The sequence below is a fragment of the Callospermophilus lateralis genome, unplaced genomic scaffold (assembly GCF_048772815.1).
Source record: "Callospermophilus lateralis isolate mCalLat2 unplaced genomic scaffold, mCalLat2.hap1 Scaffold_408, whole genome shotgun sequence".
NCBI lineage: Eukaryota > Metazoa > Chordata > Mammalia > Rodentia > Sciuridae > Callospermophilus > Callospermophilus lateralis.
The window spans coordinates 1,038,003-1,182,181 of NW_027514360.1; the positions used below are offsets into that span (position 1 = coordinate 1,038,003).

The 144,179-nt window shown below is 33.8% G+C and overlaps 1 protein-coding gene across 1 annotated transcript; it reads left to right on the forward strand.

The window, feature by feature from the left end:
* Nucleotides 1-8,360: 8,360 nt before the first annotated feature.
* On the forward strand, nt 8,361-60,574 carry LOC143640640 (roundabout homolog 2-like; the record flags this gene model as incomplete). The annotated part of the gene is given in 12 exon segments (XM_077108293.1): nt 8,361-8,402; nt 10,563-10,597; nt 16,008-16,058; nt 17,503-17,628; nt 22,825-23,108; nt 23,510-23,635; nt 28,294-28,450; nt 37,429-37,689; nt 39,751-39,956; nt 51,655-51,828; nt 58,336-58,608; nt 60,374-60,574. Coding segments are annotated over 12 exon segments (1,936 nt in total), but the record flags the coding sequence as incomplete, so codon positions are not given.
* Nucleotides 60,575-144,179: the final 83,605 nt, after the last annotated feature.

Consider the following 144,179-nt stretch of genomic DNA (forward strand, 5'->3'; position numbering starts at 1 on the left):
GAGAGTGGCCAAAATTCAGGAAGAATACAGGAACTTAGGATCTTGGTAGGTGTTGCCCATCTGCAAGGCAAGCAGCAGTCCATTCATAAATTGGCCATGAGGAGTCCTGCAAAGATTTCCACTAGACAGGACACATTCACGGCTGCATACTTTTCTCTACTCTCTTTTACCACAAACCGAGTGGGATCCACTGACATAAAAAGGCTCACTAGTTAACAGTCCATTTCAAAAAAAAACAATTAAAAAAAAAAACTTTTTTCCTTCATTTTCTCAGAACATGAGACAAAACCACAAATTGAAACACACACCCACTGAGACACACAAACCACCCCTGTATTTGGTCTGCACCTATCCACTCTGTCCTCTGACTGGTGGGTGAAAATATGTTCCTCAGTAGTGACCTGTCCTGTCTTAGCTCTGGTCTCCTTGGTCATCTTTGTGTAGTTGTCAGGAGCCAGCAATGAGTCAACACTTCTTTCTCAGGAAAGGCCCCTCTTGAGACCATTCCAGGCATTTGGCTACCCACACATCACTAGGTACCAACAAAGAATGACTCTGGCCTTGATCTAGACAATCAAGTGAGCCCACTGGGAGTGGAACTGCCTCTGGATGCCTCGCCTCCTGGATCCCAAGTTCAGAGAGTTCCATCACCAAGGAAGTGAGGTGAGGTCACTTCCTTCAGGGAAGTGAATGAGGTCACTGCCTTGGCAACCACTTTGTTTTAACAGTTGTTTCCAAGGGTTCCATGAGATGGAGGCTGCCCCACATTCCTGTGACATTTTCACAAGACATAAAGTCTATATACCCTAGGAGCCCGGTATCAGCAATCCACACACCTGATTGTGTCCATCTTCACTGCATTGAGAAGAGAGAGCCTAATTCAGCCTCATCCCTTCATCCTGACTGGGTTCTTGGCCATGGAAGATGACTTTAGACCTCACAGGTCCTACCTAGCTTCCTACATTTGCTCCAGGGATCATTTCTGCATCTATCTTTGAGCTTCTCAGCAGCTGTAGGATTCCCTACATACCTGTATGGCAAGATAAACTCAGGACCTGCTGTTATGTGAAAATCAATTGAGGGAACAGAGTATGGTTAAGGGTCATATCATGTTCGATTTGGGTTAGGAGTCATTCTGCTAGATGAATACGGGTATTTGACAACTGGGATATTTATACGAATGTAAGGTGAAATGTAAGTATCAAAATACAAAACTAGGTACGATCTGAAGCACACAAGTTTGTTGGGCCCTTGATTTGGATACATAGTTTTGAATTATGTTCTGCAGAGATGAATCCTCTAAATCCATAGATAATGGCCTAAGATCTTGTACCTGGTACTACTGAATGTAAAAGAGAACTTGCAGTGAAATAGAGAGAGTAGGTAGGATTCCAGTGTAGGGTAAGGAAGAAGAGTGAGTTTTGGATTGGGACCAAAGGCCCTTTTAGCAATCCAATGAATTTCTATTAAAGTGTAAATGGGAATGTCAACACACATGAAGAGTCAGTCACAACAAGGCACTTGGGTAAATAGATATCAATAAGGATGTTAGGAGATCAGTACCAGTACAAAATGAGTGATAAGATCAGGGATAATTTCAAAAGGGGGGTAGTTGAATGCACTATCCATGAAAGAATCAAGTGTATACTCACCATAGGATTGAAATTTGAAAATAATAGGCAATGCAGACATAGATGATTTTAGTAATCCATTCTCTCATTAAAATGAGGCTTTGGGAGAAGAATAAGATAAGTTTGAGTTTTGCATTTTGTGTCCAGAAGATGATGTGATGAAAGGAATACATGGAGCAGGTGACATGCGTATTTCTTCCACAATTTCTGGGAGCATGTTTTGAAACCCTATCGTTTTAGAGTTTGGGGATAAAAATAGGTGTACACTGGGTTCATGTATATAGAGATGATGCAGGAATAGACCATATGGTGAATAAAAAGTATAACAGGTTCCTATTTTTAATAATGGATTGAATTGATATTTTAAAAATTACATGAAATCTGGTATTCTCAAAGAAACATATAATCCAAGTAGTTATACATGTAGTGGTAATATTAGGGTTACTAATTATAACAAACTGTCTTTGAGTTTTGCTTTGAAAACAACATTTCTAGCAATTAAAGAATTGCAAATCAAAACTACTCCAACATTTAATCTTACTCCAATCAGAATGAAAATTATTGAAATTACAAGGAAAAATATATATTGGTGAGGATGTGAGGAAAAAGGCCCACTGTTACACTGTTGGTAGGACTCTCAATTGGTGAAACTAATCTGGAAAAGAATAAGGAGATTCCTTAGAAAACTTGGAAAGAAACCAAAATTTACTCAGCTATCCCACTCCTCAATTTAGACCAACAAGAGCTAAAAACAGCATAATACAGAGGCATATCCACATCAATGCTCATAGCAAAACAATTCACAATAGGTAAACTATAGAACCAATTTATATGCTCTTCAATAGATGAATGGACAAGGAAAATATGGTCTATTTACACAGTGAAATGTTACTGAACATTAAAAGAGAATAAAATTATGGAATTGGGAAGTAAATGGATGGAGTTAAAGAATATCATGTTAAGGTAAGTAAGCCAATCCTCCTAAATCAAAGACCTAATTTTTTCTCTGCTAAGTGGATGGTGATCCACAATGAGGAAAGTGGGAGTTAGCATGGAAGAAATGAAGAAACTTTGAATAAGACAACAAGGAGGGAGGTGATGGGAGATGGTATAGAGGTAGGTAAGATGGTGTAAGGAGATGAAAATCTTGTTGTACACAAATTAGAGGTTCATGGGTTTTTTAACTATACTTTCTGTACAACAAGAGAAATAAAATTGTGTGCTAATAGAGCAGAACAAATTAACAAATTAATTGATTTTTAAGAATTCAGGAAAGAGACTTGCCTTCTCTAGATCTATATATAAACATATATGTGCATATATATGTATATATTCTATATATAACATGCACATATTTAATGTATATAATTTATGAACAATATTTTTTTTATATTTCTATCATTTTTTTAAAGAAATGACAACAGAAGCATTACAATTCTTTTTTCATGTATAGAAAACAATTTTTCATCTCTGGTATATATATAAAGTATGGTGATACAAATTTGTGTCTTTGTACATGTACTTTTGATTATGGTCTCTATCACATTCCACCATTCTTGCCCCTTTTCTTTTCCTTCCACCCCTATTTTTTATTGAGAATCCATCTATTTCTCTCATGCTCCCCCTCCCTACCCCATAATGAATCAGCCTCATTATATTTTTTTTTGTAATTGGCTAACATCACTTAGCATTAGCTTCTCCAATGCTATCCATTTACCTGGAAATGCCAGATATGATTATATACCTAGAAGACTCAAAAACTCCACCAGAAAACTTCTAGAACTAGTAAATTAATTTAGCAAAGTAGCAGGATAAAACATCAGCACCCATAAATCAAAGGCATTTCTGTATATCAGTGAAAAATCTTCTGAGAAAGAAATGAAGATAGATAACAACCCCATTTATAATAACTTCAAAAAAATAAGATACTTGGGAAGCAACTTAATAAAAAAGGTAATAGATCTAAACAAGAAACACTAGAGAACCCTAAAGAAAAAATTTAAAAAGACCTTAGAAGATGGAAAGATCAACCTTGATCATGAGTAGGCAGAAGTAATATTTTCAAAATGACAATGCTACCAAAGCACTATACAGATTTACCGCAACCTGATCAAAATATTAATGGCATTCCTCACAGAAATAGAAACAGCAAACATGAAATTTATCTGGAAAAATAAGAGACCAAGAATAGATAAAGTAATCCTCAGCAGAAAGAGTAAAACAGGTGGTATCACTATACCAGACCTTCAGTGATACTACAGAGCAATGGTAACAAAAACAGCATTGCATTTGCAAAAAAACAAGCAAACAAACAAAAAAAAAAAAAAAAAAAAAAACAGACTGCAGACAAATGGTATAGAATAGAGGTCACAGAGACCAGCCCCCCAAAAATAATTATTATATATTAGACAAAGGTGTCAAAACATGCACTGGAGAAAAGATAGCCTCTTCAACAAACCACTATCTCTCACCATGCACAAAACTCAACTCCAAATGTATCAAGAACCTAGGAATTAAACCCAAGACTCTGTGTCTAATAGAATAAAACACATCCTCTAATCTTCATCATGTGGAATTAGGCCCCAATTTCTTTAATAAGACACCTATAGCATAAGAATTAAAACAAATAATCAATAAATGGGATAGAATCAAACTAAAAAGTTTATTCTCAGCAACAGAAACAATCTGTGAGGTGAAGACAGAGCCTACCTTTTAGGAGGAATATTTTACCCCTCACATATCAGATAGAGCACTAATCTCTAGGGTACAAAAAGAACTCAAAAAACTAAGTAAATAATAATAATAGTGATGATGATGATGATAATAATAGTAATAATAATAATATTAATAACCCAATCAAGAAATGGGCCAAGGATTTGAACACAGAGTTTTTAGAAGAGAATATACAGTCAATCAACATTTTGTAATATATCTGATTGATTAGGATCCTCACTTTTCAGGAACAGTTCTGAAAAGGTTCAGTTTCTAAGGAAGGGAAACATGAGCAAGAATTATTCTCAATTCCCCTTTATTAATTTTCAAATACAATTATCTATGTCATTTTCTAAACATAGCTGGACATGGGAAATATAGGTTTGGAACAGAGAACATTTTTATTAGAAAAACAGTGTAAAAGAAAGAAAAAAACATAATTATATGTACCACATTGAACCACAAGAGAAATGGAACCTGGAATTCAGAAAAGAAAGATTCAAACTTTTATACTTGGGAATGTGGATGACATGGATGCCTAAAGTGAAAAGATTGTTACAAACTTTTGAAAGAAAATTCATGTGAGTGGCAGATAACGGTTAACCAAATAGAATGTGCACAGTGTATTCCAGGGGCTTTGTCAGCTGTGCACTATGGAACATACAGGTATTCATAGCCTCCATGAAGAGCATTATTCATCTGTGCCCTCTGAAATTATTCCCATAGTATAGATGAAAACACATGGGTATCTGGATACTAAGTGGCAATTCAGCAGCCCACAGAAAACTACCCAGAGACAGAACTGTATGAAATTTCTTCAAAGACCATCGTGTATTTTTAGCTCCTAACACAGGGATGTCAGTCTGGAAAAATATTATTTTCTCTCCATTTTGAAGAGAGTGCATTGACAGTACATTTCAGGGGCAACATATATATACATTTTTTTCTTTAATGTTAAGAAACTCTTCAGAAACAGAGCTCCCAAGACAGATTTCTTAGAAGGGTAAATGCCTGGAGATTAAAAAATAAAAAAATAAAAAATAAATAAAAAAACAAACATCAGTGGCCCTGAGTGACTCAGTATGTAAATAAATCTAAAAGGCTTATTAGAACCTGAAAAGCCAAAAAGTAACTCTGTCTAAAAATAAATATGTTCATTAGTTGCTATCTCCACAACATGTCATTAAGTAAATAACAAATTATGTATGAATACTTCTAGGATTGGCCTAATTTTATTCCATATGATTTTATATTAAATCCCCAAATCTAGATGATAGAATTTATGATTAACAGAAAAAAATATTACAGTAAAAAATTTAAGGAGTGGATGTTTAGTAAGTATGTCATTTAACAATTTTATTACCATATGATTTTAAAGAAATTTATTCATTTTCCTGCAGCCATAGTGTGGAGAAATTCCTTATTTCATTTTCCTGTTATAATTAACAAAGATAAGCCCTAGAATCCACTTTAAATAACCTACCCTTACAATCATACAAGAAATCTATAATAAATGATGAGTAAAGAAAAAAGTCAATTTTAGAAATTTAAACCTTTTTCTTTTTTTGAAATCAATGTCTAGCTGCATTTTTGGATACTTTTCTCATTTTTTAAGCCAAAAATATATAAAAGACAGAAGTTTGAACTTCAAATTTATACATGAGATATGTTTATTAACTATAAAAATTCAAAATCTTTAGAAATTTTAGAAATACAAAATAGAAACCCATCATGGAAAAAATTAGGTAATATTGATGAACATTTAAAACAAATTAATAATCATTATCTCAAAAGGAGTTTAAATTAGTATCTATTTGTGGAAACTATTTTGCTATTGAATATACATGATACTCCCCATCACAGAGACTTACTGAAATTAGAGCATATGTGTTCATGATAGCATGTAAGTATGCAATGGTACTTACCCAAACACTTGAAGCCCAAGGGCATAGCTCAATACAATATAGATCTTGGAAGAGATAAATAATAATCTGTAGGAAAAATGGTCACAGGATGGCAATATGTAAATCAATGGATGTGTAACTGATGTGATTCTGCAATCTGTTTACGGGGTAAAATGGGAGTTTATATCCCACTTGAATCAAAGTGTGAAATATGATATATCAAGAACTATGTAATGTTTTGAACAACCAACATTAAAAATTAAAAAAAAGAAGAAGAAAAATTGTCACTGGGGCCAGTCACATTTCATAATATATCCAGTTTAAAAAAGGGCATAAAACACTATGTATAAATTTTACATAGGTGCCTTATGCAAGTGGTATTTCACATGTGTACATTTTTAGAAACAAAATATGTAGAACTTATGAGAAAATAGAAGTCACAAAAAGCACATAAAAGACTGAATTATACATCCCATGTAAATAATATAACTCATCATTACAAAGGTGATCATTTTCCCCCAAATTAACTGACAATATATCTCACCAAAACTGTTATATACAAATAGAAATATATCACAGTGAAGTCTACTTTTATGTGCATTCTATAAAGCAATAATTAAAAAAAAAACTATAAGTAAATATATGATAGAAGAAAGCATGAGAATAGGGAAAGGGGAATTACTGGATACTGAAGGGGAGTAAATTATATTTCATGTTTTATGATAATGTCAAAATAAACCCGACAATTAAATACAACAATAATGCAATAATAAGAAAATCATCAAGCTTTACTTTAAATGAAGTAAGAAATCAAAGCATAAATTTTTAAAATTCATCTACAAAGGTATATGTAACTTTTGCCAAAATCTTTTCAATTATAAGAGCAAAAAAAGAACTTATCATAGCCTACTATTCATATATATTTTGAAAATATAATATTACAATAATAAAGAATCACAATATAAATAAGATCCCCATATGAATATATATATATATATATATATATATATATATATATATATATATATATATATATATGTAAAAACAGTATGCTTTACTGCAATAGCACATTCTACATAAATCAAACCTTAACAAAAATAATCTCAGCTACTTAGCTAGGGCCCTACTCAAAATAAATTTAAACCTGTTAGGGTGTTTATTGGTGAAGAGTCCTTGCTTCCCCAATGCTGAAGTATAACACTAGATAAGTTCTCCAAAGCAGGTTTCGAGCAGAAAGTAGAAGGTTTATTAAAGGACAGTAGAAAAGACTTCTCTCAAGAAGACAAAGGGGACCAAAGTGGTAGAATCCATGAAAGAGATTTTTTTAAAAAACTTTGAAAAAATTTAAGGTCTTATTACCTTTTTTAGAGCTAAGGTCTTCCTTCAGCTATCCTGCATTCCTGTCACATTGCTGTCCTTTGTTCTGTTATCTTGCAGTGTTGGAATGTAGGTGGGAAGACCCAAAGTATGGAGGACAGGTGGGCTGAAGGAGTAATCTGGGCAGGAAGGGCTTTTGGATTAGCATCTCCATGTTTGTTGTGAGCTGCTTCATTAAAATTTCCTTGGGGTGGGCTTAGGGCCTTAGGGACATTTTCAATTCCCCTTATCCTGGACTCCATCCTCAATATGGAGTTTTGATTGATTTTACTGGAAATTAGACCCAATTTACCTAACTACATAAACTACCTATTCATAAATCTGGCTCCACTACCAAGGATATGGCTAAGTAGTAAAGTATCTTTGAATTCACCTAATTTCAAAAAAAAAATAATAATAATAATATATAATAATAATAATAATAATTATTATTATTATTATAATATAATTATAATACTAATAATATAATATATAATAATTATTAATTATAATAATAATATTAATAAAACTGATGAGGCATGAGTGGAGTGATTTACTCTTCACTTAAATGGTGTAGTCTATTTCAGTGTGAACTGCAGCCTTTTAGAAGGAAAAAAAAAATAGGAGAGAGGAGCAAAAGGAAAAGGGAAAGAAGCAGATCAGCAGACCAAAATTAAACAAAAAACCTTGTATGTTCTATTTTTTTTTAATAAATTGTTTTTGAATCCTAGACAGAGTATTAAGGACATTAGATATTATGACCTTCAAATTATCTCCAAAGGAGGGAGGGATAAAGCAGGTGAGAGAGAGAAAGAGATAAAATCATAAAGTGGGTAAATGAGAGAAGATATTCAATGCTGAAGTTATGTTCAATTACATTTTGATCATAATTTACATTAAATATTATCTCTAACAGCAACAATTCATCTGAAACTGACAATATTTCATACTTTCTAGAATTTGTAAGTGGACCTATTTAAAATAATATCATCCTACAGACATTTAAACAGTTTCTGAGACATTATATTCAGTCTTCCATTTTTAATAATCAGCAAAGGCTCTGTCAAAATAAATTATTATTAAGACATTTGTTTTTTAACAAAACATTAAAAATAGAAGATTTAATATAATCAAATACAATATGTACATAGTGAAAAATATACGACATACCACCCATTCAGTTGTATTGCATGTTATTTGACAGCATTAAACATAATAATCTAGTTGTGATATTGTGACTTATGTCTGCATCTTGTGAAGATTAAATTTATTAGTTATTGGTCAAAATAAATTCCAGGAGTAGAAAAAGGAGTATGGCAAATCCATTGAACAGAGGTTTCCATGTGTTTGACATTCTGCCATTCTCAGTTCTCAGTGGTTCTTGGCTGCCCAATTCTTTATGTTCTATCATCCAAGTGTTAAACCACTGCACCAATTAGAGATTCTTCCCAGAGAGGTGTGCTCAGAACTAACTGCTGAGTATAGAGTCTTGAACATTAAAAAAACTAAACAGATACATGAGGTGGGAGGGAAAGGGAGAAGAAAAGGAAATTGCATGGTAATGGAGGGAGACCCTCATTGTTATACAAAATTACATATAAGAGGTTGTGAGGGGAATGGGAAAATTAACAAGGAGAGAAATGAATTATAGTAAATGGGGTAGGGAGAGAAGATAGGAGGGGAGGGGAGGGCAGATAGTAGAGGATAGGAAAGGTAGCAGAATACAACAATCACTAATAGGGCATTATGTAAAAATGTGGATGTGTAACCTATGTGATTCTGCAATCTGTATTTGGGGTAAAATTGGGAGTTCATAACCATCTTGAATCTAATGTATGAAATATGATATGTCAAGAGCTTTATAATGTTTTGAACAACCAATAAAAAAAAACTCTTATATACTTTCTTGTTTTGCATTCTAGCCCCTTGCCTTCACCCATGAATGTATTGTCCATCAGCCCTTTCTTTAATCAGTTACTATGGAATATTTTATCTCTGTGAGACATACATATAAATGATTTTAAAAAATAAGGAAAAATTGATTTAATTCAAGGACAATTTTGTGTTTATCCTTTCACTTGACTTTAGAGATAATAAAAATGAACTATGCAAGTCACTTCAGTGCAGAGTTCTAATATATCCATATTTGGAATGGTGCATTTTTAAACTTCATACTTCTTCATTCATTCATGACTTACAAATGAAATAGCTCTCATAGTTGGTAGGTTTGCACTTTTAGTACAATCACATTAAGCTGACTTTCTTTTTCTTCTACTACTTCTTTTTTTTAACAGCCATTCTTTGCAAAACCTATGCACTTAATTTGAAAATATCTGTTGGTCTTTGAACTTGACAAGAATAGTACATTTCCCATTATCATTTCTCATTGTGATTGATATCCATCTGCTTGTAGAAAACTGCTAACTCGGAATGTGCTATGCCCTTCAAATATTTTGGAAGAAGGCCAAGCCAGAGAAAAGCCTTTCAAAACTTTTATAGTTAATTGATAGATGGCTTACTCTCAGAATGGATTTCCCTTCAGCTAGTAATTTGCCTTCTAGCAACTGCTGCTCCAGATGAGAAGCAAATAAAATTTGCCAAACCACAGATACCAAGCATTACATGTCTGATTTGTGATATTTTCTACATATTTTCCTCCAAAAATAACCTGTCTTCCACCTTTTTAAGTTTTCACATTCTCATCCTTTTATAACTTAAAGAACAAGGGATTTTGAATGAGTAATAGAATATGTATTTATCTTTTGTTTCTATTTTTGACATTTCATGTATGAGCTAATAATCATACATGAAAGAGCAAAGAGATTTCATTAGGGCTTTTTACCTCGAAGGTCTTATAACAATTATTTTAAAAATTCTTATGTTGGCCTTGCTTATATTTTGGTTTTCATACAGATTTCTTAGTAAGTCTTATAATTTTATAGTATAAAAACTGTGGAAGGTAATCAGAAGGAAGGAAAGGAAAGGGATATCATAAAAATAGAGAAGAGACCCAGAAGACTAGAGCAAGGGAATATGGAGAGAGGAGAGAGGAGAGAGGTAAAGAAGATAGGTTTGAAGGAATGGAGCAGACCAAATTGTGAGCAGACCAAGTTCTGCATGTATAAATATATCACAATGAATTCCATTATTATGTAAAACTATAATATACCAATAGAAAAGTGAAAACTAAACCAAATAGAATTCAAGCAATGTGACTTGATTTGCAAAATGTAGTCTGAAGTGTATATGTACTTTTTCACTACTTGGTAATATGTATGTAGTCTCTATATTTACAGTCTCTAATTGTTGATTTATGATAAAACACTTTTTTGTACAATCAGGTTCCACTTTGAGTCAATATTTAAATTATTTTATAGCACAATTATTTCAAAATTCAGTTGTGGTCATAATTAAATATTTGGTGGAATTTTCCTACATTAGAAAATATATTTTCAATGCAGCTGGATTGACTGTAAGATTGTAGACCAGGCTAAATTTTTTCTCAGGCCTCCTTTTTCCTACTTCTTCATTTCTGTTTATCCACTAGAGGAAGGAAAAAGAAGATGTTAAATAGTGTAAGTGCAGAATTACTTCACAAGGTGTGATCCAAACTCTGGGTAGGATGCCTTAGCTAACTCTATGTAGGCCAAACATTACTAATTGACTCATACTATAGCTCCTTTGGAACTTGCCATTATTACAGAAAATTATACTTGAAGACTTAGAAAAGAAACAACAACAACAACAAAAACTGCTCATCACTGTTAATACTTTCTTTTAGGTGTCAGCGGGTATAACAGATGTATCAGAGAACAGTAATGGATTAAATTTTAGATTAAATATCAAGAATCAAATGTATATCTATATATTCATATCATCTGGAAGGAAAATCTGGACTAAACATGTTTTGCCTCTTCACATAGGAGAAAGTAGAGGATCCTCTGAGACAATGTTACACATCAAGTTATAATTTTATATCTGCATATTAATCACTTACTTAAACTCTTCAGATATAAATACACATCTCAGGTTTTGACCCATAGCAATAAGTGTAGCTGCAAGAACTAAAAGCATCTCTGTGTATCATATCCTAAATGAAATAATATCATACTTCTATAAGCAACATGAAGCGCCATCTACCTTAATTTTCACTGAGCACTATCAATCTCCATATCACTGCCAATGGGGGTCCTGTTTGCTCAACATATTCAGTCCTTAAACTATTATAAACAATAAAAAAAAAGTTGTAGAAATTTAGATAGAAAATATTAAGTGGTTTTGAATTTGAAGTAAATATTTGATAATATCTGTAATAATTTTTGTGAATAGAAAAAAGAACAATGTAAGTTTGGAAAAAATCTATATAGCTTTGATTAGGTTCATATAAATATATCAGTATAAATGTATATAACTGTATTATAATCTTTATGATAAATGCACAGTATTTTTCAAACTTCTGCTATCCATTTTTCTATTTGTGATTACTGAAGTCATCAAATTTTAATGAAAATAAATGTAATTTTCCAGAAGTATAAAGGGTAAGTTATGTTTTCTGAATATTATTTCTGAGGTTAACATTTTATGAAACTCAGTAAATATAAACAATTCGTGAGTGAGCAAATTTGAAAATGCTAAACACCTCACACATAGGTTTTATAACTGGTGGTGAAATAAGTTACTTGACAGTACTATCCAAAAGCAGCTAAAATATTTGATGGAATTTTTATACTCTGATTATCTGGGGTGAGTTAATGCTTATTAAAAAGGATTAATATGCTTTCATATTTGCCAAATAAGCATATCAGGAAAGAGAATGAGAATTGGCTGCAAGAATTTGGAGTAGGAAAATGTGAACTACTAGAGATAGGCACTCCGAAAGCTACATTACCTCAAAATGCCAATTTACCACATAGTTACATTTTCCTCCCAGTTCGGGCAGACATGTAGTATTAATCCTGTCAGATAGTAGTAGACTTACTTTGTATATGATATAGCTTTGAAAAATCCCACTGGTATGTGGGAGAAATTTCTGGAAACATTATTAGTATTCAGTTCATTTTTGGTCAAAACTTCTATATGTTATGCCTTGTAAGCTTTTAATTTGAGATTCCACACAGACTTCTGATTAAGAGCTTGTAATAATTAAGTTACTCCAAATTTATTTCTGATTAGTACAAAGTTACTGCACTGTGATTTCAAAATTATAAAAAAATTAACAAGAAAAAGATTATTCACCAACGATCTATCACCCCCTCACCCCACTTTCTTTCACCTTCAAGTTAAACTTTTCTTATAAATGAGGACTACCTCAAAATAGCTTGTAGTATGCAATGGCATTTTTTTTATGTTACACATGCCCGTACACACACACACACACACACACACACACACACACACACACACATACTTGCACGTTTATATACACACAAACATTCACCAAAATGCTATATATTATTTCCATTTTAGAAGTTTTAGTTGTTCATTCTAATTTGTAATCTCCTTTGATGGCCTTATAGACTAAGTTACTCTTGTTCTACTTTTCAAAATGAACTTAATCTAAATATTTTGAAGCAAAACATTAAAAAAAGAAGTGTGAAAAGATGTCCCCTTTCTTCCCTCACTTTAAAAACACAGCTAACCAGTGTCAGTAAGAGAAAATATGTGTTTGTGTTCTCTTCCTCCTCCTACTCTACTTTCCTTCTTCCTCTTTTCCTCGTCCACCTCCTTCTTCTGTGACAGAAAAATGCAAAATGAAAGATTCCTGTGTATACTAAATTTTATGGAGCCCATTTTAAGTTATTCAGGCATTCACATAATGTTCTGTGAAGTTTTTCCTATGTTAGTGGGCATGCAGAGATAGAGATGAATGACATTATAGAATATTTGACAAACTATTAGCAGTCTAGAATCCTTTGAGAAACACGTGTTAATGACAACTAGGACACAAATAAAATGGATATGTCCTGAATACTGAATGTGAAATGCTTTGAAATTAATTATTTTGCTTCCAAATTTAGCTCTCAACTGGCAGATATGGACCATCCCATGTGGTCTATATTCTAGCACATCTGCAAATTAACCTTAATAAATGATATATTTTGATAGTATTTTGAGTGTTATGTCATACTATTTTAAACTTCACATTTGATGAAAATATGCCATTGGTTATCTCATAGAGTTAAGTACAACGCAATTTTTGAGACTCTGCTTCAGCTTCTTTTCTTTGCTTTGCTATACTTTATTCCTATGGCAGTATCAGAAATTCTGTATGATGAAATAAAAGTCATCTAAATTAGGGAGAACTATGTGGCATCTCACATATCTCTTAAACAGCACATTTTTGAGATGCAGCCCATCAGAACCTGCTTATTTGCATATTTGCAATGATGTTCACAGCATTATCTTAACTCCCTTTTGGCAGAGTAAAACAATCACTTGATATTCCATTAAAGTGCCACATAACTGGAAAGTCACATCAGATGGAAAGCTAATTAGCTGTACCACTTTCACATTGTGAAAATGCATTTTTGCATGTGTGTGTCCTAATCAGGCCTTTATTGAATACCTCTAGTGCTCAATTTTTTTTGCATTAATTGTTTCAGATTAATTCTTTTGTGTTCTAAGCAATTAATAAGAGGCACAATGTGATACAGTTGCACTGCTGATTCATGACTCCCAGCCCTGAAGTCACTCTGTAGTGATCAGTATTTTTTCATCATCTCTGCGGAGCTATCTACTGCCAATTCTGGGCAGATGTTAAGGTTTTGTCAGGATTGATTTACAATGCATTTGAGGTGTTACCTGAAAAAATGATAAGGTTGTATATTTCAGATCCCAGTTTGAAGGCCCTTATTTATTTTACTGTCTTGAAATCCTGATGGACCCTTGGAATTATGTTCATATTTCCTGGTAGTGTCATGAAAAGTAATGTTACTAGATGACCTTTCATATGGGCCTAGGAAACAGTGCTTGGAAACTTACAAAATTTAAAGAGTTATCATATTTAATAGCTCAAACTTGAAAAGCAGAAGAATTTTGGAGAACCATTAAATAAAAAAGTATTCAAACAATTTGTCTATCTTAAGTGGAAATATGCTTGTTTACTTGAAATATGAATTCTTTCATTAAAATTTTAGTAAATTTCACTTTTAGTCACCAAGCAACAACTTTTAATAGACATAATTATTCTGTTCCAAAGACAAGATGTATTGTTTTCACAACTGTGAAAAATGGTATTTTTCTTTCATTCCCAGGGATTGATTTAACTGACCCTTGCTGTTTGTTTTGTTTTGATTTGATTTTAGAATTCCAAGTTTATTACAATTTTGTAATCTGTAAGTTTCTTAACAAATACCTTGTCCATAATTTTCTAGTTAAATAATTTAGTGGCAAAACTTGATACAAACTAGTGTGAAGCTATTTTAGACTTTATAATCATTCATATTCAGTTTTCATTGGACAAATATTACATAAATTTGAGTGCAATTTGCTACTTCAAACATTATAGTATGAAAAGTATATTACCTTTCTCGGGTATGAATCATTTTGAAGTCTAAATACATTTGGCTTCAACAGTTTGGGATAAGGTGATGGCCCACAACTGATATTTACATTCTTTGTCTGTTCCTGGAAGTCCACTTGCTCAATGTTAGCTTTGTGGAGTGGAAGACATTGAGTGGAGGGAGTGGCTTCATTGACCTTGGTTCTATTAGATACTAGTGGACATTGTTAATAAGTCACACAGTTTTGTAGAAAATTTTAACTTGTGATCATTACATATAATTGGAGTCTATTTAGTATAAATTGGTTAAATTTTTATTTTCATGAATATGCTATTCTCTATTAGTTACAGTTTACATCTACTGTAATTATACCTATTCAATTCATAATAACTATTAGCATACTTAAAAGGATCTGTGATGATAAGCAATGTGTAATAACAGTTACCTGTTTTTCTTATCTTGTTGGAAAGACATTACCTGTTAAAACTCTCCTGTTTCAATTTCTAGTATATATTTTGCTTTATGCCTTCTAATTAAGACAGTTTTATGTTATTATTAGCAGTTTTATTTGATAACTCTTCATTAATGCTGTGTCAATCATCCAGGATTACTAGGTCCACCACTTATAATAGTGTTTGATGTTTAAATCCAAATTGTCACTTTTATTTATCCATACTTTTGACTTGAAGAAACTTGAAATATTCTATTAAAGTTGGAGCAAGTGATAACTTTGCCCTGAGCCAAACCACTGTTTTTTACTATCTCCACAATTATGTTAATTATATTTTGTTAAAATTTCCATAGGCTTAGTTCTAAACTGAGGTCCAATATGAGTTGTTATGAATTGTAATTAATATTGACAACTTGTGTGTGTACATGCCTTTCTGTTTTTTTGTGTTTTTTTTTACAGTTACATTTCAAAGAGGAGATGGAGGAATAATGAGCAATGGAAGGTATGCTAAGGAGATTCTTTATTAGTATTTTTAATCAGGACTAGAAAAACTCTGTAGTAAGAAGCTATTATTGTGATAAATGATCACTTATAAGTCTGAGAATTCTAGGAGGAGTTAAATGGCTTACTACTAGGTTTAATGATCTATCTGTTGTGCACTTTAGAGGAATCAAGTCCAGATGTTTCATATCTCCCAGATGCCCCTGAAGAAATTAGTGGTAAATATCACAAGGAATGTGTTCATTTGTTAGCAGGATGTTTATTGCATTAATTAGACATTAGCAAATGAAGTTGCTGTTGTTTAAGACTCCTTATTGGCTCACACTAAATTGCTGTGAGTGAACAATTACATATAATCGATCACAAAGTAAATGATTCATGGATGATGAATAGGCTGTAGATTGATAGGACTGGATTCCACAACTTTGGATACTCAATTGAAATTGATAAAAGCTGATAACAAACCCATATATCCTCATCTATTTTCCCTTTGCCAATATGGAGATTGTAATTAGGCTCTGGTAATAACTTCCAATCTCCCATTTAATCAATATTTTAGCAAAAAGAGATTAAGTCTAATGAGAACTAGTGGATGTAGCAAGGAAGCAGTTGAATCTTCTTATTGCAGTTCCCATAGAAACACATGTTTCTCTTAGGTATTATACCAGAAGGGGTCTATCAACAACAACAACAAAAAGGTACAATGATTATAGATGTTCTATTTCTTTGTAAATATGTTAATAACTTGGAAAGGAATCAAAATCCCATTTTAACATTAAAGAACGGAATTCTTTATTAAATATGATGTGAAGGAAATTTTCCTTGTAGACTATACTCACATGCTGGAGCAGATCACAGGTGTCTTTTATTGCCTTCAGAAAAACACTTAATAGCCCCCTGATATTTTTCCATTTAAAGAACTTGGAAATGTGCTATTGATGGAACAGTATAAGTACTGTTCATTAATTTCTTTCAAGTTCTTTGCCTCTAAATCAAACATGAAGGCTCACAATAAGGGTGACAGGTTAGAGAGGACAGATTCATGTTGGGACTGCAGTTACTGGGAACAAAATAACCCAAAGTCCTGGAAATGGCTAATACCAAGAAGCCATTCTGAAAGATTGTTCCCTTGAGGTGTCAATTTATCATCAAACCTCGTGTGGGGTTACTACTATGGCCAATTCCCACCAGTTTCAGGGCAGAAGTCTGATTTCTTGTGGAGTTTGACAGGATCCCAGGCAAAGAGACTTCTTCCACTGACAGGGTTGATCAATATATAGCCTTAATGAATTGCCAAAGTTCTTTAATTTTGAGAGCCTACACATTTTAATTCTAAATTCAATTAAAATCTTCTTAAATTCCTTAATCCTTTCTAGTGCATGAGACAGGCATCAAAATCTTTCATTGAGCTCCATAGTCTGATTTCCTTTTCATTTCTGTTGTAGCCGCCCAGGCCTTCTAAATGCGGGTGATCCCAGCTATCCATGGCTTGATGATTCATGGCCAGCCACAACCTTGCCAGTGAACAACAGCAATAGTGGCCCAAATGAAACTGGAAATTTTGGGCCTGGAGGTAAGTTGTATTTTTCGAAATAATGTTGTTTTTAATTTTGTTTTTGATTCTGTTTTCATTTTCCAGATATTTTTAAGAGATGGAGAGTATTTCTTCCATAGTTAAAAGAATAAAGCACATATATTAATATTGCTGTATGTTTCCAAAATATTTTATTATAAAATTAGTGTGTCTATAATACCTTAAAAAATAAAGTAAAGAAGGTCATTATTAATGTGGAAGTATCCATAATATATTTTGTTTTTAGGAATATCAGTACAAGGTAACTAAAATCAGGGAATATACTGTTAATTAGGGTTTATGCTTTTGGAACAAATACTTCATTTTTCAAAATCTTATTCAACATGTATTTATTGAGTACCTCCTGTGTACCTGGCACTATGGCAGTCAGAAAGAATATAATATTGGTATAAATAGTGATCATCCTTTATCCCATTTTATTTCATGTGAGGAAGACAGTTAACTAGATGGGGTGGCATGTTCAGAGAGAACTTTCTATTCTACAATCATTAATTGCTATTCCAAAGCAAAGATAAAACAGTGCAAAGTGGCTGACACGATAAAACCTCCAAAATTTCACGCTAAACTCCCCTCCATAGGTTTTTCTAAAGAGACAGAGTTGTATCTAATATAAATAATGACTGCTTCCTCCCAAATGCACTTTTTCTTCTGGTCAATTGGATAGGTTAGTTTAGATAAAGATGAGAGGAGTAGAGAATTCCCTGATTGGCTCAGCAATTATACATAAGTTTTCTCCTGGTACAATACTATGCAGACAGTAAATGGACTTGAACTGCCTTATCAGTACCCTGATAAAAAAGGCTGAAATAAAGGCTGCTAGAAATAAGAGACTAGAAATAAGAGAGACATTGGGCTGGGGTTGTGGTTAAATGGTAGAGCTTTTGCCTAGCACATGTGAGGCCCTGGGTTCAAACCTAAAAATAACAAAATAATAAAGGTATTATTGTTGTCCATCTACAATGAAAAAAATTAAAAGACAAAATGACAGACATTCAATCTTTTTAAGAAATTAATAGGAGACTGTGGATGTAGCTTATTGGTAGAGGACTTCTCCAGCATGACCAGGGGCCTAAGTTGATTACCCAGCACTGAAAGGGAGGGTAGGTGAGGGGATAAGAAGGAAGGGAAAGACGGAACTTCCTAACGGTTGAGTTCAACGATGTTAGAAAGCACAAAGGGACAAGAAAGAAAAGATGTTCTAAGTCACATTAAGAGTTTAAACTTTGTCCAGAGGGTAATCAGAAATTATTGGTGAATTTTTAAGAGGAGAATGCTGAGATGTAAACACTTTTAAATCATTCAGGCTTCTTCTGGGTGGAGAATGGAAAAAGTAGAAAACTGGAGTGAGGAATTCGGAGATTCTTGTAAAGCAAAGCAAATTTAGATAGACACACTAGAAGATTTCCACACTTGGAGAATTAATTCGGAAGACCCAGGGCTGTGCTAAACTGTTCCAGTTCTACTAAAAGCTGCAGTGGATTTCACATGTATGACTATATAAGCATATACACTTAGAAAGAAGGGCTGGGCCTGTGGCTCAGTGGTAGAGTGCTCACCTAGTATGGGTGAGACATAGGGTTCCATCCTCAGCACCACATAAAAATCAATAAATAAAAATAAAGGCATTGTGTCCACCTACATCTAAAAAAAATTTTAAAAAAAATTGGAGTAATTATGGATCCTTGCATTTTCTCTTCAAGATGGATTAACAATGTATTTGCATATAAAGTAATACCTCAAATTATAAAGTTACTAAGTATTTCATAAGCCTGATTTCTATGAATATCATTTCAATTAACTCCTTTTCCTTCTTGAAAATAAAATATAAAGATAACCATCCCTACCTCGTAGGTGTGTAATAAGAATTAAATGGATGACAATATATAGTTTTCACACAGAGCTTAACTGCATAATCAACTCCCAAAGGTATCAGATTAAATGAGAAAATACAAAGAAAGCTGTAAGTTTCTTTGACTTCCTGCTTTCTCTCTGTATGCCTTTACTGTCGCCTGGGAAGTTTGTGTGTCTGAGTATTCCCAACCAAGGAAACAGATCATCTTTCCCCTAAAATGCAGATTGATTTTTGCCTAAAGGAATTCTGTTCCCAAAGTTTTTATCAGTCAATAATAACTTCCTATTTTACACTTTGTATTAGAACATCACAAGGTTCTATCTTTGTATCAAGAGATACATGCCTCAGATGGAGAAAACATTTTCTTTTTCTGTTGGCTAGCAAGCTAAATTAACATCTAAAATATCTTAGTCCAATTTAACTGAAGGTAGAATGCAGGGTTTTTCTTCCATTTGTACCTTATTTTTATGGCATGAATATCAAGGCCAAGACAAAGTTTTTCCAGTTTCTACCCACTCTCTTTTCAATTTGATAGTCATTTAAACACTTGTGCCAGAAATACTGTAGGACATTTTTGTATATTTAAATTTATGTCTTTTGCATAATTGTGAAATACATAAACATATTTACATGTTTAAAGTCAAGAGACTAGAGTTAAGCAAGATAATTTGAGAAGTGGATATAGAATGCACGTCTGGTAGATTTTTAATGCCTCTGCTATTTTATTTATACTGCTGTGTAGTCTGAAGTTGGGTTCATATGTATGATTTTATAACCACATTCACTTAGAAAAATAAGCATGGATACTGACATTTTCCATTTACAAATAGAATACCAATATATGAATGTAATGAAAATCATATTTTGAAAAATGAAAAAATTAATTATCTCATAATTTTGCATTTTACCAATGCAAACTATGAGAAATGCATTTAAACATTCCATCAGCAAGTGCTTACTCTCATAACAGTAGGTGAGGAATTATGGTAATGAAAGCATATATCCAATAGGCTCCTGTTCTCAAGTAACTTATGATGCCATGAGGAAGGCAGTCCTTCATACAAATAATTACATTGGGCAAAAATAAAATAAATCCATGAATACAAATAAAGCCAAGGTACTCAAAAGCTGCACCACTAATTCAAACTGGAGTCAAGGTTTCTCGAATTCATAGGTTTCCAAAACAAATGTTAACAAGTGCCAGTCAGACAGCATTAAGGTTGGCGGGGACAGCAAGAAATATTAAATGAAAAGTCCTTCCTAATGATGGCCGCACTTATTCAGAGCCAGCTTGTTGAATGGAGGGCTAGTCCAGAGTTCCAGAGTATTTCGTGTTATAAGATTCTCCTCCACATACAGATATTCATGTGTGATCCTCCAATGTTTCAGTGTTGGATATAATTTAATTTAGTTTTTGAAAATGTGGGAGTGATCAAATAATATTTGAAGACAATACATGCAGCCCAAAAATCAATATAGAAGCACTTAGGCTGGAAGGCTGACTATAATTTCATCTAGCAGAGAAAGAGAGATACTCTATTTCCAGAGCCATAACTTTAGTGTTTAATTGTTAGTAATATTATGTAGAATTATATTCTTGGACAATATTGTTCCATTTTTTAATTGTTTGAGCACAGAACCCTTTCAATAACATGTAACTGAAGGGACTCTGGAGAACCTTAAGTTCAAGATATGAGAAACTGAGGTCCACGTAGGAGAAACATTTCTATTCAATTAATATTCAAATATTCAGCAGTGAGAGATAGGTGGAGAGAGCCCAAAAACTTATGCAAAAAAAAAAGATCTGGTGGGGTTTTTTTGCCAATTTTTGATATAGTCTTAAATATTCAAGGTTCTGAGAATTAAAAAAAATGATACTAATACTTAAGAATGAACAATGTTTCTTAAAATCAGATTCTATAATTATTAATAACAAATAAATAATGACAGAAAAACAATTTTGATATTCTGAAATCCAAAAACAATTTCTTGCTTATGCAACCTAGCATAATTTAAAATGTGAATATGTGTAACAGTCTCACTGAGATGCCTTTAAAATCTTTACTTCAATAAACATCCACATATTTGTAAAACAGGTTGGTATTCCAGACTTTCAAAACTTCAGAAAGAGTGAAATTGCACACTGTACACAATATATTATAAATTTCTTGTCACTGTTGTTAATGAAGATTTTTTTTTAGTATTTATAAAATTCCAAAGAAAAGCTAATACTTCTGTAAGCACTTTTATTTCAAGTACTATGGGCATTATCAAATCTAAAAGTTTTAAAGACAGTTGAAATGTCTTATAATGAAGAGATCAAGTGGTTTCATGACCTCAAGTCCTATGAAGTGATATTTTCAGAACATACATTATTCAGGACTGCACTATAATTAGATTTATCTTAACTGTACATGATTAATACTAGAGTTAGTGATTTCTCTTTTAGATTCACTTAGTGTCTTTCTTCTGAAAAGGGAAAAGAGCTCAGGAGCGAGGTGGCAGATCTGAATTATAAAGCATCCTGTAAAGATAATTCAGCATACCAAAATGATAAATGGACCGATTGATATTCAGTGTTGTTCCTGAAGTTTAATTTTACTCTTGCTGTATTACAACGTGAAACTGTAATTCTCCACTTCTAAGTGTTGATAGCATAAATTAAACTCACTGATCACTAAGGTTGCTTTTTCTATAGTTAAATCCTGCTATATTATGGAAATGACTTATTCATGAAATTTTTCCTTTGTTATGCAAGAAAAAAAGAACACATTTTCTACCATCAGTTCTCCATTTCTGCAGTTATAAAATCAGATCACATAAATGTCAAGTAAAAACTTCAGAAAAATGGATTTCAAAATCAGGGTCGTATAATTTTGGAAATTTTTGCAACTATTTAGCAGCCATATTCCATATCTTTGGGGATGAAGTGGAAAGAGCTGTTTTCAGGCACAATTTGTAGATTCCCTCTGTTCATTGCTGCTGTATCTTGCTACCACTTTCCTTGATTCTCAAACATAGTGAACAACTGAAAGCATGTTTCAGTAGTGAAATATCCCAAATTTTTCATTCCTGGTTAGAGGAAATGGGGGAAGGGATGTGTTAAGCAGTGAGACGTGAAGGACGAGCAGTAGGCCTGCCTGTCACTGAGGTTGATAGCTTGGCGATGGTTGTATATCATCTACCCTTCATTGGTTCATGAAGCCCATCTCAGCTGAAATGCAAACGTGTGGCATGACACATTTATTTTTCATCTTCAATTCTCATAGTTTTGGGCTTCCTGTGTGTCATTAAATTGTTTCATTTCCCTATGTTCATCACGGATTTGCTGCCACCAGTTCCAGGCCAAGGGGATAAAACAGCAAAGATGCTCTCATATGGAGCCATTTATAGCAGCATTGACTTCACTACCAAAACCACTTACAACAGTTCCAGCCAAATAACACAGGCTACCCCATATGCCACGACACAGATCTTGCATTCCAATAGCATCCATGAATTGGCTGTCGATCTGCCTGATCCACAGTGGAAAAGCTCAATTCAGCAAAAAACAGATCTGATGGGATTTGGTTATTCTCTGCCCGAACAGAACAAAGGTAACAATGGTGAGTCACATTCTTCTGTCCTGAGAAGTTAACTTCATGTCATTTGTGCATGAGATAGAAATTAGTTTTTGTTGTTCAATTCAGTGATGCATTACCAGGTTCACTACCTAAACTAAAAAAACATACTGGCATGTATTTAGTACCTTGAACAATTCCTACCACCACCGCCACTGCCTCCACCGCCGCTACCACACACCAACACCAATCGGGTTCATCCTTTCAGCTGTTTTTCAATATAGTGATCAGCAATCCATCTGTACTTCCATTAGGACAGGCTAGAGGAGTCATTCCTCCACTCTCCCACGACATCCGCTTCTGAGTTGCTAACTGCATGTTCTGCATGGGCTTGTGCTGTGAACTAATCACATGATGCCACTATGACCTCTGACTTTAACCCTTAGCCTTACTTTACATCCCTGACTACCGATTGGCTGAGGGATTGTCTAATAGAATGCCACACAACCAGTCACAGGATTTCAGCACCACCAGCTCTCACAACAGCTCAGAAAGGAGTGGCAGTCTCTCAGGTTGGTCTCATCACAGTAAGGAGAAATATTTGTTTGTCACCAGCATATGACCTGTGTTCCCTAACAACTGATGAGGAAATATTGAATCGCAAGCCACTGTCAGGCATTTATCTTTCAAATGACAATAACATTTGATCCTGGTGAAATTATGCCTTGGTGGGGGTGGGCAATAAAAATCATTGTCATCACTTACGTACTAACTGCACAATAATGTATTGAAAGAAAAATAGTGCCATTTTACTAATTACTATTCCTTAAAGAGCAGATGAGTTCATTCCATCTTGAACCAAATATATGAGTCCAAAGAACTTTATAATAAAAAGATCATGCATGAAAGTTAACTCCAGGTCATTGATATCAAAAGATAAATTCAACTGAAATGAAAATAATCTCAGAGATGATTTCATATCGGGATGCCAATAATATAACTTCCTATTTTAGGACAACCTCTCAAATATTATGTAATAGTTATCAATTCAATGATTACTATGCTAAATATGAATGTTAATATGTGAAATTATTAATTTTTACTTCAAAAAATACAATATTTGATAACAATAACTATTTTATGCTGTCACTTTTAATATATATTTGAGAAATATCAGCTAAACCAAAAAGCGTAAGGAAAAACGCATTTTATTGGATAGAAATATATTCCTATCCTAATGAGTTATCCTCCCTTTGTATGTGAGGATATTGTATTAACGACATTGTAAATTCCACCTATTTACATCACATGCCTTTTTCTGCCTACTTCTGACTGGTTCCTGACTCCACTTACTTAATATGCTTAATTATATGCTAATTGTTTTTACGGAGTTTCTGTTTGGTTTTTTAAAATTACATATTAATAATAAAGGATTATAGTGTACTATGATACTGTGCAGTCTCCAAGGCATCAAGACTATGAAGAGTTAACTTTTTCTTATCATTAGTGTTACATTTACTAAATTACTTTTCCTCAGGAGATGGAACCTTCTCAGAATGAAAATGTTAATGCTCTCTCTTCCCTCCAAAATGAGTCATTTGCTCTTCTTGCCTATTGGTAGGATTAGGTACATTATAGAATTCAGAAAATTTTAAACATCTGTTATGAATTTAAACTGGCTTAATAATATAAGGGAATGTTTTGAATGACCTTCTATGTCATTTATGCGGGCATTTATTTATAATTAGTCCCACAATTTTTCTGAATAATTAAAAAGTAATTTTGTTGGATATTCCTTTTTATTTCATTAAATATATGTAAAGATCAAGCAATATATGAAAAGAAATCTCCATATTGCAAGCCATGGACTCCATAAGACCTGTAAATCTTTCATTAAATGTTCTGTATAGATTGATTTTCACCAAATTTAAAAGTTATCTTTTGAGTAATTGAAAGCAGAACAGGATTCACAATGGTGCTTGCTGCTGTTTGAATCCATTAATCTCTTGAGTGACATTTACATATATCCAGGAATTATATTAACTACTTCATCTACATTTGAATACAGGATTACTTGAATTGGTGATAGAAAGCATTTTTTAGTAGGTAAGAGTGAGGTGATTATTCCTTTTACAGTTTAGTCTAATTGAGTTTAATGTTACACTTTTGTTTAATTCTTTTTATTTATAGCTATGTTTCCTAGGGGCCAAATCTAAGAATTAACTGCCCCGTGGCTAGCTAATCATATATTATGGGATTTTTTAAATCTGTGCACATTGGTGTAACCAATTTAAAATAATCACAGTGACAAAGAAAATTGGGCATTTCTGAATTATTTGAGTGAACTTCTTACCCTCTTTGAAACACTTTTATAATGCATTCAATATGTAAGTTCTGAGTACTTCTTGTTAAATATCCAACCAGTAAAAACTATACAATAAAACTCAGATGTTTTAAAATAGTATTTTAAATCATAGTTGTATGTGTATATAATATAAAATATTGGTAACAATAGCTAAATCTTTTAATATTTTTTTAAAAATAGACCATATGTTTAATTTTAAAATGAATTGCTTTTATGATTTATTTTTTTTTACAGAGAAGTCATTTTTTAAGCTTTAACTATCCAACTATTTACATTTTTATTTTAAGAGAAAAGGGTCAAATATGTTTACAAGGCATCAATATCTGCTTCGTTAAAACATAATTTAGGTACTCTGGCCTTCAGATGATACAGGGTTCAAGGTGAAACAGCAGACTGTGGCTTGCTTCTCTAAAGATTCAGATCTCAAGAGATTTTAACAGTTGTCAGTTATATCAAGCTCACCTCCATCTCAAAGTGTTGTTAAGATGTCCTAAGATGCATGTGTTGATGAATAATAGTCCTACCCAGACTGATCAAATGAAAGAACAGATATTTCTCCAGAACAGGGGAAAAATAAGTGTTGGTTGTAAAGTCCACAGTAATTCTCTCTGTGCTTCAGCTATTTCCAGAACACATTTAAAAGCCTGTTGTTGTTTGGAAGCATAATAATGAGTAGCTTTCTTGAACCTGAGCAAGGGCTTCAACAATGAGGTTCAGAGCTCTAGAAATATTTTCAAGTTAAGCTGCTCAGTAGTAAATCTGATTGTTCTCTTGCTATGTGAAAGTGAATCACATAACATTCAGAGCCTTAGTGTCATCATCTAGAATACGGAGGTGTAAGAACTTCTTTCTTAGGCACTTTGTTCAGGTGAGATTCAAATGACATTTCTAAAATGCTGGAGAATGTGATTAGGATTGTGCATACATAAAGTTGAAAGGGAGTGATCAGGAAGAACAAATAGCTCAAGCATTCTTCTCTCAATCATTGAAATATAGTTCTGATACTGTAAAAAGGAAATAGACCTTAGTGATTGGTGGGTTAAGGAAATGAGGAATTGAGGTTCATTTACCTTAAAAACAAAAATTACATACTTATAACCGAGCAAGCTTATTATTATTTTTATTCTGAATATGAGGCCTTTTCTGACAAGTAAGACTTCAGAAAACAAGTGAAACTGGTTTTGCTATGAGGAAGAGAAGACAGGAGAAAGCAATTATGATTGGCATTTATTGAGTTTTTCTGTGCATCTGAGCACTTCCTATACAATATCTCTTATAATCCTCATGACAACTCAAGGAAGTAGTAACTTTTGCATGCCTATAATCCCAACAACTCAGGAGGATCACAAATTTTGAGGCCAGCCTCAGCAACTTACCAAGGCCTTACACAACTTAGCAAGATCGTGTCACAAAATAAAAACTAAAAGGGCTGGGGATGTGGCTCAATGGTAAAACATTCCTGGGTCCAATCCCAAGTACCAAAGAAAAAAAAGTGGAATAAGTTCATATTTCTTTTTACATGTATGTAAGTTAAGGCAATACCTTTTGAGTGAGGAGTTAAATTTCAAACTCAGAAACCAAACTCTTACTCACTAAACATAGGACACTTTCTTACCCTCCTCTTAATATCTTTTGTCCTGTCAAAGAATAGAAGTGAGAGGAAAGCTGAAAGCACTTTTTTTGTAGGGATCTTCTTTTAAATATTTATTTATGTATCCTATGTGGAAAATGTACACAACTCAATAATTGACTGTAGTGTCTAGTTTAAGAGTTTTATCACTTTCTGGCACTCAAATACATTATTACCAAATTGCATAATCTGACTCAGCAGTTGTAGAAGAAAAAGGATGGATTGACTTCTTAGTGAGATCTAAATGGCTAGATAGCCCTGCTACAAATATCCTATGCTTAAAATTTAGCTATAAGTTGAGGTGGAATTATTGGAAGTTACTGAGTCACCCCTGAAAGGTCATTTTCATTTTGCTCATGAAGTATTCAGTCTGCATCCAACTGAGGTCCATTTTTATGAAAAAGCTTTATTTACTTGATTTTAAAAAGTACAGCACTATGCAGATGATGAATTTTATTTTTATAGTTCATTAAGCATCATGTAATCTCAGATATGGCTCATACACTCTTCATTTATGTTCTGCTAATATTTGTGCATGAATTCATTCATGTAACAAATAGTACTGAAACTGATCACTATATTATCATTAATTTTTCCTCCTTTTTGGAATTTACAAAATGTGATAGTTAAAACATCTGGGAAATATTCTCACTATATGCAAAAGTAATTGTGCCATTTATTAGTCAAAAAGTCTATGAAATGTATCATTGTGAGAGGTTTATAGGTATTCTCCAGATTGTACTTGATTGATTTTTATCAGTGACTTTTGAGAGAAAAATGTTACTCTCCTGGATTAATTAAATTGAGCAAATTCTAATGGAAAAGTTAAGCCTGTATCCTTAGACACTGTATTTTCCACTGAGAGAGATTATTCAAAAGAGCATTTTAAACGCACTAAAATCTGACATTTAAAAGAATTTGTTATGGACCATTATTTCCTCTAACAGTGAAAACGTGGAGGCAGCAGACATGAATAAATCAATAAATGTTCTTTTGATACAGCAGCCATGTTTTTGGTTTATTCAGCTCTGCAGTTAATGCAATGGGAAAGAAACAATATCATTTTGAGTGATTTATAAAAATGTGTTTCTGATTATATAATTTCATTGTTTATAGCTTTTACCATCTCTAACATAGCGATTCTGGTATTTTGAAAACAAATACATCTTTCCACCTGATATTGCCTGTTCGTTCTGATATTCACCATCTCTAAATAAATGCATTATTATTTCCAGGTGGGAAAGGTGGAAAAAAGAGGAAAAATAAAAACTCCTCTAAACCACAGAAAAACAATGGATCAACCTGGGCCAATGTCCCTCTACCTCCTCCCCCAGTTCAACCTCTTCCTGGCATAGAGCTGGAACACTATGGAGTGGAACAGCAAGAGAATGGGTAAATGGTATTTTATATACCAACAAAATGGCCCAGCTTGCATTCCACTCTCTATTGTTCTCTTTTGCCCTGAGTTCTTGTTCTTTCTTAGCTCCCCTCCCACCCTGTTCATTACATTTTCCCTCTTTCCTGTTTGCACTGTCCGTGTATTTTTAGCTGATAAACACAAAACAGCACATATTGAGGACTGTGAATCCTTGGCCTTCAAGTGCCTCAGATTGTCTGCAATCATGATAATGCAGCCTACATTTATAATATTGCTTGTTAGTTTGAAAGCAAGTACCCACAGCTCTTTGAACTAAAGAGCCACTCCTGAGAAGGGCTGAAAGGAAATTAAAATAATCTTCCTCATCATCCCTTGCAGTTCTCTAATGACTTGATGTCTGGCCATAACAGGGCACCACGGTAGAGCGCCATCACAATGGGATAATTGTAGGGACCTGGGAAGTGGGTAGAACTTTAATCATCAGCTCTGATGGGAATTTGGGGGCAGGGACAATAAAAGAGGTTCAAGCCAATGCACACTCTGTAACAAAACCTTTTTAAGTTAGAAAATTTCCTTTGAGGACCTTTAAAGGTGATCAGTTTTCTGATTCTTTCTTTTGAAACATCTAACAAGAGTTAGTGTCCTCTGTAAGCTTAAGTGTTAATTGATTTTGAACACAGACACAGATAATTTTTTATTTGAAAGAAAAAAAACAGGTCAAAAGAATATATTCTCTTTTTCTGTATGAATAAATCCTATGTCTTCCTTATAATTCCTAGGTCACTGTTTATTTTGACTAGACCTTTATGTAACCTAAAATAGAGAATACAGACAGTTTTTCTTTGCATAAATTTTCTTTACTTAGAAATATATATATATATATATATATATATATATATATATATATATATATATATATATATATATCAGTTTATTTGAATGATAGATTTAAATCTTGTCTTGGTTCAAAAAAATATCATATGTATGTACTTATCATTTATTCTATCTGCTTTCTAAATCTTCTGAGGTTCCCAGAGTACTTTTCATAACTGTTTTCTATGTCATAGCTTTTGTTTTCTTTCAAAAACATTATTTTCCCATATATTATATATATATATATATATATATATATATATACACACACACACATCTGTATAGATATAACATGAATTATATATATAAATATATATACACACACACATAGTATGTATACATGTACACACATCACACACATACACACACACACACACACACACACACACACACTCATCACATATTTTTTGTATGTTTTTTTCTCCCTCCAAAGGACTTTATTTGTTTCTCTGGGATTATAGTGCCCATATATGTTCATATTATTATCATTTATATATTTTAGAAATATATTGACCTATGAAATAGGCAGCTAAGGGTACATGCTTTCTTTCCGTAACTTAAAAAAAATTAAATTTTTTATATGAAATTAATTTACCTCAAGGTATAAATGTGTTAGTCTCACATGAATTGTGAGCAAAGAAATAGCAGACCTATAAGGGCTGAAGGTGTAGCTCAGTGTTGGAGCTCTTGCTTAGCCTGTGTGAGGCCCTGGGTTCAATCCCCAGCACTGCAAAAGAAAAGGAAGAGCAAAGATACATATTCCATAAGAAAAGATTATCACACAGAATTTTACAGTCTGCATTTTTAACAGAATCATCACAAAATGAGGGAATGAAATTTAAAAGATGAATATGAAGAGAAAGCAGTGCTATTAAAACTTTATAAGCATAAAATTGAAAACACAGATCACACAAAAATTATGGGTAATTTGGAATTCTTTCTATTATCTTTTTTTGTTGAGTCTACTTGAAATATATGTACAATATAATAAGGCCAGTTACTCATTAAAATAAAACTAATTCCATCAAAGTGAGTACTAAACTTATCACTTGATTTGTTTTATCTAGCAGTAGAATTGGAAATACTAATTTGATAATGAAATAACATATGCTATTGCAGACTTTTATCTTTTGACAAAATCATTTTCAGAATATCAAGATATAAAGCAAAAACTTATTTCTTAAGGGGATTTTAATTTGTTTAAATATTCATCCAAAATATATGATATTAAAAAAATCCCTTTTTAAAGATTTCTATAATATCAACTTGATTTTTTAAATAGGTAAATTATATTTGTTGACCATATACATGTATATATCTACATGCATGTGTATATGTATTCATATGTATATTTGAAGTTTATTTAGGATGTATTTTAGTCCTTATTTACCTTTGAATTTTTATCACTTTACCTAGTATTTGCTGAAAAAAAGTCATTCTTGCTCAAAGTAATGGTTAGGTCTTAAACAGTTAATAATACTAACCACAGAATTAGATTTACTTCTATTTTAGGTTTTTTTTTTCAAAGAATATTGTAGGTTTTATTTCAATTGTTTGTGATGAAAACATATTTAAAGTCAATGCAAAAAGAACAAATTAAACTTACTAACCTGAGGCTGATATTGTTCCTTTACATATAATCTTTACATTTTGGTGTTTTCTAATGTGCAAACCTCACACTACCAAAAAGGAAATATTATTAGACTCAGGTTGTAGTCTGCTATTCATGAAATTAACGTTGACTATTTCACAGATGAGAACTTCTATAGAATCTTTTTATATTTTAGTGTGAAAACTTCATAATTTAGGCTTGAGGTTTTCTTCATATTCAAAGTAGAGAAACTTTAGAATTAATTTTTTGCTTTTGATAATTTTTACTTCTATCCATCAAGGATTCTGCAGTTATACTACTTACAGAGATATACAGATTATGACACTTTTATTTCTAACATCCTAATAGATAATTTAATCCACAAATATTTCTATCAAGTATAATAAGTGCTAAGCATTGTACTTGGAAGAGACATAGGAGACACAAGATAAATGTACAATTACTAGGGAAAACTGACCTGTGACCCAGAGGGGAAGATAGAAAGCACATTCTAGATAGTAACCCCCTTCACAACACTTATCCATCTCCATCTCTCTGTCTCTCTGTCTCTGTCTTTTTCTCTCTGACACACACGATTTTGTACAATGAGCTCTTGGGGAATTTTGTATACAAAATAATAATTTGTCTACCCCAAGGAATAATCATAGATGCCAGGTAAGCAGGTAAGTCTTCAAAAAGCTGATAGCTGCAGAATATGTCCGTGAATCTTGAATCATTTCTTCATAAAGAACATTGCCAAGTTGGGTGGTTGTTAGATGCCAGATATAGAGCAAAAAGTAAGGACAAAGGAGAACAAGAAATAAGTCTCTGATCTAATGGATCTTATGTACTAGAAATAGGTCATTAATAAATAGCTGCATTGAAACAATACTAAGGTCACTATTTGAACAAATGGAAAGAAATTTCTGTGGGGAAAGAAAAAATTAAAATTAATACTATGTGTGATGAGAAAATGAGAGTAGAAATAGCTCCATTGGTCTTCCTTTGGAAACCCTGCCCTATTCTAGTTAGAGGTATCTGCTTTTCTCTTAGTTGCCCCTATTCAGTACCACCCACTTCCATGCCCTACCCTCAGCACTTTATTTTAATTACTTGTCTGCATCCTTCAGCAATTGGTGGCTTCTGTATGTGGTTTTATGAGCTTTAACCTACATTTTGTATGACAACATCTGACATGGAGTCTTAGTTTTCATCTTGAATCCTTAATGCCATAGGAAAATTCTGATTTTTGAATACAGATGATGGATTGGAGAACATGATGCTGAAGGACATGAGATTGCAGGTGGATCACATACAAGATATCATAGCATATGATCTAGAAATCATATGATATAAAAATGCTAAGGCAGTAAAATAAGAGGATGAAAGTGGGTAGGTGCGAAAGGAGTAGATTTAGGCACAATTCCTAGCTGATAAAAACTGTGATCTGGAAAGTATAGTCTCTAGTTTTTGTTACAATTTTTAGTATAATTTCTAAGTGTTTAGAAATCAGCAATTTTCTTTCTAAGCATTTCTTGGACCAGTCTTTCCTTACAATACTAAATACCAAAAGTTATCAAAGCATTTTCCAAATAACAAAATATTTAATTGTTAATTCAATAATATGGTAACAATGCTAAATGTTCTCTCTCATCAATATGCATCTTCAGTTAGACAAAATAGTGTTAAAATGTATTAGTTCTTCACTATAAATATATACATTTTATTATAGTCATGATGCTAGGAAGCATTGAATAATAATTAAGTATAAAACTGGTGCTTTGCTTTGTTATTGCAATTAGAGATTGGCAAGCTTTTGCTAGTGTTGAACTTCATTGTATTTTTTATTAGTAATTTGATATTTGTATTTGGCCTTTAACAAGTTAGTTCACATGCGGCATTGATTTGCCATCATCTTTATCATTATTCATCAGTCAAGACATAACATGACGCCTCATATTTCACTGACAGAATGTCAAAAGAACAAGCACTTCCCTAGGAAAGGTTGACCAGAAGAACTATGGTTTGGCATTAGGAGAATTTTTATTCATTTTAATGTTACACAAGAAAAAGATGAAATTCTATCTCTCAAATAAGATGTGTATTATAAAATGTGAAGGAAACTATCAAAACAGATTTACATTTTTATAGACTTCATAGGCACATCTGTAGTCTTTTCATCCTTCCTTAGTAGCTGCATGAACTAAGCCTAAAATATATGTTCCTCTGGAATGGATCAAGACTTGACTATTTCAGAGATGATGAACAATTCTTTGCCATTTTGATTTGCACTATATCCCAGATTCCTTTCCTCTATTCTTTCATATTTTTCTTCTTTGAATATTCTTTCCTTCTTTGTTTATTTATCTAATGTTGGTACAAATCACTTTGAATCCATGGACTGTTCCTAGCTTTGCTTATATACTGCATGTAGACTTATATACAGAGTTGGTATATTAAAGTTCTAGAGTAACTTTGAAAAAGGACATAGAAGAATTGGTGATAAAATGTATAGTATGTTTGTGAGATAGGTGATGAAATATGTTTTAGTCATTTAATACACAATGCAATGCATTTACATAGTATTAAAAATAATGTTTTAATGGTTAGACACTTCTTTGCCTGATATTATTTGAATAATAAAAATGAATCTAATACAACTTACTACCATGTTTTTTTTGTTACCTTAACACATGTGATGCATATACCATACACTTTTCCTTTCTCTTATGTTCATCTTGTGTTTTCATTCCATAGGTATATCTCTAGTAGATTATTGAAAGTAAGAACAGTTTACTATTTATGGACTACACAAATTTTAGGAGATAACTGGCTAATTTCATTTGAAAGATTAAGTATATAGTTTTTTATTTAAAAGTATAATATATATGGGAATAAACCAATGTAAGAAAGTGCAATTATGACTTTCTGACACAAAAATAAATGTGCTCTTTTCTACTGAATTTTACAAAGTAAATGTAAATTTAATTGATGAACTACAATGGTAAACACATTCTATACTGAAAAAGGACAATTATTTTATGATTAGCTTTCTTGTATATTTTTTTGTTTGAGTTAATAATATGATATTTAAAGTTAAGTAAGAAAATAAACCTAAGCATTTTTATTAATTAATCAAATTGTGTGTTTTCATTTCAAATCAGTAAATATGCTTATAACCTACTATTTTTAAGGTATACTGTTAGGGGCAACAGAACAAGAACAGTTCCGTGTTATAACTCTAAGGTAGCTTAAATCCACTTGAGAAAAAGATACCATAAACATGTGAAAAGTAAATACAAAAATAATTTAAAGTGTTAAAAGAGTCCAACATTGGAAAGAACATTAGATGGTGCATAATCAATTTTCAAATAAATGTAGAAAAATATTGTCAGCACCAGTTAAGAAGAGTAGTTTAGCAATGCTAGTTGGCCTCATCAAGGAAATCTTTATAAAGATATGAGATTTCACCTATAGCATGAGGATTTATCAGATTAAGATAGGTAAATTTGGAGGCATCCAGTTTATTTGAATAACTTGGATTCTATGAACAAACCTACCAGAAAAGTACGTAGACAAGAGGAGACAAACCAATTTAGTTTGAGCAGAAGATTCATGTTGAGAAACTATAAAACCTATCCTAAAGGTAGACTAAAGATTAAATATATTTAATAAACAGAATAGATAAGAGAAATGAAATTGGTAGACCATTCTCATATTTTCATAGAAAAAAAAATGTAAGTGGTGCTCTGCTTCACCTGTGCCCATTTTTTTTTTCTTTCTTTGGAAGATATTGCCATTTAGGAAACTATCTGAATTGTTCCAAAACCATTTCCCTTCCACATATGTCACTTAAAATTTTCTCTTTTTAGTGATCACTGTAGCCTTGATCAACCCCAAAACAATATTAGGCCTTCCAAATCAATTCTATAGTACCCTGTATTTTTAATAATTTACTTAATATCAATCTACTGAATTGTATGCTATATGAAATAAAGTCAGGACCCTAACACATAACTCTTGGGAAAAAAGGATGATAAATTTGGGGTTACTTTAAAAAGAGATTTTATTTTTATAGACCAGTTTTTGGATCACAAAAAAATGAAGAAAAGCATAGTGATTTATCCCAACTTTCACATATGCATAATCTCCTATCATCTCTCACCAAGCTGGTGCAATTATTCTAGTTGATGAACTTGCATTGGCACATCATTATCTCCCAGAATGCATCATTTCCCACAGGGTTTACTTATCATGTGGTACATTTTGTGGTTTGGACAGATTCAGGTTGACATGTATCTACCATTATTGTATCATACAAAATATCTTCACTGTTCCAAAATCCACTTTGCTTTTTGCCCATCTCTCACTCCCCAGAGTCTGGCACTACTGATGTTTTTACTCTTTTCATGGTTTTGCCATTTCTAGAATGTTCTGGAATTGGAAATATACAATCTATACCCTTTGTATATTGACTTCTTTCACTTACCAAGGTGCATTTATGTTTTCTCCATGTCTTTTTATGACTTGAAGCCCAATTCTTTTAAACATTGAATAATATTCCATTGTCTGGATGTATCTGTTTATTTATTCAACTTCTGGGGATATCTTAGCTACTTCCAAATTTTGGCAATTATAAATAAAACTGCTATACATGTCCACATGCAGGTTTTTATGATATATTCAGTTTTTAACAAAATGATTAAAATGTTACTCAAGTGAAGATATTCAACTTACAGTGGATCTATATGAGTTACAGTTTTTTTTTTATAAGGGAGATCAAGACTAGTTATGCATAGCTGTGATATGGATAGTTAATTCTAATTTTAGGTACTAAGCACTAGCAATGGAGAAGAGTATTAAATAGTTCTTGGACTTAAGGATCTCACAGAATAATAGGACAAAAGAGACAGAGACAAATAATCCCAATATAACATGGTTAGTTCCACAATGTAGGTATTATAAAATTCTAATCAGTTGTATATGGAAATGGTAGAGAAGGTTCCACAAAACTAACCACCTTTGAGGTGACCAGAAACCCACAGGCAGATAGATGATTTGAGAACAGTCATACTCAGACCCAGAGTTTAGGAAACATTAGAAAATAGGCTGATGTTGGGGAAATAGTGAGAAACAGGGCTAAAATAACAGATTAATCCATTGGGGAAGGATCTTTTAAGCCAGCTAATGAGTTTTGACTTTTCTCATATTAGTTATGATCGTAAGTGTAGGTGTGATGTGAATTAACATCCTGTTGCCTGCATTAAAGATAGGGTGGAAAAGAAGAAAAGAGAATCAGAAAGCTAGTGAACTATTTTATAGAAGGTGACTGATCAATAATTATGGAAGAGGAGATGTAGGAGGCAGATTCAGGAGATATTTAAGATGTTGAATTAAGAAAACAATTAAATCCTTTATTATTCTTATCTTATACTTAAAAATCTATAAAAAAGTATATTAGGACTTATTTGATTTCTGAAAACATTAGGGTTACAGAAAAAGTATAAGTAGAAATTCTGCTTATTTTGTACCACAACAAAAACATATTCCTGGTCATATTATGGTCATATTCCTGGACCATAATCCCGTTTCTAGATGTAATTTGAACATGAAATATAAGTATTTAAAATAATTGTATTTTGTGCACTTAAAATATGTCAATGAGGTTCATTTCATATTAAATATTTTACTACAATAAAACAATTTTTTTAAAAATATATATTTTGTAGGGCAAGGTTTTGAACTTCTGTTTTCTGGTTTGAATTTAACACTCAATGTAAGAAGAAGCATTTGATTTTACTGATAAAATTAAGGGAAATAAACTAATATTGAGTATAATTTGTGTCATGAAGTCTTATGACTGGAATATCAAATAGAAAGGTTGTCATAAGTCTAGAATAAAAGCAAATCAAGGGGCTGGGGATGTGGCTCAAGTGGTAGCGCCCCCGTCTGGCAAGCGTGCGGCCCGGGTTCGATCCTCAGCACCGCATACAAACAAAGATGTTGTGTCTGCCAAAAACTAAGAAATAAAATATTAAAATTCTCTCTCTCTCTCTCTCTCTCTCTCTCTCTCTCTCTCACTCTCTCTCTCTCTCTCTCCTCACTCTCTCTTTAAAAAAAAGCAAATCAAGTTCTCTGATACTTCTTATATGGTCAGTCAGCTCTATTGATGTATTCTGCTGGTGCATAAGAGAAGGAAGCAGTTAAGTCTACAAGCACTAAATTCATTAATTGTCTTTTATTAGCAATTTGGTGTTTCCACATGAGTAACTTTGTTGGGAAGTTATTGCTTTTTGTAACTGTGGGGTAACAATTAGCAAAAAAGATCTTTAAAGAATAAATTGAGATACTGAGATAACAGTTGTAATTACAATTTCAAATTAGGTGATTTACTATAGTAGCATTGACAATGTGATCAGGATGAAGTAAACTGAGAGAACATTTTAGACACCGTGTGGTTGCTGTTTATTGTCAGTGTAGCCATTTTTGTTTGTCTATTAATGTGCATTTTTCCTCATCTAATTTCAGCTATGACAGTGATAGTTGGTGCCCACCATTACCAGTACAAACATACTTACACCAGGGTATGGAACATGAACTGGAAGAAGATGATGATCGGGTCCCAACTCCACCTGTTTGAGGCGTGGCTTCCTCTCCTGCTATCTCTTTTGGACAACAGTCTACTGCCACTCTTACTCCATCTCCACGGGTAGAGATGCAACCCATGCTGCAGGCTCACCTGGATGAACTGACAAGGGCATATCAGTTTGATATAGCAAAACAAACATGGTAAATATATTCACTGAGTCAAGGGATCCATGTTTTCTGCACATGGAAATGCCCTTTTATATAAATTCACAAGACATATTCATAAAACTATACACATGGGGACAAAATTTTGATTTTGTATACTCGTTAATCATTTAGAAAATGATTTAACTACTACAGAAATGTTAATTTGACCAAAGTCACATAGCTAGTTGGAGAGTAAGCTAGAGCAAGAATTCAGGTCTGCTGAAATTCAGTCTAAAGTGCTATTTGGCTACAGTGGAATCTTCTAATTTACAACTGATTTAGCTTCAATTAGCTTATCCTTGAACTCACTTTTAATGCCATGATGAAGGACTCCTTTTGGATTCTTCAAAATGCCTGTGATTAATTCTGCATGTGGTTGTGAATATGTAAATCCAAGCTTCTGCAAATCACTTATGGTCAGTGTCAGTTATTAAAAGACCCTCTTTGGGCAGAATTAAACAAATCAGAAAAATAACAAATGTACTAACAGAAAATGCATTTTTTAAAATCATAAAGAATAGATTAAAAACCCAAATTTCATTTTTTTTCTTTTGGTACCAAGGATTGAACCCAGGGTCACTTAACCACTAAACCACATGCTCAGCTGCCCCCCTCACCCACACCTCAGACAGGTTGTCTCTAAGTTTCTTAGGGCCTCACTAAATTGGTGTCTTTGAATTTGTGATCCTCCTGCCTCAGCTTTCTGAACCACTGGGATTACAAGCCTGTGCCACCACACCAGGATCTATAGTTTTTTCTTCTAATTATTAAAAAACTTTCATAAATTGTAGATGCAATTCATATAGGTATCTTGTACAAATATGGTAGATCATAATTTTATAGGGTTGGTTGTTTTTTCCAATGTTTTTCTCTCAGATAGTGATATATAGGCCTGCACCCTTGAAAACAAAATCTCTGTGACATTCTTTGAATTATGTTCTCTTGATTTATACCCTGTGCTTGAAATCATGGTAGCTTTTTTAAAAGATAATATTATCTTTCTTTTTATGGGAGGGTAATTCTAGCTACTAGAGTAAGTTGATTATGAGATGACTCTTATTCTCAGTGTTAATTGACTATTTTTAAAATATAACAGCTATATTAAAATATAACATAGTTAACTATACATACAAAGAGATTCTCAAACAGGTATGTCACTTAAAGCTGTATAAACATGCTCTTTCCTTAGGATAAGAGGGTCTTGAACATTTTCTCATTTTTTCTAAAGATTAAAGACAACCTCCTGTTACACATAATTATTTTATGATACATCACTGGTTAAAATGAAGCCAATTACTTAAAGAGTGATAGGATTCTCTCAAGGTTAACTGGTGAAATCACAACTTTAAGTCATTTGAAGCAGAGACTTTGGCTCAGGGGTTCTCAAATTTGTGTGTTTTGAAATCATATGGAGAACTTTAAAATATATTGGTCCTAAGTCCCACCTCTAGGCAGATTCTGATTCCATACTCTGAGCTTTGACTGAGGACAGCCCAAGTTGGGGCAGTTACCATGGAGGTGAACCTGCTTCCTATCTGCATAACTATGGGCAACTTGCTTACCACTTGCATGCTATAGTTAATGTGTTTAAAATGATGTCAGAAATAATAGCTCATGTATAAAATGAAAGGGCAGTCCTCACACCACTCTCATTTCTGATAAAAAATACAAATATCAGGGTCCTGAGACCACACTGAAATTCAAGAATTCACTAGAAAAATTTATAGAAATCTATTATTCTCAAAGACATAGTTAACTTCTGTAAAAACATATAAAGTCAGCAAAGAGAAGAGTTATGAGGCAGAGTCTAGAAAAATCCCCAAAGCAGAGCTTCTTGTTGTTTCTTCCAATTGGAGTCAAGGACAGCACTACTTTCCCTTAAGTGTGACGATACACAGGGGATATTGCCAGACTTGGAAATGAGTTTCAAAAGACAACAGTAAAAGAACAAAAGAAGAATACTGTTACCATAGCATGCCATTTAATTCTTATTACAATGTTTTTGAATGTTAATGGACTGCTTTTCCCATTTTATTGTTTCCATTTGAATTCTAGGCACATTCAAAGCAATAATCCACTCCCACAGCCCCCAGTTCCACCATTAGGTTATGTGTCAGGAGCCTTGATTTCTGACTTGGAAACAGATGTTTCAGATGATGATGCTGATGATGAAGAGGAAGCTTTAGAAATCCCCAGGCCCCTTAGAGCACTAGACCAGACACCCGGATCCAGTATGGACAATATAGACAGTTCTGTGACAGGTAATGGAACTGATTTAATATGAATAACTGACCTATTTGCAATATTGAAATGCATCAAAAATCAAGTACTTTCTTACTTTCTTATGTAAGATTTATTCCACTCCATCTATTTCTGTAACATTTTAAATATGTTAATGTTAAACACAAAATTCAAAAAGGATTTGGAAATACTTTTGCTTTGCTGCAAAAATGATAAGAAAATTCATGAATTTTAAAAAGCTTTAAAGACATGAAAGAAAACTCAATTATAGTCATGGCTTTAATGAAAAGTTCACTGTGCTAGGGAACCAAGTCTATTACATAAAAAAAAAAAAAAAAAACTTTTAGAAATGATATATTTTGTATATCAGGAGGAACATACAAAATGAATGCAATCTTAAAATGCTTCTTGATATTTCACACTGTAAAACCATTCACTGATGAAAATAAGCAAGTCTTCAGAAAAAGACTCTTCAGTTGCACAAGGTATTAATTTTAGAGTGGAAAATGCATAGTGAGATAAACCATGCATTTATGCATTTTATAGTGTAGAATCCAACAACTTCCCCTTTTCCAAGAAGTATATTTATTTTGACTTATTTACTCCTCTGGCTTCTGCTTGCCTTGTTCACCAAGTGAAAGACTTCAGTTGGTACCCTCCTCTGATGATTCCAGGACTGATGTGTAACCTATGTCCAACAATTTCAATTGGAAATTTTAAAATCTTAATATGTACACAATATATATGGTGAAAAGTAAAAATTCAGTATTTCTGTTCACATAGTTATACATTCTTTGATACACAGGCACACACACAAAAAATGCCTTTTACAAAATTATGAAGACCTAGCTACTCCATACTAAGCCTGGTCTTTGCATTTCTTTAGGATTTCTAAGGAAACTACACATATCTGTATTTTCCTGGATGACAACTTTCATCCTAGAAAGCATCTTATCACAGTCTTAATTTACTTTTAATCCAACAGTTTCCGAATTCCACAGACTTTGTGTTCCATATTAGTTCTGCAAACACAAATGGAAACTGGTTTAGTGCTGAGAAAACATGAGTGCCTTCACTTTTCCTGTACAGCCCTCTCTGCATGAGGAAGTGCATGATGCATGAGTCCACTATTCGGTTTTCCTTCTTGCTTGATGGATGGTCAGCTTGCCAGTCAAATTAAGATTTAAGAACTGCAGATATACTGGTGTGATTTGAAACCCAGATCCAACCCACAGTGACAGAGCAAAAGTTAAAATCTTTGAATTCAGAAAGCTGACTTATTAGGGCACTATTATGTTAAGCCTCTTTGCCTGAATTTCTAGCATAATCTCCTTAAGGGTAAAATTCTGCATATTTTTGCATATTTCACTAATGATACTGAACTCTTTTTTTCCTTTAGGAATGCAGTAAAAATGTGCAATAATGATGAAAAAAAGTCAGCTATGCTGATGTAGTTCTTTTATTAAATACTATAATTAGAAAGATGATAAATGTATCTATAAATTGGGAGAACACCACCCTGCACTTTTACATACACACCTGTCAGGAACAAGTAAGGATGTCTAAAATAGTCCACTGGTTAAGATGTCAAGTTTAAACATCTTAAGTAACCTGCATTTCTCCTGTTGGTAATATAATGTTAATTCCAAATGAAGCTCTTATTGCTAAGAAAAGAAAGTCTAAATTTTCCTACTTGAATTCACTGCTTAATTACTTCTGAATATAGAAACCTCAGGGTGTTTAGGCATGAATTCCACAATGCACTTATCCTATGAATAATACATCTCCTTAGCAGAAGTTGTACTTTACACTTAAGCAACTTAAGCACCTCCCCCATACACATTTTTTTGTCTTTCCATGCACCAATGACTTTGAGGAGAAAGTTTGATCAAAGATTTGATTTGCCTTCCAGGGTGTGTTGTGTGTCTATGTGTATGTGTGTAGGAAGTGTGAATGAGTATATGTAGGTACTAGTGTGGCCATAGGGGATGTGAGTATTAGTGTATGTACATATGTAGGGTGTAGAGTGCATGAGTATAAATGTGTGTGAGAACAAGGAAGATTGAAAGTGCATATACAGTGTGAGTGTGAATGGGGTGTGCACATCTATACAGGGTATGTGCATGTATTACACAGTTTTCAATTCTATACAGTTTGTGAACATGTGTGTAAAGTGTATGGTATACATGTGTGTATGAAAGACAAGGCACAATGTGTGTGGAATATGTGTGAGTCTATGTAGCGAGTGAATATATTTGTGTGTGAGGGAGAGCAACTAGGATGTACATGTAATTGTGTGTGTACACATGCCTGTACATATGCTCAGGTGGATGTTTATGTGGACCAAATGTAATCAAAACCAACGTGCTAATAAATATTGTTCTAATGATGTTCTTAGGTTTTGTTCAGCTATAAGGCTACTTTAATAGTGCTAATAGAGATAGGCCATAATACACATACTCCTTCAATGAGCTTTGGAGACTAGAGGACTCTGAACTTACCGTCAGTTTCTTAGAGTTCTAAACTCGCCTGTGGTGTAAATTAATCTTTACTTTCAACTGAAATTCCCTTATATTGTCATTTTCATGAAGCAAATGACCATTTTTATTAAATAGAACTAACAATTTCCATTCCTGGAGACTCTAAAGCCATCCAGAATGGATGTAACACTGGGTAACACAGTAACACTGGGTGGGCTGAAAGTCTTTATGTAAAATTTCAAATTTTACTTGGCTGAATTGTACTCCCAACTGCCAGCATAGGGAATACCAGCCACTAACAGTCTACAGAGCTTTATTCTGTAAAAAATATATATATATATATACATTAACTCCAAATATTTTCATAGCAAGTATGTAGTTTGTGAATGGCTACTTAAATCTTGAAATGATCATCAAGAATGAAAAAGAACAAAAAGAAACGAAAATATCAATAATTCCACATCCCATGATCTTAGTAATGGTAATATGTATTTGCAAGTCTCCTGTTTCATGTATTTATTCCCTAAACATTTATTTTAAGCCCATGACTTCTAGTCACTTGAATAGACATTTAGATTTAATAATAGCAACAACCAAACAGCAATAATAATAATAAAGTAGAAAACCTAGCTCCTAGTCAATGCATGATACCCTTCTAAGCAGTGGCTTGTTTTTTCCTATGGCTGGCTGAGCTAAGAATGGATTTAAATGTTAGAGTTTGTAAAGAAACAAGATGTAAGTATGAAATCAGAACTAAAGAATGCATGACAGAACTATAGAATGGAGAAGCCTAAATTATTTGGTTTCTTACATTTGTAGAAAGAACTCCCTGCCCTGATGTAAAGTTTTACCATCTACTAACTCATTTAATCCTCATAACCTCATTTTTATTGTTGTTGTTCTCATTTTATAGCTAAAGAAATTGAGTCACAGAAGGATTTACATCCTTTTTGAAGGTTATCTGCCAGATAAGTGGCAGAAGAATGAACAAAATCAATCAGTTTTACTTTAAAGATAAATTACTATGATCTCTGCCCTGGAAATGCCCAGTTCATTCTAATCCTCAGAATTAGCATATTGAAGAGGAAAATAATGTTCTGTTTTTTTTTTTTTTTTTACTTCTCTCTCTCTCTCTCTCTCTCTGTGTGTGTGTGTGTGTGTGTGTGTGTGTGTGTGTGTTGAGAGGAATAAGTATGTATTTATAAAAATAAAATATGCATTTTATCACTGGAAACGTTAATCCTTTCCCACAATGTGCTTAATTTTGATAAAAATATTGAATTTGATATGACTTTTATTATTTATTCTTCTCATATTTATCTCTGTGTGCAGTTACCTTTTTCTAATAAAATTAAAATCCATTAGCTCTTTTGGAAGGAATATTATTTTTATAATTTTTATTTTAATTTGTGCTTAATACTATTTGATTGTAATAATGTACATTTTTTTAAGTTTCATACCATCACACTGCATTTGGGACTAAGCAATGTCTATGCAACATTGTCTTGGGAAATATGGACTGTTTCTTCCTCAGTGTTCAACTTGTCAGCTTTGCTCTCTGAATACCAGGGAGGGGCAAGATTTCAAGATTTCTTTCTCTAACTTCCAAAAGGTGGTGGGAGTCAAGGATAAGTGTTTCCTGAATTTAATGACACCACCATGAAAACAAACCAAGGAAAGAGGAGAGTGGGAGAGGACAATGTCCTGAACATGTAGTCAAGATTCTAACTGCCTCACTGATTACAAAAAGACCCAGATTGAGTGTTGTAAAGTGAAACGAATAAAATTTTCCTTGCCTGTTGGATCCCACATGAACACTACAGCTGAAAGGAAATTGTGGCCCTGTATTTTCCACTTTATATCTTTGGAGGTTTTTACTGGAACTCCCATACCAGATGAGTATGAAAGTAATAAAACCAGACATCCTCACCATCTGACCTGAGCACACAGCTTTTGGGTCCTTGGACTCGGGAAAGTTTGATCTGACAGATGGTGAAGCCTAATGGCCTAACAATTTCTCTCCCTCACACACAAATACACTCACTCCCTACTCAGACTCACACACACTCCACACACTTGCCACACTTTGCTTCTGCTACAAAAGCATAATAATTGAGTATTAAGGCAAATTCCAGGAATAATGCTAAAATTAAGGAAATCATTATCTGATGTCTTTAAAAAGAAATTAAATATATACTTTGGAATTTAATGGATAAGAAAAGTGCATATTTTATGCACAATATTTTGAGATGAGTTAACAAGTATTATATGAACCAAGGGAAGAGATTTTTTAATTGCTTATTTTGCTTTTCCTATATGACACATTTCTCTCCCTTCCTCCCTCCCTCTCTCCCACTCCCTCCCACCTTCCCCCATGCCTTTCTCTCTCTGGAATATAGGTGGGACTATTGTATATTCAGACATTTGAGTGTAAAAAGAATTTCCAGAGACTTGAAATATTTCTCTGCCTCTAAACAGAAGTCAATATTTGGATTGATTTGATCAAAGACATTTAGAGTTGAAGATTTTACTTAGCAGGTAGTTAGGCAATGAGAACTTCATAGAAAAAATTTCAGGATTAAATATTGGCTCAAAAAATGGGGGAACATTAGTTTTTGTATCTCATAAAAATGGTAATGCAACAATTATCAGGGTCATATTAGAAAGCACAGACTTTACTCTAGCTTAATGGATCTAAGGATAAGCATTTATCAGCAAGGAAGGATTTAGCATATAACGACATGTAAATGAATTGATGACTGATCATAAATTAATTTTAGTGCTGAAGATGTAATAGAGACACAGCAAGATGCCACTTTATCATGGTATTTTATGTTCAGTAACATTTGAGCAACAACTTAATGTCCTGTGTGCATTTTTTCTTTAACAACTTGAATATATTTGAGATATTTTTTGACCTTTCAGTAATTTTAAAGCTGAGAAATTTGGAAAGATTGAGAACATAAACACAAATAAATTTCTCTATAGGACATAAATTCATTTTTCATTAAGTGTTTAAGTATGTATTGATTATGTTTGGGGCTATAATGTGTCAAATGAATACAAATCTCATATAATTTGTAAGAATCTCTGGCTGAACTCCTTTTACCTGGTGTTCACTTTTATTTTCATGTTTATGCTTACATTTACAAAAAAAAACTGTTACCACTAAATGACTTCCTTTTTAATTGATGAGTTACTCTTTTTTGTTTTCTTTCAATTACTGTCTTTTTTCCTCCCCCTTTTCTCTTCCTCCTCAAGGATTTCTACCCTTCTCCTCCTTCTTTCCCTCCTCTCTTTAATAATTGTTTGCCTGAATCTTCAGATCATTCTTGATGTTCAAATCAAAAGTAAGAGGAAAAATTGTAATGACTGAGAGGTAAAATCAATAAATGTTAAAAATTTTAACGATTTTATGGTAGGAACTTTAACATATGTTATAGACCTTTTTGTTCATACAATATGACTAAACTTCTTTAAAATTGTCCTACGAAGGTACTAATTCTATGTATCTCATCCCCAATTCAGAGGAAAGTTGAAGACTTACCAGAAAGGCAGAGTAATGAAGGAAAAGAAAATATCGATTTCTTTCTGTTTATATTGGTTGCAATCTATTGAAGCAACTAACTTAACTTCTCTCTTTCACTTGGGATCATTAGTGTTCTCATTGCCTAATATGGCCAAATAGCTATAGTATATTTGTCTTTAACTCTAAAGTCATCTGTCTAGTCGCTTTGCTCTTATTGGAAGTACAAGTAAAAGAATAGCTAATGTTGTCTCTTTATCAAGCAATACCCACTTGATGTCCTGCCTTCCAGGCCACTCTCTCTTCCCAGAGAAGGGAGTCGGTGAGCATCAGGAAAAGCTTCATGAACAAATGAAAAATAAATTCATTTTTAAATGAATTTAAATATGTTTAAATATTTCTTGATTATGTTTGAGGCCATATTGTGTCAAATTAAAGCTTGAAAGATTGAGAGAAATCAGAGCAAACACAAAAGTAGGAAAGTTGCTGATCTGTTTAGGGTAAGGCAGATGCATGTATGGAAATCCTCTTGTGTGGGACTCACTTTCACAGGGCGATAACAGTTTATTTGGGGGGAAAGTTGGGAAGTCTTACAAGATGGGATTTCTTTGGTAACATTGCTGTGATGGGAGATTTTTTTCTAAATTTTGCAGATTCAGAAACTAAATTTGTCAATATTCTAGATCCTCAGAGTAGAACCACACAGCAGGCAGAGTAGACTCAATTTCTTGGCTGATCATAGTGGATAGAAGTGGAATAAGAAAATTTTAAAAGAATAACAACAAAAATAAGAGCTTGGGCTAAGTGCATTGGGATGGGTGAATCTCAATAGAGATGTCACATATACACACACAAATAAATTGCCACTTGCCACTTAATGATATTTAGCATCTTCATTGGAAGACAATATTGCTTAACCTTGATATTCAAAAATATCAAAGCCTAACCAAGATGTACATCATATGAACTTTATTATATAATATATATCCTAATTTATATAATAAAAATTATATAGTACAATTTTTACTTTCTTACTTGAAGACGTTATTGCTTTTCCCATGGTTCCAAAGTAATCAACAAATATTCACTAATTTGTTTAATAAATTTTCTGAGGATGCTTGTAAGAACATTCTTTTTGCAACTAAAGAAAGGTCATTGCTAAGAAATTGTACATCAAATATAATCACTCAAAGAATTTACAGTGAATAAAAAAACATTAAATGCATTTAATTCCATATGCCCACTGTTCATTGAATTCCTACTGTTCAGTGACCCTGTACAAGAAATACTGAAGTGAAGAAGAGATAGTTCTTAATGTCAAGAGTTTTATTTCCTGGAACAGGAAAAATACATACAATATACAAAATATAGGGAGACAGGTGATAGACTACTGCATGCACAATGTTTTCACAACAAAGGAGGGAGTCACCCTAACAGAATGTTGAAGGTAGAACCCAGGTGATAAAGATGGTATTTTATTTGAACTTTAAAGTTTGGCAGTGATTATTAGATTTGGTGCAATACAGAGTATTGTCAAGAAATGGGAAGTGATGTGTGGGTGAGAGAGTGAGATTACACTAGTTGTGGGACAGAATGGGCTGCAAAGGTAGGCTGGCTTAATATTGGGGGGAGGTCTCAGATTCCTAATTTTTTATGTGCATTGGTGTTATAGGTAAGACTTTAAACAGAGGAACAAAGTATAAGATTGATGCTTTGAAAAGATAATGTAGATAACAATGAGGAAAGATAGAAGGGACTAGAAGGAAATCCGCTAAAAGGAGTGTCAGGATGAATTAGAATAACAATAAGGAGATGCTTGTTTGGAGAGTGAGCACAGACATTTAGAAAAACAGAAATCACATGGAAGGGTTTGGAACTGAGCTTTTGAATGTTTTAAAACTATTCCCAGTTCTCGACTTTCATATTCTTTTGTGACCCCTTGCTGAATCACTTTGATTTCTTCTTATCTCCTGTAGCATTATATTGCAAGACCCACTGCATCATTTCTTCTTTCATTTTGGGCTGTTGATCCTTGACTTGTGATTATTAACCTAGAAATGAATCTCTCAGAGGAGGCTCAGTTGCTTGTGTTATCTCAGGTTCCTTGCAGTGGTCTGTGTCAAGGGAATTTGTTTGGAAAGTAAAAAGTATATCTTTGTGCTTTTGGCAAATAGAATCAAGACTCTATCTTTCTCTGCTACACTTAACACCCTTTTAACTTCCAGATCATTCTAACCCTTTCAGTTTCAGTTTTCTCTGTTTTGAGAATGCATGCATCCGTGTTATTGTACCATGACAGCCTGAATTCTAAATTAACTTTTTGTAAGTCCTTTTTTTGTCCCTCTTCTAACAAAAGCAGAAGATAGGGTAAACAATACTTGATGATTTATTTTGTCATGAATTAATGGTACACCAACTTAAATATGTACTGCAATTTTAATTTTATTACATAATGAGTTAAGTTCCCAGTGTGCTTTTATCTAATATGTGTGTATGTATATGCATAAAATACTAAGTGACTTTCTAGAAAGAAAAAAAGTTGTCAATATCTTCAAAGTGTATTTTCTTTAAATATAAAGTTGCATTTTTTTTACTCTACTGCCATAGTTCATTTTGAAAAAGAAAATTGATAGAAATGCTGATAATAGTCTCCATAAAGGCTAATTTCATAAGTATCAGTGTTAAAGAGAAAATTAGAGTTCTTCAAATATTAAAAATCAAAGAAAGCATAAGAAATATTGAAATTAATAGCACTTTTGCAAACTAACATTTTCCTTATGTTCTATGTTTAGTTGATTTGATGTCATCTATACATTTTAGTTGATGTATTTTGTTATTTAAACAGTAATTAACTGTTCACCTTAAAATCTTAAAATAATTCCAGATCTTCTATGAAATACAACTGTACGTACAAGGTCCGGTATTCAAGTTTTTATGCAGATTACCATTGCCCTCTGAAGTAACTTCAAATTATACCCATACTATTTATTCAAGCAAGTCACTGATCAGTTTAAATTAACCATAATTTGTTTCAATAAAAGTGTTCATCCCTGACTTGTAGAAAATACACATAGCAGTTCTTGCTTGGAAAAATGATCATGTAACAATTTAAACAATGTAAGAAATGAACCACTTGGAAGATGTCTTGCACATGTGCTTCAAACAAATACCGATTTTACACAAGCTTCTTTCATTTGTACTAAGTGTGTTTAAAACACGGATAATGTTTAGCTAAGGAATCCATGATGAAACTTCAAAGTGGCAATTAGTCGAGGCAGTGTACTTGCTCATTCGTATAGTGTTTGCAAGCACATGAGATATGCAATATATACAAACTCACTAGACAACTACATTTGTTTTTAGGTTCAATGGTAAATGGATGGGGCTCTGCATCTGATGAGGATTGTAACTTTTCTAGTCATAGATCTAGTGTAGGTAGCTCCTCAGATGGTTCCATATTTGCCAGTGGCAGTTTTGCACAAGCACTGGTGGAAGCAGCAGATAAAGCTGGTTTTAGGCTGGATGGAACCAGCCTTACAAGAACAGGTTGGTAGACTCCAAAGTCAACACTCTTTGCATGAGAGAATCTTGTCCTTGGGACACTTACCTTTTTTCTCCTCTTCTTTCTCAGCAAGTCTGACTGCAGGGCTCTCTGTAATATGCATGAACATTTGGGATGCTCTGTTGTCTGAACTCTGACCTGATGCAAGTTTTGCAGAGCCAAAAATAGGCTCCAACTTACTACCTTCTATCCTTAATATCCCTTTCTCTTCACGGTTCTGCTGATTAATTGGAATATACTTCCTTTCTATATTACGGCAAATCAGCAACTCAGATTGCCATTAAATTTTCAATAACTCACACTTTGCAAAATCTGCACACATTAATTTTGAACCTAGTGATTAAAATTATTCAGCTTTTATCTCCATTACTTTCCTTTGCCCCGTCTCTTTCTACAAATGCAGTTTCTGGGAAACCTTCCTCAGCATGGGGTGAATAGGTGTAAGGCTTTCAGTCTAACAGTTCAAATGGCTGAGGGTCTTATTATTTGGCTAAGATTTTAATACAATAATTTATTATATGTTTTAAAGGATGCTAATTAAAGATACACCTACTGCATTTGCAAGTTGAATAAAATGATGACTACGTGTATATTGTACATTAGAGAATTTAATATTGATTTCTGAGAGTAATAAGTAATAATATAAAGGACCAATTATGTCATTTTCACATGCTGCTCATTCCACAAAAAGAAATGCAGTCTTAATTCTAAAAATAGATTAGCAGTTTGTAATCATTTGTTTTTCTGGGAAAAAAACCAACAATTTGGCATGATTATGTTCTAATATTTGTATATGTACTTCTTAACTTCACATTTAGGATGGTAATATATGAATTAAACTGAGCTCTCTTACAAAACTAATGAAATATCAAATGCATTTTTAAATCTTTGTAGTGTTCAAATATTAAATAAAAGTGATATGCTCCTGATATTTATTAAACTCTCAGGTTAGAAAAGTGAGCCTTGGAAATTGTCTTGAATTATATCATCAATGTTTATTTTGAGCACGTATTAGATATCTTCAAGCAAAATAAAATGATTTCTCAAGCATTGCAGAGGTTTATTTTCATATAGCATCCAATCTAAAATATGTTGTAATATAACTGTTATTTGAATTTTCTTGCTTTATAAAGCATAAGTCAAAAACTTTATGTTGCCTGAGTGCTTTTTGTGGCATTAGCTGTAAGCAGAACAGTGAGAAAGTGCAAGGAAACTAATAAATTAGACAGAATAGGTGCATTTCTTGCATGTGTGCTAATAGCTAATAAAACATTAAGCAACATCATGTAACATTGACTTAGGAAAATGAAACTATGTAGGATAAGTTTGTATGAAATGAAAACATGACAAGAGCATAAATATATGAACATAAACCATCCTTCTCTTACTATAATAAACAGTATTAAAAGACGTTTTGGAAAATGTATTAGGTAACCTTTTCCCAGAATAAATTTCACTTCTTTTGTACTAAACCACAAGAAAGGGAAATAGTACAATTCATTCGTCCATAAGAATTTGAAGTCTGCTCAGATACAGTAATCACAAAATACCTACTTCACTTTGGATATACAAGGTGATTTTAACCTGCTATCCTCTACACTGATGTTATTGAGTTTCCACTAAGAGATAGAGTTCATTTTGTTTGCATATAAGTGGTAAAGTCAATTTAGCATGTGTACCTGAGCAGACTTTTCAAATAAAACTACAAGGCATTTTTTACTTTGCTCAGATTTTTTAAAATTTCAGGGGTGAAAATGAAACAGTGTGCAATTCATTTAAGAAATAACCTCTTGAATTTTGAGAAATAATGTTTCATGAATTTGCATATAACTATAAAATTATCACTAAGATTTTCAAGGTAATATAAAAACTAATCAAGCAGTATGAAGCTTTGGATTGGTGGATTTGTTTTATGTTCAATTGTTTGAAATATTTTTGTGGGTGGGATGTTCTTAGCTTATAAAAATTGAACACATTATATGTAGCAGGGCATATATTTATTTTTATAGGTGCACCAATATTTGGTATCTTCCAATGGCGTCTCTAGGTAGGTTCACAGACTTAGCCTTAGGAAGAGCAGAAAATACAAGACATTATCAGTGCATTACAATGACCTTCCCTATACCCCACTCCCTTTGTTTTCTTTCTAGGAAAAGCCTTTACCTCCTCTCAAAGACCTCGACCCACCAGCCCATTTTCTACTGATAGTAACACGAGCACAGACCTGAATCAAAGTCAGAGGCCCAGGCCCACCAACAAACACAAGGGAGGGCGAATGGACCAACAGCCAGCACTGCCTCACCGAAGGGAAGAAATAACAGATGGTAGGCTGATTTCTGTTCCTCTTCTTTCCTCAATGAAGAGATGCATTCTACTTGGTCATTAACTCAGATTAAAATATCTATGGTAGATTAGGCATTGCCTCATTACATACAAGGCAGGAACCTGGCAAAATGGTCTTGCTTACGTGAAACACCCTCTCTCTTAACAATCTGGAATTATGTCTTTATGATTAATCCCCAAGAAAGAGAAGCTGTACCACTCTTAACTGTTGATTTTTCTACCCTTCTGAAATTTTTCTTTATTGTATTTTAGCAAACATTCCACTTAAAGGTTAGGAAAAAAAAACATAAGCAGCATGTGCACATGTCATAGTATCAGAACATTTATGATATGAAATTATAATCTCTTTCACTCTTGGAAAAGAACTTGAAATGGTTTAGTAATTTTTTTAGTTTCGTGAATTTCAGAGCTTAAAACATGCTAGCGGTTATGTAGTTGAAGAGTGTCTACTTGGGCTGCTATAACAGATAATCATAACTGTATAAACAGCAGAAAGTTTCTAAACAACAAATATTTATTTCTCATGGATCTCTGGGCTAATATTAGTGGAAGTACAAAGATCAAGGCACTTACTGATTTGGAATCTTTTGAAGGCTCACACTCTGGTTTACAGATGGTACATTTTTATTAATTCTCACATGATGGAACAGACCTCTCTGGGGTGTGATTAATAAGGGCACTAATCCCATTCATGTGAACTTTACCTTTATGACCTCATGAAGCCCTCATATTCCAATACCATCACCTGGGGTTAGGATTTCAACAGATGAATTTTAGGGATATACAGTCATTTGGACCATAACAAAGGGCTAGTATATATATATATATATATATATATATATATATATATATATATATATATATATATTCTATTGAAATTCAGAGAGTAAATATTTGGAGTTTTTTTTAGCATGTGGCCTGTGCCACAAGTACTCTGCACTGCCATTATTGCATGGGTAGAGCTATAGTAAATGAAAATATGGGTGCGACTAATATCTAATAAATCATTATTGATAGAATAGTGGCAGAATTTGGCCTATAGGTCATAGTTTGCCAACGTATGTCAATTAATTGAATAGCCAATCTTTGAATATTTGCTTAAATAGTTAGTTTCAGAAAATATTTTTACTGGAAGTTATCCATGGTCAATAATGAGTATTTCAACTGCTCTCAGAGCATAGTCTATTTCCCACATTTTCCACTTAATTATTATATCTTTTAAAGTCTGAATAAATATATTCATCATGAAACTTTATTCTAAGCATAAGCACATATGAAGTATATTTAAGAATATATAATTATATTTAAAGTGCCTAGTATGCAGTGAGACTCAAAAATGAGTTTCTTCCCTCTTCTCAACCTTATCTTTCCTAAGCATACAAACTTTATCTGAGATTGTCCAACTAAACACTAGGATTAACCTAGCCATGCTGAATGTTGGAAACATTTGGGGAGATCTTCAAATAAACCATGGAGACATTCATGATTATTCTGAGGTATAATCCTATTATAGGAAGTTTTGAAGCTCCATGGGTTAAAATTAATGGACATCCACCTTTGAGAAGCTATGACCTAGTCCTTAGCACTCTTACATCCATCATTATGAAACAGAATGAAGCTTTTTTTGGAAAAAAAAAAAAAGCATTTTCCTTTGTGGGAAGGGGCACTCTGTGTCAGGCAGCCATCTTTGTGCTTTCTTTTGTCACCCTGTAATGCTAAGAAGGCTTAAAAAAGCCAAACATGCTTGTTCTAAAAGCTTTCAGGTTTGTTCATATATCCTGCTTATTTTGTTTTCATGGGGAAGTGTTTCTATGGAATATGAAGATTAAGGGTCCAATTGAGTTTTTCATTCTCTCTAAATAGATACCCTGTGGTGAACAAAGCCTTTCTGCTCCACATGCTCTGGAGATTAGTTGAGCACTTAGAACAGTTTGCAGTGTTGATCTTATTCACTCTAAATAGAAAAGACTGCTCTCACTGATATGCTACAACTTGGAGAATTAATAATTTTATATATTTTTTTCTGCTCAGAATATTGTGGCAACAGAGAAAAAATATAGTGTGTTCTTTTTACAAATCTTTGAAGACCATATGTAGTATATGTGGATGGCATACAATTTAAATATACAAAAAGTAGAGTGCTCTTTTTTCTTCTATAATCCTTTTTTCTGCAAGATTTTTCAATATGTTCACATAAAACTATCTTCCTCCTAGTTTAAATCATGATCAATATATTGCTTATCTTTCTAAAAAAAATAGGTCCCTAAATTTCAATTTTGAAAAGTGATTATGAATTATGTGTTATTAGTAGATATATTTTAAGTGATATTGCAAAGGAAATTTGGCTCACATATCTTCCCACATGTGCAATCCAGACACATTTAATTGTGAAACAAGGACATTTATTTTGGAGGCCTTAAGAATATTGTTATTTTACAATAAATGCTTATGACATGGCACTTACATGATATGAATCCATGTGTCAGGAATAATTCAAAACTTCTTTACATAAAATCAAACTGTTCTTTTTGGGAAGATTGCTGCCTAGTAGTTTATAGTGTATGGACACTTTACAATAAAACTTTTACATTATAGATTTTACAATAGTGTTTTATGGCTATATTAATTAGGGTAATTATTGCTAGCTGCTTTACCAAACAACCTCTAACCCTCAGTGTCTTGGCACAGTAAAAGATACTTTCTTATTGACACACTCATCTATCAAGGTCAGGTGGTTCTCCTCTAAGGAGTAATGTAAGGGTGTAGGTCTCTCCAGAATTGAGATGGCATTATTTTCAGAAATATTTATGGTTTCTGAGTGAGGCAAAGACAGATAATGGGTGATCATTGGGAGTTTCTAATGACAAGAACCTATTTCATGTCTCATATGTCATTATCAAAAACTCTCTCCCATGGTGTCTAGTACTAGAAAGTATCCTCCATGTGTCCCAGAAGAATTGGAATGGATATTTCTGTGTCTGTCCCAAAAGCTATACCAAAACCCAGGCACACCTAAGGAGACATTGATGAATCCACATCTTCTATCCACTTGCATAATGAGTCAAAAAATACCTTTGAAGCCAACACACTGAGTAAAAATTGGCAGTTCTCTACCCAACAAACTGATTTTCCTTAGACTACAACCTGTGTTCCCTTTCCCCTGGTTTTTAATGCCCTGTTCAGAAAAGGGGCCCTTTCCAAGCTCTGTCAAATATTAGCTTTACCCCTTAAAATATATATTAAGTGTATTCCACATGGTAGGCAATAGGAGCCAGATAGACAAAATCCTCTGGTTTCATGGAGCTTACATTTGAGTGTAGGAAGATAGATAAAGACCAACAGTAATACATGAATATAAAAAAGCAGTTGATAAGAGGGTGATCATTGCCATGAGGAAAAAGACAAAAGGGAAAGAAGTTGAGAAATATGGAGGTAGGGAAGAGATATTTTTCAGAATGTTCTTTAGGGAAGGCCTCACATACAAGGTGACATTGGAGAAAAGACTAGAAGAATGAAAGCAAAGATATCCAAGGAAAGGTCCTTCAAAGACATAAAAAAAGCAATAAAATCTGGGGCTTATTTACCAAAAATGTTAGGGGAGAAAAATGACTAGAGCAAGCATAAAAACAAAATAGAACACGAAGTCAGACAAGCAAAAGAGCACATATGATGTAGGACCTTAAAGCTGCAGTGTTGCAATCAGCCTTACAGTATGTTGAGTGGGAAGCTACTGGAGAGAGGGGTGGGGAGTGGGGGGTGGGGGGGAGCAGAGGAGTGACATGATCTTCTCTGTTTTTCTTTTTAAAAAGATCGTCTCCACTGTTGTGTTATATTTAATGGGGAAAAGGTGTAAAACAGATCACATACTTAGAAAGCTGTAGAAGCAACATAGGGGATTCATAACAAGTCAGAAATAAGTGAAAGCGATGAGAAGTGAGGAATTCTGGAAATGGTGCTCACAGGTCTTGTTAATAAAATTAGTAAAGCAAAGCTTAAAGGTCACTTCATAGCTTTGGTGAACTTGTAGGATGAAATTGCCACAGGTGGGGAAGAGGAATATCATGCAAGACACACATTTTATAAAGGAGGAACTAGATTTCAGTTCTGATATGTGCAATTTGAAAAGCTTTCTAAATATCCAAGTGGAATTGTCCCATGTAGATTTGGTTAGAAGAGTCTGCAGTTCTTGGGAGGAAAGATCCAGAATGGAGATACTTCATTTCTTTGTGGTCCCAGTTTCTCAAATAAAAAATGAAGACAATAACAACATTTATGTCATGGGATTGTGGTCACCTGACAATAGCTAATTCTCAGTAGTCTAGTAAGATACTCTTTAGTGAATTGACTTTGTTGAGATGAATCAACCTACAATTGAATAATAAATTTAATTTAGATAAAATGTATTTGCTTATATATTTTTATTTTTCTATAGCCATTTGCAATTCCATTTCCCTTTCCCGTTGGTTTATTTCAATGTGCTTGCAATGCCCTTTCTTCTTAGAAGACACAGTCTTCAAGGATATTACTTAATTATGAAGCTATATAATTTCAGGTTATATTAAATAGTCTTCAGAGTTTTAGCTGGCATAAGCAGATACCATTTTGACCATTTTAGAAATTAAGCTGCTCTGATGGAGAGTAAAAATCAATGTGAAGATCTGTTATTTTGGAAGCAAATTTTATAATTTCTCCTTGCTGTCTCTCTAAGAACAATAACTCAAATGAAATAATTAATTTGCATTTATAATAATGTTTAGTGATGGGAGTCCCAAACTCATTAGATTATCCAACAAAGAGATATCTCAACATTACATTAGCTTTTCATCTTGGAAGAAATGTTTGGAATAAAACCTTATTTTCCCAGACAGAGACTCTGTTCCCCTCAATAATTAGAAATTCATAATATAATGTGAAAAGTATACATAAGAACTAGTAACCATCCAACCTGGGTGCTCCAGATTCTCTGTGCAGTAGAGAATAATATAATTTTGCTCCTAAGACAAAGTATAAATCTTAGAATGACCAGTTTAACATTCCTTTGAAAAAGCTATTTTTTGTATATAAGAAATTTATACTTTTCCCTTTAAAATTCAATGATAATATTATTAGAAATAAGAACCTGGTTATAAAAGTGTCATAACAATGCTATATTAAGTACAGTATCTTCTAATTAATGAAATAAATAGTATACATGATTTTTGCTTTTTATGAATAAATAACATAATTGCCAATACTCTAAGGATAAACTAAGAAGTACGCAATAGCATACACAAAATCACAATAAATCAAGCTAAATGAATATTTAGAAGGATTTAAAAATTATTTTAAACCTGGGTGTTGTGATGCTCACCTACCATACCAATGACTCAGGAGGCTGAGTCAGGAGGGTCACAAGTTTGAGGCTGGCCTCAATCATTAGCATTTAATGAGACTCTCAACAACTTACAAAACTACCTCAAAATAACAAATTAAAAAAATTGGGGATGTAGCTCAGTGGCAAAATTCCCCTGGGTTCAATGCCCAGTACTAAAGGAAAAAAAATAAATCATTTCAGCTGGTGTAATATTTAAGGAAGGAAGTATGATTTCACAGTGGAAGATTTTCAAGACACAAAGTTTTAGATATGAATAGCTAATAAAAGGAAAATGAAAAATTTGCTGATACTTGAACTTTAAAGTTTTTCATTTCCGATATTTAATTTAAAAAGCATTTCTAAAAAATTATCTATTCCACTACTTCTCAAATTTCCATGATATATTGCCAACTCTAGTACCATAAAGCATATTCAATCTGTATGCTGAACATTGGTTATTATTTATTAAAATTAATACATTGGAAGATTATAATATATTAGTTGTAACTCATTAGCTAACTCATGAAACGAATAGCCAGAATTGGTTGTCAGGCAGAATGTTAATTGCATTTAATAAATGTTAGCTTAACCCTTTGACTATTGCTAAATGTGCCACATACTTGGGTAAAGGCAATCATATGTTGCATATGATACGGCATATAGTTCTTAATTTCCCAAGGGTGATGTTTCCTATGGAGATTGGCAGGCTGGCTTTTGTTCTTTTATTAGCACAGTTGCTAGAATTTCTAGTGATGTTATTATTTTATTTTTTGCCATAGTATTTCTACTTTGAAAAGGGAAGGATGAAAATGAATTATGACCCTTAAGTTGCCCTTTAACCTTGAATGTTAGCCCCAGTGTGCAATTGAAAACATTTTCCATGTTTAACAGTTGGATGAATCCAGTCAATTTGATTTCAATGATGCTGTGGTAGAAGACAGCAGAGACACCAATAATATGCATTTTACATATCAATAATTGACTTTTATTTTTCTCTGTTTTTTTTTTGTTTGTTTGTTTTTGCATGGGTGATACTTGTACGAGGGCAGGAGTTTTTTTTTTTTCCAACTTGAACTAAAACCTGTATTTTTTCATTAAATTTTAGTCCATTCTAAACATTATTCAAAATTTTTAGATCTTCCACCACCACCAGATCCCCCACCAGGTCAGGGTTTAAGGCAGCGAATAGGCCCGAGCCAGCATGCTGGTCATGTGGAAAACTCAACAGAGAGAAAAGGAAGCTCTCTAGAGAGACAACATGCCTCCAGCTTAGAAGACCCAAAGAGCTCCTTGGATTGTCCAGCCAAAACCTCCCTAGAGTGGCAACGACAAACCCAGGAATGGATAAGCTCCACAGAACGCCAAGAAGACACACAAAACGCCCCACACAAACAAGGGTTTGGATCAGGTGTGTTCTGCACAGTCCCAAGCAAGTGTGGGCTGTGACCCTTTTATTTTCTACCAGGTATTCTAGAAATGGCAGTTGTTTAAGGGCATCCAAGAGATATTTGCCTTAAGTCAGTAAGTGAAGTAGGAATTTCTCAAGCAGACCTCAGAGGCATGTTCCTTGAAACTGATTACAGTGGTGATTGCTCCTCAAATTGACCACTCCATAGGTCTTTGAATCCAAGAGATCTCCAGCCTTCATCTACGGTCTCAGGGGACAATTTTGGCTTTTTTGCCTTTTACCTTTTCTATTGAGTAGCTTTAAGACCACTAAATTTCAGCTTTTGTGTCAGTTTAATCTCTACCTTCAAGGAGATTGTCATTTTGACAGAAGTAACCAGTCACTTGAAAGGAGAGCTCCTGTCAGTCAATTAGGTGAATTAATTGAGATTATAAATTTACAAATAAATGACCAACCAACAGACCTCATGTTGGAAAAGGTTAACTGATTAAATGTAGATGACTGTTCACATGGGGACAAGAATGCTCTTGTTTATAAATCACACTTCCTGGAAATGTTAAAACATAAATTTCATGGTTTCTGATTGGACATTAATTAGGGGTGGGGCTATTGCATTTTTTGGAATATCTTGCATCAGGATTTACTGAGTATTAATAAACATACACATGCACACAACTTTTGAAACATATTCCATATTCATTTGGACTCAAACTTTATTAGACACGTCCTCTCCCCATGCATTTCTGTAATTACATTTTGTTACAACACTGTGCTCAAGTTATTGAAAAATTCAATTTGTGCAAGGGCCAGAAGATGACAATTTCAATATCTAGATTTACTGAAATGTTTAGGAATGGTTGACCATTCAAGCTGTGAGAGAAAAATTATGTGATCCCTGTCATTAAAGACTATCTAAGGCAAGAAACAGTAAATTCAGCCAACATTTTTTCATCATCTAATCACTTGTTAATGGCCAAAACCTCAAAAGAAAGAAAGAAATAGAGTAGTTGGGGTGGAGAGGAAGATGTGGAGAGATGAAAAGAAAGAGCTAGAGAAAGACAGGAAGAGAGAGATAAGAAATAAAGAGAGGAGAAAAGGAGAAGGAAAGAAGGATTCAAAATATTAAATAATTATTCATAATACATTTGATCAGTTATTTGTTGGGAGACAATATACAAAATAAATATTATCACATTTGTTAAAATTGGGTGGGTTTCTCTTTTTCTTTTAATGAAATTCCTAGCCTTTCAATTAATATATTTATGTCCCAAGCAACAACAAAAATTTAAGAAACTTACTTAATTTGTTAATACAAAATCCTTGATCTAAATTGATTGAGAAAATATTGCTGTGGTTTAAACTAAAACAAAACCACGTTCCTTCTGTTTTGATGGGAATATTGAAGCCTCATTGAACTCTAGAAATTATTCTAAGATATGTTTTTTTTTGAAACAAAGTAGTTCACTGTAAGCTGCTCTCTTTTATAATGAATTTAAGTTTTGCAAATAATATACAACAGTGTATACTTATCCCAAGATCTCTTTTAATTTAATCCTGCTTCAGATCCTATTGTAGGAAATGTTGCTTGCACATGGAAATTCCTTTAACATCCAGTCTTGATTAAACCTCTTAATTTTAATTTTACTAAAGAATGAAATAGTAAAATGGTCCATTCTGAGCTTAACTTGTAAGAGTTAAATTCGTGTTATTTTCCCAGGCTGCAGTTCAATTTAGCCCTTTATTGTTTTTTATTTTTCTTTTTCAGAGGAGGCCTTGGTGCCCTATAGCAAGCCCAGTTTCCCATCTCCAGGTGGCCACAGCTCATCAGGAACAGCTTCTTCTAAAGGATCCACTGGACCCAGGAAACCAGAGGTGTTGAGGGGAGGCCACCAGCGCAATGCCAGTAACCTTCTTGACATAGGATATATGGGCTCAAATAGTCAAGGACAGTTTACAGGTGAATTATGTAAGTGTTTTAGGTCACTGAAAAGGCTACCATAGCCAAGCACGGTGTGGCACAGCTGTAATCCCTATGACATAGAAGGCTGAGGTAGGAGGATTCCAAGTTTGAGGCCAGCCTCAATTTAGTAAAACCATCAGCTACTCAACAGGACCCTGTCTCAAAATGAAAAATAAAAGCACTGGGGATGTAGTTCAATGGTAGCTCATCCCTGAGTTCAATCCCCAGAACCAAAATAATAAAAATTATGGTTTATTGTGATTCAGAAAAAATATTAGATTAATAATATTGTCATATTAAACAAATTTAAGAATGATAGAAAACTTTCCCTGCTACAGGAAAAAAAATCAATGATTTTTAAACAAGTTTGGTCATAACGTAGATGATTGCTATTTATAGCAGGTCGATGACATAAATATTTCATTTATATTTCAAGATGATTTATGCTATGTAAGAATTACTTTAAACATGGTGGTGCACACCTGTAATTCTAGCTACCAGAGGCTGAGGCAGGAGGATCACAAGCTTGAGGACAACTTGGGCAACTTAGTAAGATCCTGTTTCAAAATAAAATATAACAAAGGCTGGGGATGTAGCTCAGGATAGAGCACCCTTGGTTCAAACCCCATTACCAAAATAAACAACCATAAAACAACAGAAAATTGTTTAAACGTGGGCAAAGAGTCTCAACACTTACAAGTTAAATTAAATGTAGTTCACTGGATACTTTTCTTGCTCTTTTAAACTCAGCACAATAAAAAAGAGAGAAATTCTGGCCCTTTGGTACTTTAAAGAGTCTTCTTAGTAGTTCTTCCTATTCTTCATTTATTTGCTCTTCATTCGTTTTTTTTTTTTTTTAATTTATGGAGTCAGTCTTAAAAAAAATTTGATCTTTGATTTGAGTTAGTTCACAATATTTTTATTATAATGATATAGCTATTGATTAAGTTTATCTTTTTGAATGAAGAACTGGCATTGGTTTTCATATTTTCTAAATATAAAAATATGAGGTAATGGTGAAAAATAGGGATGTCAGCGTTCGTCCAATTAAAAACATTGAATTTGTGTTAATTCCATTAGGAAATTTACCAACTCCCTATTCCCTATTATAATGATGCCTGCTTAACATTGTCAACTGCTTCTTTGAATTCAGCTTAACCAAGGCTGTTAAGAGAACAGCCATGGCTTCTAATGTTCTCAACCACTTGCCTGATTATAGCTCATGAGAAGACAAAGCTACTTTTATGATCTCTTGAATTCCTCATGGAAAAATAGTTTATGATTACCATTATGCTCACATCACAGGCTGGAGGAGTTCATGAGCTAATGGAAAGGGAAAATAGTTTCAAACTTATTGTTTATGGATCTGAGTTATCATTATTGGCTATTATCAATCAGATCAGTATTAAGATTTATTTATTATTTTTCATTTGGCCCATGGGTACTTGAAATTTTCTTTAAATTTTATATTGACATAATCGTAGGTGTGCAGGGAGTGAAAATAAAATAGCTCTAGTTGAATTTTAAATCTCCAGATACTACAGTGTTTCTATTTTCCTTGTTTCTCTGGTTCAACGAAAATGAATTGCACAAACACACCAAGATCTTTCTGATGACTTCATCTTCATTTACTATCCAGTTGCTCTGATTTTGAATATGCGGGTCAGGATAGAAGAATGCATCATTTAACTCTTGAGCTTTATTCCTGACTTTTGTTTCCATCTCTTTTTAGAGTAACCGAGAGGAGACATACAAAGCTGCTCTGAAGGATCCTCAGGTCCCAACTCATGAACGTGATGACACTAAACAGTGCAATGAACAATTTCTTTTATTTATGTACTATTAAAAGAACTGTAAATGCAATGTAAAGACACACAGCCACACATATCCCACAGATATTTTACTTGTGTTCTTCTCTTAAGTACACCATCCACCTTAACTCTTTCTTGTCAGGAGTATATAAAAAAAAAAGAAAGAAAACAAAACTTGCCCTACAGGAAGAAAAGGATTTTTCTCTGTATATAATTTCTTTTGTGCATTGCTATGCAAGCTCACTCTTTTTAGCTCTGTTCCTATTATTGTCTGTTCTTATTGGTTTGTTTTACTATATGTGAATTAATAGGCTGTGGTTCCATATATTAACTTTTAATTGTGTAACTTTTTTTTTTGTCAGAACAGAAATTAGAAGTTTATTAAAGGACAGCAGAAAAGACTTCTCCCGGAGGAAGAAGGGGACCCAAAAGGTGGAATCCATGGAAGTGCAGTTGTTTCCCCTTTTTATAGTTCTTTCAGTGATGGTTTGTAGGTTGGAGGTCTACAGGTGGGCTTAATTATCACCTTTTGGGATGGGCTATCTCCAAGTCTGTTGGGGCTGTTTTCCCAGGCTCCATTAACATTTCCTTGAGGTGGACTTTGGCCTAGGGCCTTTTCAGGACTTCATTAACATTCCATGAGTTGTCCTGCGTTTTCCCTGAGTCATTCCCAGCATGGCCTCCATTTTAGATTTCACTCGATATTAGATTTACCTAACTACACTGACTACCTAACTTTTAATCTGGCTTCATTCCCCCTTCTAATTTGGGAACTCCTTACTGCTGTAAGGAAGGGGGGCGAAGAAAATCTTTCTGGCTTCTTCAGGCTGAAAAGGGATGGTGTGGGGCAAGCAGTTTGGAGTCCCCCTTTAAAATTTGGGTCTATTGAGTGGGTCCATGATAGAAGTCTGATTGAGAAGTAATTGGCTGGAGGGCCATTTGAGTGATGGGTGGTCTATAAGAGAAAAAAGAATTCATTAGTACTGGAACCAGACTGATGCAGCAATAAATCTCATAGCACAGGAATATGCCAATGAGTATGATGGCAAAGACAAAGACTAACAATGTTTTCCACCAGGAAGTACCAAGAACCAGGAGCTAAGATTGCTGAGAACATGGATTTTATCTGAGTATGTAAATCTTTAAGGATATTTGTCACATTGCCAGAATTGTCAGGGATGTAAACACAACATTAAGATACAGTTTAATGTCATCTGACTTGCAAAATCCTTTTACTAGTATGACCTCTGTGTCTAATAGAGAAATCTTTAATTCTGTTACTTAGGGCTGGATAACCATACTAGCAAACACCAGGCCTACCTGTGTAGGTTAGAAATAAAGGCCTTGAACTAAGAACTACTTTGGCAGTTCCTTTTGATAGTTATCAGGCATTCATGTCTGAGAATCTCTTTTGAAGAATCCAGTTTACTTATTTATGGAAGTTACATTTAAGTATTATTTTATTTAAAATGCCCAGGAATAGCTGTGTTTTGGCTTTGACTGTCTTTGCTAAGTGTTTAAGATGAAGCGAGTCAAACTGACTTTTGTTTCTATCTATTGTTAACAGTCAGCCAAGTTTCCTTGGGAGTCCTCGGGAACTTACAGCAGCTTCTCAGATCTGCTAGTGCCATTTGCGCTAGGATGGGTCCAGGCCTTGCTTGACCATGTGGCTTCCCTCAGAAGCATCAGGAATGTCTTCCTTTTCTGATGACCCTCCTCTTCACAGCAAATGCACTGACTGGCTTTCTGTCCTCCACTGGTCTCATTAATCTCCCTGATCGGGAGGTTATGTGGCCTAGAGTTGCAAAGCTCTTTGGAAAAGTCCCCTATCCCCTGACTCAGACTGACTCAGAGGGCAAGAGTCAAATTTTTAATTTTAAAACTTAATCTTAAACATTTAGCAAATAAGTTTTAACAGCCTTATATTAAGAGCACTGGGCTTTAATGTCTATCTCTCTATCCTGTAGGTGATAACTCCTTATCTTAAATTAACCCAGGTTGTGAGTTCTTAAAGCAGTACCTCTGCAAAACAGGCAATCTTTAGACCATTTATAAGAAAACTACAAAATAAAATTATCAAGAGTAAAAACATATTTAGTTCATATAATAGCTACCTTGAATTTTGGTGGAGTTATACATTATATCCCCTGTTTGAGATCCTGGTAATCATGACAAAAACTAACTTTTAATGTACTGAAATCTAGCCTATTTCTTTTATAGTCACTTTCACATGCAGTGAGATGGGACATAGAGCCTTATCTCAAGTAAGGGGCTCTTCAAGAATTTTACTATAGCTCTGAAGCTGATCTTTGCTTTTTAGACATCATTTTATAAAGCCTACATAAATTGTTGTAAACTTGAGCAAACACAACATAATATCACATCTAAAACATGAATTAAAGAAAGGCTGAAAGCTTCTAACATTTTGTAGAAAAGTAGCAAAGTACTTTTGTGTTTTACAATAAAACCTTTACATAGATTAAGCCCTCATTAACTTAAAAATACACTTAAGTTGTATCTCAGTGTAAAAAGGTAACATAGAACTGTACATATCTTATTGATAACAAGCCCAGTTATAGAACACAAATGATTTAATTATATCGCCAACATGTCTTTTTTTAAGCCTAAAATTACCATCATATAGACTCTTATCCAGAAACACATTTTTCCTCTATGAAATCCATACCTAGAACTTTCTAGTTTCTTTTTTATCTGTTAACCTCCTTCTGTTCATATTTTGAAACAATACTTGTAAATTTTGAATTTAATCAGATTATTTTATAGACATCAACATTTTTAGGTTTTATTTTTGAACACCTAGAAAAACTTATAAGCTTAATTTTAAAGACATCTTTACTTTTATCTGTTTACCCAATTTAAATTGAACAATTTGAATCATGTGAGTCAAAGAAATTTGGATCCATTTTTAAAATTTTTCATGAGCACTCCTCATCTGCCAATTGTTATATCACTGCATGATATATGAACATACACACATACAGACATACTGACATACAACACGTAACACAAGTGTAACACAACACAATATTAAAGGCCTTGTTGCTTTCTTAATTGTGTAACTTTTATGTTTAAATTTTGCACTGCAATTTTATTTGGTGATAAGCACAAATCTTTACTCCTTATGACATGAAGAAAAGATTGAATGTGAAGGGGGTTTCTGTACTGTAAGCTAGGTTGGATAATGCTGGTGTAACTCATTCTGTTAGATGGTTTTCAGCTGGGGTGTAGAAATAGGAAGATGCAAAGGAACAATGGTGTTGGCAAAGTCTGAACATCAGAAAACGAGTCTGTTTTTAAGAGAAGAAAGATGGATTTTGCTATTGACAAAAGCAAGGGGTCAAAAGAAGGAATTTTAAGTCTTTAGGCTGAATATGCATTAAAATATGCAGATAGCAAAGATGTACTAAACTTGCTTTAAAAAAAGATAATTAAAGTTTTATTTAGAATCAACTTTACTTGTCATTGTAATTGACCCATCTGAGAATGGCGACAAGCAAAAGGAAATTAAGGTGTTTCACAAGAGCTGTATTTATATTATAGCTTTTTAAAACAGCATTTTCTGAATTACCATAATTAATCTCTCCAACTCATTAAGTCAGAATATAACATGAAGTTCCCCAAGGAAACAAACAAAATGAACTCGCGACTATCTAGCAAGTAAAGAAGCAATTTATTATTAGGACATGCTCAGGCTGCTTCCAAACATGAAATCTATTGCAATATCTTGTTTTGTCTTTCTAATACATGTACAGTACACACTAGAGGATAAAACTGAATCACTTAAATTCATGATTGAAAAAATGCAGTCTATATACAACTTTGTGTTTCATTTAACTAAGATATAAAGTTGATTTCACCAAAGGTAGAGCCAAATTGCAAGTGCTTAAAAAGCAGTGCTCAGAGTATGTTCAGTTCACCATCCATAAGTTTATTGGAATAAATATTTGATGATACATTCTCGGAAATTGGCTACCAACTAAAATCTGTTTGACCCATTTTGAATGAGTAAATTGAAAAGAAAAAATTAAAAAGGAGAAAAAAAATGCATGTTTATACACTTTTTAAATAAAACCAAACCTTGTAAGTGGACACTAATAACAGTGTCCTCCCTCATTTGTTTTCACAACTTTGAGAACAAGAAGTTGAACATCAGCTACGTATGCTCAAAATAAATGTGACTTTGAAATATATGTTAGCTACTGTACATGTATAGTCAATCAGTCAAGTAGAAGATAACCTTCCTGAAATTCCCACTTGTGACATTTTCCCATGTGCTACCTACGCAATCTTAAATTCTAGCTCTGACTATATTTTCTTATGTTTTTCCTACGATATATTCAGTACTTCAAAACTATTCGATGTAACAATCAGGATCAGTTTTCAAGTAGGAGACCCTTTAATAGGTCTCATACTCTGCATTATTGGCTCAGTCACCGGTTCATGTCCTGTTGTCATAGCAAAGGGATGACATAGTTCAATGGCTCCATCTTTTGAATTCCCTGAGACTGCATCAGCACAGGCAAGCCTAGAATGTGATGTTATTTATGGACCCCAACATCTTCTCGGTGTCGTGTGTAGTTCATTTCTTCACTGAAGAGAAAAGGAATTCTGAGACACACTTATTAAACACTTTATCAGCTTTCTACCATCAGTGCCTGGATTTTCATGCAGTTTGATTTCTCTGGGATAAAGAGACTGGGAGAGGAGAAAAAGCTTTTGCAAAAAAATGAATACATAATAATTCACAACTCTAAGATGTGAGGAATTTATTTTTTATTTGTGAAGCTCCTTAATTCACCTCCTTTATTTCAAAACAAATATCTAAGAAGTTATATTCATTTGTATTTCATCTTTTTGCTCCTCAATCACTGAATTTAGTCTAAAATTTTATCACATAGATTATACAGATTCTTGACTCCTGGTAACTGGCATTTGTAGGCAATTAATAAACCAAGACTTAAAAAAATATGTCTTTATGTAGATGACATGTAGAATAATTGGAACATAGCATCATACCTTCCTGATTGTCTTGAGTACACAAAAAATTAACTGTTAGGTAATGCAATACAAACCCTGTGGTTACTTGGAATGTTCTTTTAGAATAATCCATGTTGCCCATTAAACTTAGTTTTAAAAAAATTTGTCCAAAAAATCTTCCACCCAATATGGTCATCCTTTTATAGAGCAAAATAACATGCTATGGCTATATAAATTCAGGAACACTCTTAAAAATCAGAAATCTTCATCAACATGATACACGTATAAAGCTACCAGTCAGTACAAGCCAGAATGTCAACAGAATAACACAAATCTAAGAGAAACTTCATAGATTTTTATTGTGTAGCTGATTGAATGAATGCGATTAGGAATTCACTGAGCTAACTCTGCTAACCAGAACCTACATAAACCATCAGAAGGAAAAGTGGGTGGGAGAGAATGTAACTTACTTTGCACTTACAGGCAACACTGCTGTGAAGTCAAGACAGACACAAGTACTGCTTCATTTATAACGGGTAAAGTCTCTTTAGAGAAAATAACCATGTCAGTGCCCAAACTCAAGTATGCCAGTGTATGCCAGGGAGTCAACCCACCCTCCTCTAAATCTTTTCCATGCCATTTTTTAAAAAGTTAGGATAGTACAGGGGCATGAAAATAATTGATCCCTTCAGAGGATTTGCATCCAATTCAAGAAAGAATATAGGAAAACAAGGACCAGCATGTTAAGTTATCATACAACCAAAGGGAAGTAAAACCATTACAAGTTTACTTGCTTTGAATAGCAGATTTAATGGTGTTCTATGTCATGGTTTAATGCTCTGGGTATTTAAATATATTTTCAATTGAATTTGAGTTGAAAGTTTGTATGTGCTTTGGTCGAACACTTCCTAATTTCTACTCAATAAAAATATGTAACTGTCCATTGACAATAAAACAATAATGATGCCAATGAGCTCCAAACAGGGGATTATCTCCACTGGAAAGCAATTGTGTGTCAGTATTAAAGATATGCAGAACCATAGTATTCACTAATGTTAGTTTTTTCATCTGCTTCTGTATACTGTGTTTATAGAGTTACATGACAAGAATTGGTGTAAAGCTACATGTCTTTCCACATTATCTTAGAGGTGAAGTTACTTTTATTTTCCTTCTTTATAATGTGTAAATCAAATGAAGCACCATGCATTTCTTTAAATGACATGCAATTTACTAATTCTTTTTAATTCCATGATTTTAAAATCATTTATTGTGACTTTAAAAGTGTTGCAAGATAAGGGATTCTGTGGCCGTGGGTAGACTTTTTATACTTTGTTTTATAGATGCATTTTTTTAAAAAACTGTAGTTTTTTTAAGTCACCAAACAGCATCCAAAAATCTTAATGTGTTTCATTTGATGTTAGATTGGCAAAGAAATTGGCATAAAATTGGTTAATAGTATTGTCAAACAATTGTGTATTGTGTACTCACTGGGAAAAAATAAAATATATTCACATTTCAAATTTGTAAAAAAGCCATTTAATGTAAAACAAACTTGCTTGTAGAAAAACCAAAAAAATAGACTATTTTGTCACTTTTAGGTCTTCATATTAATATTTTGTAGCAAAATGAATAATCTTGTCTTCTAATTCAGGTACGGGTTGAAAAGTGACAGCTAGGAATTGGCATTGACCTATAAAAGTCATTAAAATACAATGATTGAGACCATGACCTGTAGTTGGAATTTCACAGCTCATTCTATCAGCACTGTTTTCCAGATCTGAAGCCTCCACCACACCATAATGACCTTTAGATAGTTAAAATTACCACAAACATTTCTCAACAGAATTACTTTAATGAATTATTTTAAGTGTAAGTAAATATGAGAATTACAAGCAAGTACATAGTTCTTAATTGCTTTAGAATAGTTAATTATAATTGTTTGAGATGTTGGATATTGAACAATTACCTCTGGGGCAGACGGGTACAAAAGAATAATATTCTATCTTATTGTACTTCATAAATACTTCATCATTCTTCATGGTAAACTATAACTGTAGGATATAATTCTCCAAAAGTAGTTTCTGAGTTTTTAAAAATAATTATCTCAGTAACTGTAAAAAGCAAATGGTAAAAGAGAAAAGATACATTTATTCATTTAAAAATAGCTTTAAAAACACATGGTAAATGGACAATACGTTTTAGAGATCTATTTAACATAGATGCATCATAAAATGCTCTTAGAGTAATTACAAATAATGTTGCCTTAATATAATATAGTGGTGATACATACTATGTGGGGGTTAAAGATGAGACCTACCTGTTATCAATATGATGAAAAACAGACCAATTACAAAGCAAACATTGCTTTATTGAATTTTGTTGTATTGTAGAAACACCTACACATGGCAAAAATACAAAATTATCACAAAGGTTATTTTAAAAAACGCACTATTTTATCTTGATTACTGTAGATATTAGCAAAGGAAAAATATATATTTTAATATTGCAGAAAAGCATTTATATAAAAATATTATTTAGAATCTTTAATTGGTGAAAATAAATTCTCTCTCTCCCATGGAAGACAGCAGGTCACTATAACTGCCCTTAGACCATAGTACCATAGTACTCTTTCCAAAAAAAAATAATGATAATACCTGGACAGATACAGGATTTATAGCACACATTTATTTAAAACAATTTTCAGACATTCTTTTTCTAGACCCATTTTTCAATAATTTGTTTCTGTCAAATATAGTTCTTGTTTTTATTCTTTTTGCAAGCAAGCACTGAGACACAGTGCTTAGAATTAAATATTCAGAGTGCTTTAAAAGGAAATAATTCTTGTCTTGAGAAATAGATTAATATCTTTTATGAAATCTTGCCCTGATTTTTAAGAAAGTATTGTTTTGAGTAATGTTTTTATGTTAATGGGAAAGACCCAAAAACCAAAGTTTTCAAATACATTTCATACAGTAAATTCTGTGTTAGCATCATTTGTATCTCAAACTCCCATCAAATTACCCTTGTTTTATTCTTTCTCAAAAATAGTATGTGGGGTATTAAAAGTTATTTTAAAAACTAAGAAGAGGCTAAAGAACTGGAAGCTCGAGGTTTGAATATATGTAGAGTTTTCATCACTGCCTGACTTATTTATACATCTTCTGTGACATAAAACCCTTTGTCCTGGGACACCTCATGGGATTAATACTCTTCCAGGATCTGTAGTACCTATTCTGCCATTAGACTCTTTAGTGACCCCAAAGGTATTTTATGCCATACCTTGCTGCATATTTTTTTTAACCAATTTAACTCTTGGGAAAGAATCATGCAAATCCCAGGAACTCTGTGAAGGTGATGAGAAAAGTGAGTTATTAAATCATTGAATTATGTTTCAAGAACTTAATTGAGATCAGTACTCTGCACTTTCTCAACAGGTATGAGTGCATAATGTTCCTCAGCATTTCCACAATTCTGTGCTGTGAACACTTGAAATCATTAGGCTAAAACTAAAGCATAAAAATAGACTCATTATCTTTCCCCACCCCCAGTTCATATCTACTACCTCCCACAAAAGAATAATTATTATTTTTTAAGACTATTGCTTGATTATCACTAGGCTCTACATAAAGTGGAGTTTTGCTAAAATTAATAATGAATAACATGAAATTTAAGGGAAAAAGACTTATCTCAGTAAGATAATAATAGAACTAAGTCCCAGTAGAATTTTAAATATAGCTAACTAGAAACTACAAAAATCAGAATACTCAGAAATTTATAAATATAGATGCTCAGAAGTGAAAATGAAGGGTTACCATTAAACGAACTTTCACTGGCAGTGAGTACAAAGATGCTAATATTATCATAGAAATGAAAGTGGAATAGAGAATATAAAGATTTAAATTTGCTTGATTAATTTTGAATGATGGTAGATTGGTGCAATCAATAAATTTAAATATCCTAACAGGGTGATTTAAAAACAATTACCAATGGGTAATGATTCTACTAAAAGATGAAATAGGCAAATGGAAGCAGCCTGGGTGTTGGGGGGGAAGACACATAAGGCTAATATTCAACTTAAGAAAAAGGAGTAATATTTTCAGTAATATGCAACCCTTTCTTATGCAAGTAACCATTTACCAAGAATTAAATTAATCAGTAATAGAGATGTTATTTTTTAAATATTTAAAAATATGATGTTATTTTTTAAATGTATAAGAGAAATCCTTATATATGAATGGCAACAAAGTATTAAAAAATAAGTGTGTTCAATATCAGATAACTCCTACTAAAACTATTTCAATATTATATTACAAGTTAAAAATTGGGCTGGGAATATAACTAGGGCTTGCCTAGTGTTTGTTGAGACTGCCAAACCTAATTCATATAAGGTCCCAGCATGAGCTCGCATTCAGTTATCATTAACATCTTTAACCTATTCTTCAATTTCTTTAATGAATAAATTTAACTTCTTTCCTCAGAATATAGAACAATTGTACTTTCCTTCTTGATCATTGTATATATGCAATATAAAATATGATGTTAAAGTATCCTATCAAGTCATAAACGTTATCACATTGCTTTTAGGTCAGAATCATAACTAATGGAATGATGTTAGAAAGGTATTGAAGAAACAGGTCTTGATTTATATTTTTCCCATAAATTCTTCATGAAAACAGATTTCACATACCAATAAAGTAATTCTGAGGCTGCATAAATTACTAAATTACTGGTTAAGTTAAAAAAAAAAGTGACAGAGCTATTTGTGCCTTAGTGGCTAATGTCAGTGCCTAATAAATTTGTTATAAAATGTTACAGGATTAAAATAAAGATCATCACTTAGGATTGGATTAACAATAAAAAAGCAGGAGCCTTTTCCTAAAGCTATATGTGAACAATGGCACTTGAAAATGAAACACTGGCAATTTGACCATCTCCTGTGGGAAAAAGGAGGAAGGAAACAGCTGTGTCTTTGTAAGCAATCACACTGGAGAAGGCAGGCTTCTTCCTGGGGCATTAACAACATCTCAACAGGAATCAGAGATTTTTGTCAAGAGCCACAATTTACACAATAATTACACTCATTGGAGCAAATACTGATCCCAAATTGCCTACTACTTCTTGTTAGTTCCCCAAATCAAATGTTTTGTTCATGTCCCCAAGTTGTTTAAAAGGATTAGTTTATTAGTGTATTTGTTTAATAAATAGTAGCTTTTATGTGTGTGTGTGTGTGTGTGTGTGTGTGTGTGTTTTATCTTTCCAAGCAATCAATTCATAGCCCTGACATCATTTTCCTTTCTATTCATGTACAAAAAAAATTTAAATGTGATTTTGTTGTTGTTGTTGTTTGGTTTGGGGTTTTTTTCAGGAGGGTACTGGGGATTGAACTCAGGGGTATTTGACCACTGACCCACATTTGCAGCCCTATTTTGTATTTTATTTGGAGAGCAGGTCTCACTGTGTTGCTTATGACCTTGCTAAGTTGCTGAGGCTGGCTTTGATCTAGCGATCCTCCTGCCTCAGCCTCCTGAGACTCTGGGATTACAGGCATTTACCACTGTGCCTGACTCACTCATTTTTTATCTGCCTGAAATATAACCTTCTCATGTTTTTAAAATAGGAATCTGGATTCATTATTATCTGTAATGGGTAGCCAATATTCTAAATGCTCTCTGTAAAACCATTCATACACAAAAGCAGCTGTCATGTACATAGTGTCTGTATATACATGGGTCTGTATTTGAGCTTTTGAATGTGACCTGTTGGTTTATTTCCTTTTGTATGATTGTATACTTTGATAAATTTATAGCATAGCTATTCTTTAATAAATAGTATGTATCACTTAAAATTGTAACTAACAAACTGTAAAGTGTAATTACAAACTTTCTTCAAAAGAAACACATAAGCAAAATAAAAAACTACAGTCATTGAGGAGTAAAGGAAGGCAAGATAGCAGTCAGTGAACAGAAAACGGGAATCAGTAGACATTAGGCCTGAAATTAAAAGCTTATTAATTCTCAAAGTGAAACTGTTGTTCGAATTCGGAGCCTCATCTCCAGAAGCCTGACCAAATGTGACATTCAGACAGCTGTTTTAACCCATTTTTAATCTGTTTAAGATACTAGCTTCAATTACCAATGGAAAACTGGATCATTAGCAATAAACCCTGAAGAATTAGACATCATAACATAGAAACTTTCAATGGGGCCAGGATGCCCTGGTATCACAAGTGACAGGTGGACTATGTAGAGCATGTCACCCTCACCCTCTCTGGCTTGGTTGTAGACCTGAGATAAGAAAGGGGGTGAATGAAGACTTTGACAAAAGAAACTAAATCACTCTAAAAATGTAAATAACCAAAGAGCTACTTTCAATGTGGCACATTTTTGCCTACACACTGTTATCTCCAGACAACATTTAGAAAATGTATCCCTTTCTGTCTTCTGCTAATAGTGTAATAGTGCTTTAGCCTAGATTTTCATAAGAATTCTGGAGAATTCGAGAAAGACCAATTAATCAATGCCAGAGTGGATAATGATTTATGACCAGAGTGAAAATAGGACTGCAAACCTTTCAATGTGGTTCCTTCTCTCCATTGACCAGACTTTTCTTTTTTTTTGTCTTTTTCTTGGAATCACTCCAAACATCTTGCTGGCAAAGAGGGTGTATTTTTTGAGATAGCAAAGTTGTTTATTGAGCCGCAGTGTTCAATCAGCATCAGTAACTCCTGCAGTCCAAGGAAAATTGGAAAGAAAAAGCTTAGTGTAAATCTTCGAATATGGAGTAACCCATTAGCTGGTTCAGCCAGTCACAGAATGGGGCTTGAAATGTGAACATATCATATACAGGGTTATGTTGTGGCTGTCTGTTGTAAAATATATGGGATAGTCTCTACCTATCAAAGCATTTTCATTTTTCTGCCACATGGGCACACAGATATTTTGACAGTATTGCTGGCATAGCACACCCAACCAAAATAAAAGATCTATATTATTTTTCTGCTTTCCACTTTTGTCTTCAAGCTATTTCGTTCAAATATTCATTCAGTTTTATCATGTTTTTTTTTCCTGAATCATAAAATGCTTAACAATACCATATCATTGATGTATTCCATAGAACAAGACAGTATCTTATTTCTTCTGTGAGTGATTATGGACGAGTACCTTATATTGCAGAGATTAATGGTACTGTTTTAGGAAGAGCTGCTGTAGGATGGTGAAATGAACAGTAATAAAGTTGGCAGACTGAAGGCTGCTCTGTGTGTCTAATGTCTGAAAAAGAAGTCTGCTTTTATGCAAATACACATTGGCTGTGAAGCTTGTAATTCTGGAATCCAAACATCTAGCATGTGTCCTCTGTATGACCCAATATAAATTGAAAGACAGAATGTAGACAATGGGTGGAGAGTGCAAGATTGAGAAGGAAAATATTAATTATATTAGTGGTTATTTGTTAAAGGTCACTGCCTATTAAAGAAAGAAACTCAGGAATGGAACTTCTGCTAAATGCTCAATTATGATCTTAGCAATGAAAAAAGAGAGAACAATTGTTATTATTTTCTTTCTAACCATAATAAGGGTTAAATAATATCTAACACTGCCTTTGGTGCTTGGTAAACAGATGATTTCATTGTATCGTGCTGTTGTGAATACTAACACTGCTCCTTTTGTTAGAAAAGATAACAAAAAAAACAGGAGAGAGTGCCTGATAGAGCTGTCTGCAGCAATCTGAGTGTTGAGACCCAAGGATTACTCGGAACCATATGGAAAATGTTTCTGAGTCGCCAATGAAAATTTGAGAAGAAATGGGAACTCTTTTATATTATTGTCCTGGATGTGTATTGTTTTTGTCTCCTTCTAGAATTTCCTTTATCTTTTCATAACTTCCTCAATACTGGCCATGAGTACATCTCCCAGCCATGTTGATCCAATTGTGAGAATCGGACCAAAACTGGTTAAAAAAAAATTATTTTCTGATTCCTGGCTGAGTTCAATGATCCAGGAAGCTTGGGAACAGGATTGCACCAAATTAATCTAAGAAAGTACATCTCTAGGATTTGAAATCTTAACATGAAACACACAGAAACAGTTAAAATTCATGCGTTCCACCATACAGAAGAAATCTATATAACATTATATGTTGATAAGATGATGATAATAAGCAAATGGAAGCTCAATCCATACATAGAGTCCTATGGTCCTTCAAACCCTGAATCAAGGTGTTTGCCAGACTTAACTATACCCCAGTCTTTCCTATGTGTTGGATATTCACTAATTTCTTGTATTCCTTAAGTTATTCTGTCTTGTTAAATTGATTCAGATTGGCATTTGTCACTTAACAATAAGAATCTTGACTAATATCATTTATGAAATTAATGATTTTCAGGTAAGCTGTAAAAAAATCATCATCATGTATTAACTATGGTATAAACAAAAACTAAAAGTACAAGATTTAAGTCTGGAATTGACCCAAATGTATTTTTTCTTAATGAGATCATTTACATAAAACACATTTAAAAGGTTAAGTAATCCTGAGAATATTCAATAGTTAAGTATGGAACAGATAAACAAAGAGAGACAATTCAATCTGTTATATGTGATTATGTCAGATAGAAAATATTTAACCATTACTCTTTTTATTCTAGTTCACCAAATTTTTTTTTAGGTTTCCTAAATACAAATGAGTACAAATTTTGCTGGATGAGCACTAATTAAAAAATAAACATGACAAATTTAAATTGGACATATTTGAATTGTTTATCTCTTTGCAGAGCAAATTCTAAGACTTCCCCCACCTCCTTATTCATGTTTGTTTATAGAGTAGCTACCATCCAGCAAGTATTGCAGATGGAACTAAAAATCTAATGGAAGAAAAAAGTAGTGAATTCAAACAGCACAGAATACAGTCATAAATTGCTAGCATAAGTTATGCACTAATTCTAGAACTTTCTGTGAGCACAATGGACAATGATTTATCTATTTTATGACCTGTCCTGTTCAATACCACAACCAATGGAATTATGTGGCCAATGAAAAAGGACTGAACATTTTATTTTAAATAATTTACATTTAATTAACCACATGTAACTAGTGGATACTGTATGGATACACATGTACAGCATGTTACTTCATTTACAGTCCTAATGTGGCACAGGCCCTCACAAGTAGGAGGTATGTAGCAAATGTTGATTGCTTTGATTAGGTTGTTTATGATCATAGCAACTGCTACACAGAGATCTGCTATAATGAAGGGAAAGAAAAAAATAGGGGAAAATAGAAAGTCACTGCCCGGAGTCAGAGAATTTAAATACACAAGATTAGAAAGTTTCATATAAAGATAATATAATAAATAATAATTATATATACTACTTAATCAAGCAAAGAACTAATGAGATAGGAAAACTAAATACTGAATTTAGTAAATAATCCAAAAAAGACTGATCAATTGATTGATCAATTTGGGATGTGCCAAGGAGCAAACTGAGGGCCTAATGCATGCTCTAATAATCACTTTACCACTAAGCTGCAATTCCAGCCCCAGTAATACAAGCTCTTAAGTGGCTGATGATGAACATAATAAATAATGATGATTTTTCAAACACATGTTAAGCAGAAGTCAATTTATATATATATATATATATATATATATATATATATATATATATATATATATATATAATTTTTGCTTTGGGGATTTAAAATTTATTCTCACATAAATTAAAATTAATTCTACACCTGCCAAAAACCTAACTTAACACATAGGTCTCAAGAAAATTCATATTTTACACAGAAATAATAGAGGCAGCACATGGTGGGTTTGAAATCAGAAACTTGGGGTTCAACTGTTAGCTTTGTTCTTCATTAAAGGGAGAGGGGAAGGAGTAAAATGGAGGTGGAGAAGAAGTGGAGGAGATGGACTGGAAAGGGAAGTGAAGCCAGGGAGGAGGAGAGTGGAAGGAAGAGAAGAATATCTTTCTGTGAGAGTTATGTCATGAAAATGAAAGGAATTGAAATACAGGTAAGTGTCTCACAAAGGAATGGTACTCTGTCATCATATGTTATGTGTAAGTAGATTAAGTCTTTTGCAATCCAGGGCCATTCTTCATGTTTGTGTTAAGTTGGAATCTCCATGCACCATGATCTCCAGCTGCTGCTTCTCTGTCTCCTTCAACTTTTTATATATGGAACCATTGATTTCCTGTATGTGCTGATTCAGCCTCCCCAGAGTTTTCATAAGAAATCCCAAATGAGCCAGAATATATCCCCACAGCAACCACACCAGTGTCTTCCTAATTTCAACCTAATCCAGTGGAGTTTTGAATTGTTGTTTGCATACTTTTCATCAAGGGTCCACACATTACTTCTCCCAAGTGTTCCTTGCTGCTAGTATCTGTAAAAAGTTAGAGTAATGCAAACCTATCGAGCTGCTGTGAAGATTAACTTAAGGAATGGATAGAAAATGCTCAGGAAGAGTAGGAAGAGGTTAATGGAGCAGAGGAAGGGGATTGAGGGTAAAGGAGGAGGGACAGGAAGAACACTGGAATGAATCTGAGCAAAATTTCCTATGTAGGTATTTGAATATACCACAGTAAATCATAGACACACACACACACACACACACACACACACACACACACACACACACGGCACTAATTTAAGCAAATATATAGATAAATTGAAGAAAGATTAGTAGAATAGAGGAAAGGGAACACGGAGGGAGGGGAGGGAAAGGGGAATTACTAGGAACTGAATCAGAGAAAACTTTATTTCATGCTTGTAAAATTATGTAAAAATGAACCCTAATAGTATGTATAACGAAATAGAAAAAGGAAATGCTCAGGAAAATGATTCCCAAAGCAAATGCTCAATACTATATACTATATATATATATATATATATATATATATATATATATATATATATATATATATATATATATATATATTTGTACATTCTCTTCTTCCTGTTATAATTGCATTAATTATTTGCAGGCACTATCTTCTTGGGTCTAATGATCAGTTCCTGTTCACAGCCCACACTAATGTTCTGGTGCCTTTCCAGGTTTCAGGTTTGACATTCTCTTCATATTCCCACTTTGGTTAATTAGTTTAAAATTTTATTCACTTGTTCATTCATAAAATCAATTTACAGCTGATTTTAATTTTTTTTAACAAAAATGGCAAAAAGAGAATGCCTAAGATAAGACAAGAAATGTGACAATGAATGTAAGAAAAAATGTTCTACCCAGTTCAGTATTGGGAAGGATAGAGGTAGAGAGGACAATTATATCCATGCACAATAATTAAGACATGGGTCTTTACTCCTAAATAGGGGGTGAGAATGATGGGAAAAAAATTTCCTTGTTTATTTTTGGTTTTCCAGACCTTGTGACCATAATCCGTATCTTCAAGTGGTAAGGGAGACAGTGTTGTTAATTTCCATGGACAATAGAAATTTTTAAAAATATATACAATAAGGGAGGAGAGACTGGCACATACACATATCATACCATGAAGGGCTGTGTGTGTGTGAGTGTGTACACATATTTTACCTGAAGTCTCCCCCCTTATCATCTGTCATTCCACTCCTGTCTTACAGTCTTTTCTACATAAAATATACAGAAAAGTGTCACTTTTCTGTGTAATTTTTCTCTGCTCAAAGCTCTTCAGTGGCATCTTGCATTGCTCAGAATAAAGTCTTAACTAGTTGATATGACTGAGTTCTTAAAGGAACCATGCTTTCTGAAATAAATAAGCTAGAAAAGAAAAAGGAGAAGGACGAGGAGGAGGAAAAAGAAGAGTAAAAGGAGAAGGAGAAGGAAGAGGGGAAGAGGAGGAGGAGGAAAAGGAGAGGAGGAAGAAGAGGAGAAAGGGGAAGAAGGAGGAGAAGTAGTAAAGGAGAAGCCGGGGAAAGGGTATGTGTAGAGGAGATCTTGATGTATTCCTGGTGCTACAACAAAATACCACATACTAGGTAATTTGTAAACAATGGAAATTTATTGCTCATAGTTCTGGAGGGTGAGAAGTCCAAGATCAAGGTACCAGCAGATTTGGTGAAGCTCATCTTTATTTCCAAGGTGTCATCTTGTTATTGCATCTTCACCTGGCAGAAGGTGAAGGGTCAAAAGGGCCCGAGTGATTTCTCCCAGCTCTTTCATAAAAGCATTGTTCCCATTAATGAGGGTTTCACCTAGTCCCCTCCCAAAGGTCCCATCTTCTAATATTATCATCTTGGGGTTTAAATTCCAATATATGAATTTTGTAGGGGCATACACATTCAAACCATATCAGTGGAGAAGAAGAGAAGGAAGAATTGCTTCTAAATGATGTAGCAGAGAAAAGAATTCATGAATTCAAGGGAAGTTGTCCTTTAACTAGAAGGAGATCAAGCATAAATATGGTAATCAAGTCCTACAGATAGTAAACTTAGGTCAATCCTAACCGGATAATCTATGCAGTCTATATTTCACAAGAGTTCAGTTCATCACTTTGTGAGAGAGCTGAGAATTTGTACCTTTATGTCACTAATTATTTTTTAGTGGCTTTTCCTGAAGGAACATACATTTTCAGGCTTTTTGCATCTCATTTGTGTAGACAGGGTATGCTAATCATCCTGAAGACAGCTCTATGTTTAAAAGATGCAGATTTGGACTGGTAAAATATGAGTTAGTGGGGAAATCTGTGGATGATTATAAGAAACGTGTGGGAAACATGATCTGCTACAATTCATCCATATCAATGGTCAGATCCATTCAGTTGTCACATTAAATCCATTACACTGTTGCTTCAAGATGATGTCTGATAAAATTCCTAGAAAAATAAAAATGAAAAGGAAGTATTAGTGAGTTATACTATATTGTGCTCTATGGCAGGACTTCCATCATAGTTGGTCCTGTAGCCTAAGTAATGTACACCATCTCCCACCTTCACCATTTATTCTAGACTTCTCTGACACTTGGTCAACACTTCTGCTACCCTGGATTAGAGGAGGATGATTTCAGAAGCTCAGTAAATAGATAGCCAAGTTCATTGCTCCAGGGCCTAGTTGAGGCAGAACTTCATGGTGGAACAATGTGGTAGAGGAATGTGGCACATGCTACCAGGAATCAGGGAGAGAGAACTCTGATCAACAAGGACAAAATATAAGTCCCAAAGGCACACCACTAGTGACCCCACCTCCTCCAGCTATATCCCACCTGCTTAGAGTTAGCATCCAGTTAATCCCTATCAGCAATGATCAGGATGTAGCTCTCATAAACCAATCATTTCATCTCGAAACTTTCTTGCATTGTCTCACGAGTGAGTTTTTGGATGATACCTCATATCTAAACCATAATATTCTGCCTGTACCCTCAAAAGCTCATGTCCACCCCACAGTGAAAAATACATTTAGTCCATTTCCAAGTCTCAATAATTCAAGGATTGCCCAAACATTCAAGTTCAAAGTCTCCACTGAGATTCAAGGCAAACTCTCAGCATGAGTCCCTCTAAAAGTCTGAAGCAAATTATATATATCCAAAATATGAAGGCATAGAATAAACATTTGTATTCCACAGGGGATAAATAGGGGGATAGAAAAAAGAAACAAGATCAAAGCAAGAGAAAAATTCACCTGAGAAAAGAAGTCTTGTAGCTCCTAAGACCCTGCAAGCAGCCGCTGAGAGGGTGCTGCCTGGAGATGTGTAAAGGAAGCTCAAGTAGCACTGGATACTCTCCAGATTAAGAGATGCCAGTAATATGGAGTGTCTTTTGAGGAAAGCTGTAGGAATTGAGCAGAATTAAGCCAACAGAGAGGGAGGCCAAGTGGTCTCTAAACAGCAAGGACATAGGGGTGGAGCTGCACAAGATTTTTGGAGAGAAAGTTAGGATGCCATGTACCCCAGTTGCCAAACATGAGGCTACAAGACTTGAGTTTATCCTTTCCTTTCTTTAGTATATAAATGATATTTGACAAAACCCAATCAATCACTCAATGATTCTAAAAGTTACTACTTCCCCTATATTACTTGAATGCTGGAGATAATGCAAAAGAAAATAAATCCATTACCTCCAATCCCATCCCAATTCACCTCAGAGGAAGGTTAGATATAAGACGCTATTGAATTACAAGTTACAATACAGTTTCCACCAGTAATTGCATCTATGTTACCATCAGGCTGGTAAATGACCCCACCTCAGGATTCTCTCCCACTGTCCACTTTCTAGGACCAGCTCTGTTAACTCAGTTAATTCTCCAAAGTGAAATCCCAAGATAAGGAGTTTGAAATGAAATGAATTTACTAGAGAAAGTTCATTGAAAAAAAAAACTGGAAAAGGAGTGGGGGGAATTAGAAATTGGTTTGCCTATATCTCTTCCAAATTTCCAGTGTAATGTCATCAGGAATGAGACCTTGTGAATGGGATCAAGACCCTAATAAAAGAGACTTTCCCTTTCACCTTGTACAATATGGGGATGGTGTTCTTCCCTCTAGAGGATGAAGCCATGTCCAGACAAACAGATGTGCTGATTCCTCCATCTTGGAACTCCCAGCCTCTGGAATGGTGGAAAATAAACTCTATTGTTTATCAATGACCCAGTCTGTGGTATTTTAGGATAGCAGAACAAACAGGCAAAGTTCAAGCAAGAGTGTGATACCCACAAAAGCCCTATAGGTACCAAATTAGATTTTTGGTTTCTGACTAACAAATTACCACATTTTGTGACAATACAATGCCTACTTATTTCATAGCTCTACAATTTTGATGTCCAGCCAGACTCAACTGGGTTCTCTGCTTAGGGATCATAAGGCCCAAATTAAGGATTGGTCTGGTTAAGTTCAGACCTGGAAACTGAGGATGAACATGCATCAAAATTCCCTTAATTATGGTAGAACATAATTCCTTATGATTGCTGGATTGAAGTCCTTGTTTTCTCGTTGGCTGTTGGGCTGTTGTTACCCACCTCTGCTAAAATCTCTCTACAGCATTCACACAACCCCTTTATCTTCAAGGTCAGCAGTGGCTCGTGGATTCCTTCACATGCTTTTTATCTCTTTGACTTTTTCTTCTGCTACCAGCTGGAGAAAAATCCCTGCTTTTAAAGGACAGTCTCACCTGAATAAGCTCCTTGTATCGAAGTCAACTAATTAGAAAACTTAATTAAATATGCAAAATCCCTTTGTCACATAACAAGAGTTAGAGGAGGAACACCATGGGGCAGAGACCTCAAGGGCCATGTATAATTCCATCCACCACAGTCTGGTACAGAGCTGTCATGCACCAAATATATAAAACAATTAGTTTACCTAAAAACAAACAAACAAATAAAAAAAAACCTCATCTTTCACTGGGTTATTACAATATTAAAATGGATAATGCATACAAAAGTACAGATAGTCCCTAACTTAAGATGGTTTGACTTGAATTTTCAACTTTGGGATGGTGAAAAGCAAAGCACATTTAGTAGGAAATGAGCTTATGCATTGTATTTTGAATTTTTATCTTTTCCAGAGCTAGCAAAATGTGGTACAGTACTCTCTTGTGTTGCTTGTCATCTCCCAGGCAACCATGAGATCACAAACATAAATAACCCATTCTTTGCAGTGTCCTGCAATGCTATAGTTTTCAGATATAGTAGGTTTTTTTATTATTTTGCATCCCATCATGTCTGCAAAATGCCTATTAGGTGTATACATGAGATATTTCACTCTTAATTATAAAATAGTCTTCATATTAGATAAGTTTGTTCAACAGTAGGATCATGGAAGTGTTTGGAACACTTAATCTTAAAGATAGGCTAGGCAAAGCTGTGATGCTCAGTAGGACCAACCAGGTGTATCAAACACATTTTCAACTTAAGAAATTTTCAATTTTCATTTGGTTTATGAGGATATCACCCCATTGTAAGTTAAGAAACATCTTATTTAGAGGAGTGCTCTATTCATAGTAAGCAACAGCAAATCCCTCAGCTCGTAGATTAACAAGGTTTTTATAGCTGTTCTCTGAAGAAGGGCTTCTACTGACCACGCTTCCTAATATTCATGCCCTTATATAATTCCTGACCCTTGAGTCTAGGCTGACGTTGTGATATGCTGGTAACAAATAATTTGTGAGAGGGGTAATACTGTCTGACTGACTCCTGATCTTATGTCATAAGAACTCAGTTTCTAACTTTGTCTATGGGTAAAACCAATTCTGCTCTAGGGAAAACCAATTTTCTCAGACCACTATGCTCTGTGGATACTCCAACTAGTCATGTGAAGTGATGGCATGGAAAAAAAGATGCTTGAACAGCCCTAAGTGGTTTTAACTCAGGCAGATGATAGACCAGTGATTGAAGAAGTTATCTTGATCGTGACCCTGTTAAACCTTCAAAAGTCAATTAACATCTGGCTGTAATGCTATGTGAGACTCACAGAGCCAGTAAAGATAATAATAAATTCTTGCTTAATGTCAACAAGTTTGCTATTTTATTTTTGTTTTTTGTTTGTTTATTTGTTTCTTTGCAACAATGGACAGCTAGAACAAAGTTCAAAGCAAGTTACTAAATTAAGTTGTCATTGTAATATATTTTCATGGTGCAAATTCACATTACATCCTTTCCCAGGTTCTTTTGTAATTTTGAGATTGGTTGATCTAGAGGTTCTTTGTGATGTGGGAATCAGTCTTTCATTTGCTTTATGTAGACTTATTGTTCATTAGAACACACTTCCATTCCTTGACCATCTGTGATAAATGTCTATGTCTATGCATGGATGGTCAGATCTCAAATTAAATCTGACAACCAAACCAAGTGGTTGGACTTAATTTGTCCTCCCCTGGCTCCCACTTATTACAAAGAGACCTGATCATTCAAGTGCTTTCAAGCTACACATTCCTGTAGTTGGAAGTTATTACATGTTGATAGTTATCTTCAGTGACATTCACTAGCCTTGATGTGGCAGGGAATTTTAAATAGAACTGAGAAACAAAGGCAATGCAGTTATGCAGACACCGGAATGTGAAATAACACTCCAGTGACTTAATGAAATGGGATCAAGATAGCTCTAATAAAATATGAAGGCTTTCGAGTTTCAGATCCTATTATCTCCAGTGATACTCTACTGTCTGTCTTTTAAAAGTGCAGATGCAATCCAGTTAGAAAAATGTCAGAGTTCTCCTGCAACAACAGAATGCTGTACACTCACAGTAATGAAGATTTCCTTCTTCAGTGAACATGTTGTCTTTAGTCCCCAGGGTTGAGACGTTCCACCCAAATTTCAAGATCAGCTTATTTGACAAGTGATTTGATCTCATCCACAACAGAAGCAAATATCGTCTATAACATTAGTAATTCGCCAAAGTTAAATAAAGAAAATGGTCCAAGAAGAGCAATCAGAAGCAGAGCCTAGAAGCTAGTGGAGCACACTGACTGAGCATCTCTGTCCAGCAGTGCCTATGTGGATTATCTTCAAGGGCTTATTGATGATAAATGACAGCGAGGTCATTATTTCCCTGAACCCAATTCCAAAACCTCCTCTTTCTTATACACACAGTCATGCATAAATGACATTTAAAGATATTTGTGACTGTCTAGAAGCATGAAGGCTGTAGCTCCAAGCTTAATGAACAGTCATGTGTTTTGAAGGAAATAAGAGAATTACCCAGCCGCCTTGATGGCAAAACTTTTCATAGTGAAATAAGAGAAACTAAAGCTAGACCAATGTAGGACTCCAAAACTGGGAAATGGTGGTGGGGAGATATTAGTTCATAGGTTCCTTAATGGCTACAATGTTACTTGTACAAAGACTGTAAATCTAACTAACTTAGAGATCCATGTCTCTAATAAAGGAAGGTTTTTGCCTTGATTTTTTCCCCATTAAATGTCATCCTATCAATCTTTAAAAAATACAGCCAGGGTGTGTGTGCATGCTTGGAGGAGCTGAAGGATGTAAATCAACAAATAATCATAGAACTAGAATGGATTCTATAATTTCACTAGTTCAACCCTATTATTTTAGCTTATCCTCCATGACAGAAGCCTAGAGAATGAGTTGTGTGAGGCCAGGAAGCTCATCTGTGACAGTCAGGATCTGAATAAAATTTCCTTCCTCCAGTCTCTTGCCCATCTCAGTACTGCTCCTAGATGCTGGATATGAGGAAGGTCTGTTCTCGTCAGGAGCAGCTGCTTCTTGCTGTACTCACTCACCTTTAATGTGCCAGAGTCCCAGTATGGAGCATGATTACGGAGGAGAAAGAGGAATGTTCTGTGTTCCCTGAGTTTCAGGGGAAGTCGGATAAGCAGGGAGTTCATGGCAATGGCTAACATTGCCTAAGTTTCCAAAGGATGTTCTATACAGTGTTAGGGATGATTGACAAGGGAGTTTACAGAATATATATTAAAAGAAAATTAGTGGGTTCTCTGTCTTGAGGACCAGAAGACCAAAATTTATAGGCCCAAGAGGCCTTTCAAACCAGGTAACCCTTTTCTTTACTTTTTAACTTTTATTTCTCCTACATGTACATAGGCTGAATACTCTAACAATGTATAATTTTTCACCACTTCCTGTTGATCCATCTTTTTATTTCTAACAATTCTTTGGGGTATTATAAATACAACAGTAGATGAAGATAAATCTTTATTTTCCCAGATTTTGGGGGGGGGGGCGGGTAGTGGGGGCATGGTACCACGAGAAGAGACATTTGACACAATCAGGATTATATCTACTTGAAATCGTGTTGATAAGATTCTGACAAATTCTTGTCTTTCCAGGAAAAAAAAAAGTAAGGCATAACCATTTTCTGTTTTCTATTCCTCCTGCCTGAAGCATGTGTGCAATGTTTGGAGCAGCAGCAGTCATGTTACAGTCATGAAGGAGTGGCATTATTGACCCTGAAACATATCCAGCAATTACTTATTGTGAACTTATTTTTTTTTGAGATAAAAATAAACTTTTGTTCATTGCAACTATTTCCTCTGGGTTTTCTGTGATATGCAACAAAAAGCATTCCTAACTAATTCGTTCTTGCCTTTTTTTGAGAGAATTACTCAAATTCTCTCAGTTCTCTAGTTCTTCATGCTTTTACATATTCTGACCTTTTTGAAATGAATATCTCCCCTTTCCTATATGTAAAATATTTTTTCTACCTATAAGAAAATTATAAACCATAGGCTTTTCTGTTGAATCCTCCCTTAAATCTTCTGAGTTCACTCTATACTTTTGGGTGTCCTTATTACTATCTGTGGTTACCATCATTAGATACTTACTATAAATTTATTATAATCATATATGTAATCTACATTGGACTCAGGCTCCATGGACTCTGAGATTGTATGAGTATTAATATTCATTTGTAGCCTCAGTTGCCTCATAATAGCAGTTGCTAGAAAGACAATCTATGACCTCTCAATACTGTGGACACCCCACATGTGCAGGAAGAAGACCCATACTCTGAGTGTGGCTATCCCAGTCCCGGGTCTAAACTGGTAACTGTCACTGTCTCCAGGGCAATTGCTGACTCTAATGAGCATGTTGCCTCTCAGCACTGCCTGCTGCTAAAGCTACCTCTTCCTTGGAGAATGAGGTCTTGCTCTGGGAACAGAAATCTAGGGCAGTCCAAAGCTGCAAAAACACCAAAGTAACAAAACTGTATTATGCTCTCAAGTGTAATATCATCCATTCTAGAGTGTCTTCAGGTACAGCACAAATCCGGTCCCATGGTCATGTGCCAAATGCCATGATAGGCTAGCTAATCCACAGTATTTCTCTTCCATCTCCTGCTTTTCCCTTTAAATAAGCACAAAGCTCTCATCCTCTCCATTACTACTACTGAAGAGTTCATCAGAAGATGGACATTTGAAGTACTGGTCACTGATCACACATGTTACATAAAGGCAGACTGTGATTCCCAGCTTGGTGTCCCCAGAACACCCCGACATATTTATTTTACATCTGCTCCTTTTACAAGGTTGTAAGTTCCTCTGAGATTTGGAGATTTTAGTTTAGTTTTCCCCCCACCCTACATGTGTTTATTTTTTGTTCTTCTTTATTTCCTTCCTATCTCCATGTGCAGCCTCTGACATTCAGTGGGCCTTTGACCAATATTTACTTGATGATTTTATGAGGCTGAAAGAGGCTAAGTGACAATATTCCACCTGTTCAACCAGTCATTGGGGGAGCCAGAACTAGAAGCTTCTTTGACTTCCAAGCCCACACTCCTTACTCTTGAATGAGTCTTTAATGACACTTGGAGCAGTAAGAGTGGACATGTTTTTCACAAAAGAAAACATCTCTCTTGCTTGCAGATGAATCTAGTTCTTATAGTTTGAGAAAAGGGTTTATCATTTCCAACATATGACATGTGCTCAACCCCATAGTCCTAGGAGGCCATATGGCTTTCTGGAAGCCACTGGATAATCCTAGGAATCACAGTGGAGTCCAGCCTTGCTTCTGTTAGAGAACTGTTAGGTCCAAAATGAGTAAGTGGCCTACTAGTGGCATGGTGAAAAAGAAAACAAAAATTGGTAAGATTAGCACACGTGCAAAAGTATCTCACCTTGATGTGTGCACACTCACCCCCCCACACACACATATGGCTTCCCTATAAACATATCTTAGCAAAACTGAAGGTTGAGCAAAGGGAGCTCACAGAAGCAAAATGACAGCAATCAATACTTGAGTTGGCCTCCAGCTGGTGTTGAGGAAGAAAATCCCCTGTCAAATGACTCGCATGATGACAATCATCTTCGCTGAGAGTCCTGCAGTAGCGCCATTAGCCATCTGACTTAAAGAACGGGAGAGAGCAGCAGTGCCAATGTAGTGCATTATTTTATCCAAGCATCCTCCAACCCTACTAACTGAGTCGTCTCAACTCAACTGGTGACAGATTCAGTTGAAAAAAAAAAAAACACAAAAAGCTGCATAGGTGTACGAAGGTAGGAGAGACAAAATATTTTTGCTGTTCTCATTATTTTAAATTTTAAAATGAGACCTGTATTAACTCAGGCTGTCATAACAAAATTGCATTCATTGGGTGGCTTAAACAACAGAAATTTTCATGGGCAGGCAGGATCATTTTCTGATAAAGTTTTTTTGTTTGTTTGTTTGGCTTGTACATTGCCGTGCCTTGTCATTTCCTCATATGGCAATTGATCTGTACATGGATATGAAGAGAAAAAGATATCTCTGCCTCTCTCTTTGCGATGCTAGGGACCAAAACCATGGTCTCATGCATGCCAGGCCAACACTCTACTACTGAGCTTCATCCCCAGCCCTTCTCTTCCTCATCAGACCCATATGATCTCAATTAACCTTAATTATTTCCAAAAGGCTCCATCTCCAAATACCATCCCATTGGGATTTAGGGGTTCAATATCTGAATTTGGGGAGACATATTCCAGTCTATAGCTTAAAATGCATGTCCTTCTTGCATACAAAGTATATTTATTAAAAACCCAACAGTCCTGAAGTCCTAACTCATACCAGCATCAACTCAACTTCTAAAGTCTACTCTTGGCTAAACGTCATTTAAATGTGAGACTCATCCTAAGACCAGATTCCTCTCCAACTGTGAAATTGTGAAGTCAGATGAATTATGTGCTCCCAAAATACAATGGTTAGATAAGCGTAGGATATTCCCATTCCAGCAGGCAGAAAACAGAAGGAAGAAAGACACAAGATAGGTCCCAAACAAAGTCTAAACTCTACCAGAAACATTCCATCAGACATGAAGGCTTCTACATAATTCGTTTGTTACCAAAAGCTCCATCTTTGTCCCAGATGCCAATCTGATAACAAGGACATGATTTGGAGAGAAAGGAAAAAGAAGTTTTATTGCTTTGCTAGCTAGAGAGAAGCACAGAGGACTCTAGTCCCAGAGGCTGTGGTTCTTCTTCCCGGCTCCCAGGTTAGGGAGGGAAGAGGGAGAGGAGGAAAAGATAAACACATCCCTTTTAGACTAGGCCTCAGAGCAGTGAAGGCTATGTTCAAAAAGTGAAATGGTTCAATTCTCTCCCTTGTTTTTTTTTCAAATGTATGAAAGATGATATGTCAAGAGCTTTGTAATGTTTTGAACAACCAATAAAAAACAAAAAGAAAATTGCAATGCAAAAAAAGGAAAAAAAAAGTTAAGTGGACACCTGTTACACTAGAAGCTGGAGCCAGCAGCTACCAACTGCTCTCTGGAACTCTCCATTGCACTCTGATCCTCTCTGGCTGCTAGACCCCTCAGCGTTGCCAGCCCTGGTTTGTGGCTGCTTTTAGTACCAGCACCCTCAGTGTTACTAGCTTTTAGAGTCACCAGGTCCGCTGGTTCTACTCAATAGAGAAATCATGAATACACAAAATAAAACCCATTTCATTAGAACTTTTGTTGCAGCATAAGGGAAACAGTACTCAGACTATTCCACTGTTCCAAAAAGGGTGAGGAGAAGACTGCTCATATAGGAAAAAACAAACAAACAAACAAAAACGGAAGATGGAAGGCTCACACATGTGCACCATGTCCTGCCTATACTGCGGACGTCCTGCTTCCTCTCGAGAGGAGCTTCTGAGACCCACAGAGGGGACAGTTACAGTGGCCACAGAGGGGGACATCATCTAGAGAAGCTGTGGGGTGGAGTTATCTGAGATGAACACTCATCAAAAGTTGCAGCAGCTGAAGCAAAACTCTCTGGAACAGTCTCGGAGTATCTGATGTCACCGAGGCCAATGGCAAGACATTTAGGACAACCATGTGTATCAAAGACAGAAGAAAGAAAATAAGTGCCTCTTGGAAAACATGGGTCCTTCAGGTCCTTCAGGTCTGCCCCAGAGACCAACCAACATGGCTCTCTCGGGAGGGCATGTTCCATGTGTTCTTTGTGGTAACCACTTGTTCTGCTAAAATGGAGGAGGGAGCCACCTTGCTCCAGGCTTGTGAGGGAAGCAGCAGTCAGAGGTTCTCTGAATTCCTCGGGAATCATTCCTCACTTTTCTCAAACAATAACACATGTTGGCAGGCTTCCTTCACTGGGTCCTATTTTCTGTTTTCTTTAGTCCCAGCAGGCACTGTTTCTGTGGGTATAATCCTGGTTTTTGCTGAGCAGTCACTGCCTAAGCAAAACCAGTGTGTACATTGCACATTCATCAACACCCTGCGTGGAAAATCTTAAGATTCATTCATTTAACTGACAAGTTGCTTTTTTCAGAGTATTTTGGGTGACTTCTGGTGGGTCCCACAGCTGGAAGTACATATTTCATAGCCTCAGCCGAGTTTTTTTAGAGGGAAGATCTTTTGTGGGAACACCTGCAGGAAATATTTTAAACTTAAAGGCAATTTCTTCTATTACACACAGAACTCAGGCCTTTTCTAAATGCTAAAGATGATCCAAGGATCTTCTTATGAGAAAATATTTACTATCTGCTCTCTGGGTATACATGTTGCTTAAGTAGATTGAACCTACAGGTAAGAAATATTGGTCTAATGCCCACACTTTAACCCCACCAAAAAATTGCCTTTGATAAGGTAATATTTACCGGGACTTCACCTCTAAGCATATATAAAAGATTTATATTAAAAAGGATCTGTTTCAAAAAATAGTCTTCTGACTTACAAAGCTGTGGTTGATGGTAGTTCTATTTTCTTACCCAGCATTTATCTGAAGTCTCACTTGGTGAACTTGCACTTGCTTAAAATTTTAGTGGAATATGTATATTTGTCTCTCCAGAGAAATGTTATAATTAATTGAACTTAAGTAGTGAAATGGTGCTTTATAAAGCTTTGTTCTTCTTAAGTGTATTGAAGACAAAATTTCAGCGCTTCATAGCTTCTAACTGTTTTGATGCTATTCTATTTCCACAACCAACTAAGGCTATTCTGCATTACGTTTAGACTTTTAGCTTATAGATAGAACATTTAGTGAAATTTGAAATGGCTGCTTTTTCTAGTAAAGTCACAATGATGTTCAACTGAACTTAGTAAAAAAAATTCAGGAAGAATACAGGAACTTAGGATCTTGGTAGGTGTTGCCCATCTGCAAGGCAAGCAGCAGTACATTCATAAATTGGACATGAGGAGTCCTGCAAAGATTTCCACTATACAGGACACATTCACGGCTGCATTCTTCTCTCTACACTCTTTAACCACAAACCCAGTGGGATCCACTGACATAAAATGGCTCACTAGTTAACAGTCCATTTCAAACCAACAACAACAACAACAACAACAAAAGTTTTTCCTTCACGTTCTCAGAACATGAGACAAAACCACAAATTGAAACACACACCCATTGAGACACAGAACCCACCCCTGTATTTGGTCTGCATCTATCCACTCTGTCCTCTGACTGGTGGGTGAAATAATGTTCCTCAGCAGTGGCCTGTTCTGTCTCAGCTCTGGTCTCCTTGGCCATCTCTCTGTAGTTGTCAGGAGCCAGCAATGAGTCAACACTTCTTTCTCAGGAAAGGCCCCTGTTGAGACCATTCAAGGCATTTGGCTATCCACACATCACTAGGTACCAACAAAGAATGACTCTGGCCTTGGTATAGACAATCAAGTGAGCCCACTGGGAGTGGAACTGCCTCTGGATGACTCGCCTCCTGGATCCCAAATTCAGAGAGTTCCATCACCAAGGAAGTGAGGTAAGGTCACTTCCTTCAGGGAAGTGAATGAGGTCACTGCATTGGCAACCACTTTGTCCTAACAGTTTTTTCCAAGGGTCCCATGAGATGGAGGCTGCCCCACCATTCTGTGACATTTTCATAAGACATAAAGTCTATATACCCTAAGAGCCCGGGATCAGCAATCCACACAGACCTGATTGTGTCCATCTTCCCTGCATTGAGAAGAGAGAGGCTGATTTAGCCTTATCCCTTCATCCTGACTGGGTTCTTGGCCAGGGAAGATGACTTTAGACCTCACAGGTCCTACCTAGCTGCCTACATTTGCTCCAGGGATCATTTCTGCATCTACCTTTGAGCTTCCCAGCAGCTGTAGGATTCCCTACATACCTGTATGGCAAGATCAACTCAGGACCTGCTGTTATGTGAAAATAGATTCAGGGAACAGAGTATGGTTAAGGGTCATATCATGTTCAATTTGGGTTAGGAGTCATTCTGCTGGATGAATACGGGTATTGGGCAACTGGGATATTTATACGAATGTAAGGTGAAATGTAATTATGAAAATAGAAATCTAGGTAAGATCTGAAGCACACAAGTTTGTTGGGCTCACGATTTGGATACATAGTTTTGAATTATGTTCTGCAGAGATGAATCCTCTAAATCCATAGACAATGGCCTAAGATCTTGTACCTGGAACTACTGAATGTAAAAGAGAACTATCAGTGAAATAGAGAGAGTAGGCAGGATTCCAGTGTTGGGTAAGGAAGAATAGTGAGTTTAGGATTTGGACCAAAGGCCCTTTCTGCAATCCGATGAATTTCTATTAAAGTATAAATGGGAATGTCAGCACACATGAAGAGTCAGTCACAACAAGGCCCTTGGGGAAATAGATATCAATAAGGATGTTAGGACATCAGGAGAAGTACAAAATGAGTGATAAGGTCAGGGATAATTTTAACAGGGGGGTAGTTGAACACACTATCCTTGAATGAATCAAGTGTATACTCACCATAGGATTGAAATTTGAAAACAATAGGAAATGCAGACATAGATGATTTTAGTAAACCATGCTCTCTTTAAAATGAGGCTTTCGTAGAAGAATAAGATAAGTGTGAGTTTTGCATTTGTGTCCAGAACATGATGTGATGAAAGGAATATATGGAGCAGGTGACATGCATATTTCTTCCACCATTTCTGGGAGCATGTTTTGAAACAGTATCATTTAGAGTTTGGGGATAAAAATAGGTGTACCCTGGGTTTATGTATATTTAGATGATGCATGAATAGACCATATGGTGAATAAAAAATATAACAGGTTACTATTTTAAATAATGGATTGAATTGATATTTTAAAAAATACATGAAATCTGGTATTCACATACAAACATTCAATCCAAGTAGTTATACATGTAGTGGTAATATTAGGGTTAATAATTATAACCAACTGTGTTTGAGTTTTGCTTCAAAAATGATGATGAAATTCAAAGTTATGTGATATAAAAGAAATCTCATGAAAAAGCAAGTAAAGCAACATGGAGAAATACATCAGATCTGATACAGGGAGTGAATGAAAGTGAATCATATGCATATCAATTTGTGAATTGTGGATGAAATGATACATCCTATGATGTGTATATACTGAAGAAAAAGGAATATAACAATTTTGAATAAAAATTTAATTCAAAATACACATCATGTCCCATATGAGTATACTTTCATTGAAGTTAAACTGGGTCATTTAGTGTAAAAATGTTAGGGTTAGTACTCAATATTCACTGAAGTTCATTTTGAGTATTCTGAAATGAATATGTATGTCAAGAAAATGAATATTTCTGGAAAATGTCTCCTGAAAAGTTGATTATAAATCCACACAGATGGACATGAAAGAATCAAGGTAGTATAAGAATATGACACATATAGTTCATGTTTGCAAATTCGTACTATATATATATATGTATATATTTAATACAATAAAATATAATAGTATGTATGCCAATCGAAACTCATTAGGGGATATATATCCTTCACATATGTACCCAAATATTCATTTTCCTCTACATTGTTTCATGTCTAATCTTGTTGAAGTATAAAGCTCACCACAGCTTGAATTTTGAGTTACCTCAGTGTATTGGGGGGCAGTGATCTCTTTATGAAATTCGTATTTACCAAAGTGAGAGTACTCTCAAGAATATACCTGTGATGGCAGTAGGATTATATATATATGTATATAAAAATATACATTGTGACCCAGGCGACAGATTCAGGGAGTCAGGATGTTACACATTTGTTAATTTTGAAATTTCTTGGAGAAGTAAAATGAGAAAAATGTGTCACAGGTTTTATAATATGTATCTCTGATGTAGCAAAAGGCAAATACAAGTATACACCATGCCTCCTATCAAATGCCTCTACTTCTATTTCTTTAGGATTATTTTTATCGATGTTAGGATAAGTAGACAGAGCCTAGAAGGTTATGGGTTAGCGTCACAGATTCAATATTTCAAATGGCAAAACGGAAAATGACTCTAATACATATGGGAACACGTGGCACATAAAAATCTTCCACTGTCATCCACCACAATGCCTGGACATGACTATCACCCCAAAGAAGACACAATGAGAGGAGAAGAGGAAAAATATCTGTGAATACATATCTGCAATTGGAAATTCTGAGGAGCTCACAAACTTATATAAACTATAGCTGAGAAGGCTTTAACAACAAAATCATGTGAAATTCTGGGTGAGATTCCCAGTGCTGTGGAGAAAGCCACCCTCGGCCTAGATCTCAGTGTCCAAAAGCTCCTCTAATGCCTGGCATTCTAAAATCCCAACAAAATTCATATCAATAATTGTGGGTTATTGATCCTGTTTCCTTCATTCACTAATCTTCAGTTTAATCATATACTATTATAGCTATCACACCTATTTCTCCACAGTTTACACTTGATACATTTCATTTTCTATGGATTTAAAAATATTATATTTAGTATCTTCATGTAAAAACTGTTTCCCTCTTTTGTCTCTTTTCTTAACATAAATATCCTTTGAGCAGTTTTACATCAAAATTAGTAACATTAAGATAACCAAAACATAATATGTTTACAGAAAAATTTCTGTGAAAAGCTAACCTTTATGTATCATACATTTCCAGTAAATGGTGAACAAGTAATTCATATCATCTCTTCACAAAGGCTTCTAAGAAATTGGATTGAAAAACAACTTAATAAATCAATGAGAGCCCTACAACAGGCATCAGACAGCAGTAGTCAGAGATGTAGGCCACTAGGAAGATGGACGTTCCTGAGAGATAGCCCCTTTTTGCCCTCTGTGTTCTGGAAACTTCTGCCAATCCTCCATGTGCATCTGTGGTGAAAGTTCCATTCAACAGTTTCTCTAAGATGGAAAGATGAGAGTTACTATTCAGCGATTACAATGTTGGAAGCCCTAGTATAACATCCCTTGCTCTGGGCAGGAGGCTGGAGAACCTGGCCATCTAGGTAATTAGCTCTCACAATTCTCAAGCTTTAGTGTGGACCTCCTAGCGCATTTCTTCTCAGCAGAAGAAAGAGAAGTTCATATCTGAAAGAATATAATATCTTCTTAGGACTCAAATATTTTTGAAAACATTTATTTAAATACACAAAGATAGGAAGTAGATGCCAGAATAAAAATGCATGAGCTAGAATCAGTCAAAAAACATTCTGTAGAAGTTGTTCCAGAGGGCTACTGGATGTTGGAGTTATAGATACACATTGTGATACAGTATGCAAGGTTAAGGGAAAGAAAAAAGTAACCTAAGAACTTAGAGCAAAGAATTAGAAACCATGAAAAAATGATACTACATATTTGAACTAAGAACAAGTTTGACACAGCTGAGCTAGAGAGAAACAGGGACAAGTAAAATATAGACATAAAGAATAGGTAGGAAAGGAGACAATGAGAAGATGTAATATCCTCTAAACCAAAATAATAAAAGAGTATAGCTAAAATGGAGCACAGGAGATTTTTGTATGAGATAATGGATGAGAATTTTCCAGAAGTAATGAAGTAAACAAAGCATAAAAATTTAAAAAAATAGGGGCTGGGGATGTGGCTCAAGCGGTAGCGTGCTCGCCTGGTATGCGTGTGGCCCGGGTTCGATCCTCAGCACCACATACAAACAAGGATGTTGTATTCGCCAAAAACTGAAAAATAAATATCAAAAAAGTTCTCTCTAAAAAAAAAAATTTAAAAAATAGCCAGAGATTAATCTCACATAAGTTACTGAGTGGCTTCTGAGCATTAAGGGCCAGAAGACAGTGCATCTTCAAGATGCTGAAGTGTACAATTTTCAAGTTGAATTCCTCCTTTGTAAATAAATATATTTTAATAACAAAGGTAACATCAAAGCATTTGCATATGAGCAATTAAAGATTCACTGCCAGCAAAAGAACCTGTAAGAAAATAATAAAAACTCTTCTTTAGGAAGAAAAAAAATAATAGGTCCCAAATGGAATCCCAGACGTGAAACAAGAAAAAAGGCAGAATATAAATCTGGGAATTAACCTAAATGAGTTCTGGTGATAAAAAGCAATTATAAAATTACAGTGGGATTTAAGGTTTCTAACATTAATATACATAAATATTATTTAGGAAGCTAATCAATGGTGTTAAAATGTGCTAAGTGCATGTTTTGTTCAAGAGTGAGGGAAATATGAGCAGAAAATCACAAACTTCAAGTTTAAAAGGCAGATTTAGTATCAGTATGTGAAATAAGGTGTAGATATTTAATAAAAATAATTTAGTTGAAGTTCTGATTAAATCGTTAAGTATGAGAAAAACAATACAAATTTGATAATAATCACAATGTAAAGTTCTTTACATAATGTTTGTTTTCACTACATAAGACTGGCCTTAAGTTATTAATTACCTTGTATATTAGTTTATCATATTTAAAAATAGGGTTATATGAGCCTATTGTAAAAGGTTTTTTTTTTTTTCCAATGTAAGAAAGCCTCAATTTTTACTATCACCTCAGGTACTGTGATGAAAACCTGGTAGAGAGATTATAAGCAATATTGATGGAAACATGACTTACTCATTTCTCCTTCACACCATGGGATAAAGAAGAAAAAAATGAGTCTAAAACAAAATAGCCATTATCTCATAAGGACTGTAAACAGATCTTTGACCTGACTGTTCATATATCAGAAAAACAATGACAAAATTTGAAAACCATTCACAAGAGTCATACTGTCCTGTGTCAAAAGACTAATATTCTATAAATGGAGGAACAAGAAGTTTAACAAAGTAAGTACATGAAGGGAACAAATTATTTCAGCATCAAATGATTTGATTTGAAGATATTTAAATATTTAATAAAAATAAAACTCATGAAAATGTAAAGAAGCACTGTGAATCCTAAAAGGGAATAAGAAAAGTTTCAAATGATTTTGGCTTTTTAAATATATTTTTCTTATTAATTTGCAAGAAGAAACTTACTATTCTTTTGCATTAGGATGAGGTTGGGTAGCACAACAACTTCAAAGTGCTGACTATTTTATTTTTGTAAATGTGCAAAACACTTAAAATATCAGAACCAAATGCTGCATATTTTAACAAGTAAAAGGAAAACTGACAATCAATAATGTATGATATTACACCACATAATAAAAATGTATGATTCAATTTTCTTTAAATACATTTTCATAAACATGAAATAGAATTGCTTTTATCTTTCTGTTAATAAATTTGAATTCATTGGGATATTATTTGATTTGAATGTCAGTAAAATAAAATCAGAGGTGATGAAAATATGTATAAGTCTGGTCCAAACTAGATATTTTAGAACAGTTAGATATTAGCAGACTATAACCTATGGGACATGAGTGGTTTGTATCTTTTTGTTATTATATTGTAAAAGTCTTACTAGAGTATGAAGCATGTACATAGCCTCTCTGTGTTTTTTAAGTAGATGAAAAAGATTGGGAGTGAAAAATAAGGGCATTCTTACTTGTATGAGGGCATTCATCAGTGGTTCTTAATTTTACTTCTTTGAAATAAGTAAAATCTCCAGATTTGGTTCCTGATAAAATATAAATATGCAATCTGTATCTGAATATCTGCTAATTTTGAAGACAATTTTAGAACAGATACCATTAGGCTTAGAATCCATCTAAGGCCCCAAATCTCAGCAATGCCATAAAAATACTTAACACTCAAAGGCTTTGTGGCTACACTTTAAAGTATGTTTTAAATTTACACCTAATTCTAATCTTTTCTGATGTTCTAACTTATTAGCCTTTAGTTTGTGGGTAGTTTTTTCTTTATACTTGACACATATGCTTGCAGAGGAGTGTATTCATGTGGAATCCTATTATATACTATGTGACAGACATGTTTGTAAGCACACGCACAAATTCTGTACATAAAAATACATCAAATATGATGGTGAACCTCCGTATGCAGGAATTTTGACTCTAAACAGAGTTAGTAAACATAATCGCATATGGTGAAATAAACATTAAAAATTCTTCAAATAATCTAGGTGTTTGGCCCTTGGAAGTTTAAAGTCACCAGAAGTTTGTACCACCCTGACTTGGTACAATCTAGGGTACTGGAAATACAAAACATACAAAATGGCAAAAATCTCTACTATCTTCAAGCTTACATTTTCATGTGGTAAGTATACAGTAAAAATGATCAATAAATTTATTTTTAGAGCGATGCATCAATAAAAGTTCTTTTATTTTTTTAAAAGAGAGAGAGAGAGAGAGAGAGAGAGAGAGAGAGAGAGAGAGAGAGAGAGAGGCAATCTTTTTTGTTGGTGGACACAACATAATGCCTTTTTTATTTTTATGTGGTGCTGAGAATAGAACCCGGGTCCTGCCCGTGCTAGGTGAATGCTTACGCTGAGCCACAATCCCAGCCCAAGGTAATTTTGATTTTTGTTTTTCACCTTCCCTTTGAGCATAGAAAAGAGAAACAGAATAAAAGAAATCCTCCCTTCTTTCTCCTCTCTTCCAGTCTTTTTCTCTCTGTTTTCTTTCTTCCCTTCCTTCCGTCTAATTGCTACTTTTTAAACCCAGTCCCCTTCAATGTTGGAATTATTTGTGCATAGATATGGTAGGTGTGGTGAGTTCTATTTTGTTGTTGTTGTTGTTTATTCATTTGGTTTAGTCCTGGAGATTGAATTGTAGTAACTTGGAAAGTTGAGGCAGGAGGATCATGAGTTTGAGGCTGACATCAGCAACTTAGCTAGGCCCTAAACAACTTAGAGAGAGCTGTCTCAAAATAGAATAAAATGAAAATAAAAATAGTCTGGGAATGTAACTCAGTGAATTCTAGATTACAAAAAAAATGCACAGAAAATGATGATATAACCAGCTTGCAAATATTTGAGGCACTGACTAAAATGGGTGACTATACTAAGTCTAGTGTGAGGGAAAAGTCCCTTAGCTGAATGAGAAAGCCAAGCTGGTAGTATAGATTTCCTTGAGTAGGTGTCTATTTTCTTTCATTTTCATCAGTGAGCTCCTTTTCATGACAGTCAACAACTGTTTGTCAGAACTTATCCTCTATTTCCTCAGTATAATTCTGTAGAAGTGTTGGCATCTTCTGCTTTGAAGACTTCCATTCACTGATGTCTGCATAATTGTAATGGGCTTAAGTTTGTTGTTGATTAGTATTTTTATAGGGACTCCTTTTACTTTTCACAGCATGAAATTATCTTTTCCTCAATACTCACCTTTTGCTATTCTGTTTTTTGTGTTCTTTTTCCACCATAACTTGTTTTCAGGCACAATTTCAATTCTTACTTCTCTGACATTGACTAGTAATATATATTAACAAACTTCAGTGATAAGTGTCTCTCTTCTTCCCTCACTGTCTCTCCTTTGTCTCTCCTTCATCTCTCTCTCTCTTTCTCTCCCTCTACACACACACACACACACACACACACACATATACATAAATTATGAAAAAAAGAAAATATAGTGGAAAGTAAATATATTATTTTAAAGATTGTATATATATATATATATATATATATATATATATATATATATAGAAAGAGAGAGAGAGAGAGAGAGAGAGAGAGAGAGAGAGGCAGAGAGAGAGAAAGAGAAAGAGAAAGAGAGAGAGAGAGTTGGAGAGAGATATAGAGAGATATATATCTTATTTCCCAGCACCATATTTTGAACTACTTGACATTCATTTTACTCTCTAAATATCTCTACTGGCAGGTATCCTGAGTACCTCAAATCCAATGCATCTGAAAATGAACTTATCACTTGCCCTTCTGCAGTTACCACTGCAGATGTGTCATGTCCCTATTCTAAAGATGGTTAAGACTAAAACCACCTTCTAGAATTAGTTTTGGAATCATCCTTGATGTCTCCTTCTCCGTATTTTATCAACTTCAATAATTAATTACTGTCAAATGTGAAATCTAGACAATATGTTCCCTTAGTTTCATCAACATGAGGGCCACCATAAGTTGTATCCCAGATTGGACACTGCAAAATTCCAGAGTTTCTACTTATATATTCTACCATAGATATGGTACCCATTAAGAATATGCATACTAATATTTATAAAGCATGTGTTTAACCCATTCCTTCCCTCTAATCAAAAACAAAGATTGTGTGAAAGCAAAAAGTGTTCAGAATATGAGGTATGATGATCTTTGAAAAGTATTGATCCGTATTTCCCTAGACATGTGACCTCTGAACAAGATATTTAACATCTCTGAGAAATAATTTTTGTCTTCCATAAGAATAATAGCAAGGTAAGGAATTTTTACAGCAGTCAGAAAAAACAACACTTGGTAGAAAAAAAATTACTGCTCGGTGGTTGTTACTCAGAATTCTGAGTACCAGGAAGCAGAATGAAGGCCATAGGTGCTTCATAGAATGAAGCCTCCAAGAATGAAGGTGACATAAGAATATGAGAGGATGCCAAGTGTGAATCTTTCCTGAGTCAAAATGTGCTTAGCATCAGAGAGAAGTGGACAGGATAATCCATTGAAATTGCTAAATAAATATAAATGTGTAAGATTAAATGTATAAGACTATCTTTGTACTTGCTTGTTCTTTACAGGGCAAATTTAAATGTTAGACTGGGCAAGCAGTTCAGTGGTAGAGAGTACTTGCCCAGCTTACGTCAGGCTCAAGGTTCAAATCCCCAGTAATAGAAAAACAAAATAACAGAATAAACACACTATATATAATACATTATCAATTTAGTCCTGAAGGTTGGTTTTAACCATGTTCTCATACTGTGCCCTGAATTGAACTTCTATAAAGATAGATATTAAGGTGAAATTAATAGTGAAAAGAGAATTTGGTGTTAAAGAATGTTGTTCATAAACCATTCGTCTAAACCTGTGACATAAATTAGATAATGAATCTGCATGGAAGCAGTTAACTCAACCCAAGTTTATAAAGGTTAAAATAAAAAGACTATCTTAAAATTATGATCTTTCTCTAGTAATTGAGCCAGCTCTACACATTTTCTTGTGATAATTAAAGTTGGTGTTTCTGAAGGTAAACTTGAGATTCAAAATCCCCCACATTTTTCCCCTTCACTTTTCCCCAGCCAAAGTAACTTTAACACTTAAGGCAAATAATGGAATTAAATAAATTATGGAAGAAAGAAAATGTAATGAAATTAAATTAAATATATTATTTTAAAGATTGCATCAGTTTCTACAAATATTTTGTCTTGATTATTGTAGATTATTTATGTAAAAAATAAGTATCTTGAATGATTCAAATTCATTTTCTTGTTAGAATAAAATAATTCTGAAATTTACTCTTAAAGCATGAAATAAATTAGAGAAAAACTATTAATGAACTTAAATATAGTTCTGAGTTTTTTCAGAACTATATTTAAAATTTGTGTCAAGCCCTGTGTTCAAATTCTCTATACTAGAGAGTGAGATTAAAATGATCATTTAACTTTTTAGAAAACATTTGCTTACCATTTTACTTTTCCTGTCAACAATGAAATATATTTTAACTAAATGTTGCTTTGGGTTTGGGGAGAAAATTGAAGAATGCCTTAATTTCTCAATAACTACAGCATTAATCAGTGGTTAATTGTAATTATTTAGCCTGTAGAAAAAGTGAAAGTAGAATTAGAATCTGATTACAAGTCAAATAAACTTTTTTTTATTATTGATTGAAGCATTTTTAAGACAGATACTCAATAGAGTTTGCTTAGCAAAATTTTAGTAGTGCCAGGTCACAGTGCTGAATAGTAATTGCAGTCAGTTGCTATGGCAGACTGTTTCTCTTTCTATGTTAACTTGTAACTATTAATATGCTTTAATATCAGAGGGCAGTATTAGTATTGCTTTTCCAATATCAGTGTATAATTACAATTGAAAGTTTTGAGAGGTTATTGAATATATTATCTGCCTCTGTGGACTTTCAGTATTATATTGAAATCAATTTATTCTGCAGTTTTGAAAATGTTTCTTGATATTTTATTTGGAAGCCATTGAAAATGATATAAATTACTTGTACAGATCTCTCCAGTATGGTTGATGTCTCTTGCTAATTGTTAAATTGTTAAAGGCATAAATCTGGAATCCTATTAGCTTCAACTCCCATTTTGCATTTTAAAGAGCACCTTCTTGTTTGTAATGTGGGGGAGAAATTGGAGACCAAATCTTTTCTCAACAGAATGTCAGAAAATAAATAAAACCCCTATTTCAAAATGTGAAAATGTTAATGGCATGCCATGTCTCATTTCTGATTTTGAGAAAATGTGATTGTTGTAGAGTTTCATCCTTTTCCTGATAGCTATACTCAGAACCTTGTTACAATCTTTTCTTCACAGAAATTTCTCATTGAAGGAGAAACACCTGAATTTGGCATTCTTTAGCTTCCCTTTCATCAGTGTCTGAATTATCCATACATTTTCTAAATTCTATGCTAACAGACCTCTGCAGTCAAATGGTAAATGTTATTAACCTCTAACAAATTAGATTCCTGATGAATGCATGTTCTTTTTTGCAACAGTGTCAATAAGTCATCTTTAAGCTTCCAGTGGGGAACCGCTAGTGGCTCTCTGAATGGGCCAGTTCATCTACATGGCCTTTGCTTTTGATGAGTCTGATGCCATTTTTTGATGGTTTATAAAATAATCATAAACATATTTTTATTTTTACTGAACAAGTATTTTTTTTAGTACAAGCTGTGTGGTTGTACTATGTTTAGATCTATGGATTATTAAATAACAAAACAGTTGTGTCTAGAGTTGTGTTTCATTTATTTAGTGTATATGGGTATATGTGGTTTTATAGAAGTAAATGATACATTTTGTACCTTTCTCAAAATCGGGGCATTGAGTTAATTTAAAGTCAATTTATAACTTCAATTAATAAGAAGAAACTTTAATATAATTATTAACTTCTATTTTATTTTCAAGCCTTTTTCCTACTTTCAGAGAAACATAATCAATTCTTATTCCATTGGGTCAGACATAACTTCTGTAACATGAGATGAAAGTTTTGTGATTTCCAAGCACATAGAAATGACCTCTTCCAAAACAGCATTTTCCTTTCCATGGTCTAGCTGAAGGTTACAAGCAGATTGTTGAGAAGGTATCTCCAAAGTTTGAGATAATAAAAACGACAAGACTTCAGCAATTTCTGAAAATGTATTGAATGCTTCCAAAGCAGCCCCAAATGTTTGATTTATCTCTGTGACCTTTGTTCATCAAAAAATAGATTAAGGAGAGAGAAGCATACAAATTTATTTAATATAAGTTTTATATGACATGAGACTCCTGATAAAGAGATGAAAGCCAAAAGAAACTGGAAAAGTGGTTTATTTTTATGCTTCCGTTTTAGAGAAATGGCATTGGAGAACCAAGAGGGTGTTAGCTAATGACAATAAACCAGAGGCCAATCATTCAGATTCTTTATTATATCCTTTTGTCTTCAGAGATAAGGATACTACTTTCCTCCTGGTTTAAGGGTGGCACCCCTAGAATGAAGCATTTGTGACCTGCTTCAGAGGAGAGAGAAGAAGGGAAGTTGAGAAAGACCTTTCTGATTCTGCTTTTTTCTCAAATGCCAACATGCATATTTTGGGGTAACATATTTTGAGTCCCATCACATTCTTAAGTTTTACACCTCAAGTTTCTCACAATCTCACAGGGTCTTATGTGTTTTTATGATGATGTTTACATTTTGTCCTATGTTTTATTTTGCTAAACAGGAGGATTGGTCTGTACACCTTATCCATCAGTACTCAGCAGGACTGAGTACTGCTCCAGCTATCAGTGAGCCTTCTTCAAAGTGTCCTCATACCCTCAATATTTTTGATAACTTTAAGCTAAAAAAGCAACAAGTTTTCTGATACTCTAGTCTCCTAAGTTGTATTTACATAACATGGCAGATGATAAAGAGAAGAGGGCAGTCCTTTTCAAAATTACAATTTCAGCAAATCCTTAACAGATTTTCTAGGTTCTCTGCTGCTTTCATTGCAGATAATTCTGTCTTTCAAGTAAGGAACAGTGTAGTATTAATGTAAGAAGGTAATATATTAGTTTTAACCATAAAACATAAGGAAAGAAAAAATAGGGTTTCAGAAGAAAGTTGAGTGTGAAAATTATGTTATTATAGAAATGAATTAGAGAATGTACACTTTTTAAATGAAACTTTTTCAAGATGAAGGCACCAGGAAGTGATGAATTAAGGATATATGGGAAGAAAAATAGGGAACCTCCACTCTAGGTATATTCAGGGACTGTGGATCTCTGAAGAAGATCTGGAATGTTTGACTTACAAATAATTTGCATGGCAGAATTCAAAGGATTATTGTGGGCTCAAACTGTTTGGACAACCAAGGAAATCATTCAACAATGCCATGTGTGCACAACAAGAACAAAATCTGTTAGAAAAGTCAGACTTATCATGAAATGCTATGCTAAGTATTATAATCATTAAAATACATTTTATGAATTATATTTGTTTCGCTGGAGAAGCCATAGAAATTACATGAGCTGGGTGATATGACTTATAACAGAAACTAATTCATCCAGCAGACCCACATGGGAGCCCAGGCCCAGGTAAGGCCTAGGACTGACCACACTGACCTGACAACCCTCATGAGAGAATTAACACCAATACTCCTCAAATTACTCCATGAAATAGAAAAGAAGAGAGTCCTTCCAAATTCATTCTATGAAGCTAGTATCATCCTGACCAAAACCAGTCAGAGACACATCAAGGAAAAAAAATTTCAGACCAATATCCCTGATGAACATTAACATAAAAATTCTCAACAAAATTCTGGCAAATCACATACAGAAATATATTTTTAAAAATAGTGCACCATAATCAAGTGGGAATTCATTTCAGAGATGCAAGTTTGGTTCAATATACAGAAATCAATAAATTTATTCATCACATCAATAGACTTAAAGATAAGAATCATATGGTTATATGAATTGATGCAGAGAAAGCACTTGCCAAAATACAGCACCGTTTCATGTTAAAAACACTAGAAAAACTGGGTAAAATAGGATCATAACTCAACATTGTATATATTATCTATGCTAAACCCAAGGCCAATGTCATTCTAAATGGAGAAAAACTAAAAGCATTCCCTCTAATAACTGGAATGAGACAGGGATACTCTCTTTCACCACTTCTATTCAACATAGCCCTTGAAACTCTAGTCAGAGCAATTGGATTAAAGAAATTAAAAATATACAAGTAGAAAAAAAGAACTTAAATTATCATTATTTGCTGATGACATGATTCTATACCTAGAAGATCCAAAAGAATTCAGCAAAGTAGCAGGGTATAAAATCAATACCCATAAATAAAATCCATTTCTATATATCAGTTTTGAATCCTCTGAAAGAGAAATTAGGAAAACTACTCCCTTAATATTAGCCTCAAAAATAAATAAATAAGTAAATAAGAAAATAAGGAAAATAAAAATTGGGACTCAATTTGACAAAAGAGGTGAAAAATCTCTAGAATAAAAACTACAGAACACTAAAGAAAGAAATTGAAGATGACCTTAGAAGATGGAAAGATCTCCCATGCTTTTGGATAGGCAAAATTAATATTGTCAAAAAGGCCAGACTACCCAAAGCGCTATACAGATTCAATACAATTCCAATTAAAATCCCAAGATCTTTCATTATAGAAACAGAAAAAGCAATTATGAAACTCATTTGGAAAGAGATCAAAGAGTAGCCAAAGCAATACTTAGTGAGAAGAGTGAATCAGGAGTCATCATAATAGTAGACCTTAAACTATACAAAGCTATGGTAACAAAAATTGCATGGTATTGGCACCAAAATAGACTTGTAGACCAATGGTACAGAATAAAAGATGCAGAGACAAACCCACATAAATACAGTTATCTCATACTACACAAAGGCACTCAAAGCATACATTGGATAAAAGATAGCCTATTCAACAAATGGTGCTGGGAAAACTGGGAATTTATATGCAAAATGAAACTAAACCCCTATCTCTCACCAATCACAAAACTCAAATCAAAGTGGATCGAGGACCTAGGAATTAGACCAGAGACCCTGCACCTAATAGAGTAAAAAGTAGGCCCCAATCTTCATCATGTCGGATGAGGCTCTGACTTCCTTAACAAGCCTCCTAAAGAAGTGCAAGAAACAGAATTAATAAATGGGATGGATTCAAACTAAAAAGCTTCTTGTCAAAAAAATAAACAACCAATGAGATGAAGAGAAGCCTACATTTTGGGAGCAAAATTTTGCCACATGCACGTCAGATAGAGCACTAATCTCCAGGATATATAAAGAACTCAAAAAACTTAACACCAACAAAACAAACAATCCAGTCAACAAATGGGCTAAGGAACTGAACAGACAATTCTCAGAAGAATACATAAAATCAATTAACAAATACATGAAAAAAATGTTCAACATTTCTAATACTTAGAGAAATGCAAATCAGAACTACTGTAAGATTTCATCTCATGCCAATCAGAATGATAGTCCTCAAGAATACAAATAACAAGTATTGGCAAGGATGTGGTGAAAAAGGCACACTCATACATTGCTGGTGGTACTGCAAATTGGTGCAGCCCATCTGGAAAGCAGTAGGAGATTTCTTAGAATACCTCAAATGGAACCACTACTTGAGTTAGCTATCCCACTCCTTGGTTTAAACCCAAAGAATTTAAAATCAGCATTCTTTAGTAGCAGCCACATCAATGTTTATAGCAGCTCAATTCACAATAACTAAACTGTGGAATCAACATAGATGACCTTCAATAGATGTATGGATAAAGAAACTGTGGTATATATACACAATGGAATATGACTCAGCATTAAAAGAGAATAAAATTATGGCATTTTCAGGGAAATGGATGGAGTTGGAGAATATCATGGTAAGCAAAGAAGCCAAACCCCAAAAACCAAAGGTTAATGTTCTCTCTGATAAGTGTGTGCTGATCCATAATCAGTGGTGGTGGTGGGGGGGGTGGTTTGAGAAAAATGGAGGAAATTTGATTAAGTAAAGGGGAGGGAAAGGTGGTCATGGGGGCAGAAAAGATGGTGGAATGAAATGCACATCATTACCCTAGTACATGTGTGACTGCACATATGGTATGACACTACATCATGTATAACCAGAAAAATAAAATTTGTGCAACAATTGTATACAATGAATCAAAATGCATTCTGTTGTCATATCTAATTAGAATAAATACATAAATATTTTTTTAAAAATATAAATAACAACCCCCTGAATTTTTCTTAATAATAGAAAATAAAAATGAAAAAAAAAGTCATCTTCATCACACGTGATTAGGGACATTTTTTTTTCCAAGTCATTTAAAATGATATTGGATACTAATCTTCTAAACTCAATTGAAGTGAACTCTTTTAATTATTTAAAAATTTAGACTAAGCTTATTGTACTTTGATTCCTCTATAAAAACACTCTATAGAGTGGGTTCAATCATCTAATTTTTTCTACCTACACCTAATTTCAAAATGTACTGAAGTCAAATTATTTATTTGAATAAATTGATTTTCCAGAATCATGAATATATCTGGAGTTTTAGTTTGATTGTAATTTTGATGTGTAATTCTTCATCAACTTTTTAATATGAAAGTTACATGAATATCTGTGAAATTATACACAAACAGATATGATCCTAGACGATTTCATGTAGTAGAAGAATGAATTAAAATATGGGGTGAAAATAAGTGTAAATATTTGATGACTATTTTAATTCTCCAAAAGCAAATAATAAATAATAACTTCTAAATGTTTGTGTGTCATATGAAAAAGCTAAGAGCCATGGCAGATATTTGCTTAATTTTGCATAAAAAATAAAAAAAAATAGAGATCAAGAAGGAAGGATATGGATGGGCTAGCACTACATCAAGTCATTTTTTCCTTTGATATATTCACTTAGTTTACTTGAGTGGCTTATTATTATTTTTGTTCAGAGCTTCAAGTGGAAAAGAGCCCTTGAAAAATTCTTCCATGGTTTTGGAGTCTAGAGGTCAAAATAAAGGCATCAGCATGGCCACACACCCTCTGAAGGCTCTGGAGGAATGATCCTTTTCTTTTCTTAGCTTTTGCCATTTCTCATCTGTTGGAGTCTGCAAACAAGTCAGGATGGCGCCTGGCATTTTGCCAGAGAAATGTTAGAGTCTGTAAACAAGTCTGGATGGCGCCTGGCAAAATGCCAGGGGGAGTGGTTTGTGAGGTGGAGCAAGCGAGCCAATAAGTGTGGAGATTTATTATTGGTTGACTGCTGTATCTAGTTTATGCTAATTAAGATAAGCTGTGTGGAATGTATGAATACCTCTGTTGTCTTACAATAAATGGCTCCTACTCCTGCTGTATCAATCTACACAAGTTGTTCGTCCCCCCCAAACTCCACCCCGGCCCGCTATTTTGCCGCAGCTGAACTGTGGCACTCATCAAGTCCTCAGTGTTCCTTCGTTTACAGTGTTGTCACACCAGACTCTGCCCCATATTCACTTGGCCTCTTTCTTCTATGACTCCATATCTCCTGTTCCCTTCAAAGGACACAATGCATTGGATTTAATATCCACTCTGATCCTGTGAGTTCATTGTAACTGAACTAGTTATATCTTCAAAGTCTCTATTTCCAAATAATATCACATTCTAATATTTCAGTTGTATGTATTTTGTAAGACATTATTAAATGTACTGCAGGTATTATTGTCACTAGTTATATCTACTTATTGATATAAATATATATATATATATATATATATATATATATATATAGATACATGATTACATATATTTATGTATATATTATTAACCTGTGTTACATTGCCTTCATAATTTAGTTTTATGATGACATACTTTCCTATATTCATAAGATTGGGCTTAGTTGATGTTTTTGCAGTTATGGTCAATGTGAAATCATCCATTCAAAAAGTACTTGCTTTGTGTTTAGTAAGTGCTATAGATTTTGCTAGACTTGTTGGATAAAGCAAAGAAAAAAATGTAAAAGAAGAAAGAAAATGCAATGATAGAGGTGAGCCTCTATATACCCAATAATAATAAATGAAGAATTTTAATTACTATGTTAGATTAATATAAATAAATTCCAAAGAGAGAATATAACATGGTAGAAAAATGACAGCATTGAAATAGTGGGGTCAGTTATGAGAACTGCAAGCATTTCTATATAGAAAGAGATAGAAGCAATGTCATGTTGAAAGTGATTCTAGGGAGGAATTCAATCATTATGCTTGTATTCTCATCTCTTAGACAAATTGGTCATAATTCTTTTGACAGTAAAGAGTCTCTAGAAGCTTTTAAGCTGGGTGAGAAAAAGATGTTGGAATTATTTGATTTATGTTTTAAATTTCTTCATTTGCTTCAAACTTACACAAACTCAATTGTCTACAAATTCTCTAACTTTCTAATCTTATGCATAATTGATGTTGCTTCTATTTTTTGAAAGAATGTTTTTAAAAGGGATAATGACTTTGACCATCACGTCCAGCACACATCTCACCCTGCAAAAGTACCAGTGCCCCTGAGTAAATCTTGAAGATATGGTTGTCATGTGGAGCTTGGAAATTTGAAAAACTTAGTTGAAATTGTATTTGCAGTTTTAAGTATCTTATGTGTACTCTTTGATGAGAGGAATAATTGAATTGTTCTGATTTTTATTCAAGGGAAGTGTCATATTCCACCAACCACTACCAAATTTGTGGTACGATCAATTTTAAGGTGGAAGAGGAAATACTATTTTTCTAATCACATAGTATCATACTCTGTTGTTCAAAATCTCAGCTACATACACCATACACAAATAACCGTTCTTTGATCGCTGTCTTCTAGCTGCCGTGCTCTGGCAAACTTCTTTGAAGAACCTGGCCACAAGGAAGAGGAGGATCTTTCCTGTTGGCTCTAGATGGAGAGAACATTTAAGGTCAGTCCCCAGGGGATGCTTTCAACAGATATTAAACAGAAAGACTGAAGAGCTGTGAGCCATCAACCAGGTTTATGTAAAGATTTCCCAAACAGAAAAACACAAAAGAGGAAAGCACAGGGCATACCTTTTGTGATGAGCTTCTGAGTGGGTACAGCCTCTAGGCAGTTGATACCAAGAAGCATGACCCCAGAAAGCCAGTAATTGTGAGATGATATACACAGGACTTAACAACCTTTCAAAGAGCATAGAAATTTGTGTAAAAACAAGCCTACTGGCCAGAAATCTGGACATGTACCTTTTCCCCTCTCTCCTGGTTCCAAAGTAATAAATAGTGTTAAGAACCTTCTGAAACCAGCAGGAAATCATAACAAGCAACAATAACATTTTCAGCACAGAAAAAGTATAGTTGAATGTCACTAAGGTAGAAAGCATTTTGTCTTAGAAGGTAGATGTTTTCTAAGAAAGAATAGTTTTTTACTAAAAGACTATAAATATAGGATATTGAGAGAAATTTTGTCCTAGAAGGTAGATGTTTTCTAAGAAAGAATAGTTTTTACTAAAAGACTATAAATATAGGATATTGAGATATCTTGAAGGGATTGGCGGTAGGATAAACAGTCTTTTAAAGCCTGAATCATTTGCAGGAGTCAGAGCATGACTGGATAAAGGTACACAGGAGGAGACAGGGTTTTAGAGGAATGTTAAAGACCAAGTTCAACATAGTTTTCACAGAATCAGTCTTAGCACAGTGTGTTTCTCATTCTCTGCCTTATCTTTGCTCTGATACAATAAGCATTTACACGCATTTATACACTAGGATCCAGAACTGAAACTATTTTATGAGGATTGATGTAATATAATGGGCAGATTACTATCAAACTGTGATAATCTGTGATTTTTGGATCTGACACAGAACACAGTGTTTTCTAAAATATGAAAGCTTTGAGTTACATGAAAATTGAAATGTGAATAAGGAAGGGTTTGTGTACTGGCATTAGACAAATAGTATTCATCTAACATTATCTATGTTAAATACTGAAAGAAACACAGTCAGTATGTATTTTAGCATTGGAGCTGAAAGGTCACCCTCAATTTTTCATTTGGTAAAGGCATTTCTTAAGCTTTTTGTGTAACAGTCAATGGCATATATAAGCTTAAAATCTGATTCATATTCTGGTAGAAATAATGAAACAAATAAAGTACATCATTGGAAAAAGTCTGAGTTCAGTTCACAGACTTAAAAAGGATTTAATACCTGTGGCTGGCCTCATTTGTTACTGCACATAGGTATTCACGATTCTTCTCATAATTGTTCTTAAAATCCACTACTAGAGTGTTGTGCCAGAACTTGCTATAAATAAATAAACAAACAAATAAATAAATTGGTCCCGCAACTTCAGGGATATGTTAAAAGAACACAAGAGCCAACACAGAAATCTTAAAGCTGGAAGAATTTGTGTAACAAAATAAATAATGTGGGGCTGGGGATGTGGCTCAAGTGGTAGTGTGCTCGCCTGGCATGCGTGCGGCCCGGGTTCGATTCTCAGTACCATGTACAAACAAAGATGTTGTGCCCGCCAATAACTAAAAAATAAATATTAAAAAATTCTCTCTCTCTCTCTCTCCTCTCTCTCTCTTTAAAAAAATAAATAATGTAATTATTTATTTGAGTATCAAAATAAATAATGAGATTATAAACCAATGTATGAAATAAATATATGTGAGACTGTACTGATATGAACAAATGAATGGATAATTAAATTGGGTACAGTAAAGAAAAATCTCATGTGGAAGCAAATCAAATAATTTATATAAACACTCCTTCTACCCTTAAGGAGATGGAACATAACTCCCTACTTCTTAAGTATGGGATTCCCAAAGTAACCTCTGAAGATCATGGTATATAACGGCAGAAATAAAACAGTTTTACAGTGAAGTTCAACCTCAGTCGGGTGCTCAAGATTGACATCAACAGTGTTGTTATGTGATATAATGTTCTGAAATAACAATTTATCTTTGATGTTCCTCCTCAAAACACGTAACTGCCAGCTAATCATGAAAAAAAAATACAACAGAAAAATCTTACTTGAGGGTTGCCTACAAAATATCTTACCATTTCTTTTCAAATCTGCCAGGATAGGGCAGATATTCAACTTTCTGCTTTGATAGACAAAATAGAAAATTTATGACCTTTTTTGCACTTTTTGTTTAACAAAAAGCAAAACATATCAGCAAACTATAGGCTCTCCTTTTGCATACATTCACAAAAACAATGCCCTATAGCCATGAAATTCTTATCATCACTATCTCCCCTGTTTAAATGTCCTAGGACTTTTATAATGTTGCTGGGATTAGGGAGAGAAGAGTCTGTAAATTCAATGAGGCAGGGATACAGCAAGTGGTCTTGTTTTGGACCTCTATCCCCTCTCATAAAGCCAGTTCCTCCTGTAAATTTAGCAAATCCACAAAATCTGAAACCTTGGAGTAGGTTAAAACAATCTCAGGGCTATTAATTATTTCATCATCAAGTCATCCATTGCTTCTGAGACTTTTTACACAGCAGGTCCAGTAACAAGGCTTTTCATTGACTACACTGAGGACCATTCTTGATTTAGACTACATTTCTAATAATCTTGTGTGTCAGTATACAGTTGGGTTATTCATTAACTGTATAGGCTAATAATTGAGTTCTACTGTAAAAATTATTTTATTCTTCTGTTATCTATCCTCATAGTTCTTTTCTTGTTACTGTTCTTAATGGAAGAGCAACACTACTGGTTTTCAGACCCCTCTGCAAACAATCGCCCAGTGAATTTCTAAATGTTATTCCTCTGTGTATACATACTTATCTTAGTTATTTTTATTTTACAGTTTTAACCTTTCTGATTTCCAGGTCATCGTCATTATGACTGGGATATTTTATTTCCAACCAAGTCCTAGTTAAAATAATATACAAAATATGGAAACTATGTTTGCATATTTTTTCATTATACTAATGTGAAATAATTCTATCTCTGGTGCAAGCATCAGCTATGAGTCATTCTGAAATTGTTTGGAAACAGGTCACATGTGTTTGACTAAGTAGACACTTAATTTAGGTGATATACAAACTTCACATTCTTCCATCAAGCTTTTTAAAAACCATTACAAAAGATATTACAGTCACATCTGAATTCTGTCACTTAACCACAAAAGAACTCTAGCTTAATAAATCATGAAGAGAATCAATGAGGCTTGCCTTGAATGCCTGAAAGAAAGCTGCAATCATTCATATGAAGTAACACTGGATGATTGCTAAGTTATCTGAAGTAGTTGAGACTGCAGAAAAATCATAAATGCTTTGTACAACAATTATCACTATCCAATATATGAATTTAGCCATTTTGAAAGTATTTCCAATAAATCCACAGATGCCTTGACTGGAACTGAAGTGAACTGTTTTTTCAAAACTCTATTGAAACTCTCAGCTGCAAAGGTTGCTGTCTGAATGGAATAGTAATGTTCTTTTGTCAGGATGATAAATATTTTTGTGTAATTGTAGATCTTTTGATCAAATGCTTCTACTCAAGAGTAAAAACAACAAAGAGAATTCTATTAGCATGTAGGATAATGTAATTCACACAGAATATGACAGAATCACACAACTTATTTAATAATATAAACTACAAGTGATAGGACAGCTTTTTAGATGCTTAATGAGTTAATGTCTCTCCTTCATATTCAAGAAAATATGCTTCTAGAGTTTTTTACATGTGCCAAGTATTGGACTAGCTCAAGGAGAGAAATAAAGAATAATAAAATTGTTCACTCTCCTTAAGTACCCCTATATGAACAACAACAAAAAAAAAAAACATGAGGAGTAAGAAAGAGTGCATACATGTGTAAATTCAGAGACCAGGTATTTTCAGATATAGACATACATGAGATCAGCAGTAACATAGAGATTGTGTCTTAGTTTGTAAACAAACTATTAAAATCATATTTAATCTACAGAAAGTGCAATCTTTGAAGAGTTTTCATTTCATTTGATATATATATATATATATATATATATATATATATATATATATATATATATATATATATTCCAAACATATATTCCAAAATCAAGGGGGTGGAAGCTGCCCGGGAGGCAAAATTACATCTTAATCAAAGCACAGCAAGAGGACATAGAAGGTCTTAATTAACTTGCTGGTGACTGAAAGAACCTGAGATAATTACACATCCCATATGAGAAATTATTATTCATGTTGTATGGTCTGTGCTAATTAACATTGAACATATGCAAATTAATGACATGTTTAGAGAATGAAGATATTAGAAAAAGAGGAAAGGAGTTAGCTATTAGGTAGAAATGATAGACAGTGCATTGGTTGTAATTAAGTCACGGATAAATAAGCCAGTAACAATTGTAATTATTGATATATTTACAAGGGCAAATTTGATTTGCATTTTGCATCTGCTGTCAAAGGAAGGGGATGATATGTGAAAACATAGCTACTAGACTACATCATTGAGAGTCAGTTTGTACTTCCAATCTGCTCCTAAAAGTAACTTATTTTGCAATGTGTTTCAAATCATGAGAATTTTTGGCCTTAGCTTACTGGCTTATATATGGAGTGTAGGAGCTCATCTGCATCTGCTCCCAATGATGACTCCGCTTCATTTACATAGTTCTCTCTGAATCATTTTCACATCTTTCTTTGCACACCCTGTGTAGGAATCCAAAGGCTGAGTATTCTCTGACGTCAATTGAAATCTGGCATTAGGTCAGCTTGATATGGGTGTTGCAAAAAATCAGTTCTTTTTCTCATGACTAAGTACCAAGGAAAACAGATGGTAGGGTGAGGAATGCGGAGGTTGTCAAATAAAGTTCTTGCCAACAAGATTTGGTGCTAACATACTGTATTCAGTCAATTGGAGCATCTTGCTGACACCAAATATAGAAAAGAAAGGTTTCTCTTTTCCCATCTGAACTCCGACTGAAACAGGAAACTGGTGTTCTCATTTGTTGTGGGTATTAGTGAAATGGGAATGATCTCTGTAGACATAAATTTGATAATATTGATACCAGCCCTCTGGTCTTCCTTCCACTGACTTTGAAGATTAAACACCCAAGAAATGCTGAGGCAAGTGTAGAAAACAAGTTTTATTTAAGAAAGGGACAGAGACAGACTTCTCTGGAAAAAAGTGGGGCCAAGAGCTGTATGCCCTCAAAAGCGTGTATTTCTTGCTCTTTTATAGGTTCCCCAGAATGCTTCACCTTCTTTCGCCTTGTGTACAAGTGCCTAAGACAGGAAGAAGCAGCACAGGGGGTAATCATTTCTGTCAGGAAATGCTGTCAGATCCCAGAGGGGTTAGCAACCCTTTCAGCTGGGAAGTGTGATTCCCCCTAGAGGTTTTCTATTAGCAACCCAGTGATAACCAGTCATCATCCTGTCTCCCATCATTCATTATCAACACTGACTGCCAGGCCCCCTGCCTCAGTTTGTTGAAGAATGTGATAGTTCCTGTCTCCTCAGGCCAGGTAGGGGCTGCAGGCAGATTGCTTTTGGGCAAAGGAAGCATGTGGAGAGTCAGTACAGTGGGCTCATGTTATAGAATTATTCTCTTACCCTCGTGTTCCCACCATCCTAATCTATATGTCTCCTTAAAAAACATGAGATGGGGATGGGGGGGTCAGCGCAGTGGGCCAATTTTATAGAATTATTCTCTCTCTCTCTCTCTCTCTCTCTCTCTCTCTCTCTCTCTCTCTCTCTCTCTCATTATTCTCTTAACCTCATGTTTCTATCTTTCACATCTACTTGTTCCCTTACAATATTTATCCAATTTTAAATGTACATTTATTGGTTGTGGTGGTGAGGATGGGTCAGAGGGGCTTATCTTTTCTAGCTGAAATTATTTTGTATAAGAAATTTGAATCACAATATATTTCTAATTTGAAAAGAAAAGAAACCTTTAAGCATATCTTCTCTGTTGTCACACTGAGGAAGGAACTGTGCATCTCTGTTGGGGTGTGTCTAGACAGTAGAAATTAAAAAAAAAAATTAAAAATCTTAGTTAAAGACAAACATGACTGGAATAAATTGAGACAAAGTAGAGGGAGGAAAATAATCAATGGTGAGGGATGTTCCTGCTGCTAGGATGCAATTAATTTCCAAGCAAAAGACATAATGAACTGAGGTATTACAAGGTATGTTATGAAACCTGCTGTGAAGAAACAGAAAATAATAATTGTGCTAGCTCTGAAGGAATCTATTCTGATTATCTCAGAAGTTTATGAAGCAAGCAAGCTTTCAGGGATCACTTTTATGAATCTTAAGGAAGGCAATAAATTGGGTACCATGAATGTTATTGTGAAGCTGTGATGGATAATTCAAGGACAGATATGGTGTGCAGCATTGAGTGGTGTGAAACACCAGTTCCCAGAGTACGTGACATGGGTACCTGAGGAATACAATTATGTAATGGTCCTGCATAGACAGCACGTTCTGGCTGTAGACATACTAAGTAACAAGTCTGACATTGACCTTGAGAAAGACAATCTGAATGTGCCCAAAGTACGTCAGACCTAAGTTTGAATCCATATTCTTTCTGGTAGTAAGGGTCTAAATATAAGACCCAAGCAATTTTTGTTTCTGTTGCAGATAGCAACTCTTACGTCACATACTTAGTATATGATGTAAGCTCTTACAATTGTCTGGTACACTATTATAAGTTTATTCAAATACTTATATTTGAATAGGTTTACTGTCAATATTCACTCAGAAATACAACTCAGGTAAATGAAACATCATGATGTACAAGGCTCAGATACTCTAAAATGTTATTTAATTTTATTCATGGATTATAGAAGGATATTAAAAATTACAATGAAAAGAAAAATATTACAAAAAATGCAATTATTATAGAACTTTATATGAAAATATTTTATTTTTAAAATTCTTACTTCAGGAATAATAACACACTACATATCAGAACCCTCGAAACTGTGCTCCTTAAGGTTATAATCCTCAACAGAATATTTGATGTACTCAGAAATACCATGCCTGACAAGAATCAAAAGAGAGACAAAGAAAGCCTTCAGTGATGTTTAGAAAGACAGAGTGTGTCAAATAGTTACATTTTGATGAACAACTTTGATCTATATGTTTGATAATCAGCATTCATGTACATGTGCTTGTATTTAAAAATAGGTTTGTTGTCATTTTGAAGTTTTCTCAATCAATTGCTGTCAAAAGTATGACTACTATTATGTTGGGTTCCACAAATATCTTTTCTTATAACTCAGACAGATTGGAATCAAATAATGTAAATATTATGAATATATGGAGTGGTGGCAATAAAAAATTTCTTACATGATCCTCATATTATAATAAACCAAAGCAGTCATTTTAAATGAAATCAGTATATGTGGTGAAAAATCTGTACAAAATAACAACAGTTCAGATATTGTAAAATGTCAGGCATCCTACAAATAATGTTTGGGATTCTTATTATTAAAGGTAATTAGCAGCCTCCTATAATAGTTATTATATTTCAATAATAACACACAAAGCACTTAGTGTGCACCAAGAATTATTCTAAGCATCTCACATAAGTTAATTCATCGCATCCTTTCAAAAATTCCATGAGATAATAATATTATTATTATTGCTGTTATTTTTATTCCCATTGTACAGATGCAAAAGAAGTAGAACATACGTATTTCAAGTTAATAATACTTAGAATTATCAATATTTGCTACTCTAGTTATCTGCTTAAGAATAGATTAAAATAATATTGCACAAAAAGCAAAATCGTGAGACATGGTGGTCTATTTCAAGTGTTCTCTCCTTTCATTAATATATGAATTCAAAATGATATTACTATAGCAACTCTACTAATGTGTTTGTGCTCTGCAAGGTTTTTCAAGATTCCTTTTATCAGAATGAGAAAGTTCTTATTAATTATAATTTTTTGAGAGATTTTAATTAATTTCTACATAGTTTTGCTGCATCTATTAAATTGATTACAAGTCTTTTCTCTTTTATTCTGTTATTAAAATAAATTAGACTAATTTTCAGATTCATTTAACATTTGCATTCCTAGGATAAATCCCACTCAGTTACTATAACTACCCCCACCTTTTTTTTAGTTATACATGGACACAAATTCTTTATTTTGTTTATTTATTTTTATGTGGTGCTGAGGATTAAACCCAGTGCCTCACATGTGCAAGGCAAGCACTCAGCCACTGAGCCACAACCTCAGCCCATGTGTATTATTACTCTTTTTAAAAAATGTACATTGTTCTATTTGATTTGCTAATATGTTGTTAATGATGTTCCTGCCCATGCTTATGAGAGATATTAATAGTTCACAGATTTTTTCCTTACATAGTCTTTTTTTTGGTTTGGGTAATTTTGCCTTATCAAATTCATTGGAAAGCATTCCTCTGCCTTTATATTTTCTGAAAAATTTTGGGTAGAATATATAGGTCTTGATTTGTATTTATTTTGATAATCTTTATCTTTCTATTGGAGTGAATAGTCCATTAACATGTATTATAATTATTGTGGTTGGACTTAAGTCTGTAAATCTATTATTTCTTCTATTTAAATAAATATTTTTATTAATTTAATTTATTAAATTATTTCTTTTCATCTTTAGTATTTCTCTCTGATCCCATTTCCTATCTTCTTTTAATAAATTTAAAATTGCTTTTTTTTTAATTTAGGAGGCACCTGAGTTATTACTCTTAGGATTTTTAAATTTAATGTTAGATGGATTATATAATCATTCTTACTGTTTTCTTCACTGCCTACTTAGAGATAATATTTTGGCATTCTGGATAAATGTAGAAACTTTTTAATCTAGGCCCATTTGACACGCTCTTGCCCTTCTTTATCTTGCTGTATTCATATGTACTATATACCCATTTATTATAAAAGATAATTCAATATTTTATTTTAAATAACCATGTGAATCTTAAAGAAAATAGAAGCCATGCATTGTCTATATTTTCAATATTTTGAATATTCTTCACTTATTCAAAAATATCTAAGATTTATTTGAAATAATTTTTCTTTTTTGCATTTAATAATTTATTTTGTGCATCTTTTCCTTTATGGAGCCTACGGAGGGCAAATTCTTCTCATTTTACTTCATGTAAAAATGCTTTGTTTTCATTACTGGAAGATTTTTTGCTGTAAATAGTACTCTTTTTCATTCAAGAATCAAGTCTCATCCTCTTTTATTCATTTCTTTGCCGTTTTATTAGAAAATTACAGTTATACACAGTAGTTATGTTTATTTTGACAATTATCATAAGTGCATGGGGTTTGATCTATTCCATTTCAGTCCCCATTCCCCTGCCCCACTCTCTCTCCCTTCCTCCCTTCCTCTATTCTTTTTCTACTATTCTATTGGTTTTTCTTTAGCTCATATATTTATTTACTATTTTTTATCGGTGTTTTGTGCATATACATTAAGATGGCATTCACTCTGGTATATTTCTATAGGCATATTATATGATTTTGTTAAACTCATTCAGCATTTTCTCCCCTTTCACATCCCTTCTCCCTCCCCATCTCCTTCTTCTACTCCACTGATCTTCTCTTTATCTTTATGATATCTGACCCTGTACCTGCTTTTTTTTCTTATTTTTCTCTAACTTCTTCATATGAGAGAAAACATTCTACCCTTGACTTTTTAAATCTGGCTTAATTCACTTAGCACCAGGTTCTCCAATTTCATTCATTTACTGGCATATTCTATTATTTCATTCTTCTTTTTGACTGAGTAAAACTCCGTTGTGTATATATATACTACATTTTCTTTTCTTTTTTTTTTCAAGTTGGTCACTAGTAGCCTTGCCTTTATTTCCTTTGAAATTTGAAGGACACAAATGGAAGACATGTTAAGTATATCACATGTTATGCAGTTTTTTTGTATCTGAAGAGAAAAAAATTTCTTTTTTAAAAAAATTTGTTATATTGATTTTATTTTTTAAATACATGATAGCAGAATGCATTACAATCCTTATTACACATATGCAATATGATTTTTCATATCGTTGTATATAGAGTATGTTCACGCCAATTCATGCCTTTATACATGTACTTTTTTGTTTTTGTTTTTTTGGATTACAATTCTTCTTACACATATATACCACAACTTTTCATATCTGTTTGTATGAAAAGTATGTTGACACCCAATTCGAGTTTTCATACATGTACTTTGGATAATGATATTCATCACATTCCACTGCCCTTGCTAATTCCCTGCCCATTCCCTTTCCCTCCCACTCTTCTTCCCTATCTAGAATTTATCTATTCCTCCCATGCTCCCCCTCACTACCCCACTATGAGTCATACTCCTTATATCAGAGAAAACATTCAGCATTTGTCTTTGGGGGATTGGCTAACTTCACTTAGCATTTATCTTTTCCAGTGCCATCCATTTACCTGCAAATGCCATGATTTTATTCTCTTTTAATGCTAAGTAAAATTCCATTGTATATATATGCCACATTTATTTTTTATCTATTCATCCACTGAAAGGCATCTAGGTTGGCTCCACAGTTTAGCTATTGTGAATTGTTCTGCTATAAACATTAATGTGGCTGTGTCCCTGTAGTATATTTAAGTCCTTTGGTATAACACATTTTCTTAATCCATTCATCTATTGATGGGCATCTGGGCTGGTTCCATAATTTTTGTATTTTGAATTATGCTGCTATAAACATGGATGTGACTATATCACTATAGTATACTGATTTTTGTTTATTTGGATTAAAATAGTGGTTCCATTCATAGTTTTTTGAGGATTCCTCACATTGCTTGGAAATAAAATCCTTTGTTCTCTTTTCTTGTTTTGCTTTTTCTTTTAATCTTTTCAAGAAATTTTCTATTTTCTTCTGAACTTCATATTTTTTGTTGAGCTGTCTGTTATGGTCTAATTTTTTTCCCTATATATCTAGAAATTTTCTCTGAGTACACAGAAGATTTCACTGTTTATTTCTCTATCTTAGATTTCAGCAGTTTGACTCTTGTGTGCGTAAGTGTGAATTTTTTCAAGTTTGTTCTGTTTATTTCAATAAGCTTCTAAATCTATAAGTATATTTATATTTCCAAATTGGGATAGTTTTCTGGTATTGTTTTTTCAATATCTTGTTTTCCCTCTTCTCTTGAGAAACAAGATGTTTTGATAATAACCTACAGGTCCTTGAGGTTTAATATAGATATTTCGTTTTGCTCTTCAAAAATTTACTTTAGATATTGCATTTGGTTCTTTTTCTATATTTTATTTTTTTCTAGCAATTTCTCTTTAATTTCATGATGAGCATATTTTGCTTTATCTGAGCACTAGTGAGAGTTATATCAACTCCTCAACTGCAACCTCCAGGCAATCTCAAGGTTAGCATGTGCTTACTGCCTAGTGTCTTGAGAATGAACTCTATGTTCTTGCTTTCTGTACGTTGAAGATGTCAATTGGACTCTGAACATTTTTAATATTATGGTGCATAGACTGTGTATTCCTCAATAATGCCAAAGAACTAAATGATTTTTGTTTGTTAGGTTGGTAGTTTGCTTTTACAAAGCATACAGGGATGTCTGAAAATACTGATCTCAGTTCAGTAATTTCAGCCATAGTTGAAGGTGCTTTCATTTATCTTCCTGAAATGTTGGGGACAAGATGTAAACTCAAACTGCCTATACACTGTTTTTCTCTTCTTTGGTGCTTTCTTTTCTGGGATTTTCTTCTCAATCTTCAGGGGATGTTTATTACCTTGATCTCTCTGAATTTTTCAAGCACAACAGCCTATGTACTCTTTTATCAGAGTTTAGATGCCTATATGTTGCAATCAAAGCCACATCTAGGCCACCCTCAGGGAATCAAAGACAAAACTGGAAAACTCAGTTCATATCATTTTGCTTGTTCTCAGTTTTGACTGACAATATTTTGACATTAAAAATTTTTTCAGAGCACGCAGGCAGCTCTTTCATGGATTTTGCTCAGAGTTTATTATTTATTTATGTGAGAACACATAATAGCTGATATTTATAGAATGATCTACTTCTCACTTCTTAACATTAGATGCAAAATTCATATATATTCTAACTAAAATTTGTAATAGGAGTAAGAAAAAGTAGTGAAAAACAGCGTATCCCATGATTCTACAGGAGAGCAACAGTAAGTGTTAGTAAGAAATGTATAGGCAATTTGTTTTATCAGTCTACCAGGAAAATAATCAATTTCATTTACATGTCAAAGTATAATTTCATCCCTCACGTGGTTTCTTCATGTAAACACAAGAAATAATGCCAACAATGTTCTCAGACCATGTTTGGAAATGAGAAAATAGATCTTACTCTCTACAATTGGTCTTAAGAATAAACATGGAAAATGACCCAAACCTTATTTTTCATAATGCAATTGCAATACTACTAATATGAGCATATGAAATCTGCAGCTCTTTTAAAATCAGAAAACTAGTAAGTGAATAAAAACTAGCATCGTTAGAAAATCTTTATTTTTTTCATCACTTGAAATTTTATTCTCCATATATTGCAAAGAATTTTTGATCTACCTTGGAATTTTTTAAAAAGCATAAATTAATCATCTGTGTTGTCATGTTTTATGGTTACCATATTATTGTTTCCATGTTGAATACTGTCATCTCTTTAAAGATATTTTAAGCAGCAATTAAAACATAATACATGTAGCACTAATAATGCACATAACTCAATTGATGCAAAGACAACATGAACAATGATGATTGATTTTAGGCTTGTCAAGTCAATGACAGCTACATTGTGACTGTTAGCTGGCCAGTTGTCAATTTTAAGCATCCTCTCAAACTCAGATTTTAAAATGTAAAAATGTGTATCTTAGTGTAATAAAACATTGCTAAATATCTTGATGATTTTTTTTCCTAACAGAAAAATAGTATACCTTTTCAATTAAGTGATCCATTCCTCTAGATAAATATCTTTCTATGTGACATTTTTGTTGGATCATTAACATAGCATTTTGTTCTGTTCATTTCATGTTAAAATAAACAAATCATCATAAATTATTGTCACAGATTATATATTTTAAAAATAAAATCCAAGATAAGAGAGTTGGCTATATTTCTAAACCAAGAGTAAATTAATTTAAATTTTATTTTATACTGCTATATGTCTCCTCCCTATATTCCAATGTATCATGTGTTTTAATATGTAAAGTTTTTGAAGTCTACTGAAAGTACGGCAGACAAAAATCCTGAACCTTATCTTTCTGTGTGCAGAAGTTTGTCATAGGAAATGAATAGAAATCTTGGCAGTGAGGTCAACTTGGGATACCCTCTAAATAGTAAAAACAATGTGATAGAATTTCTTTATGAGTGCTCTGAGTTCCACATAAGCAATCCCAAAAAGGCACACACTGGGAACAAACTTCCATTGACATCAATGTTTTGAAGATGGGTTTTCAATAGATATGTATATTTCAGTTTTTCAAATGGTTGTGGACATGTGATCTCTCCCCTAATGACCTCACCTCATCTCCCATTTCTCTTTCAGACCTTTTCCTTCACCAACTCCTTGCATTTCTGGTTTTTTATGCTGTTTTTTTCCAACTGTATTTCCTCTTCATTAATCCACAGTTCATGAATAAACTTTCCTCTTTATCTTGCTTAATGAAACTCTTTTTCATCTTTAAAAATAAGTTAGGCAATCTACTCTAAGAAGATTCCCCTGATCTATGTTTCATTCTAATCTGAATTGTAATCAAAACTTTGAGGTGGTCTCTCTCTCTCTCTCTCTCTCTCTCTCTCTCTCTCTCACACACACACACACACACACACACACACACACACCTTTTCTTTTTATCTAAGTTGATGTAAGTTGATCTAAGCTTCCTGGTTCTGTATTGGTCAGCATAGGCTGCCATAACAAAATACCACACACCAGTGGCTTTAAAACAGAAAATGTTTTTCCTTATCATTCTAGAAACTGGGATGTCTAGAATCAAGGTGGCAGCTGCTTTGATTTATGCTTTGGCCCTCTCCCTGGCTTCTTAATGACAACTGTTTCTCAAGTGTTGTCTCACTGGGAGGATATAGAGAGAAGAGAGAGAGTTTATGAACATGTTTTTGGTATCAATTCTTTTAAGGTCATTAATCCTATTATATCAGTGCCCCAATCTCATGACTTCATTTAATCTTAATGATATCTACAAGACCCTATCTCCAAACATAGCCATGCTGGAGGTTAAGGCTTCAAAATACTAATTTATTGGGAACAAAAACATAATTCTGTAACATGGTTATAAAGAAACCCCTTTAGAATCAGAGAACCACAGAGGTGAAGAATTATTTAACTAATATTACTCCTCACATACCCACTGATATTATAATTATTGTCATCATCATTATCATCATCATCTCCCTAATGTGTGGCAAAGAATAAGCTTTCATGGAGAAGCAAGCAATAGAGTCTCTATGAAATAGAAGTTAGGTGAGAATATCTTCCTATTACTCAGTTGTGTATGTTTATTACCTAAAAGCAACAACACAAAATAAATAAATACATAACTATTCTATAAATTTTTAAAAATGCAAATAATCTCCAATTGTTTTGTGGTCATATAAAGCAACTCATGAACACTATTACACCTTATGGCATATTTAGCATACTCATGGCCAACTGCTATGAACAGTAGAAGGAAGAAAGGACTGAGATTGCTTCCATTCCCTCAGATACCCCTACAATCCTTGGTGATTCCAAAATTCAGTTTCCTCCCCAACTTCTCTCTCCCTACCTCCCTTTCAATATACACATAATCTGCATGTAATTTTCTGTTATCTTCAGTTCCTTCTGCAAGATTCAATCTTTTCTGCCCACTGGTATATAGGTGTGTTAAATGCCTTTTGCCATGGGGAATACCTGACTCTTAATGTTCCTGTTCATTTCCTTTTAAAAAGTCCCTTCAATCAGCTTTCATCACTCACCCCATTGAGTAAAGTCTTCATTCTGGCAGGGCCCTAACCAATACATTTTTCAATGTTTCTTTCACCTAAATTACAGAGTTTTTTTGCAAATGACATAATTAAAAACATACTTCATGGCCTGACACAGTCAATGATTTGATTAATAAATATACCCCCCCAATAATAAGTTTTCAGTCCCAAGTATTTCTTTTTGTTATTGCTACAGATTTAGTCCACAAGGACTAGAATCACTTATGTGTCTGTCAAGTAGAATTTCCAGAACTTTGTTCTGAAATGGGACAGAATGGAGAACAAGTGTTTCCTTTGTGAAAAGGAGATGTATTGTCAGTACAGTAAATCAAACCTCCAATCAGCAGGCCCTTTGTTTGTAAGGACTCTCTCACACAAACTTTCCTGAAGACCATTTGGGATTAAATAAAAAGTTGATAGAGTTTATTGAGGAGTGATGTGCTGTGTTATATCTTGTACCAATAGAACACTGGATTTTCTAGCATATTAAGGTGAAACAGAGGAAATGAAGAGGGAACAACTAAATATTACAGGGAGAAGGAGAGATGAAAAACAAAATTACCAGAGCATGAATATCGAGAGTAATGGGAGGATTAAAATTCTGACATGGGACATATTGTCTCTTGATCCTTTCATTTTGTGAAGTATGATACTTTTTCATTCTTTCTGCTTCTCATTTATGTATAGGCCTGGATTGCTGAATTTAGATCATGCCGTTTGCTCATATAAATGCTCCTAGCTTAATGGCTTTGGCTGAATATGCCTTCTTTCAGAGCAGCACCAACTGGAGAAAAAAGTACATGTAACAATGAGTGTCTATGAAAAAGTTGTTTATACACTTTGAAATAAAGACATTGATGGAAAACTATAGTTCTCAGTATTCCTGAAAAGATATCCTTTTTTGTTTGTTTTGTTTTGAGGTCTGTAATGCCCACAGATACCTTCCTAGATGGACAGTGATATTAGATTTAATGGGCATGTTCAGCTACAGCTCACCTAGAAATGTTCTGTAGAAAATGATATAAAATAGAGCTTACATTGGAAGAAACACATTTACCATTATAGAAAAAATTACTCTTTAGGTTTTGTCTGAGAAATACCAAGACAATAGTAAAATAAAGCAGTAAACATATTCTTTAGTTGCTCCAAGTATAGTGAGTGTAAGGGTGGCAGGATAGTTTGTAGATCAGGGATTGGCCCCCAAACTGGTAAATACCACAGCCTTGAGAACAGAGAGCCCATGGCATATGAGTCTTTCTTTCTATAGCAGAAGTAATTTATAACAGAGTCTGGAAAAAATTTCATACAATTGCAGAAGGGTTAGTTAACTCATTTTTTTTCATGGCACATGGAAAACTATGCCTATGAATATGAATTACAAAATAGTTTAGTGTTCAATCATGTAGTCTTTTTTCCCCCTTTCTCACCCCATCCCACTTTCTATTGTTTAAGAAGTGCCATAATATTCCATATGGTAAATCAGCTTTCAGGAACCAGAAAACACTTCCTCTAGCTAATTTACCACCTGTGCATTCATTGTCTCAGAGTATGCCTGGTTCTGGTGTCTCAGGCATTGTGCCTGCCTTTCATGGAGAAGGCAGAGCATGCAGCTCTGTAAAGGATCCATTCATCAAAATATCCCACCACAACATTGCAGCTTGTTTTTTAACAGAAAAGATAATTATCTCAAATATTCAGTATTCCTTTTGTCCCCACTGAAATAAAAGAATTTCTGATTCCAATATTCTGAAAAGCTAAATTAGCAATGTAACAGCTCAGCTGCATGAAGTGTAATATGCAATGAAATCGCTGTGTTAAAATAGAGATCTAATGATACCTTCATTAACTTGATCACTGAAACAGCTAACCCTTTTCCAACAGAACAGTTTCTATAGACACCACATGCTTATGATCAAAATCGTTTTTCTGAGTGTGTTTTGTTCTTCCTTTGATTGTATCTTCCATCTTCATTCTGGTTGTAACTTACAATTAAACACAAGGAAAAGCAGTACATGGTAAAGTATACTTCATATCAGCTGGCTATTCAAATAAATGGGTCATCTCCAAAAATCAGATTTTCATAGTGGGTAAGTTGCAGATGACTGCCTAGAAAGATTCCAGTTTTTCTTTCTATTTCTGTTTTTGGAGGAGAGAAAGAGGAATGGGAATTTTATGCCACCAGGAACTTACCAAGCACTGCTGGAAGCATTTTTCATTTATTTTAGGTACTTACTAAACAGCCTAAGTGCTCTACAAACTTAAACTGCTGTGATACTTTGTACCATTAAAATGAATACTAGATTATCCATAGACTTTCATACACAAGCACAGTTGTACTTTTTTATTTATATATTGACTTGAAGCCATATAAACAATAACTTTGAGAAAGGAGAATTTGAAATTAAAGGAAAATTTTTGAATGTAGAAATTGTCATTTTTTTTCGCTACAACATTCATCATTTTCTTGTTGTGTTGTTGCTTAGCATTTTCCCCCATATATTAAATAATAAAAACAAATTAAGTTACTAATGAGAAATCCTATAAAATTTTATTCTACTTTCCATAAGACTAGTTTTATGTATGAAATTTTATGCATATAATTTCTACATAAATTGTGGAACTAACTATAGCAAAGAACTAATGGAGTATGAAGCCATATGAGATGCTCATGAAAAAGGAAAATTCAGTAACATGAATCCATTTCTACCAAAACTTTTTATATTTTGTTCATCACAAAATTTTTTGTCAATTTTGAATTTTGTATGAAATTATATATATATATATATATATATATATAATTTCTGAGTTTGCAGCAGCTCCTTAAATTTTGCACCTAAGGCAAGTGCCCTCTGACTTCACTTACCTGGTTGTAGTCATAGCCATGCAAAGAATGATTATGATCATTAAAATTATTAAACTATACATAGATCCTATTTTATTCCAATTATTAACAACTAAGAAATACTATAAAATTTCATGACACATATTCAGTTTTCTTTGGACATTATGATATTGTCAGTTATTGTAGCTCAAAAGATCCCCAAATAATTTGTCTTATGTCCTCAGCAGAATTTATGTTGTAATGGTCATTTTATGTACTTTAATAAACAATGTACTTTGTAATTTGTGAAATGAAATGCTAACTACTTCAGTTGGTATACTTAGTAGTTGAGAATGGTTTATATTGATTTATACTTTAATAACTTTTTTGATACTGTGACACAATATACAATTCATTTGTGATATTTAAAGTGACAACCAGAACATTTCCATCCTCAAATGATATTTTGAGAAGCTGCGTATTTCATATTAGTGTGTTAATACTCTAAAATTTCTATGTAACAGATGCATGTGTTTAACTTTGGTTAATTCAATTTTTTCCCAATCATTGACCCTAAAATCTGTTAGGATGTTTTTGATATATGAATTCTGTAAGTACATGGGATAACTCAGAATGTACTTTAGGAAATACACTTCTGAGTGAAATTAATACATACTATGTTGTTTTACAACAGTATTTATATTGTTTTCTCATCCTTTATATTATTAGAATTAAAATGTTTGTTTATTTTGCAATATTTTACATGTACATGACTTTAATTTACAGCTTTGAATACTAAAGAGGAGAGACCAAAATTATATCAAAGATGAAGTTAAATGCTATATCATCCTTAAATTCTATATTAATTCAACAGAAGATGATTGTTTAAGAAGCACATTAATTATATTCTACTTTTATATATAAATATTTATTGGAATATTTATTATTTATATACTCATTTATTCAAATTTATTTATTTTTCAACTTTCAAATATCTAAACATCCTTACATCTATCCTGTATTTTATCAGAGGTTTTGAAAAAAAATCTCCCATGATTTCTCAAAATGTCCAGTTTTTCTTGTCTTAGTGCATATATCTCTTCCTCAAAGAAATGTCTTATGGATGATTTGAGCTGTTATTTAAATGTTTCACATTATGAAGTCTCCCTCTTTACTAAATTATGAGTAATTTAAATATAGAAGTTGTGCTTTTTTCTTTGAATAAACCCCAATAAGCGGCATATTGTAGGTAAATATTAGGCACATTATTAGCATTTCAAATTAATTAAAGTAACCCAAATTATTGGATATTGTTAGTTTTCTTTTATGAATATCCTTCATTATGAAATAATTTTGCCTTACTTTCTTTGAAAACTGCTTACTGAACAATTAACAAATGGTCAGGGGAATACAGTCAATCATAGCAGAAAGTATATGGACTTTGGTGCCAGATATCACAGGGTTCAAATTCCAGAATTTTTATATTCATAAGTTTCAGGAAATTGAGAACTACTTTGATTACATACTTCTATAAAAAGGATATTTTTCACGGCTTTCTAAGAGGATTAAATGGCACAGTATATTTGAAAGAGCCTAATATCTTCTGTCAGTTCAATTCTCAAAAAATTCCTAATGAAGGGTGGAATAATATATCACCCCAAAATATGCCACTTTGGCATAAAGATTAATTTGAGCTAAAGGCACTTGAAAAACAGCAGATGCAAGAAGGGCATTCTAATCTGTGCTTTTCCTCCTGAAAAGAGTAGATAAAAGCTCCCATGTGAAGGATGCCCTCCCTGTATCCAGAGAAAAGAAACATTCTTCAACAAGGAGTCATAGTGAAGAGAATTCTGTATAAACAGACCTTGTAAAAATAATTCTTATCTTCTTTTAGCTTCCCCACATAATTTAGTTTCTTTCCACAATCACCTCTCTCAGTTCTACCTAATACATAAGTAGGTAGGTTTTGCCAGTTCTTTAAGTTGTCATTTCCTTATGAGGGTTCCCTTGTTATGTAAAATTATATACATCTGCATGTTTCTCTTGTTAATCTGTTTTATGTCAATTTAATTCTCTAGCCCAGCCTGAAACCTTTAGCAGAGATCATTTTTTTTTCCTCTCACTAAGTACTTAATAGGAGCTTTGCATCACATTTGGCATTGATTTTCATGAAGGTAGGTTCTCAGTACACCATGTACATTATATACACAGGATTCCACTGAGGGTAAGCAAAAAGGATAATATTTTCACCTGATTCTTGGCTCCTGGGTAAAATATCACTCAGATTCTATCATTTTTTTCCTCAGACAGGTTCTCAAAAATATATTTTTGTCATCATCTTTAATTTCACAAATGGTTCAGTTGCTAAAATATAGAGTCTAAAATAAAATCAGATCTTCAATTTTTAAGATCTTTTCCTCTCAGTCCTGCTGAGAGAGTGGATTGGTAGGATAAGTGAACCTTTCCTCCTACCTCCCATCCTGGTGCAAACTGTCTCTGACATCCTCAGTGTTTGAGGTTGTTTGGGAAATGAGAGGAAAGCTAAGGCCAAGGAGGAGGACAGCAATTATTATGTTTACAAAGATCATAAGATGTTATGTTTACAGAGACCATTTCATAAAATCTTGTTTTAAATAGTATGAATTTTATTGTTTTTTAACATTATGAGGGGCTGAAAGTTTGCTAAAATTTCATGATTTTCTTCATCACTTTCAAAACATGATGAAAAGATGGGAAATCATTCTCTAAGATGATGTCATAGTATTGCTATAATCCTCTGGTTTCACCAAAAAGAATGAGAGTGCAGTTCTGAGTGACAGTAAAATGTTCTACCTTATATGATGGGTACTACTCTCATTAGGCATTGGCTGGGTTTTCTAAACTGGCTCTTATTTTCATGAGAATAGTTTATACTTACCTGAGATTTCCTTGCTGAGTAGATATCCCCTGCATAACCCCCTCACAAAGAGCATTAATTTCACCCTTGAACTTTGGGTACTTCTCAGCCTTCCTGTTGTATGGGGCTTTCAGTGACCCTGCAGTTATTCTTCATCACAGGATTTCAAATAGCATCAAGTTTGTTTTCCTCCAAAGGGCCATATTGGTCCATGAAAAATATCCACATATCTTCCTTTCATATCTGAAATCATAGTTTTGACAGCTACTAGTTTTACTACTTTTTAGGAGCTGCAACAACAATGACCCAGAGACCAGGCAGTTTAAACAATGATTTATCCCCTCACAGTGCCAGAGGCTGGAATTCTCAGATCAAGGTTTTGACAGCTTTGATTTGTCCTGAGTGCTCTCTCCTTGGTTTATAATGACTGTTGCCTTCTATTATTTTCAAATGGTTTCCCTCTGTGTGCCTGTCCTAATGTCCTTGAATAAGGATATCTATCATACTGAATTAAAGCCAACTTTATTAATCTCACTTAGCCTTAATTATCTCTTTAAAGACCCCATTTCCAAATATAGTCTCATTCTGAGGAAGTGATAGTGCAGTCAGCCTCTCCTCTCTCTCTCTCTTTCCCCCTCCTATTCTCTCTGGTTATCTCCACTATTGGCTACATATTCACAGCCTATGCCTTTTACATTTCTCAGGTCACTGTAGAAACCTAGGTTCACTATCATGCAGACACAGGGAGATATATACCAAGCTTTCTGAGTTGTCCCATTGTATTCTCTCCTATTTCACTAAAGGGGGAAAAGGAGAGGAATTCTATAATATGTCAACCATTTTATCCAAAGAAATTTTCTTTTCTGGCCTTGTTTTTTATCTGTCACCCTTTTTACATGCTGTAGGTAGGTATTAAGTCAAGAATTGCAAAACTGGTTTTTGGAGCTCTCTGTAATAGGTTTAATATCATGGATTGAAATTATCTCACCAATTATTTTGTTATCAAATATTTCAGCACTTTGCTATGTTGAGAACAAAAGGTTAGATTTTAGTAAATAAATTTTATCATATTTAAAAATATTTGAGAAATATTTTGTAGACTTTCCAAATCCTCTTTTTCTGCAGAACTTTGAAACTAATGTGTAGTGGGGTGAACAGCAATTGTTATGTTTACAAAGACCAGAAGATGTTATGTTTACAGAGACTATTTGGCAAAATCTTGTTTTACATAGTGTGAATTTTATTTTTGTTTTTTTAACATTATGAGGGGCTGAAAGTTTGCTAAAATTTTGTGATTTTCTTCATCACTTTCTAAACATTATAAAAGATGGGAGATCATTCTTTAAGATGATGTCATGTTGTTGCTATAATCCTCTGGATTCATCAAAAAGAAGAAGTGTGCAGTCCTGAGTGTGAGTAAAACTTACTACCTACAAAACACACACACTCACACACACACACACACACACACACACACACACACACACACACACCACAGGCAATACAAAAAAACAGAAATCTGCAGTGGCATTGTAGCATTGTACAGATGATGCTTAATATTTTCTGGAGCCTCGGGAAGGAGAAAAAAGACAAAAATGATTCGGAACATTTTGGCAGTGTCTCTATGAATACTATGTGTAAAAATGTCCTCAAGGGTAAGAACATGATTCTTTGGAACATAAGTGTATAGAGAGTGGGGCTTACATAATATTTTTAAAATATATCTTCAGAGGATTTTCTATCATCATAAGTGTAAACCTTAATTTGTTTTCAGATAGACTGTTAGCTAATTTGTTTTGTCATTTTGATCTTTTGCTCCTATAAAGCTAGTATTTCCTTATGCACAAATATGAATTGCAATATATTTGAAAGTTACCCCAAATAATTAGTAAACCAAATTATGCTCCCAAACATGAACTTACACACAAAACAATAAAGTGAATTTCCCTCAAATGCAATAATTTCTCCTCATACTGATGAAATATATAATGAATTAGCTATAAATATATATTTGGCATTTTTGTTAGTCAAGATCCATTTTCATTTATCAGCAAAACTTTAAAGTCACTTTATTTTTTCTTTGTTTTTTTAATTCATGCATTTGTTTAAATTATTTTAAAAATTATTCATTCTGCTCAAATATCCCATTATACATAAATTCCTTTTAAATATTACTGAAACTATCTTTTCCCATAATTAACCAGTTCCTAATGGCCAGATGAGTCACCTGTACTACTATTTTGTCAGATTTGAGACTGAGAAGCTGTGAATGTTGAAAGCATCAAAGATATGATAAATCTAAAATAAATAAGTCTTGTTGGTTTTTCATGTAAACACTTCTCAGTTGTTACATTTGTATATAGAATATATTTCCACACCCCTCATTTAATCTGCTCTACTTATGATGGGCCAAACAGGATCTATGAAAGGATGATAGAGTGGAATAAGATTAAGATCTTCTAAATTAAAAAGATGTTGTGTTCCTCCACCACTACAGCTGAACTCTAAATAGTGGCTTCTTACCTCCTTCCATTCAAATGCATTACAGATGCAAAACTGACAACCCTGTTTCTTCTTGCATATGGAGGGCATTTACTCCCTATTACCACAAAAAATATTCTTCTTCAGAGAGAACCTCTTTTAAGTAAATGAGGGTCAAGACACAGACACAAATTCTGACATATTTGCTATTTCTGAAAAAAAATTAAATATGAATTTAAAGGCCAAGACCAACCATTTCCTTACATGGTAAGAGAATCCCCCAAGGAAGAACATTTCACAAGGAATCCTATAGAACTTTCAAAAGCTTATTTACTTATTTCATATTACATATGTTATCTCTACTCATACTTCTTCAATCCTCCCAAACTTAACTCTCTACAGGTTTCTTTACATAAAAAGCTATATTGCCAGAAATTTTCAAATAGTGGTTTTAAGATCATCAGAAAAGTTGAAGACTTAAATATTAACTGTGGTAATTTTAAAAAATTATTCATAATTCCATCATTACTATCATGAATTGTTGAAATATTGTTTTCTAGTTTATACTGTCAAATTTTTTCAATATTTTAATAAGAACTACATCATAAATATTTTATTATATTATTTGATGGCTTTAAAAATAATTTTTCATACTATGTAATATTTTATTATATATTATGTGTGAAATTTTATTATCATATATATTTGTGATGTGTGTTATTAGGTACTAAGTGATTCCCTGTTGTGGCTATTTAGAAGTTTTAGATTCCCTAGCCATATTTCAGATTATTTTATGGTTAGATTCTCAAATGTGTAATTTGTAAGTGCAGGGTATAAACATTTTAAAATTAATATTTATTGATAAAATCCATTCCAAAATCATTATTTACAATCTCATAAAAAACTGAAAGAGAGGTCTGTTTCAACATACTCATTCTGCCTTATTTCTTAATCCTAAAGGAAACAAAGCCTTAGAGAGTTTGCATGGTAGGTAGTCAGTGTAGAAATAGCATGAACATTTGATATTAATAATTACATTTGGATTTTGGGACTTTAGAATAATTATGTGTTATATGCTCTACTTTTATAGTTATTTACATTTGTGTTTGAAACCATTAAATATTTTTGTGTTTTATGTCTTGACATATATTAACTATTCTGAATCTTATAATTCTCTACCACCATAGTGATAGTGTTCTCATCATCTTGACCAAAAAAAATTAATTTGGGGGTAAGATAAAGTATTATTTCTATATGTATTATTGTTTTTAAAAGAAATTTTTGAACCTATTTCACCTGAAACTATTTATAAAGTCTTTTGTCAGTTTCAAGATTTTCAGAGCTCTTAAGGTATACCAATGCAAAGTGTAAATTATATATTAACTGTTGTCTCTACTTTCATTCCATAATTTCACTTCTAGAGGTTAAATTTTTAAAAATAGTAGCATTTTACCTTTATAACCTTAAGACATTAAATCAAACCAGCCTGCACACAAGTTTTCAATCTCTGACTTCTGTTTGTTCTTCTGAGTTCCAGCTTGCCAAGCCTGTTGTGAGACATCATGACAGCCAACTTTTTGAACATGTGATCCATGATGCTGCCTTTATTCATTCCAATAGCAGGTGAAAGTCAAGACACCATTTTTCCTTTAATGGATAGAGTAATCAGACCAATTTTTTGACATGTGAAGTCCAAGTCAGCCTCACTTGATAAGCAAAAGTTGTTTCTCTGCTCATGTGAGAGATGAATAAATTGTAAGAGAATGTGGGTTGCAATTGCCTGAGGCAGAAATATGGTCTCAAGAGATTTCTTTTTAACTTCCCTGTTCAATATTTAGTGGAACTTTGGGAAGTCAAAGCCAGAAATCCAAGGAGCCAGTTGGCAAGGCAGGAAGCAATTTGGCCTTGAGATTTGACCCCTTTTGAGGATAGAATGAAATTAGTCTTTAATGTCCTTTACAAAATAGAAGTGTTATAGAATAATGAAAGGTATTATTAGTTGGGTCACATCAAATTTGGGGACTAAAACGCCCCCTATCCCTTGCATTCTGAGGGTAGTGCTGAGGGATCAAAAGAGAACTAACATAATCCTTTCATAGATTTTTAAAGTAATTCCTGGAAAAAAAATTATAAATTTAGTTGCTTCTTATTATTTTTGAAGATAAAGAAGAGACATAAAATGAATGGTAGACTCTAAAACAGCAGGTATATAGTATTTTTAAGATGAACTAAAATAAGTAAGTTACAAATAGTCTTACTTTGTAGGGTTATTTTGTTGTTGTTTGTTTGTTTGTTTGTTTGTTTTAATCAGAAATTTAATTTTTACAAGTACAGATTTAGAGACAGATTTTTGAGGAAACCTACCATATGCGTGCCATTTCTTGTTAGATCACCAGTATCTAAAAAGAGGTTAGTACATAGGATATTCTTTTGGGTTAATGAATGAAACTTTGGCATGCATTTTGTCCAAATGTATTCTGATTATCAGATCTCTTTGACAGATCACCCTTCAGATTGATACCTTACATTGCTTTAAAACAGAACCACAGAACACAAGAAAAAGAGATTGGGTAGACTGAATTTCCATAGTATACCCTGATACTGATCTCAAACTTACACCATTATTAATAATCTAATAAAAGATTTACTCCTTCTACTCATGTAGCCAAATTCATATACTTCTACTTATCATGAGATTTTCAGTTTATATAATACTTCCCCTGCTAAACTGAGTTTATGGGTATCTAGTTATAGCCCATATTGCCTTCCTGTACATATTCTTTTGATTATTATCTCTTAAACTGTCCTCTCTTAAATTGTTTCTGCCCCAGTGAGTACTGAAGCATCTTAGTGGAGCTGATTCACAAAATGTTCATTGCAGACAGAATATTTTGGATTTACATAACATCTTAAATATCCATATACTGTTGAAAAATGCAAAATTCAAAATATAGAAAAAAAGTTCATACTCCCTCAGGTGTTTCCTCATGGAAACCACTTGGTAGAAATCAATTTTTCTCTGCATTTGACACCTGTGCATTTAACTGACCACTGAAGACTCTGATCCAACATCACTCCAGGAACAGAAATTGCCGCAGTCTGGCTGCAGCAAAATAACCGGGGGGTGACGAGCAACTTGTGTAGATTGATACAGCAGGAGTGGGAGCCATTTATTGTAGGACAGGAGGGGTATATATACATTCCACACAGCTTATCTTAATTAACATAAACTAGATACAGCACTCAACCAATAAGGAATCTCCACACTTAATGGCTCGCTGGCGTTACTTCACAAACCACTCCCTCTACAAAATGCCAGGCGCCATCTTGACTTGTTTACAGACTCTAACAAGAAATGCAGCATCCAGATGTTCTCTTGTTTCTTTCACCCATGGACACCAGTCATGATCTTTATTACCAAATCACTAATCTTGTTTACTTACTGTATTAGTTTCCTAAGATTGCTGTAATAAGTCACCACAAACCTGGTGGCTTAAAACAAGTGACACTTATTCTCTCACAATTATGGAGATAATAATTCATCATTTCAACAGAGACACTCTTCTTCTTAAGGTACTAGGAGGGAATCCTTTCTTGCCTCTTACAGCTTCTTGTGGCTCCAAACATTCCTTGGCATGTGGCTGCATCTCTCTAGTCTTTGTCTCAATCTTCATTTGATCTTCTCTTTGTGTTGGATTTTGAAATCACTTCAATCCAGGATGATCTCATCTCAAAACCCTTAACTTAATTATATTTGCAAAGATACCTCTTCTTTGTTAAATTGGATTAACATGTTCAGGGGATACATATATCTATTTAGAGGCCAAAACTTAACTCATTACATATTTGATATACAGATGGGACTAACAGTCAAGATCTCTACTGACCCTTCCTCTAGAGCAGCTCTGTCTCCCAAATTCTTCTCACCTTATCAAAACCTCTCTGTTCTTCCCTTATAACATCCCTTGTAGAAAAGTCTCAGTGGAGCATTAAGTTTGATTAAATTTGGAGTTCAAATGATAAGCAATTGAAAACCAGACCCTTTGAGCTATAGAGATCTTGAGCCTCATAAAATCAATTTGCTTAGCTCCCCAGTCTTGAGAGGAGGGCAGTGAAGTTTTAAATCAGTCTATTGCTGAATAACTTTTCTCACATAACTAAAAAGTGAAAATCAGCTAAATCTGATGCTATTTAACACAAATATATTTTGTAAACATTGGACAACTATAAATTGCTAAAAGTGCAGATGAAAACTAAGGATAAACTCCCTTTATTTAAGTAAAGGGTTTTATTTAACAATGGAAATTAGAATGTACAAATTAATGAGAAAACAACTAGATAGAAATAATTCAAATGTTGGCATCAACTGAATGTGACAGATGATTATTTTCTAAAACGAAATCACTACTGGTTAGACTCGTGGGAATACTAATTATTGAATGTAGTTCATTAAGGGTATAAGCCCCTTGGTGCTGTGTTTTGCCATGGTCCAACTATTTCCTCTATCCAAATAATTGTTTAACCTTTTCCTTATTTGGGGCATAATGGGCATTTGGTCTTCTCTCTATGCAAACTCTATTTGTTACTTCTTATTAGAACAATTAAAGGGGACAGTTGAGTTCTAATATATTGAAAATCAAACATAACGACAGGTCAGAAAGATGTACAGGTAATGAGCTCAAGTAATTAACAAAATCTCTTTAAGATTGTACAGTTTTCAGCTACAAGTTTGGTGTGGAGTCTGTGTATGCTGCTTCATTTTGATAGAAAAGAGTTTGCTGGAGTATGGATATTTAGCTCACACCTGGGGTTCTAGTGAGTTGCTTTTTGTATTTAAAAAGTTTTGTTTTCATCTAAGGATTATGTACTGAAATGATTTTTCACTCTGGCTGAATTTCAAGCAAACCAGGTACTCTGTGTTGCTTATTGGAGTGAGAAAAGTGGTAGCCATGAATTCATATCACTCAATTTTTTCAACTAACTCTAAAATTGAGCCTGAGAAGGAAAATGAACATTTGTTACAACTTTCAACATTTCCTTTTAGATTGGAGATGGCCTAATGTTAACACACTTATCTCAAGTGCATCATTATTATTCAAACATTACAGACATTGTTCTATATGGAAATAAATAAAACAGCAGAATTTACCTTTCTGTTTAGTTTCACATACAGAAGGTATGCAGGAATATTGTGGTTGCACAAGTATCTTGACTGTCATGTGTCACAGTGTTATGAACTGAATCATGTCCTCCCAAAATATATATGTTAAAGCATTTACCCACCCCCATGTATTTGGAGACAGGATTTTCATAGAGATAATTAGAAATAAATAAAGTCATAAAAGTAGAGTTTTAATTAGGTAGAACTGGTGTCTTTCTAAGAAGAGGAAGATATTCCAGAGATGACAATGTGAGCAAACACAAGAGAAAGGCTACAAGAGAGCAGATTGAGAAAGCCACCATTTAGGAGGCAGAGACAGCCCTCAGCAGAAACCAAATTTGCTAGGACCTTGATCATGTGCAAGCCTCTAACACCATAAGAACATAAATGTCTACTGTGTGAGCCACCCAGTGTGTTGTTTTAGTTTTGTCAGCCCAAAGCTGACTAATACGCATAACAAAGTTTGAATGGTTAGTGTTATCCCAGATAATTACCTCACTCTACACTGAACTGTCTAGCTTTAGTTATAACTACACTACCAATGTCTGGTGGAAATTATTTCATCTGTGACTTTGCTGAGATATGGTGAAACATTCTACTGAGTGCTGGAAATAATTTTGAGTTGAATCCAGTCCACAAAGGACAAAGCTGGCATCAAAAAACCTCCCCTCACCATTGGGTCCTCATTAGTCTTCTTCCTGACAGCTGAATTAGGTAAACCAGGACTAAGTATTAAATCAGGGTGGAATAAACTGCTCTCGTCCTTAGAGTTTATCTTTCTTACCAATGCTTGAGATATTTTCTCTCGGAAGTCAATGGAAATTTGTACTCCTGGTTTTCTGACCAATTAGAGCATTGTATTTTTCCATCATCTTGACATATTCTGCCATGGAACAAAGGTAGAAATAAAAGAGCAATTTACGATTTCTGTAAACAGTGATGCATAATTCTAGTGTATCTAGAAAATTACTATAAGACATTTTTCACATTAGAAATGATGGGCACACTGTTCATTCCTTATGTCTCAGAAATGAGTTTTTTAAAATGTGCCAGAATGGCTTTAATTTATTGTAAAGGACCAAAGAAACTATTCGGGAAATCCATAAATTACTGAAAATTCAAATCAGTTAACCATCAGGTGAGTCTCTTCTTTTTATTCAGCTTAGTTAGCACTTCTGTTATTTACTTTGAATTAACAAAGTGCTTATCGGCCTTATTAATTAACCCTTGTAATGTGCCCATGAAGTGGATGGATGGCAAGCATTAGTGAGACATACATTAGTGTAGTCCTTTGAGGGATACCATCAATGAAGCACACAGGTTAAATGATTGCTACACATTTGCCCATCAAGCCTGAAGGTAAAAAAAAAAGGCTCAGTCTCAATTTCCAATGTTCTAAACCTTGGCAACAGCAATGGTAAAACTAAAGATAAGATCATCCACAAGGATCTAATGTGTATTCCCCTTTAAAAATAAAAGCTCCCAAATGCATTTTCTTAGGGTACAGAGAATCCATCCATTGAGCAAGTATATTAGATATATATTTCTTTGTCACTTCCCCATTTAAGATGGGATCATCTTAAATGGTTATGACATAAATTGTTGTGGAAAAGATCGATTAGTTTAAAAGCTTTTTCCTTTTAACAGATCAGATAGTCATTATATTTCACCCTTTTGCGTGAGATTTTCATTGAGCCATTTTCGTCATTTATTCATTTGAAAAATTTTTCCCAAACAGGAGGGTCTACCAGTTTATTTACCAGTTCTGGCGCTAATTGCTACGTTTGGACTTCTGGGAATTGGAGACAGCTGCCTGACTCTGAAATCCACATCTTCAGAAGCAATATTTCTTTTTCTTATTTATTTTTATTTTTTTTTCTTCAGTTCTCTTCATGGTTAGAGTTTCTGCCTCATTTATAATCTCTTATCTCATTGGAGAACATCATCAGATGGATGTTTATTTGACACTGAAGAAGGATATGTTTTGAACCTGAGGGTAAAGAGAAAGAGACTGCAGTCCGTTTGATGGGAAAGCATGCTACGCAATATATTTTTGGATGACTCGATCTGAGTCAATCTTTTAATTCCACTTCCCGGCCCTGTATTATATTCTTTTGTGTGTGTGTGTGTGTGTGTGTGTGTGTGTATACATTCATATCCCCAAGTGACAATTTCAGTTGGAAATAAATACAGAGACAAAATACATTCAGGGTGAAATCATATTATTTCATTGTCCTCTTATAATTTAAACGAAAAACTGGTGAGGCATAAAGTTAAAACTGTTTTAATAAAATTAGAATTTATAGATATGAATTATTCAACTTTCTTGACTCCAAACAAGAGAAAACTAAAATAAAATACCATAAAGTGATGACCACTATTTATAGTAAATATTTTTATGTTTTAAAGTATTCCTACATTCAACATTTAATTTGATCCTTACATTGTTTGAGATGTGGTATTATATATTATCATTTCTATTTCTCTAGTAAAGAAAATAAAGCTCAAGGAATCTGAGGTTTATTGAAGTCATGTGCCTGATACAAGTTTTAGAATTAGCACAGGCACATTTTGACACCAAGGTTAGAGAATTCTCCTCTCACTATTTTATACTATGGTTCCAATATTCAAGCATACTCACAGATACACTTTGGAGGATTGTAATATCTCTTCCACACCTAAGATAATTAATATGAAAGTCATGACTGATATAATACCAATAAAATCTTGATAAGTATTTATCATATTAATCCACAAGGAGAGAACAAAATAGCTATCATTTTTGAAAAGTTGTTAATGATATTTTGTCCTCTTGTCTGCAATTACACATGTGGGTGGTTTCCAAATAAAAACTGATCCATAAATGCTGCATATGATTATTGCATAAGAGTAAAATTTGCTTTAAGAAGCTCCAAAGAATTGGTACTTAAGTGTAAATTCAGTACCTGCCCTCATGTTCAGTAATCTTGTTATGCAATTATAAAAAATTGGTACTATATTTGTATCCCTAATTTGCCATTAATGAGAGTTAGTGTGCTTCTGAAAGGACCCATCTCACAATAGATTCTGCCCACTTTATGAAATTACGGTTTAGGGAATACAAATCTCCCATGGTCACCTGTTGCCTACTCAACCAAGTCAAGTCCTCTTTTCCTGGCATTCAAGGCCATCAAGACTGGTCCAGTGTCTTTCTCCAGCTTCCTCCTAATTACTCTTATAATCAAGTTTGTGTTATTGCTAAACCAGTCATCTGCCCTTTCTTCAGATTTTCTTTGTGTTCTTTTTCATGGGTACTTTAAATGTCTTACCATTTTTTCTTATCTATCCATGCCCTGTCAAATCATCACTGTCCACCTCAAACACAGTCCCTACACAATATTATCTTTTTTTTTGAACTCTAGCTTTAATGCATATAATTCTCATTTGAACTGCAAAATGTACTGCTGTTGTTGCATTATATCATACATTTTTAAGTGTCTCGCATGATTACACTTTTTTTCTTTTTTAAGGGAATCAACATAAGACAACATAATGTTTGCTAACAATCATTAAATGTTAGGGTCAGACACCAGCTAAGCACTTCAACTACATTTCCTTGTTTAGGCAGCAACGCAGAAGCTGCTACTATTGTTATTTCTATTTCACAACTGACTACACTGCAGCCTAGAGATATTAAGTTATTTGTCAGTGTTATAGTACTTTGGTAATTTGCAAAACAAGAATTTAAAACCAGGCATTTCTTCCCCTAGAACTCAATTTTATCTTACCACACAATTCTATCAAGAATTATAATTGATGATGGAAGTTATGAACTAAAATTATTTCTATCCTAAATGCAATGGCATGCTCTTAATTGAATCCTGGAACAGAAAAAGAACAATGGTGGAAAACTTCTGAAATTCATATAAAGTCCAGAGGTCAGTTAAAAGTAACATAATCAACGTTGGTTTCTCAGTTTTGACATCTGTACTATTGTTATAAAGACGTTGGCATTATGGAAAGCTGGATATACAAGAAGTCTCTTTAATATGTTTACAACTTTTCTGTAAATCTAAATTTATTCCAAAACTTAAAAGATGTTCTAAAAAAATACGTGAATAATTTGTTTCTGCTCATAATTACAGTCCAGTTATATTTTCTCAACCATTTATTGTTTTTCTCTTCTGTAGCTTCAAGTAACTGTGTTACCTCTTTAGTTGAATTTGTTACACTGCTTATATTTGAGTGTGTTGGTTCATGTGTCTCACAGAGAGACACACACACAAAGAAAGAATATTTTTGCTGCTGTAATTTTGTCAACTTTATGATGTCAAGCACTGTCTTCTTATTTGATTTCTCTTTAAATTTTGCTAGTGTCCCTGTTATAATGAGAATGTGAATAAAATTTATTGAATTAATTTGAGCTTAGGGTGGGCAATTTCAAGGTGCTTTTTGGAGATGTAATAGATTTTCACATGTGCAGCCTTACTCTCCACTTTCTTTTTCACCTAGTCTGTATGGCAAGATGTTTAGTAAGCTTCATAGCTGTAGTCTGTGATTAAATAATAGTTCACTCATGTGATCCCTAAACTGTGGCATACGATATGTTTTTTTTTTTTGAGGAAATCACATATAGAATGTTTATTCCACAAACTGATATAAGATTCAATGAAAGACTTCAGCATTATTAATGTACATTTTTTCAAAATTCCATTAAGTAACAATGTGAGATAGAGTATTAAAATTTTAACAATGAATGATAGGCACCCTAAGCAAGTATGTAATGTTCCAATTATTCATTTACTGAACTTCATTCATTCATATTATAATAGTTGATTAAAAAACACACATCAGAGTGTCTGTTTTTGAAAAAAATTGCTTGGTGAATTTCTAACAATGCAGCATGCAATTTTTATTTATTATTGGTTCATCATACCCACATTTTACCCACATAGTAAGATTGTTATAATATTCAATAAGTTATAGCTAAAAATATGAAAAACCACATACCATAATTTACAAATTATATAAATGCTCTTATTATTTTTTCATCCTTCCCAGAAATATTTATCAGGAATTTACTATATGCTAATTAAAACTTAGTTTATCCTAATTATTTCAGATATTTCAAAAAAAACTACAAGACCTCATTTGAAAAGGGTAATATAGACCTCAGAAGTAACTACTGTTTCTCTAGTAAATAATGTGTATAGAAATCTGCTAAGGTCTTGGAGTATGCAAATATATTTGGGATGCATCAGAGAGTGCATATGAAAAAAAACATATTATTTATCATGTTATGTAAGTAAATGAAATATCATACCAAAAGGTTAAAAAATTAACTTTGGGGAAAAAAAGCAGAAGGATACACTAGTATTTGAAATAAGGTAATAATAATTTTTACTATAATTAGTTGTTTCTGGGTCTCATTTCACTCTTTTCTTTAATTATCTATCCATTTTTTTTAATTACCCCTATAGATGTTATTGGAA